The sequence below is a fragment of the Pocillopora damicornis genome, chromosome 9, assembly GCF_964200805.1.
Source record: "Pocillopora damicornis chromosome 9, jaPocDami1.2, whole genome shotgun sequence".
In the NCBI taxonomy this organism is placed as follows: domain Eukaryota; kingdom Metazoa; phylum Cnidaria; class Anthozoa; order Scleractinia; family Pocilloporidae; genus Pocillopora; species Pocillopora damicornis.
The window spans coordinates 5,989,304-6,109,692 of NC_142678.1; the positions used below are offsets into that span (position 1 = coordinate 5,989,304).

The 120,389-nt window shown below is 37.4% G+C and overlaps 10 protein-coding genes, 2 long non-coding RNA genes and 1 pseudogene across 13 annotated transcripts in view; 8 read left to right on the forward strand and 5 right to left on the reverse strand.

Moving 5' to 3' along the window:
• Positions 1–3,856, reverse strand: part of LOC113685228 (coadhesin) — an 11,656-nt gene extending 7,800 nt beyond the window's left edge. Inside the window, exons 1-7 of the mRNA XM_089182520.1 lie at positions 3,803–3,856; positions 3,407–3,424; positions 2,688–2,870; positions 2,181–2,360; positions 1,564–1,734; positions 1,067–1,246; positions 99–275 (exon numbers count right to left, since the gene is read on the reverse strand). Coding sequence (XP_089038646.1) covers positions 99–275; positions 1,067–1,246; positions 1,564–1,734; positions 2,181–2,360; positions 2,688–2,870; positions 3,407–3,424; positions 3,803–3,851 — 958 coding nt within the window. The 5' untranslated portion in view covers positions 3,852–3,856. The remainder of the gene's footprint in view (positions 1–98; positions 276–1,066; positions 1,247–1,563; positions 1,735–2,180; positions 2,361–2,687; positions 2,871–3,406; positions 3,425–3,802) is intronic.
• Positions 3,857–7,974: 4,118 nt separating this feature from the next.
• Positions 7,975–12,300, forward strand: LOC113685226 (uncharacterized). Its single transcript, XR_003447544.2, has 4 exons — positions 7,975–8,395; positions 9,915–9,968; positions 10,363–10,469; positions 11,006–12,300. It is a non-coding gene; the product is annotated as an uncharacterized LOC113685226 (long non-coding RNA).
• Positions 11,818–43,562, reverse strand: LOC113683277 (uncharacterized; annotated as a pseudogene).
• A 2,447-nt stretch (positions 43,563–46,009) lies between these two features.
• LOC149039822 (oncoprotein-induced transcript 3 protein-like) lies at positions 46,010–49,332 on the reverse strand. Its single transcript, XM_089181463.1, has 6 exons — positions 49,260–49,332; positions 48,670–48,795; positions 48,121–48,526; positions 47,198–47,377; positions 46,660–46,940; positions 46,010–46,249 (listed from the first exon to the last, which is right to left on the reverse strand). Exons 1-6 carry the CDS (start codon positions 49,330–49,332, stop codon positions 46,116–46,118), a joined length of 1,200 nt encoding a protein of 399 aa, XP_089037589.1. The 3' UTR covers positions 46,010–46,115.
• Positions 49,333–50,387: 1,055 nt separating this feature from the next.
• On the forward strand, positions 50,388–54,137 carry LOC113683276 (ZP domain-containing protein). The gene is made up of 7 exons (XM_027200500.2): positions 50,388–50,544; positions 50,820–50,942; positions 51,350–51,475; positions 52,050–52,455; positions 52,851–53,030; positions 53,189–53,487; positions 54,037–54,137. The coding sequence occupies exons 1-7, from the start codon at positions 50,388–50,390 to the stop codon at positions 54,135–54,137; spliced, it is 1,392 nt and encodes a 463-aa protein (XP_027056301.2).
• A 1,507-nt stretch (positions 54,138–55,644) lies between these two features.
• On the forward strand, positions 55,645–57,019 carry LOC149039823 (adrenocorticotropic hormone receptor-like). Its single transcript, XM_089181461.1, has one exon. It carries the CDS (start codon positions 55,645–55,647, stop codon positions 56,581–56,583), a length of 939 nt encoding a protein of 312 aa, XP_089037587.1. The 3' UTR covers positions 56,584–57,019.
• Positions 57,020–59,397: 2,378 nt separating this feature from the next.
• On the forward strand, positions 59,398–61,904 carry LOC113683274 (melanocortin receptor 4). Its single transcript, XM_027200497.2, has one exon. The coding sequence runs from the start codon at positions 60,430–60,432 to the stop codon at positions 61,357–61,359; it is 930 nt and encodes a 309-aa protein (XP_027056298.2). The 5' UTR covers positions 59,398–60,429; the 3' UTR covers positions 61,360–61,904.
• A 1,683-nt stretch (positions 61,905–63,587) lies between these two features.
• On the reverse strand, positions 63,588–68,043 carry LOC149039824 (ZP domain-containing protein-like). Its single transcript, XM_089182091.1, has 5 exons — positions 67,747–68,043; positions 65,986–66,391; positions 65,609–65,788; positions 64,411–64,718; positions 63,588–63,691 (listed from the first exon to the last, which is right to left on the reverse strand). Exons 1-5 carry the CDS (start codon positions 67,943–67,945, stop codon positions 63,588–63,590), a joined length of 1,197 nt encoding a protein of 398 aa, XP_089038217.1. The 5' UTR covers positions 67,946–68,043.
• Positions 68,044–70,063: 2,020 nt separating this feature from the next.
• LOC149039825 (oncoprotein-induced transcript 3 protein-like) lies at positions 70,064–71,316 on the reverse strand. Its single transcript, XM_089182090.1, has 3 exons — positions 71,128–71,316; positions 70,729–71,030; positions 70,064–70,244 (listed from the first exon to the last, which is right to left on the reverse strand). The coding sequence occupies exons 1-3, from the start codon at positions 71,247–71,249 to the stop codon at positions 70,147–70,149; spliced, it is 522 nt and encodes a 173-aa protein (XP_089038216.1). The 5' UTR covers positions 71,250–71,316; the 3' UTR covers positions 70,064–70,146.
• A 3,533-nt stretch (positions 71,317–74,849) lies between these two features.
• LOC149039826 (ZP domain-containing protein-like) lies at positions 74,850–78,053 on the forward strand. Its single transcript, XM_089182096.1, has 6 exons — positions 74,850–74,922; positions 75,379–75,504; positions 75,644–76,049; positions 76,800–76,979; positions 77,234–77,517; positions 77,920–78,053. The coding sequence occupies exons 1-6, from the start codon at positions 74,850–74,852 to the stop codon at positions 78,051–78,053; spliced, it is 1,203 nt and encodes a 400-aa protein (XP_089038222.1).
• A 1,529-nt stretch (positions 78,054–79,582) lies between these two features.
• LOC149039827 (uncharacterized) lies at positions 79,583–80,845 on the forward strand. Its single transcript, XR_016179677.1, has 3 exons — positions 79,583–79,819; positions 79,911–79,998; positions 80,730–80,845. It is a non-coding gene; the product is annotated as an uncharacterized LOC149039827 (long non-coding RNA).
• A 625-nt stretch (positions 80,846–81,470) lies between these two features.
• On the forward strand, positions 81,471–92,808 carry LOC113683279 (uncharacterized). Its single transcript, XM_089182095.1, has 15 exons — positions 81,471–81,670; positions 82,657–82,724; positions 83,406–83,488; positions 84,323–84,450; positions 85,612–85,760; positions 85,854–85,912; positions 86,345–86,423; positions 86,708–86,752; positions 89,181–89,305; positions 89,649–89,789; positions 90,426–90,486; positions 90,605–90,658; positions 90,820–90,888; positions 91,124–91,228; positions 91,709–92,808. Exons 1-15 carry the CDS (start codon positions 81,607–81,609, stop codon positions 91,814–91,816), a joined length of 1,338 nt encoding a protein of 445 aa, XP_089038221.1. The 5' UTR covers positions 81,471–81,606; the 3' UTR covers positions 91,817–92,808.
• Positions 92,809–97,198: 4,390 nt separating this feature from the next.
• Positions 97,199–116,389, forward strand: LOC113683278 (protein white-like). Of its 2 annotated transcripts, none has more exons than XM_089182093.1 (20): positions 97,199–98,203; positions 98,723–99,070; positions 100,597–100,645; positions 101,244–101,430; positions 102,384–102,455; positions 102,587–102,685; positions 103,302–103,468; positions 107,738–107,809; positions 108,209–108,311; positions 109,467–109,535; positions 110,157–110,197; positions 110,503–110,608; positions 111,149–111,280; positions 111,731–111,823; positions 112,591–112,648; positions 112,923–113,000; positions 113,421–113,526; positions 114,354–114,454; positions 114,661–114,782; positions 115,145–116,389. In XM_089182093.1, the coding sequence occupies exons 1-20, from the start codon at positions 98,125–98,127 to the stop codon at positions 115,244–115,246; spliced, it is 2,184 nt and encodes a 727-aa protein (XP_089038219.1). In that variant the 5' UTR covers positions 97,199–98,124; the 3' UTR covers positions 115,247–116,389. The 2 variants fall into 2 exon arrangements, with proteins under 2 accessions (XP_089038219.1, XP_089038220.1); XM_089182094.1 differs by lacking the exon at positions 97,199–98,203 and adding an exon at positions 98,477–98,493.
• The last annotated feature ends 4,000 nt before the right edge of the window (positions 116,390–120,389 follow it).

A 120,389-nucleotide genomic window follows, 5' to 3' on the forward strand; every position in this document is an offset into this window, starting at 1 on the left:
CTTTGTAACAGTTTACTAGAGAAGGTCAAATCACCGCACACTTCCATCGTCAAGTTGCCAAAGTCATTGATACAGATAAGAATTGAACGGAAACTCACGGCAAGGGTCTGGGTTACACTGTTGCCTCTGATCAGCAGGTCCCAGTTCATTGCAATCAAGTCCACCGTATTTCGGAGGTGGCCTGGTGCACTGTCTTGTTCGCAGGTGGGAGCCTCCCCCGCAACTCGCACTGCATTCAGACCACTCTGTCCATTCTGTATAATTGCCGTCTATTGCTAAATGGAACACGAATCTCTACTAAGAACGCAATGTAACATACTAAGGGACCAGTCTTTTTTGTCGCTGGGGGAGGGGGGAAGGGGTGAAAAATTTTGGGGGTCACACGGTTTTCGGGGGGGAGTGAAGGGGGGAGGGAGGGAGGGAGGTCATAGAGTAATACAGAGCCTTATGAGTGGATCAGGTAAACTTTTTATCAGTGGAATGACGTCGAGAGCCATAGGCAATTCCTAAAACGATCGAATTTGGCACGCACTTAATCCAACCGCTTGTAAATGGTTTTCCATATGCAAACAGCTTTTTTGAGAGAGACTATCGAAAGAAAAGTGCACGCGACAATCCCAAAAGGTAATATGGGTAGTTTTCAGGTTGCGGTTCCTTTACCTCGGCATTTCAGGGAAATCTGAGAAAACATCTTTGTAAGGAAAAGGCATCACGGCTTTGGTAAATTTATATTTTGATTTGACTTAAAAAATAATTGATTTCCGAATACCCAGGTCACCAATCAAAACTTTTGCGTGCAATTTTGTCCTTTTATCGGAAAACTTTCTCGAAATAGCTGTCTATTCAAAATCAATATACAGGTGCTCCTTAAGTCTCGGAAGGCGCGCTAACGTCAACTTTTTTCGTAGCCAATGTTTTTTGATTCGCGCGGAGGACTTTTGCCTAAAAAGGGGAACTGCTAGTAGTCTATGGAAACAACATTTCATGGAATAAAAATATCATATGCACACTCCAAGTAATAGTATGTTTCGATCGTTTAATTCTTATCTTGTACGTATTCACTTACGACATGGCTTTAGTCTGCATTTTTGAGTCTCATCAGCGGGTCCTAAGTGCTCTTCTTCACAGTTTTTCCTTCCTGGCCCAGGAGGGGGATTGGTGCAAGTTCTTGAACGTTTTTGTTCTCCAACACCGCAAGTGACGCTGCATTCAGACCACTCTGACCACTGGGTGTAATTAGCATTATCTTGGATTGTCAAAGGAAAGCGAATAATTAATTCACAGCTAGATTCCACGTTGTTGTTGGTCTGTTCCGTAATAGATCCAGAAGATGTCAAAATGTGCTAAGAATATCAGAGACACCCGCTTGGTTGCATCTCGTGTGCTACCATTTTGCTCCTTTTACGTTTTGACATCATCTGTGATATTATTAATTACAAAACAGACCCTCGGCAACATGAAATCTATTTTTCATACAATGAAAAAGCAAAATGTTGCGAATGGTGACGTCATCTATGCGTGTGTCTTAATTCACAATTACAAATTTTGTTCTCAGACACTTACGGCATGACTCAGTATTACATATCTGTAATTCAGCAGCTGGGCCGGCACAATCGAGACCAAGGCCTGATGGGGGAGGATTAGTACAAGTTCTGTTACGGATTCTCATCCCACCACCGCATGAAACTGTGCAGCGTGTGAAGGCACACCACTCACTCCAGCTACCGTCAATATCTGAAGCCAAAACAAACTACAGTCAGTCATCGACATTCGTATCGTCGTTGTCCTCGACACAATCTTATTTGTCTATGTCGTGTTTGTCGCAGTACAACTCCCGCCTCGTCATTGTCATTGTCAAAGCCATCGTCATCGATCGCTAGGATCAGTTTAAAAATCTGAGCAAGTGCGCACCTACCCCCCCCCCCCCTAACCTAAAAATTAACCTTAACTTGTTATCAGTTGACTGTTGTTCGGTTAGGAAAAGGGTAGGTCACCGTCATCCTTGTCTTTGTCGTCAACGACAATATCATAGTTAACAAATCGTCATCATCTTTGAAAACATCGTCACTGTTGTCGTATTGAGCTTGATCATCGTCATTGGAATCTTCGAAATCCTTTGTAATAGTATTTGTCGTCGTTATTATCAAAAAATGACCAACTAAAGTAGATCATTGATTTACCACAGGCACATTCGCCACATGCTCTTGTCTCTGTACTTGGTCCCAAGTGTTCGCAGTTCATTCCACCACAGCAAGGCAAAGGGTTGTTGCATTTTCGCGAGCGACTCTGGATTCCACCTCCTCCACAACTGATACTGCATTCCGTGAAGTTCGACCATTGAGAATAACCGCCATCAACGGCTAAAATGAAAAGCACATGTTAAAAGTGATACAAAAAAAGTGGAGAAATGGCCGTAAAAGACCAAACTACTTTCTGAAGCAAGGAAAATACAAGTTAAAATGAATAGTTTTGTCTCTGATTGGTTAAAGAGAGGTTAGTGCGAGTATTTTTTGACCAATCACAGAGTGAAGTAATGCAAAACCAAAGCAGATAAGGTTACTTCCGAACCTCAATCAAAAATATCTCAATATAAAAATTATTCGTCATTTTTAAATCCCTTCTAAGTCGATCCTAGACTCAAGTTGCCAACCTGGATACTTCTATTTATCAAAAATAAACACACTCACGACAAGGAAATGAGTTGCAAGATTTGGTGTCCGTGTCTGCTCCCAAGTCATTACAGTTTTTCCCTCCGTTTTTAGGTTCTGGATTATTGCACGATCGCTTTCGAATCCTCAAACCTTCTCCACAAGTAGCACTGCATTCAGAAAACTCACTCCAATCGGAATAACCACCATCTACAGCAGCACCTACACGTGTAACAAAAAAAAACAACAACAACATCAACAACAATAGAAACTAATAACAACAAACAACTTAAATAAAAAAAGGCTTTCTGACTTGCACTGCACAGACATCCAAGGTCTCATTATAACAAATTTAATCCAGCCAAATTTTGGACTTCTGAATTGTTTATTTCTTTTTTGTAATAGGTTTTTGTTTGGAATTTGGAGCCGACCTGGCCAATTCCAATTTGATATTCCAACTGTGTTAAACTAACTGACCAAAAGAGACTTTTTTAACCCTCATTGTAAAATCAAGCACAACAGATTTGAAAAGGATGCTTATAGGCATAATTATTTTTAAAAAATAAAATCTATGGCAACAAAAACGCGTGTTCAATTTCGTGTAACCCAACCGAAATAAAGCGAAAGTTGAAAGGAATTTTTTTCGTTTTTTAATTCCATAGATATTTGCAGTGCAATGTTCCCCTGAAACAAATAATGTAAAAAGGAACTCGAGCTATGAGAGGCATCCATACTATATCATGTGAGTTCATAGCTACCTTCAGAATCTCCTCGGACTGCAAAAAGAAAAGGAAAAAAGAGAACATTATTTAGTTATGTTTAGCATGATAGGAAAAAGAGCGCTAGTAAAATTAGAAGCTCGCTTTTAGCCAATTAGAATAGATGACGTGGTTGAAATTAACGTCCTAATTTCAATCGTATTGCCGGGAAGCACACGGCTTTGATCATTCGAGCTGAGCACATTAAGGGCTCAACTGAGTAGTACCAAGCGATTATGAAATATCTTTAAAGTTATACAGACTTTTCCTTTCGGTTCCAAATAAAGCCGGACGAGGGTCAGTTGGCTTATTTTCAAGTATTCGTAACAGATCTTTGCAATTGGCAGGAATGATAAATTAGCTTTGACTCTGGCGTTTATTGATATTTTATCTCACCTGTAACGACGATGAGAAATAATCCAGTTAGGTGAAATAGAACATCCATGATTGACAAATGCTAAAAAAGGAGAAGATTCCCAAACTTCAGCTGAGCTTCTCGTTTTGTCAACTTTTTGTTCCCCAAAGCTCAAGGTTATAAGAATTTTACCGTTGAATCCTTGATATTTTGCCTTTCTTTGGTCTGTTTAGTATAGGTAATCACATGATTTCGAGTGCAATTTGGTGTAAATAAGCACGAGTAAATTTTTCAAAGACTGAAAAATTTAGAAGTGTCTTTACACCAAATTGCAAGAGAATCATGTTATTACTTGTCAGTAATGTATACGAATAAACATCGCAGAAAGTCGAGACAGACGTAATTTTGAAAGCGTGCGCGCACTATTTGTAATTTGCATTCGTGTTACAACTTTGCGCTTGGGTTACATGAGAATGCAACCGTTTTCAGCCAATGAGAAGCGCGTAATTTTTTCAGGAACATAATTACGTATATGTGGTTAACTCTTTAGCTTCTAAGAGTGACTGGCTTCTAGTTTCTAAAGGGTAAAGGTTAGAGTTGGTGTTGAATCAAATGTAAAGTTCATGAGAACAAAGGAAATTGTCAGGAATTCAAGAAGCTCCTGATTGTCAAATAAAGTCTCCTTATCAGTGTGGAGAATATGATTACTGATGCTGGAGGATGAAGGATTAAAGAGTATCGGAAATGGCATTAGAAATAGAAGTTTCTAGGGGCCGGTTTCTTGAGGCAGAATATTTCTCTAACATAATTAGATAAATAATTAGGAAAAAAAAAAAAGAAAAAACAAGCCAACGTTGAAATCTTCAATCGTTCAGTTAAACATCGGCGAATTTAGTAACAACTGAACGTTTCCTTAACGAAAACAGAATTGTTTTAAAGCTGTGAGGTATGAGATGCAAGTACGGTTTCGTAAGAAACTGACTCTTTCGCGGCAGAATATGTCTTGACGATGGGTAGGGTTTCCTTGGTAACTGAGCTGAAGTTTGCAGCTTAGCACAAAGTAGGCTACCGCCTGAAGGTTTTAATTCATTTACTAATTGCATGCCAACAGATCTCCCCTAAGGCAACAGTCAGCTTGTCCAGTGTGACTCGAGCTAAAAACCATACCAACATTGTAATGGGTAATGAAAAAAGCTTGAATAGGTTAATTTTTTTATCAATAGCATTTTTTTGCATGAGAAACTGGATATCCTTGAGATAAGATTAATATAGGCAGTTTCGTCAGATCATTGTAACTACGTGTCAGTAATTTGTTTACAGTGTCATTTTCAAGCTGAAAGTTCCATTTTGTTTTTTTTAATTAATTTTTGTCACTGCCCTCAGATCTTTTAGAATATTATCAATCATGAAGTGCCAGCAAAAATAGAAATGGTAATTGAACCCAGATTATATCACTGACACAGAAGAATAGGTGATTTTTCAATTCTGTATGTTCATTTTTTTTTTGAAGAAACCCAATCAAATATTTGAAATTTAACTTGTTTGTTTAAACAAAAAAATTGGAGGCATCCTGTTGAGTGGAGAATGTTTTCTGATAAGTAAGAAAGAAATGAGTTTTTGGGGTTGAGGTCGTTCCAGGGACATTTATATGGGAGAGATTTTCACCCACAATAATTTACACATCGCGACGATTAGAAAGACGCATCGTTCTTTTTCAACACATGACGTCGAGTTTTAGGCGAGGATTCTGCTTACCTGTTCCAAATCCTTCTGATATCACGAAGGTACTTCAAAAATCACCTTAAACTATACTCAATTTCTACAATTTAGCGGCAGAATTTCGTCGATGAAAAAATGTGCAACCAGGTTTTTAAGAATAGTTGGAAATGTCTAATTCGAATTTTATCAGAAGTCGAAATTATTATATTGATAATAGTTAATTTCCCAATAGATCCAGCACGAAATTTTTACATTAGTATACTTTTGTCTAAATGGTAAGATTTGTTAAAACAAGCACTGCGTTTTGAACATGATCCTGCTTTGTTTTGAACAGCACTCTCAGCATGTATAAAGAACTATCCTATCTCTCCTTAATTTCATACCTTTCCTTGCTGCGATGATCAAAATATGATTGATTCCTTATCGCTAGACCAGTGCGTCGTTATGGAGGTTTTATATTAAATTTACGCTTCTCCCGAGTTCGCAGTAAAGAGACAGTTGTGTAATGGTGTGGCAAAAATACTTTCTTTGCGCCGATCAAAATAAGATCAAGGTTATCTTACGCCACCAATTAAAATGAGAGCAATAATTATATGCATGTTGCGTCAAATTTAACCTAATTTTGGAGACAAACAGAGGCATTTTTTAGGAAGGCAAAGTAGCAACAATGGAAACAAGTTTGCAATCATGCGCTGCGGAAGCTATTTTCTTTGAAGCACTTTCTCAACCGACATCATTTATGTACCATATTTTTTCATGGTTCTTTAAGAACTCAAGATTAATGTTTCGCCACGCAATTTTTAAACTTATATCTGAAACGTCCACTTGGAAAAACACTCAAACCTTAGTTCGCATTCATTACTTGTAGATCTAAATTTTTACTCTCTAATTTAATTGCCTTTTTTTATTTGTTTGCTTTTTTTATATCAGCTATGTTTGCGACCGCGAATGATCATTAATTTTTTTTCGTTAAAGTTTTAGTACAAACAATTACTACTAACCGGTACTATTTACAACACGAGTGTAAGAGAGCGTTTAAGTTATTAATCATACAAAACAGTACAAATGCAACACCAACACTTTTAATATAGGAAAATCCATATGTTTTTACAACACATTTTAAAACAGTCATAATGACTTCATTTCTTTTTTGATTGCCGATATTAATTTGACAGTATGCACCCATTAGTTAGACCCAGAACCTCACAAAGGAAAATCTTTGATCAGCGAGTTCCATGCCTTTTTTCATGCGTGGAAAATTTGTCCCTTTTCCGTCATTGTTATTAGCAGTGAAATTGCGGGAAGTATCTGTCACTAGTGAATCTTCTTAAGGTTGATTTTTTTATGCCTTTTCACTTTTCGGTAAGGTGGTTCTGCGGCTAAATAAACTTTCGCGAAAGCATGTTGTGATAGAGGTGAATTTGTTTGCCAGGGTGTTCTTTTGAAGGAGAACACCAAACTTATGCGAAGTTGTTCACCATCTCAAGTGCAGTAATTCAATACAATATTTTTCCTGATAACACACTCTTTCTTCAACGGCTTCCGTTATTTTAAGCAAGAAATTTGTACTTCAAAAAGCAGTCAAAACCCTTGCTTAAAGTCACCTTTGTGGGGGGAACATTATGGAAATAACAAAAGCAATCGGGACATTTTTCCGGTGAGAAAAATGATAGTGGTATGGCTTGATGAAGGGGATATATCATAGGAAGCTTCGGAAAAGCTTTCTAGATCTATTTTTAAAATGACATGAGGGAATCAGGGTTGCAATTCTATCTCAAACTGTCAAAACTTTTCCCCCAGAGATATCACCCTGGGAATCCGTGAAAGGTTTCATATGAACCGACTGCTACCACAAGTTTGCGGGATAGCAACAAAATCAACGATCGGAAACATAAAAAGGCCTTTTTAAGGGGGACATCTAGAAATCGCTGAGTTTGTTCCATGCCATACAGTACGCGTTTGCTCTGTTTCTTTTTTCTTTTCAATAGACACTTAAGAAAGCTTGATTTGGAGACACTTAGTCCAGAGCGAACCCCTTGTGTCTCATATGTTTCATGCTCCGATGGCTGGTAAACGACTCTGTTACTCTAACTTATAATGAGATTTACAACGCTCTGGGACACGTGAAGATTCCTTCAATGCGTATTAAAATTAAATGACCCTATCGGCAATCAGAAAGTTGTCAAGGTTTAAGGGTGCGATGTCATGAAATTTCGGCTGACGATGATTTTGTTCGACTGGAGCCCACTTGTTGTTGTGCAAATGTTGCAAATGCCTGAAAACAACCCACAAAGATTGGATAACGTATCCCTTAATGAAAAAAAATTTGAGAAAAGACTTTTTCAAAGTTGTTGACTGACAAACTAATGGGCTGAGTGAATGAGTGTCTTAATGGCTGACTGATTGATCAATGTTTTGATTGATTATTGATTCAAATGCGTTTATCGCTCGTTGATGACCAGCTAATTAGCGTTAATCGATAATCTTTTTCATCAAACAACAGCTTTTTACAATTTCTTAGCTCTGATCTCTCAGATTTTAGCTCATACTCCTGTTAAACTCTCGATTCGTTATCGATTTGTGTGAACCAAACAAGCCCTCTAAACGTCTTGGCACTATTCCATGACCTAGATTCTCAAGCGCAAGACCTGAAAGCGATCCCAGCCTAGACACAGACGAGAACATTTGCGGTGGTCTGAGAGCTTCTGTTTTTTTAAAAAAACCAGAACGAACGCCTATGATTTATTTTCCATGCAACACATTACAAAAGTGCTGTGGAACACACGAAAGAGTTTTTGAAGGTGCTCTCTGAATTAAGATAACCATGTTGGCAAAGATAACACTATATACAGTGATTTTGGTTCACCTAGTTTTAATCTGTCGTGGTGGGGATCAGTCCGACTTCGAGCACGTAGGTAGGTGATCTATATCACGTAAATTTTTACGAAGCTAGAATTACCTCTGCGTCTTCATATTAAGTTCAGACGTCGAATATTGCAGACTGATGAACTTCATTACGACAAACCGTTGAAAAATTGCCAGCACATGACCGAATGCTGCGTTGAATATGTAAGAGACCTATCTCACCATGGCGGTGATGGCGAAAAAATAAGCGTAACTATGGGCTTGCACGTGTACCAGATAACATGGCACATTCAAGAGAACACAATTCAGACAAGAGGATATATTTAATCGCTGTCTTCTTCATACAAACCATATGAAATCACAACCTTCTGTGCATTTAACGGGAAGGTAAGTCCAAAGGGCAAATTTTCAATCGGAACTGTTTTAACGCCGCCAGACGCAGTGAATCATCCACCAAGTTCGTCGAGACAACTATGAGTTCGTTATTTTAGAACATTTGCTCGAAACAGAGGCAAAAATTTATTTGCAAGAACTTATTTTTTTAATAAATGAAGATGATAAGTATCCGTGCGCAGAGCGCTTCTAGGAAAACACTTAATCCCATAAATTCTTGAAATGACTGACGAAGAGGGGAAAATTTTTGGCTTATTCTTTGAATTAAGATGCGTGCTCTGCGCTATGTCACGAGCACACTCAACACTGATGATTTTAAAAGCAAATATCCTGTTTTCTGAACGATGCCCAGAATGTAATTTCTCGTCTCTATATCAATACATTTTCAAAAAAAAAAAAAGTTGATGAGACGAACATGTAAACATGAAAATGTTTTCCTGATATAAAACTGAATTCTCTCTGAATTTTCCTGTAACCTTTATTTATCTCCCATCCTCCCGATTTGAATGTTGCCTGGTTTTACGAAATGATCACAAATTTCTGGTAACATTGTTCAAGGGGAAAAGGGAGGACTTGCAAGCAACCTATTATAATATTTATATTATAATAGGTTGTGTATTGGTTGTATAATATATCATGAGATAATATTTATTATGTCGAATGAATGTTTTTCGCCCACCCAGGAGGGGAGGTGTGCCAACTACTTTTGTCACTCATTGGCTCACGGCAGCCTCCTGCGCAGCTATTCTCAGACTTGTCACGCAACGCCTCTCCTCAGCGAACGTTGACTAAGGAGCGTTGCGTGACGAATTTGAGAACGACTGCGAAGGAGACTAGGGTCAAGGGTACTTCTAATTAAGAAAGACCTAAACCTATTTCTTCCTTGAAAACAATTTTCAATAACCATTATTTTTATCTAGCTTGAAGTATATTTTATCTTTGATAATATGGTATAAGAATAAAGGATTGATGTGCAACATCATTACATTGACTGTTCCCGTTTTTATTTTTTTTCCTTCAATATTTCTCACAAAACAAAATAAACTTTTCAAAGAGTTAAAGAACAGATTTTATTTATCACTTAGGGCCAATGAGAAGATCAGGTAAATTTTATCTATTCAGATTTTAACGAAGTTACGTTGACCTGTCACAATTTATTTATTTTCATTTCATTAGTCACCGAGGAATACTGGAACGAAGTTGAAGAACAAGACAATCAAGGCAACGAAGGTAAACCAAAGGTAGAATAAATCAAGAAATATTATCGCCTTGAGGTTTTGAATTGTAACATTTTAGGTCTCAAGGGAATTCCTAGCTTAATCTTTTGCAAATTATGCGAACATATGCATGTGAAAAAGGGGAAATTTGAAAGAAATTGTTCTCTAGAGTATTATCACGTGAAATAAAAGCGGTAAAAAAAGTGATGTATGGATTTCCTGAATAGACGAGTCTCAAAAATGTTCCAGTATATCTAAAATCAAAGGGTACGTTTTTTCTAATAGTGTTACTAAGGTAAAGAATTTTGACTAAAGCTGGCAGCTGCTTAACGAATTATTTTTCTCGAGTCTTATCCGCTGATTACTTGATGTACTGCAATTTTGTTAAAATATGTTTTTGTTGGCAGAAACAATCTGTTGGTTCAACGATAGAATCCTAAGAGTTGGCGAAAAACTGAGCAACAATTGTGTTTGCAGGAAGTCTGGTTATATTGTGTGCCCGTAGCGTTTAAAGGTACATACAAAAACTTTACACAATTGAAATGTGACCTGACCAGTTATATGTGCTCTTGCTTGGTGTAGAAGACACAGTTGACGTTGAAAAATAGAGAAAAAAAAGGAAAAAGAGCGAGGAAAAAAATGAAACCACTAGCCCTAGGTTAATGAGGCGTTGATGTCTCTTCGACACTAAGAAGGAGTGACAGAAAATTTAGCTTCCTTTTAGCGGGAGATGGGAAAGCCCACCTGAAATTGTAATTATATCTAATGAACGTTGTCTAAAAAGCCATTCTATTCTATGGACGTGTAGCATGTGTCTTAACTGCACAAATATCGGAAGGGTAATCAGAATATTTTTGACAACATTTTGGAATACACACGACGAATCTTGGTTTAAGAAAGGATCAATTATTTTCGCCAAAGCCGTGCTTTACGCAATTTAAGATCCACTATACTTTTATGTTACACTTCACTGAAGTGAACTTAACAGGCTTATCTAACAACGTACTTTGATTTTATATTCATGCATTGTTTTTCATCTTAATTCCACAGCAACGGCTGGCGTTCAGTCAGGATAAACCTTCGAGAAATGAAACGAGGAAGAAATAAACCCTATTGTAGTTAGCTTTAAAGAAGCGAATTACTTCATACATGGAAGACGATGGTGCGACTAGAAATTCAGCCTGACTTGACGAGTTTTCTTTCAAACTGACATTTGAAGGCTACCTAATTTCATTTTTGGAAGTAATAAACACTATTAAAAAAAAAAAAACAACAACAACAACATTGTCGCTTGGCAGGAGCTTAGACGAATCACAAGATTCTTTCTGCATGCCGTGATTTTTTTCGTAAATCTAAACTTTTTTTATACTGTGGCGAATAAAGGAATCGTATATTATATTCCGGAGTCGTATGTTGTATATTTATTTTGATAAATTAAAACCACTGTTTATCTGATTTATCGATTTAATTGTTAATTTTGCCTTCGGTCGTTTCATCTTTGGTCTCAGATTTACATTTTCTAGTATCAAAACTTTAAAATATTTCCTTAGTTATGAGAGATACCGCTGAATAGGTTTTACCGAGTTGTCACCCACTGGATATGATACATTTAGCTAAAGTTATAGTTGACGAGTTTCGATCCGCTGAATTTCTCAGTCTGCTTGATATTCTACTAGTTTTTGTAAATCATTTTGTGTCGTAGCGACTTCTCATCAAAATTTACAAATCTTTTGGCTCAAGCGATCTTTTTTTTATTTTCTTTACTACAAAAAATCTTGAAGACAATTTTTGTTTAGTTTTTTTTGTCACTTCAGGCCACCAACAGGGTAGTGCAGGAGGCTTTGGTCCTCTGACGTCATTGACTATGGAGCATACACACGAGCGACTCTTTTTCTTTTGTGATCTAACCAAATCATTCCCACAATGCAAATCACAGCCAGTATAAGTAAAGGAAGGACTACTGGTATGGTGGCATCTGAAATAAACCAAAGGATTTTTAATAAAAGGAATTTTCTTACGCATTGTTAAATCTGGGTGAATAAGTTTACCGAGTAAAAACTATGCACCTTCAAAATTGTTAGCAAAAAGGAAAATAAATGATGTCAAAATTAGTAAAGGCAATCATAAGAGTAAAGATGAAGATGATAATTATGATAGGGATCACTATTATTATCATTATATTTATTATCTTATCATTTTTATTTGAGTTTTCACCAAGGTCCTGATTTCAAAAAGGTTGAAAAAGAAGGCTAGAGAGAAGTAGAAGTTTAAGATGATGAAGATTAACATAAAACAATGTAAAGACCATTGAAACGTGGATTAAACAAAAGTTTCCAACGGGAAAACTGACTTTTAGTATTATTTCTGAAGTCAAGATGCTATCTGAGCTCCTCAACCTTCAACACACTAACATCAGCATTCATGTTCTCCATATGCTTTCTTCACAGTACCTATGACACTGGCAAGAAGAACTTATCGACAGTCAGGAGATTCTTTTGCAAAATGGTGATCTTTCTCTCTAATCCCATGACCTCTACATTTGATTCAAGGAATATACTGGAAGGATAAATCAAAAGCCAGGCATTTTTGGGGCTAAAGGTTTTAGATTGGTTTTTATCTTGTTGCAGTCCTCACTGTCAACTTAAGTTCCAAAATCACTTCGCATATTTATATTTGGCGTTTATTAAAAAGCTGAAGAAAACAGTCCGTTGCTATTTTACCTTTTACAGTCTTTTGATTGGCTTTCGTTTCTTCTACGTCATCATCAGTTGTAAGAGGGCCCTGTACCAAAGAGTACAACTTATACTCATTGTTAGCGTCTCGCTTTTCCCTCGATCCTTTCAAACATCCTTGAGAACATCTGGAATTCAGGTCATCTGAATCACAAATCCTCATTTGGCAATGAAGAAACACAAATGGATGATCAGCAATGAACTTGAATCCTTCGATGGAGAATCTGGATTCTTCAGTTTTAGGAGTTGGAACGAATTTGGTCGTTTTATCGACACAGCATCTACAAAACACCACATGGAAACATTTCAATGAGAAATATTAATCCGTCTCTGATTTGCAAAGGCCTGATATCCAACAAAAATTTTTACTTTTTCTCTTTGGAGATTCTGAGAAGTCGTTGTATACTAAACTTTGTTCAAGGTGTAATTTCAGATCTCATAAAAATCTGTCTGTTTGAAAGGGTGGATTAAATTATTGGAAAAAATAGTTTCGTGTGTGCTGCTTCTTTAATAAGTTAAGTTGTGACTCATCTTACTAGCTGCGAGTATCGTACAAACTCAAACCAGCCTGAATCTATACGACTAGTCACAGCGGCCAAGATTTCCACAGATATATTGTCATGAAGCAAATTGTCTCCAACTTTTTTTCAGTGGCATTAGCTCGTCGCATTGTTTATCCCTTTTAATGACACATGGAACGATAGTATACATCTCACCCGTTCTTGACGAGATAATATTTAGCCGCAAGGTAAGTATTTTTGGAGGAAGTAGCGAAACAATTTTCCACTAAAACCGACAAATTTTTGTCCTCGGATTTTACGGACGCTCGAAAACACAGATCCTGTTTTTGTTTGATTTGCACTGGATAGTCCTCTTCTCTGTATGGTAGGGTGAACCTGGTTAAAAAAAAAAAGAAGAATGTTTAGAGCAACAGAAAATGCGAAAGCAAGCAAATATTTTTTCTTCATTGTTCTTCGATGGAACATCAGCACTTACTACTTTTGCGCCCTCTTAAGGAAATTTCAACTGACGCTGAAATGTGGAACAATGGAAGTTTGTTGCTCCAGGTTTTAGTGAATTATTTCGAACCCGAGTATGATAGAGTAGAAAGCTCAAAATGCTTCAAGACAAACTCCCTATTTGGTCTCCCACGATGCATGGTTACCTAAGTATACACTTCATGCAAGCTTACTTTTTATCTGCAAACATGTCTAGATTAAGTGAAAAGTTTCCTTTCCCATCTTCGTCGACAACTAGTTTCCTGATGTCAGGTTTGTATCCAACAGATATTGCATCACCGCTGGATTTGAAATAGCAACTGAAAGGAATCTCAATCTCGCGAACTCTGGTTACCATAGCGTCACCTTCCACTGGTATTTCCAAAACTGTGTTACTATAGACAACGGCGCCCTTTCTGAACGTGGCGGTCGTGCCACAATCGGTGAAAGCTGTCGTAAGGGTGTAATGGGTACTTGTTTCCGTAGCAACGCAGTTGAGATCTCGTAGAGTGACATGCTCACGGCTTAACCCAAGAAGGAGGGTTTTGGGTAGTGTGATTGACATGTAGTTTTTAAAACACTTGACGTCAACATCATTGGCTATGGAAAAAAAAAAGAGGAGACAGAGCGTTCTTTGCAGCCCTTTTTAGGCGAGCTGAGAGCTTTCGGCAATCTCAAAACTTTTATGGCACGGCTAAAAAATTAGCTTTTACCCTGTGACCTATGGTATTTTAACATAGATTTTTACATGCAAATATATATTTATTTTTTTATCCAGTATAAATTTCTTAACTATTTAGGGAAGATGTGATTTTTTTTATCCATTTCATTGTAATATTAAAGCATATTCTACGCATCGTAATGTAAAGTGCATTAGATCATGATCATATACCCATGTATTTTGCGCTATATAAATAATGAAGTTGTATGTTCTATATTATTAAAATGAATCTCAATTTTTCCCTAAAATTAATTCATAATGAACAACCTGCGGAGGTGATACCAATTTTCTTACCTACACAAGTTCGACGATCGGGTGCTAAATTCAGTTCAGGATCTGGGCAAGAGCATGTAAAGCTACCATCAGTGTTAGTGCACCTGTGAGAGCATCCGCCATTTTGTTTTGCGCATTCATTGATATCTGCAGAGCCAAAAGAACGTTAATCATGCGACTGCGACAAAGTAGTTCAAATGAATGGTGAACAGAAAATCTAATTTTCCCCTAGTTTGAGAGTGATGAAATATATATTCAGTTTGAAGCAAAACAAAAGCATAACTAACCAATATGGCAGTTGCGTCCAGTGTGCCCACGGGCGCAGCTACAGCGGTAACTGCCAGGGATGTTATCACACTTGGCATTATTTTTACAGGGCTTTTCAGTGACGCATTCATCGATATCTGCGAAGACAAAGTCTCTAAGGTGTAAGCACATGCACAACGTTCCAGTTCAGTAAATAGGAGTGGCTTTGTTACAAAAATTGGACTTTTAGGGCCTGTTCACAATTTCTGCCTGTAAAACCGGATTGACAATTGCAATGCTAACGACCGCGACTATTACGACAGACGGCTTCGTTTTTGCGGGGAGATTCAAGGCACCTATTCACATCTAAAAAAATAAGATAAAAAAGAGTACATACTTGTTTAAAAAAACCTCTAAAAACTCGTTTCTTATCAGCAAAAAACTGCAATGTGTCTGCAGAATTGCGAAGACATTCCAAACAGCGTTTCAGAAATTTTGAAAATATTTACCTTTCTCGCAGTTTCTGCCTGCATAACCTGTTTTACAACTGCACTGGTAACTCCCCAGAAGATTTTGACAACCAGCGCCGTTTTTGCAACGAGATCCAGCACACTCGTCGATATCTCCAAATACAAAATAACAGAAGCACTTTTAAGCCCGCAAAGGGAAGTTAGTTAGTCTTAAAGAGTTTGTTCCTATTAACAAGATTTTCTAAGAATAAAAATTTGCATCTGAAGGTATTTTTATCATTATTATGTTTGATAATTTCTAGATATTATTAATAGTAGTAGTAGGCCCTCTTTCCTACTGCTGAGGCTGCAAAGTAAGTATTATTTGGGTAACAAGAAATCTAAAAAAATGGAGCAAATAGTTCGTAAACAATAAAGAGCCATTTTTGTGATGTTCACCTTTTCCGCAATCTTTGCCTTTAAATCCGGGTTTACAATTACATTTGTGACTTCCGGGAATGTTTTGACAAGTTGCACCGTTTTTGCATGGAGATCCAACACATTCATCGATATCTAAAGACGAAATCACCACTGAGTAACAATGCGAATAATGATAATGATAATAATACTTATTATAATAGTAACAATAATAATGATTAAGTGACATCGGGAATAATAATTCCGTTGGTATATAATTAAAATGATATTTATTTCCTAATAATGACTTGATGAGGGAACTTAACTCGCCAAAACTGTTTTCAGCGGGGCCCTCAATCTAGACGTTGGTAGTTAAAAGTAACAATTCTTATAGTATGAAAATGTGATGTGGTATTCAGTAAAGAGTATATCGGGAAATGCACGTAAATGAAGAATGATAATGGTACTCAATTAAATATTCTTAAACAGGAATGCAAAATGCAACGAAGTGCTCCTCAAAAAAGGCGATATCTTGGTAATGAAATGGTTAAAAAATTGAAATTAAGGCAAGATGAAAGTAACTGTTCCTAATGAAATTTTTAAGCCTAAGAAAGCTCACCAGTTTGACAGTTTCGTCCAGTATATCCGGATTTACACTTGCATCGGTAACTTCCAGGAAGATTTTGACAACTAGCACCGTTCTTACAAGGGGATTTTGCACACTCATTGATGTCTAAATAACAAATTAAAAGTCAAAAGAACTACGTTTACAAATTAAATACGTTTACAAATTCAAAATTAATCAAGTAAAATCCCCTTAGAGATACTGCGAAACGTTCATAGATAGTTAGATTGTAGAAAGGTGTTGGAATTGAAAAGAGAGCGAGTTAGCTAACCTGCGTCGCAGTTCTTCCCTGTAAAACCTGCTTTACAACTGCACAAGTAACTCCCGGGAATATTTGAACATTTAGCGCCGTTTTTACAAGGAGATCCAGCACATTCGTCAACACCTAAAGAAAAAAGTACAAATTAATATAACTTTTCTTGCATAAAGTAAAAAGTACCTCTTCCTATACATCATATTATATATAATTATTTTTTTAAAAACGATCCAGGACACTCAGCAATCACGTTTTCAAATGTAAAATTAGTGAAATTAAATCCTTCTGGAGATACCGATAAAAGTTTGTGATTATAATTTGCAAAAAGTTCATAATTCTAAATGGATAGATAGATTGTAGAAAGGTGTTGGAATTAAAAAGAGAGTGGGCTAGCTGACCTGAGTTGCAGTTTCTTCCTGTAAAACCTGCTTTACATCTGCACAGGTAACTCCCAGGAATATTTTGACATGTAGCGCCGTTTTTACAAGGAGATCCAGCACATTCGTTAATATCTAAATAAAAAAGTATAAATTCAAGGCGGTATTTTGGTACTGAAATGATTTGAAAAATTTCAAATGAAGGCAAAATGGAAGTTCCTGTTCCTTATAAAACTTTTAAGCGCAACCAAACTCACCAGTTTCACAATTTCGTCCGGTATATCCGAATTTACACTTGCACTGGTAACTTCCAGGAAGATTTTGACACAAGGCATCGTTTTGACACGGAGATGCAGCGCACTCGTCCATATCTATTTATATAGAATAAGAAACTTAGTACACATGATTATCATTTTAGAACCGTCCAATCAATACAAGATGACGGAAGAGCAATTTTTAATGGCGCTCTTTTAGAATATGGTCCAGCGAGAGAGGTAAATCTCATTTATGTCGCCAAAAGATGATATTTAATCTTCCAAGGCGGCCTACCTGTCTCACAGTTCCTGTCTGTATAGCCAGGTTTACACGCGCACTGGTAGCTTCCAGCAATATTTTGACAAGTAGCACCGTTCTTACAAGGGAATTTAGCACACTCATTGATATCTAGATAACAAAGTAGGCGTCAATATAACTTAAACCGCAATGATATTTAAAACTACCATTTCCTTCCGTTTGCATTCTAAAAATAAATAAGACTATCAAAAATAAAAACTAATGTAAAACTAAAATATTATGATCTTAATTTGAATGTAACGAGAAAGACGTATCCGAAATTCCGGTAGAAGAAAAATTTCAGAAAGCCCAAAACACGGTTTTTTTTGGGCCCTAAAGTGCTCCTATTTTGTCTTAAAAATGTTCCATGGACTGGTAACGAATTAGCGGGTGATGACGTAGAAAACCATAAAAACTCTCAGTTGACAATTACAAATCTCTCACATCTCTTGTAGTTTTGTATCAATCAGCGTTGAAATACTCTTGATCATCATCCTCATCATCATCCATTTCGCTCAATGGTTAAATTTCGTATGTATCGACTTTCACACAGCACTGGGATTCGTCACCGTCTAATTCAATAAAACTTGTGTTTCTTCGTTTATTTCGTTGCAGTGCTGTTATCACAATGGTATCACTACAATGGCTACTTTTAGTTTCAGAAGAGCAGGGAGAATTGATGGCTCGTGAGATGGATTTTCGGAAGCCCAGGTTAAGAGTAACACACGGCCGCTTCGAGCTTGTGGTTTTTTTTTTGTCAGTATCCGCCAGAGGTTTCGCATTGTTCATGCAACAGGGAATCGGTCAGCCCAGGAAATGAGTTGATCTTTATTACAAATGATGTGTTTGTTATTAAAATACGATGGAAAATACAATTGGTTCGATTTTCATACGATAAGAAAAGCGCAAATGTAGTCACGTGGAAAGACAAGGAATATAGGTACATCTCTAGCGCGCGAAATAAACAACAATAAGGAGCTTACTATTCTTCGCTTGCGAAATGCCCGCCGAAAAGAAAAGAATGTTGAACAGTTGTGGTTGGTCTGGGAACAGGCCCCTTAATCGGCATTCTTTTAAGCTGAGTTTATTGTTTATCTTTCCATGATTTGACTAATGATATGCGTTCGTAACAGCCATCTTCGAAGCCGGTGCGGAGAATAGAGCCGACGACGCTGAAGAGTAAAATCTCCTCGATGACAACGATCGAAACGCGTACAATTTGGCCATACAACTTCATCCTTCGGAAATTAGTGTATAGAAGTACTCGGTATATGTGTATTATTCTGGTACCTAACATCATTTGGCGCTCCGGTCAGGCAATACGATCGTCCTATCCTTTGGATTTCTCCTCTCACCACTTTAGTTTCCGAGGTGTGTGTTTACAGTTTTCTACGTGACAGCTATGTTACATGAGCGTATTGGCCGCTTGCTTAATCGGGACACTTTTTGGCCGCCAAATCCTACTTTCAATGGACAAAAAAATGGAAAAGTAGAACTCGCCAGGCGCGAAGGTCGATTATTTCTTATTTTAAATACCGTTGTCGACCAGAAAATACAAAAAAAAATTCGTGTCATAGGCACTTTAAAAAGAGAGCGAGTTACCTGTGTCGCAGTTCTTTCCTGTAAAACCTGCTTTACAACTGCACAGGTAACTCCCAGGAATATTAGAACATTTAGCGCCGTTTTTACAAGGAGATCCAGAACATTCGTCAATATCTAAAGAAAATAGTGCAAATTAATATAACCTCTTGCCATTTTTTTTGATATGTTCTCTATATATATATATTTTGAAAACAATCCAGGACACTTACTAATTACGTTTCCAAATGCAAAATTAATGAAATTAACTCTCTCCAGAGATACTGATAAAAGTTTGTTACTCTAAATGAATAGATAGATTGTGAAAAGGTATTGGAATTAAATAGAGAGCAGGCTAGCTGACCTGCGTTGCAGTTCCTTCCTGTAAAACCTGCTTTACATCTGCAGAGGTAACTCCCGGGAATATTAAGACATGTAGCACCGTTTTTACACGGAGATCCAGCACACTCGTTAATATCTAAATAAAAAAGGATAAATTAATCTAACTTTTCTTCAGGGTCGGCCAGGGGGGGTAGTGGAATACCAATATACCCGAAAAAAAATCGACAAAATACCCCAAAATACCCCAAATTCCTCCAAATATACCCAAAAATAATCGAAGCTTTGAATACTTTATACCTGAAATTCAAAGAAAGTGATATACTGAATACCCATATTTAAGCTGCAATATACCGTATACCCGATTTAAAACGCCCCTGAATACCGAATACCCAAAAACCCTGGCCGACCCTGTTTCTTGCTTAAAGTTTAAAGTATCTCTTTTTATATGTTATAATTATTTATCTGTTATTTTTTTGCGGTAGAATTAAGTACGGGGAAATCACAAAGATATCTAGAAGGGGATGAAAATTGATGATCAATAATAATTGTACTCAGTTAAATATTATTAAACGGAATTTAAGGCAACAAACTGTAAAATGAAACGAAGCGCTTCTCAGGAAAGACGATATCTTAGAAAAATTCAAATGAAGGCGAGAGGAATATTACTGTTCCTGATGGAATTTCTAGGCCTAATCAGCTCACCAATTTGACAATTTCGTCCAGTATATCCGGATTTACACTTGCATCGGTAACTTCCTGGAAGATTTTGACACAAGGCATCGTTTTGACACGGAGATGTAGTACACTCGTCTATATCTGTACATAGAATAAGAAACCAAAAAAGAAACCACTAATTATAGATAAAGACAACGTAGGACTTTCTAGTTGCAGAGATTTTAGACAACAATTCAAGTCTTCTTATCGATTTTCCTACAAGGAACACAAAGTGCTTTATCAGGGCTCACATATTTATCATTTTAGAACCGTTCAATCAATACAAGATGACGGAAACACAACTTTTAATTGCGCTTTTTTAGAATATGATCCAGTGAGAGAAATGAACCCCATCTATGGTACCAAACGATGATTTTTAATTTTACAAGGCAGCTTACCTGTCTCACAGTTCCTGTCTGCATAGCCACGTTGACACGCGCATTGGTAGCTTCCAGCAGTATTTTGACAAGTTGCACCGTTCTTACATGGGGATTTAGCACACTCATTGATATCTAGATATTAAATTTATATGTATCAATGTAACCTCAACCGAAATAATATTTAAAACCAACATTTCCTTCCCGTTTCGTTTGCATTCTCCACTGGATAAGACTATTAGAAATAAAAACTGGTTATGATCCTTATTTGGATGCAAGGGGAAAGACATATCGTCTTAAAATTCAACAGTTACTTCACGTTAGACTTGTGGCATTTTTTTTGTTTCTTTTTTTTCAAAACAATCCAAAACACCTATTAAATACGGTTCCAAAGGCAGAATTAATGAAATTAACTCCTACCAGTGATATTGCGAATAGTTCAGAATTCTAAATAGAGAGATGGTGGAATTAGAAAGAGAGCAGGCTAGCTGACCTGTGTCGCAGTTCTTTCCTGTAAAACCCGCTTTACAACGACAAAAATATTTCCCGGGAATATTTTGACATGTAGCGTAACAATAAATAACCATTTTAGTGAAGTTCACCTTTTCCGCAGTCTCTGCCTATAAATCCGGGTTTACAGTTACATTTGTGACTTCCGGGAATATTTTGACAAGTAGCACCGTTTTTGCATGGAGATCCAACACATTCATCGATATCTAAAGACAAATCACAAATAACAACGTCAGTAATGATAACAATAATAATAATGATAATGATAATAATAATGATGATAACAACAATGATCATTAAGTGATTGCGGGAATAATAATTCTGTTGGTATATAATTGTAATGACATTTATTTTCTAATAATGATTTTCAATAAATTTTAATAGTATGTAAATGTGATATGGTATTCAGTAAAGAGTACATCGCAAAATACGTGTAAATAAACAATGATAATGGTACTCCGTCGAGGTGCTTCTCAGGAAAGGCGATATCTTGGTAATGAAATAATTAAAAAAACTTCAAATGAAGGCAAGATGAAAGTTATTGTTCCTAATGAGACTTTTAAGCCTGACAAAGCTCACCACTTTCGCAGTTTCGTCCAATGTATCCGGATTTACACTTGCATCGGTAACTTCCAGGAAGATTTTGACACAAGGCATCGTTTCGACACGGAGATTCAGCGCACTCATCTATATCTGTATATGGAATAAGAAACCACATGTCTAATTTTAAATAAGGACAATGGAGGACTTTCTAGATGCAGACATTTTAGAGCAACTATTCAAGACTTTTTTCCGATATTTCTACAAGGAACACACAGTGCCTTATCGAAGTTCACGATTGTTATTTTAGAACCGTCCGTCCAAGATGACAGAAGTACAACTTTTAATGGCGCTTTTTTAGAATATGGTTCAGTGAGAGAAAAGATGATATTTAATCTTTCGGGGCACCTTACCTGTCTCACAGTTCCTGTCTAAGTAGCCAGGTTTACACGCGCATTGGTAGCTTCCAGCAATATTTTGACAAATAGCACCGTTCTTACAAGGGGACTTAGCACATTCATTGATATCTAGATAACAGATTTAAAGTCAATATTACTTAAACCGCAATGATATTTAGAACTATCATTTCCTTTCGTTTGCAACTTTCAATAGATAAGACTATCACCTATAAAAACTGGTGTAACATTAAAATATTGTGATCTTAATTTGAATTTAACGAGAAGGACGTAACGTCTAGAAATTGAAAAGTAACTTTATGTTTGGACTTTAGCATCCTTTTTTTTCAAAACAATTCAGGACACTTATTAAATACGTTAACAAATTGATGAAATTAACTCCTCCAGAAATATTACAAAAAATCGTTTAATTCTAAATGGATAGATAGATTGTAGAAAGATAGTGGAATTAGAAAGAGAGCGAGCTAGCTGACCTGTGTCGCAGTTCCTTCCTGTAAAACCTGCTTTACAACTACACAGGTAACTCCCGGGAATATTTTGACATGTAGCGCCGTTTTTGCAAGGAGATCCAGGACACTCGTCAATATCTAAATATGAAAGTACTAATAAATATGACATTTCGTGCCTAAAGTTAGCACTACCTCTTTCTGTAGATTATAATTATATATTTGTTTGTTTTTGCGATATAATTAAATATAGGGGAGTCACAAATATGCCTTTGACGGGATGAAAGTTCAGTTAGTCCCAGAAAGGTTGTCTCTTGAGTCCACAAACCTCTTTGACAGTTTCTGCCCGCAAATCCTGATTTACAACTGCATCGATAACTGCCGGGAACATTTTGACACAGAGCACCGTTTTTGCAAGGAGAACCTGTGCACTCGTCCACATCTGTATATATAATTAAAAGTCAGTTCTCTATTTAATTAACAAATAGATTCAATGCTGTCGTGCGTCTGTTCTAGATCACGGATGACATCTAAATGTAAGAAACAACAACAACAACAACAAAAAACAAGGTTCAGCTATAAAGTGTGTCACTAATGTTATTACCACATTGTGACGTTTTTGTCATTTGTTACTGTACATACCTCCGGACACCGAATCTAGTTGTTTTATAAAATAGAGAAGCAGAAAATTGTTTATGATGATGCTCATACATGATAAAGAAATGACTAAAAATATTCAAATGAAGGCAAGATGGAAGTTTGTGTACCTAATGAAATTTTTCAGCCTTACAAAGCTCACCAGTTTGACAGTTTCGTCCAGTATATCCAGATTTACACTTGCATCGGTAACTTCCAGGAATATTTTGACAAGTAGCACCGTTCTTACAGGGGGATCTTGCACACTCATTGATGTCTAAATAACAAATTAAAAGTCAAAAGAACTTTAACTGCGGTAATATTTAAAACCACCATTTCCTTTCGCTTATTAAATACGTTTCCAAATGCAAAATTAATGAAATAAAATCCCCTCAGAGATATTGCGGAAAGTTCACAGATAGATTGTAGAAAGGTGTTGGAATTGAAAAGAGAGCGAGCTAGCTAACCTGTGTCGCAGTTCTTTCCTGTAAAACCTGCTTTACAACTGCAAAGGTAACTCCCGGGAATATTAGAACATTTAGCGCCGTTTTTACAGGGAGTTCCAGCACATTCGTCAACATCTAAAGAAAAAAGTATAAATTAATATAACTTTTCTTGCATAAAGTAAAAAGTGCCTCTTCCTCATTATAAATAGTTATTTTTTTAAAAACAATCCAGAACACGCATCAATCACGTTTTCAAATGCAAAATTAATGAAATTGAATCCTTCTGAAGATACTGTAAAAGTTTGTAATTCTAAATTGCAAAAAGTTCATAATTCTTAATGGATAGATAGATTGTAGAAAGGTGGTGAAATTAAAAAGAGAGCGGACTACCTGACCTGAGTTGCAGTTTCTTCCTGTAAAACCTGCTTTACATCTGCACAGGTAACTCCCGAGAATATTTTGACATGTAGCGCCGTTTTTACAAGGAGATCCAGCACATTCGTTAATATCTAAATAAAAAAGTACAAATGCAAGGCGGTATTTTGGTACTGAAATGATTTTAAAAAATTCAAATGAAGGCAAGATGAAAGTTCGTGTTCCTAATAAAACTTTTAAGCGCAAGAAAACTCACCAGTTTGACAGTTTCGTCCAGTATATCCGAACTTACACTTGCATTGGTAACTTCCAGGAAGATTTTGACACAAGGCATCGTTTTGACACGGAGGTGCAGCACACTCGTCTATATCTGTATATAGAATAAGAAACCAAGTTGATTATCATTTTAGAACCGTCCACTCAATACAAGATGACGGAAGAACAATTTTTAATGGCGCTCTTTTAGAATATGGTCCAGTGAGAGAAGTAAATCTCATCTATGTTGCCAAAAGATGATATTTAATCTTCCAGGGCGGCCTACCTGTCTCACAGTTCCTGTCTGTATAGCCAGGTTTACACGCGCACTGGTAGCTTCCAGCTATATTTTGACAAGTAGCACCGTTCTTACAAGGGGACTTAGCACACTCATTGATGTCTAGATAACAAAGTAGGCGTCAATATAACTTAAACCGCAATGATATTTAAAACTACCATTTTTTTCCGTTTGCATTCTCCAATGGATAAGACTATCAGAAATAAAAACTAATGTAAAACTAAAATATTATGATCTTAATTTGAATGTTACGAGAAAGAGGTATCGTCAAAAAATTGAAAAGTAACTTTATGTTTAGACTTTGTCATCCTTTTTGTCGTTTTTCAAAACAATCCAGGACACTTATTAATTACGTTTCCAAATCCTTCCAGTGATATTGCAAATAGTTCATAATTCTAAATGGATAGATAGACTGTAGAAAGGTATTGGAATTATAGTGCCGATGACACAAATCTTTTTTTGGCTTAAATATTTAGCTTATCACATGTACAATCCAATTCCGGTAGAAGAAAAATTTCAAAAAGCCCAAAACACGGTTTTTTTTGGGCCCTAAAGTGCCCCTATTTTGTCTTAAAAATGTCCCATGGAATGGTAACGAATTAGCGGGTAATGACGTAGAAAACTATAAAAACTCTCAGTTGACAATTACAAATCTCTCACATCTCTTGTAGTTTTGTATCAATCAGCGTTGAAATACTTTTGATCATCATCCTCATCATCATCCATTTCGCTCAATGGTTAAATTTCGTATGTATCGACTTTCACACAGCACTTGGATTCGTCACCGTCTAATTCAATAAAACTTGTGTTTCTTCGTTTATTTCGTTGCAGTGCTGTTATCACTACAATGGCTACTTTTAGTTTCAGAAGAGCAGGGAGAATTGATGGCTCGTGAGATGGATTTTCGGAAGCCCAGGTTAAGAGTAACACACCGCCGCTTCGAGCTTGTGTTTTTTTTTTTTTGTCAGTATCCGCCAGAGGTTTCGCATTGTTCATGCAATAGGGAATCGGTCAGCCCAGGAAATGAGTTGAACTTTATTACAAATGATGTGTTTGTTATCAAAATACCATGGAAAATACAATTGGTTCGATTTTCATACGATAAGAAAAGCGCAAATGTAGTCACGTGGAAAGACAAGGAATATAGGTACATCTCTAGCGCGCGAAATAAACAACAATAAGGAGCTTACTATTCTTCGCTTGCGAAATGCCCGCCGAAAAGAAAAGAATGTTGAACAGTTGTGGTTGGTCTGGGAACAGGCCCCTTAATCGGCATTCTTTTAAGCTGAGTTCATTGTTTATCTTTCCATGATTTGACTAATGGTATGCGTTCGTAACAGCCGTCTTCGAAGCCGGTGCGGGGAATAGGGCCGACGAAACTGAAGAGTAAAATGTCCTCGATGACAACGATCGAAACGCGTACAATTTGGCCATACAACTTCATCCTTCGGAAATTAGTGTATAGAAGTACTCGGTATATGTGTATTATTCTGGTACCTAACATCATTTGGCGCTCCGGTCAGGCAATACGATCGTACTCTCCTTTGGATTTCTCCTCTCTCCACTTAAGTTTCCGAGGTGTGTGTTTACAGTTTTCTACGTGACAGCTATGTTAAATGAGCTTATTGGCCGCGCGCTTTATGGGGACACTTTTTGGCCGCCAAATCCTACTTTCAACGCACAAAAGAATGGACAAGTAGAACTCGCCAGGCGCGAAGGTCGATTATTTCTTATTTTAAATACCGCTGTCAACCAGAAAATACAAAAAAATTTTCGTGTCATAGGCACTTTAAAAAGAGAGCAGGTTAGCTGACCTGTGTCGCAGTTCTTTCCTGTAAAACCTGCTTTACAACTGCACAGGTAACTCCCAGGAATATTAGAACATTTAGCGCCGTTTTCGCAAGGAGATCCAGCACATTCGTCAATATCTAAAGAAAATAGTGCAAATTAATATAACTTTTCTTGCGTGAAATAAAAAGTGCCTCTTCCCATTTTTTTTGATGTGTTCTCTCTATATATATCTTAAAAACAATCCAGGACACTTACTTATTACGTTTCCAAATGCAAAATTAATGAAATTAACTCTCTCCAGAGATACTGATAAAAGTTTGTAATTCTAAATGAATAGATAGATTGTAGAAAGGTATTAGAATTAAAAAGAGAGCAGGCTAGCTGAACTGCGTTGCAGTTCCTTCCTGTAAAACCTGCTTTACATCTGCAGAGGTAACTCCCGGGAATATTAAGACATGTAGCACCGTTTTTACACGGAGATCCAGCACACTCGTTAATATCTAAATAAAAAAGGATAAATTAATCTAACTTTTCTTGCTTAAAGTTTAAAGTATCTCTTTTTATGTTGTAATTATTTATCTGTTATTTTTTTGCGGTAGAATAAAGTACAGGGAAATCACAAAGATATCTAGAAGGGGATGAAAATTGATGAACAATAATAATTGTACTCAATTAAATATTATTAAAAGGAATTTAAGGCAACGAACTGTAAAATGAAACGAAGCGCTTCTTAGGAAAGACGATATCTTGGTGATGAAATTATTAAAAAAAATTCAAATGAAGGCAAGATGAAAATAACTGTTCCTAATGGAATTTCTAAGTCTAACAAAGCTCACCAATTTGACAATTTCGTCCAGTATATCCGGATTTACACTTGCATCGATAACTTCCTAGAAGATTTTGACACAAGGCATCGTTTTGACACGGAGATGCAGTACACTCGTCTATATCTGTGTATAGAATAAGAAACCAGATAAGAAACCATTAATTTTAGATAAAGACAACGGACTTTCTAGTTGCAGAGATTTCAGACAACAATTCAAGTCTTCTTATCGATTTTTCTACAAGGAGCACACAGCGCTTTATCAGGGCTCACATATTTATCATTTTAGAACCGTCCAATCAATACAAGATGACAGAAACACAACTTTTAATTGCGCTTTTTTAGAATATGATCCAGTGAGAGGAATGAACCCCATCTATGGTACCAAACGATGATTTTTAATTTTACAAGGCAGCTTACCTGTCTCACAGTTCCTGTCTGCATAGCCACGTTGACACGCGCATTGGTAGCTTCCAGCAGTATTTTGACAAGTTGCACCGTTCTTACAAGGAAATTTAGCACACTCATTGATATCTAGATAGCAAATTTAAAGTCAATATAACCTCAACCGCAATGATATTTAAAACCAACTTTTAAAACCAACCAACTTCCGTTTTCATTCTCAACTGGATAAGACTACCAGAAATAAAACTGGTCATGATCCTTGTTTGGATGCAAGGAGAAAGACATATCGTCTTGAAATCCAACAGTTACCTCACGTTAGACTTGTAGTATCCTTATTGCTTTTTTTTTTCAAAACAATCCAGAACACTTATTAAATACGGTTCCAAATGCAGAATTATTGAAATTAACTCCTTCCAGTGATATTGCAAATAGTTAAGAATTCTAAATAGAAAGATTGTAGAAAGATAGTGGAATTATAAAGAGAACAGGCTAGCTGACCTGTGTCGCAGTTCCTTCCTGTAAAACCTGCTTTACAACTGCACAAATAACTCTCGGGAATATTTTGACATGTGGCGTAACAATAAATAACCATTTTGGTGAAGTTCACCTTTTCCGCAGTCTCTGCCTGTAAATCCGGGTTTACAATTACATTTGTGACTTCCGGGAATATTTTGACAAGTAGCACCGTTTTTGCATGGAGATCCAACACATTCATCGATATCTAAAGACGAAATCACAACTGAGTAACAATGCGAATAATGATAATGATAATAATACTAATTATAATAGTAACAATAATAATGATTAAGTGACATCGGGAATAATAATAATGACTTGATGAGGGAACTTAACTTGCCAAAACTGTTTTCTGTGGCGCCCTCAATCTAGACCTTGGTTGTTAAAAGTAACAATTGTAATAGTATGAAAATGTGATGTGGTATTCAGTAAAGAGTATATCGGAAAATACACGTAAATGAAGAATGATAATGGTACTCAATTAAATATTCTTAAACAGTATTTGGGTGAGCGAACTTCAAAATGTAAGGAAGTGCTTCTCAGGAAAGGCGATATCTTGGTAATGAAATGATTAAACAATTGAAATGAAGGCAAGATGAAAGTGACTGTTCCTAATGAAATTTTGATGACTAACAAAGCTCACCAGTTTGACAGTTTCGTCCAGTATATCCGGATTTACACTTGCATCGGTAACTTCCAGGAATATTTTGACAAGTAGCACCGTTCTTACAAGGGGATTTTGCACACTCATTGATGTCTAAATAAAAAATTAAAAAGTCAAAAGAACTTTAACCGCGGTAATATTTAAAACCACCATTTCCTTTCGCTTATTAAATACGTTTCCAAATTCAAAATTTATTAAATAAAATCCCCTCAGAGATACGAAACGTTCACAGATAGATAGATTGTAGAAAGGTGTTGGAATTGAAAAAAATAGCGAGTTAACTAACCTGAGTTGCAGTTTTTCCCAGTAAAACCTGCTTCACAAATGCACAGGTAACTCCCGGGAATATTTGAACATTTAGCGCCGTTTTTACAAGGAGATCCAGCACATTCGTCAATATCTAAAGAAAAAAGTACAAATTAATATAACTTTTCTTGCATAAAATAAAAAGTACCTTTTCCTGTATGTCATATTATATATATCTTTCTACAAACAATCCAGGACACTCGCTAATCACGTTTTCAAATGCAAAATTAATGAAATTGAATCCTTCTGGAGATATTTATAAAAGTTTGTTATTCTAAATTGCATAAAGCTCATAATTCTAAATGGATAGATAGTTTGCAAGAAAGGTATTGAAATTAAAAAGAGAGCAGAGTAGCTGACCTGTGTTACAGTTCTTTCCTGTAAAACCTGCTTTACATCTGCACAGGTAATTCCCGGGAATATTTTGACATGTAGCGCCGTTCTTACAAGGAGATCCAGCACACTCATCAATATCTAAATATGAAAGTACAAATATTTATACCTTTTCTTGTCTAAAGTTAAAAGTATCTCTTCTTATATGTCATATATTTTATTCGCAATCTTTTGCGGCAGAATTAAATAGGGGAATCACAAAAATGTCTTCTGAGGGGATGAAAGTTGATGAACAATAATAGTGGTGCCCAATTAATTATTGCTAAACGGTATTTAAGTCAACGAACTGCAAAATGCAACGAAGTGCTTCTCAGAAAAGGCGATGTATACCTCGGTAATGAAATGATTAAAAGAAATTCAAATGAAGGCAATATGAAAGTTATTGTTCCTAATGAAACTTTTAAGCCTGGAAAAATTCACCAGTTCCACAATTTCGTCCAGTATGTCCAGATTTACAGTTGCATCGGTAACCTCCCGGAAGATTTTGACACAAGGCATTGTTTTGACACGGAGATTTAGCGCACTCGTCTATATCTGTATATAGAATAAGAAACCCAATAACTAATTTCAGATAAAGATAATGGAGGACCTTCTAGTTGCAACGATACTAGAGGAACTATTCAAGACTTCTTCGCGAGTTTTCTACAAGGAACACACAGCGCTTTATCGAAGTTCACATGATTTTCATTTACGAACCGTCCAATCAATACATGATGACGTAAAGACAACTTTTAATTGCGGTTTTAGAACATGGTCCGATAAAAGAAATGTACCTCATCTATGTCGCCAAAAGATGATATATAAATTTACAAGGCAGCTTACCTGTCTCACAGTTACTGTCTGTATAGCCAGGTTTACAGACGCACTGGTAGCTTCCAGCGATATTTTGACAAGTAGCACCGTTCTTACACGGGGATTTAGCACACTCATTTATGTCTAGATAACAAAGTAGGCATCAGTATAAGTTAAACCGCAATTATATTTAAAACGGCCATTTCCTTTCGTTTGCATCCTCCAATGGATAAGACTATCAGAAGTAAAAACTTGTATAACACGAAAATATTATGGTCTTAATTTGGATGCAACGAGAGGGATTCTGCCTGCAAATCCTGATTTACAACTGCATTGGTAACTGCCGGGAACGTTTTGACATAAAGCGCCGTTTGCGCAAGGAGAACCTGTACACTCGTCCACATCTGTGTATATAATTCAAGGTTATTTTTCTATTTAATTATTAAATAGATTTTTAAGATATCGTGCGTCTGTTTTAGATCACGGATGACATCTAATTGTGAGAAACAACAAAAAAAAGGTTCAGCTATTAGTTTTTTTATTTGTTTGTATACAGAACCTCGGACACAGAATCTAGTTGTTTTATACAATAGAAAATCAACAAATTGCCATTTTTTTTGTCGTTTTCAGACATTATTTAATGTTGTAAATAACTGGTCCTTAAGGGAATGATGTAATTTAGAAGAACACGCTCCTCTTTTACCACATCCTTTTATGGCTTCGCTTAATGTCTAGAGTAGTGCTGAGAGTAGTAAGCCTCCTTTACTACTGCTGAGGTTGCAAAGTAAGTATCATTTGTGTGGCAAGTAATCTCAAAAACTGGAGCAAATGGCTCGTGGACAATAAATAACCATTTTGGTGAAGGTCACCTTATCCGCAGTCTCTGCCTGTAAATCCGGCTTTACAGTTACATTTGTAACTTCCGGAATATTTTGGCAAGTAGCATCATTTTTGGATGGGGATTCAACGCATTCATCGATATCCAACGACGAAATCACAAGTAAGTAACAACTACCAACGCAAACAATAATACTGATAATAATAATGATTAAGGACAGCGGAAATAATAATTCAGTTGGCATATGATTTTAATGATATTTATTTTCTAATAATGATTTTTAATTAGGGAACCCAACTCGCCAAAATTGTTTTCAGCGGGGCCCTCAATCTTGACCTGAAGTGGCAGCAGGAATATTATTTCCGTTGATATAATTATATTTTTTTTCTAATAATGATTTTTAATAAGGGAGCCCAACTCGCCAAAACAGTTTTCAGCGGGGCCCTCAATTTAGACCTTTGTTGTTAAAAGTAACAATTTTAATAATATGTAAATGTGATGTGGTATTCAGTAAAAGGAAATCGGGAAATACACGTAAATAAAAAATGGTAATGGTATTTAGTTGTACATTCTTAAACGGTTTTAGGTCAACGAACAGCAAAATGCAATGAAGTGCTTTTCAGGAAAGGTGATATTTTGGTAATGGAATGATTAAACAAATTCAGATGAAGGCAAGATGAAAGTTACTGTTCCTAATGAAATTTCGAAGCCTAAAACAAAGCTCACCAGTTTGACAGTTTCGTCCAGTATATCCGGATTTACACTTGCATCGGTAACTTCCAGGTAGATTTTGACAAGTAGCACCGTTCTTACAAGGGGATTTAGCACACTCATTGATATCTAGATAAAAAAATTAAAAGTCGAGATAACTTAAACGGAATCATATTTTAAACTGTTGTTCCTTTCGTTTGCATTCTCCAAAGGATAGGACTATCAGAAATAAAAACTGGTGTAACATGAAAATATGATGATCCTAATTTGGATGCAACGAGAAGGACATATCGTGTAGGAATTCAACAGCACCTTCAAGTTAAACTTTGAGCATCCATTTTTGTTTGCTCGTTTCATAAGTTTATAAAGCAATCCAGGACACTTATTAAATTTGTTTCCAAATAAAAAATAAATGAAATTAACTTCTTCGAGAGATATTGCAAAAAGTTCCTAAAAAGTTCCTAATTCTAAATGGATAGATAGATTGTAGAAAGGTATTGGAATTAAAAAGAGAACGGGTTAGCTGACCTGTGTCGCAGTTCCTTCCATTAAAACCTGCTTTACAACTGCAGAGGTAACTTCCGGGAATATTTTTACATGTGGCGCCGTTTTTACATGGAGATCCAGCACACTCGTTAATATCTAAATATGAAAGTACAAATTGCTATAACATTCTTGCCTAAAGTGCCTCTTCCTACAAGTTATAAATACTTATTTATTTTTTTTTTTTTTGCGATAGAATTAAATGTAGGGGAGTCACAAATATATCTATAAAGGGATGAAATTTGGGTTGGTTCGGAAAAGGGAGTCTCTTGAGTCCACAAACCTCTTTGACAATGTTTGCCTGCAAATCCTGATTTACAGCTGCACCGGTAACTGCCGGGAACATTTTGACACAGAGCACCGTTTTTGCAAGGAGAACTTGTGCACTCGTCCACATCTGTAAATATAATTATAGATCAGTCTTAATTTCTATTGAATCAACAGATAGATTTCAGGATGTTGTGCGTCTGTTATAGATCACGGATGAGATCTAAATGTGATTAACAACAACAAAAAAACAAGGCTAAACTATAAAGTGTTTCACCAATGCTATCACCACATTGTGACGTTTTCTTTAGTTGTTACTATACAGACCTTTGGACACAGAACCATTCATTTTCCACAATAGACAAACAAAAATTGTCTATGGTAACACCATTTATGTTAATGATATGATTAAACATTCAATAAAGGCAAAATGAAAGCTTCTGTTCCTTATGAAATTTCTAAGTCTAACAAAGCTCACCAGTTTCACAGTCTCGTCCAGTATATCCGGATTTACATTTGCATTAAGACGTAATTTACATAAAGACAATGGAGGACTTTCTACTTGCATCGATCTTAGAGTAACAGAATATGGTCTAATGAGAGAAATGAACCTCATCTCTGTCGCAAACGGTGATTATTAATTTTACAAGGCAGGTTACCTGTCTCACAGTTCCTGTCTGTATAGCCAGGTTTACAGGCGCACTGGTAGCTTCCAGCAATATTTTGGCAAGTAGCACCGTTCTTACAAGGGGCTTTAACACATTCATTGATATCTAGATAATAGATTTAAATTTAATATAACTTAAACCGCCATGATATTTAAAACTACCATTTCCTTTGATTTGCATCTCTACCATTAGAGACTATCAAAAATTAAAACTTGTGTAACATTAAAATATTGTGATCTTAATTTGGATGCACTGAGAAGGAGGTATAGTCTAAAAACTCACTTTTATGTTTAGACTTATAGCATCTTTTTTGTTCGCTTTTTTTAAAAAAATCCAGGACACATTAAATACGTTCAAAAAAACAAAATTAATGAAATTAACTCTATCCAAATATATCGCAAAAAGTTCATGATTCCAAAATGGGTAGATAGATAGCAGTAAGGTATTGGAAATAAAGAGAGCGGGCTAGCTGACCTGTGTCGCAGTTCCTTCCTGTAAAACCTACTTTACACCAGCACAGGTAACTCCCGGGGATATTTTGACATGAAGCGCCGTTTTTACAGGGATATCCAGCACACTCGTCAATATCTAGATATGCAAGCGCAAATAAATATAACATTTCTTGCATAAAGTAAAAAGTACCTCTTCCTATATGATCCTCTACAATATAATCATTTATTTGTTTTCTGATTTGTGATAGAATTAAATACAGGGGAGTCAGAAATATATCTATGAGTGGATTGTGGTTCAGTTGGTCAGAAAGTCTCTCGAGTCCACAAACCTTTTTGACAGTTTCCGCCTGCAAATCCTGATTTACAACTGCATCGATAACTGCCGGGAACATTTTGACATAGAGCACCGTTTTTGCAAGGAGAACCTGTGCACTCGTCCACATCTGTATATATAATTAGAGATCAGTTCTCTATTTAATTAACAAATGGATTCCACGATGCCGTTCGTCTGCTATAGATCACGAATGACATTTAAAGATGAGAAGCAACAACAACAAAAAAACAAGGCTCGGCCACTAAGTATGTCACCACTGTTATTACCACATTTTGACGTTTATGTTATTTCTTTCTCTACAGACCCTTGGACACAGAATCTATTTGTTTTATACAATGGAGAAGCAAAAAAATGCAATTATTTTTGTCATTTTTAGACATCATTTAATTTTGTAAATAATGGTCCTTAAGGCAATGACAAAATTGAGAAGAACACGCTCTCCCCCTCTCCTACCACATCATTTTATGGCTTCGATAAATGTCTGGAGTGGTGCTGAGAGTAGTAAGCCCCTTTTCCTATTGCTGAGGTTGCAAGGTAAGTATCATTTGTGCGGCGAGTAATCTCAAAAAATGGAGCAAATAACTCGTGGAAGATAAATAACCATTTTGGTGAAGTTCACCTTTTCCGCAGTCTCTGCCTGTAAATCCGGGTTTACAGTTACATTTGTGACTTCCGGGAGTATTTTGACAAGTAGCACCGTTTTTGCAGGGAGATCCAACACATTCATCGATATCTATAGACAAAATCACAAGTCTAAACGAGTAATCTCAAAAAATGGAGCAAATAACTCGTGGAAGATAAATAACCATTTTGGTGAAGTTCACCTTTTCCGCAGTCTCTGCCTGTAAATCCGGGTTTACAGTTACATTTGTGACTTCCGGGAATATTTTGACAAGTAGCACCATTTTTGCATGGAGATCCAACACATTCATCGATATCTGAAGAAGAAATCATAAGTTCGTAACAACGCGGATAATAATAATAATAATAATAATAATAATAACAATAATAATAATAGTAATAATAATAATAACTTATAATAAATATAACAATAATAATAATAATGATTAAGTGACAGCCGGAATAATAATTCCGTTGGCATACAATTATAATGATATTCATTTTCTAGCGATGATTTTTGAAGAGGGGTCCCAACTCGCCAAAACAAAACGTTAAAAGTAGCAATTTTAATAGTATGTAAATGTGATGTGGCATTCAGTAAAGAGTACATCGTGAAATACACGTAAATTAAAAATAATAATGGTACTCAGTTGAATATTCGAAAACGGTATTTAGGTCAACGAATTGCAAAATGCAGCGAAGTGCTTCTCAAGAAAGGCGATATCTTGGTAATGGAATGATTAAAAAATTTCAAATGAAGGCAAGATTAAAGCTACTGTTCGTAATGTAATTTTAAGCCTAACAAAGCTCACCAGTTTCACAGTTTCGTCCAGTATATCCAGATTTACACGTGCATCGGTAACATCCAGGGAGATTTTGACAAGTAGCACCGTTCTTACAAGGGGATTTAGCACACTCATTGATATCTAGATAACAAATTAAAAGTCAAAAGAACTTAAACAGCAATAATATTTTAAACTAGCATTTCCTTTCGTTTGCATTCTCCAATGGAGAAATAAAAGAAATAAAAGTGGTGTAACATGTAAATATTATGATCTTAGTCTGGATGCAACGAGAAGTACATATCGTCAAGGAATTTAACAATAACCTCACGTTAGACTTGTAGCACACTTTTTTTTTTCAAAACAATCCAGGAAACCTATTAAATACGTTTTCAAATGCAAAATTGATGAAATTATCTCCTTCCAGAGATACTGCTAGAAGTTGTTAAAAAACTTAAATGAATAGATAGATTGTAGAAAGGTAATAGAAGCAGTTCCTTACTATAAAAACCTGCTTTACAATTGCACGAATAACTCCCGGGAATATTGAAATATTAAAACATTGAGCGCCGTTTTTACGAGGAGATCAAGCACATTCGTTAACAACTAAATAAAAGAGTACAAATTAATATAACTTTTGTTGCATAAAGTAGAAAAATACCTCTTCTTATATATTATAATATATTGAATATATCTTTTTTAAAAATTAATCCAGGACACTCACTAAACAGGTCCACAAAAGCAAAAATAATGTAATTAACTCCTTCCAGAGATACTGATAAAAGTTTCATAGTCCTAAATGGATAGGTAGATTGTAGAAAGGTATTGGAATTAAAAAAGAGCAGGCCAACTGACCTGTGTTGCAGTTCCTTCCTGTAAAACCTGCTTTACAAATGCACAGGTAACTCCCAGGCAAATTTCGACATGTAGCGCCGTTTTTACAAAGAGATACAGCACACTCGTTAATATCTAAATAAAAAAGTACAAATTGATATAACTTTTCTTGCAAGGAGTTAAAAGTATTTCTTCTAATAAGTTATTGTTATTTATTTATTTTTTTGCTATAGGAGTAAATATAGGGAAATCACAAAAATGTTCTTAAGGGGATGAAGCCCATGAACAATAATAATGGTACTCACTAAATATCATCAAACAGTAATTAGGTCAACGAATTGCAAAATGCAACGAGGTGCTTCTCAGAAAAGGTGATATCTTGGTTATGAAGCGATTTTAAAAAAATTAAGTGAAGGCAAGATGAAAGTTACTGTTCCTAATGAAACTTTTATACTTAACAAAGTTCACCTTTTTCACAGTTTCTTCCAGAATACCCGGATTTACACTTGCATCGGTAACTTCCAGGAAGATTTTGACACAAGGCATCGTTTTGACACAGAGATTCAGCACACTCGTCTATATCTGTATATAGAATGAGAAACCAAATAACTAATTTCAGATAAAGGCAATGGAGGACTTTTAGTTGCAACGATATTAGAGCGCTATTCAAGACTTTGTTCCGAGTTTTCTACAAGGAGCACACAGTGCTTTGTCAAAGTTCACATGATTATCATATTAGAACTGTCCAATCAATACAAGATGATGGAAACAACATTTATTGACGCTTTTTAGAGTACAATCCAGTAAGAGAAATGAACCTCATCTATGTCGCCAAAAGATGAATATTAATTTTACAAGGCAGCTTACCTGTCTGACAGTTCCTGTCTGTATATCCAGATTTACACGTGCATCGGTAACATCCAGGGAGATTTTGACAAGTAGCACCGTTCTTACAAGGGTACTTAGCACATTCATTGATATCTAGATAACAAATTAAAAGTCAAAAGAACTTTAAACGCGATTATATTTAAAACCAACTTTTAACGGCGCTTTTTAAAGAAAAAGGTTCCAGTAGGAGAAATGAACCTCATTTATGTCGATGAGATGATCTGACTTTACAAGGCAGCTTACCTGTCGCACAGTTCCTGTCTGTATAGCCAGGTTTACACGCGCATTGGTAGCTTCCAGCAATATTTTGACAAGTAGCACCGTTCTTACAAGGGGACTTAGCACACTCATTAATATCTAGATAACAAAGTAGGCATCAATATAACTTAAACCGCAATGATATTTAGAACTACCATTGCTTTTTGTTTGCATTCTCCAATGGATTAGACTATCAGAAATTAAAACTGATGTAACATGAGAAGATTATGATCTTATTTTGGTTGCAACGAGAAGGATGTATTGCCTAGAAATTTAACAAAAACTTCACGTTAGAGTTGTAAACTCCTTTTCTTTTTTTTTCATCTTTTTTTCTAATACAATCCTGGACACTTATTAAATACGATTCCAAATGTAAAATTTATAAAATCATCTCCTTCAAGAAATGCTGCAAAAAGTTCATGTTCTTAATGGAGAGATAGGTTGTAAAAAGGTATTGGAATTAAGAAGAGAGCGGGCTAGCTGACCTGTGTCGCAGGTCCTTCCAGTAACACCTGCTTTACAACTGCACAGGTAACTCCCGGGAATATTTTGACATGTAGCGCCGTTTTTACAAGGAGATCCAGTACATTCGTCAATATCTAAATATGAAGGTACAAATTAACATATCACTTCTTTTATTAAGTCAAAAGTACCTCTTTCTATAAATTAAAATTACTTTTTAATTGTTTCTTGCGATCAAAATTAATATAGGGGAATCACAAAATATCGATAAAGGGATGAAAAATGAGTTAGTCCGAAAAAGGTAGTATCTTGAGTCCATTAACCTCTTTGACAATTTCTGCCTGCAAACCCTGATTTACAACTGCATCGGTATTTGCCGAGAACAATTTCACATAATGCCCCGTTTTTGCAAGGAGAACCTGTGCACTCGTCCACATCTGTATATAATTAGAGATCAGTTTTCTATTGAATTAAGAAATAGATTCCATATTGTCGTGCATCTGTTGTAGATTACAGTGAACATCGAAATGTGGAAACAAACAAACAAAAAAAAACAAGATTCAGCTACTAAGTGTATCACTGTTACTACCACATTGCGACGTTCCTTTTTACTTAGTACTATACAGACCATCGGACACAGAATCTATTTGTTTTATACAATAGAGAAGAAAAAACTGCAAATTTTTTTTCATCATTCCAAATATTATTTAATATTGTAATTAATCGGTCCTTAAGGCAATTACATAATTTAAAAGAACACGCCCACCCCACCACATCATTTTATGGCTTCGCCTAATGTCTAGAGCAGTACTGATAGTAGTAAGCCTCCATTCATATTGCTGAGATTGCAAAGTAAGTATCATTTGTGTGGCAAGTAATTTCAAAATAAGGAGCAAATAGCCCATGGATAATATCGTGATCTTAATTTGGATGTAACAAGAATTTCAGATCGTCTAGAAATTAGAAAGTAACTTCACGTTAGATTTGTAGCATCCTTTTTTTCCTCAAAACAATCCAGGACACTTATTAAATATGTTCCTAAATGCAAAATTAATTAAATCAACTCCTTCCAGAGATATTGCAAAAAGTTCATGATTCTAAATGGATAGATAGATTGTAGAAAGGTAGTGGAATTAAAAAGAGAGCGGACTTGCTAACCTGTGTCGCAGTTCCTTCCTGTAAAACCTGCTTTACAACTGCACAGGTATCTCCCCGGAATATTTAGACATTTAGCGCCGTTTTTACAAGGAGATCCAGCACACTCGTTAATATCTAAATATGAAGGTACAAATTAATATAAATTTTCCTGATTAAAGTAAAAAGTACCTCTTCCTATAAATTACAATATTTTACCTTATTTTGGCGATAGAATTTAATATAGGGGGATCACAAAAATATCTATTAGAGGCTACTGATAAGGTTATCTCTCGAGTCCACGAAAACTCAAACTTATTTCACAACTTTTGCCTGTAAATACTAATTCACAACTGCATTCGTAACAGCGGGGAATATTGCCATAGAGCACCGTTTTTACAAGGAGATCCAACGCACCCGTCCACATCTGTATATATAATCAGAAATCACTTTTCTTTAACACATAGTGAAGCCTTGACCATGCTCTGTTCTGTTGTAAATCACGTTAGAGAGGCTGGCACAAAGAAAAGTGGGAGGAAACATTTGACTATGTCTCGTGTTTCTCCCCATTTCCTGAGTGCTCTAGCTGCTTCCTAAGTGCTTTACAATAGAACAGTGCACAGTCGAGGCTTCTCTATTTTTTTTTTATAAGAAAGAATCCGTTAAATTCCCCACCTAGTACTTTTAAATATCGAAAAAAACTTTATTTTCAGAGAGAACAACACCGTCGTCAGCATGCTTATACTCTCCTAAAGCACGCTACAAAAAGTCAATCTGAATCGTTGTTAGAATGGTTCAAATAATCTGATTGGTTGAACAAGACTAAAGCTGTCAAAATTTTCAAAACATCAAAGTTTACAATCTGCAATAGTTTAACTGAAGTAGTTTGGCAGGTCGATTTTAACACTATTGCCTAAAGTTTTTTAGTCTCTAATACAGAATCTGAAAGAGAAATGTTCAGAGAAATTCGGCCGAATTGAAGATCAAAAAACACGCGAGTTTTTTCAAATGACAATTAGAAAACAAATTGCTCGAGGGGTGTGTTATATGAATGAACGACAGCCGAATTCACAGGAATATAGAGATTGCTCGGGATGACAGCGCTGTAAAACTCGGCTGCTGTGACTGATGTGGCCTTCCACTCAACGCATCGGTAAGGATATCAGAGCAAGCTCTTAGTTGTTCACTCGAAGGGCGGCCGATGTAATTTCTGAGGCTTGCTTCAATGCTATGACCGGAGATCGCCGTGATGAGCTGGCCGCGATTCAGTACGATAACATTCGTTCTTACACCGTCATTTTCAGTTTGAAATTTAACAGTTATGCCAGTTTGGCTATACTTTTCATCATTTCTATTTCGTTGCGTTTTGTTTTTGAACACGAAACTATCTATACTACACGAATGTTAGCTGTGTTTGATTTTATTACCGTACGCAAGCTTGCAATCAAACTGAGCCTTAAAACCTTTATAATTCGCTCTGTCCATTCCAAATTTCACGTTATAATAACATCAATTACGGCAGTTGACATGCTTATAAACCTTTGTTTGGTTCTTCTGTTGCAATTTTCTGGCTTGCTTGTTCCGATATTTTACTTTCAATGAATGAAAAAAAGCTAGAAGGAAGTCCAGGAAATGGTCGGCATAGTACGATTTGGCAGACGGCGTGATGGCTTTAGCTCTCTTTCTCTAGGTTCTGTACTCTGATAGAGCACGCTGTTTCAACTAATGACAGCGCGCGTTATATCCGAACTTTACTATAAATTTAGTTGACAAATAGATTCAATGCTAGCGTGCGTCTGTTATAGATCACGGATGGTATCTAAATGTGGAAACAATAAAAAACAAAGTTCAGCTATTATGTGTCACTATTGTTATAGCCACATTGTGACGTATTTGTTATTTGTTACTGTACTAGACAGACCCTCGGACGCAGAATCGATTTGTTTCATACAATAGAGGAACCAAAAAAGTGCATTTTTTTAACTGTGACATTATCAAATGTTTTAAGTAATCAGTCCTTAAGGCAATGACATAATTTAGAAGAACAAGCCCCCTACCACATCCTTCGCCCAATGTCTAGAGAAGTGCTGAAAGTAAGCACCCTTTAATACTTCTGAGGTTGCAAGGTAAGCATCATTCTCAAAAAATGGAGCAAACAGCTCGTGGACAGTAAATGACCATTTTGGTGAAGATCACCTTTTCCGCAGTCTCTGCCTGTAAATCCGGGTTTACAGTTACATTTGTGACTTCCGGGAATATTCTGACAAGTAGCACCATTTTTGCAGGGAGATCCAACACATTCATCGATATCTAAAGGCAAAATCACAAGTTAATAACGACGCAAATAATAATGATAATAGTAAAGGGAAAATAATAAAGACGATTAAGTAACAGCGGGAATAATAATTCCGTTGGTATATAATGATAATGACACTATTTTTTATTTGTTACTATACAGACCCTCGGAATCAGAATCTATTTGTTTTATACCATAGAGAAGCCAAAAATTGTTTATGGTTTTCTTGAAGTTCACTTTTCCGCAGTCTCTTCATTTAAATCCTGCTTTACAAATACATTTGCGACTTCCGGGAATATTTCGACAAGTAGCACCGTTTTTGCATGGAGATCCAACACATTCATCAATATCTAAAGACGTAATCACAAGTAAGTAACAACGCGAATTATAATGATAATAATTTGAGATTTTTCTGCTTCAGTGAAGTTGCACACCCATACAATTTCTTTCGAAAAATAAACGCGTCCATGTTGCCAAAAGATTACTTCTTACACTTAAAACCAGCTTACCTGTCTCGCAGTTCTTGCCTGTATAACCAAGTTTACACGTGCACTGGTAACTCCCAGGAGTATTTTTACAAGTACCGCCATTCTTACAAGGAAACTTAGCACAATCATAAATATCTGGATAGTAAAATACAAACAGACAGAAATTAAATTAAATAATGAAGTAAATTATTATGAAAGCGGTTTAAACCGTTTCCCGAGTTTTTCTTGTATATCCCGGATAAGGTCGCCCCGGTAACTCACAGGACTATTGCGACACTCAGCATCATTTTTGCAGGGAAAGCAAGGGTAATTCGTCGATATCTAAAAGTTTAGATAAAAAAGGAGGTTTTTATTATTTAAGGCTCAATCTTAGCTAGAGCTTAGCTTTTCAGCAGTTTACGTTTTCCTATGTAACCAGACAGGCAGGAGCATTCGTACCCTTCAGGTAATCTTTGATAAGCTGCTTCATGTAGATAAGGATTTGAGTCACAGTGGTCGATTGCTGTTAGAGCTAAAAGTTAAGACGGACACACATTATTTTTTCCACTTTTGATGACACTTCCTTACTTCCGCAACGACCAAAAATGAGATTATTCAGCCTCAGAGGGTAGGAATGGCAGAGTGTTGAAAGTACCGAACCACTGAGACCTAGGTTCCATTCGCCCCACGTCAATGATGATAAGTCGAATTCTTTGTTGCTTCGCGTTCTTGACCCAGCTCCGAAAGAGAGCGATACCACGCCTCCTTCGGCCTTATTTTCCCAAAAGTAATGTATTTTTTCTGCCATTTTTTTTCGCTTTTGTTTTCTTTCATCAGATGTAACTGTATGCTTACACGGAAATCTTGCCTGCACATCATTTTACACGCCGTTCCCACCAGAAAAACATGTCTAGTTAATCAGGGTGTAACTAAATTAAAATTAGTAACAGAGAAATGAAAACTGAAATAAGGCTCAGGCAACCACTATCTTGTATTTTAATGAGCTGAATTAGGATTCGACAAACATCAGTTTAGGGAGAATCTATGAGGAAAGAAATTTTAAAACGAAACAGCTTTAAAGCATATTTAAGCTTTGGTGTGAGTAGGGTATGAGAAACCTTGCATAAAAGGCTACTCTGTACGTCGAATTGCTGCAAAATTCAATTTAATTTAGCCCTAAAATTTTCGTTGTCTTTTGTCTAAGCAGAATAGAGTCGACTTACCAGATTTGTTTTCCTTAATGAAGACGTGAGGAGGATATACAAGGCTTCCTAGATTATGGTATGGACATTTCAAGTAAGGCTTTGTACATTCATAGCAGATTCCTCCAAATTGTTGCCACCATTCCACAGCATTACATTTAGGATTCATCATAATGCAAAGCTTTTTACATTCATCCAAATTCGAGAGGTCTTTGGACAAAAACGCTCGGCCTTTCACCGTACACCACTCTGGTACAAAGTCCTTCCAAGCTAGAGAGGGTGAATGAGTCAATGCAACCATTTGTTATCTGGAATACCTTTATATCTAAAACAACCATCAAATGGAATTGTGAAGCAGAACAGTAAATAGCTAGGTTATTCGTGGTATTCGATCTCTTCTCAGCTTTTTCAACACGCATTGCAATTCCGAACCAGATGAAAATATATTAGGACGTCGATAAAACTTTGAAGATTGAGATTTCTCCCAGATTTCCTCCGTTGCTCGTCGAATCAACAAAATGCTTACCTTGCTCTCCATCCACATCATGTCCAAGAATTTCGCCAAATGTTACATAGTACATTAATAAGATTAGCAAAACCAAATTTGATATCGACATTGTATCAGTTGGAAACGATGCTTTATCCACAACACTACTCAAAGCTCCTCAGAGAAGTTTCCGATTTAGCTTTTGGCGTACAGCTCATTTCGAGTGCTGCAAAAGATTATCTGAACTTTCTCATCCGTTTGGTTATTTTCTACACAATATGGCACAAATTACAACTTGCAATATTGTCACATGTTCGACAAAAAAACCGATGTAAACATACGTCTTCATTTGTGTCCTGCCATAACAAAGAAAGTGTTTAGATCAGGTGGGAATCAAACACAAAGAACATTTGGAAATTACAGGTGTAATCAAAAGTGTTGTGTAACCAAGGTGTAGACTCCATCAGGTATGCAAATAGAGCGCCGCAGACTGGCTCCGAAAAGGTCGGCGTGGATGAGAAATACTGATTAAATCCTTTAATACAGCCAAATTAAATTAAAAAAAAAAACAATTTGCTGTTATTTACGCAAGGTAAGGAAACTAACTAAGCGAGTAACAAATTCTTGGTGTGAGGGAATAAATGTCATACTCGCTAAAGAATCAAAACACAAAATTTAATGATACTTATTTAAATCCTATTTAAATGGTCCTGGGTACCCGACAAGACCCTTCCCCTAGATACAGCGTTATTTAACGTTTATGAGGAGCTGTGGATGAGAAATACTCATCAAATCCTTCATTACAATCAAATTTTACGTAAAGCTGTTGCAAAGTAGAAAGAATCGTGGGAGGATTTTTTGCTATTGTAAAACAAATTCAGCGTAGAAAAAAATAATATGTTACCATTATTTACGCAAGGTGAGGAGTAATGAACTAAACTAGGCGAATAAAAAATTCTTGGTAGAGGAAGAAACATGTCATACTCGCTGAAGAATCATCTGATCACGAACAAATTCTAATGGTATTGACTTAAGTCCTATTCAAATAGTCATGGGTACGTGAAATAACCTTCCCCTTGATACAGCTTTATTCAACGTTAATAAGGAGCTGTAGCAGTTTTCTCAACATCAGTCTCGACACCAGCCTCTCTCGTGACAGCTAGGGAGGTCATTAATCCTTTAACTCCCACGAATGACAGAGACAGAATTTCTCCTCAAGTCAATATCAAGAACATAAGTGATGAGAATGAAGAAAAATATCATTTAGGGGATTGCTGATTGATCCAATACCAAATTCTCCGAGCTAACATCATAGGAATTGTATGGCAGACAGTGAGGAGAATTGCTGATGAGATCTTGGGAACAAAAGGAATAGTTGGACAAGATTTGAGCTCTTTTGTCTTAGGCGGGTGAGTCGAAGTGTAAAAATGAAAAAACGTTGTCCCGCCTAACAGGGCTATCTTAGCTTCCACGGGGAGACAACTCGCCCCCCGAAAGGAGCTCCATATTTTTTTATAAACGGTTAGTTGAAATTTCAGAGAAGTAAGCAAAAAGTTAGCTCGGTCAGAGAAACTGTAGGCTGGAGCTGTCTCGGCTACCCGAGACCATATAAACGGGGCCCTTGTCGCAAGAATACCCGGTAAGTACCAATTGGAAAATAAGGCTTGAAAATTAAAAGAAGAAAAGTGGCGATTGATAAACAGAGATTGATTAAATCACTTTCACACGTACGGTTTTCATCCGAGAAGGGGTCACTTACAATGTATGTTTAATAGTAAGTCTGCTCATTTGCCCTTGTGCTTGATTGGAAACTGATGATGACTCTTTTAAGGCGATAAAATGTTACCAAAAAGTGGTTCTTTAAATTTGCAGCACCGATTTGTTTTGTGGGATTAGGGGATGGAATTCTCAGCCCTATTTAAAATTTGCTCTTCATTTCTCCTATCAAACGTTGAAAATGACCATAGAGTGTAAAAACTCGTCAGAGCAGAATCAACTTTACCTCTTTCATCAAATTATTCTCCCTACTTCTTCTGCTATATGTATTTTTAAAAATAATTCATCAGCCTTGACGTAAAACTGGATGAAGTGTGATTATCGTGTTGGTAGAATGAAATGGCTTTGGTGGTTACCACCATGTTTTATTTCCTCTGATAATTTTTGTAGCCAATGCAGTATAAAACTTTTGTTAGAACAAACCATCGGCATAGTCTTCGTTAGAGAAAAGTGATAATATGAATAGGGTGTTCTTGAAAGTGGCAGAGATTTCATTTCATTGAAAAACATTTTTTGAGGTTGTTTTACGCGTGTATCACTAGATCGAAACTGGATTGGCTGAGGTTACTCTTACATGTCTTCATCAAAAAGTCTTTGTGGTGTTTTTCAACCAAGTGTCTCTTTTTCGATAATATGACCACTTTACGTAAAACTGATCAGCTTTTTCTTACAATATGAAAATTTCCCTAGAGGGGATAAACTTTTGATGGTGGTGGTACGTGTAGGAGGAAGCTGTAGTCGTAAAGAAAGGAGACAGTATTTCTCGTACCAAAGTTTTATTGCATTGCCTCCTATTCTTTAAATACAATGTTTAGTCAAGTATAGTTTATGAACTTCTGTTCTGTGCTCCAGTTGTTGTGTTTCACCAGTCTTACTCTTCTGGTGACACACTGAGAGGAAAGTAACCCGAGTCTTGACTGGGTTTCTTGAGTGACAGCCAAACGATTCCCACAAGGCAGAACGCAGAGATCGTTGCCATGGAAACCACTGCTGGGACGGTTACACCTACAAGCAGACAATCAAGTTATGTTGGGATTTTTTTTAGCGCAACTGCAAACAATATAACTTTCGTTACATCTTTTCACAGGCTGTTATTAAACCATTATGGTTTCGAGACTGGCAAAGCTTCAGGATGGATTACTTTATGTTTGTGTATCACTGCTCTCTTATTTCTCGGACTTTGTCAACGCCAGTGTTTTATTTAAGCAGAATGGGATCTTTTTGTTAATGTATATACGTATTTTTGGTGATATTGGTTAAACTCCATTTGCATGTGGGCAGAAAGGATAATGAATAACCCACTCGATTGCATGAAACGGCTGTCAGAGAGGGAGCCAAGCACAAGGGAAACTGCCATAAGAACTTTTCCTAGATAAAAACATTGTAGCTAGTTAAATTCGGCATTTTTCTTTTACCACTAAGAGTTGATCCAGCGTCTTCTTCATCAGCATAAAATGTTAGTGGTCCCTGAGCTAGTGAGTATATTTTGTCATCAGTGGTGACGTCACGCCTTATCCTGTCTCCTCGAAGGCATCCTTGAGCGCATCTCGACTTTGGATCGGTTGAGTCACAAACCCTTATTTGGCAATGGACAAAGAGGAATGGGTGTTTGGCGATGAATTTAAAGCTTTCTGTGGTGAATCGGAAGGTGCCTACAGAAGACTTCATGATATTGGTAGTTCCATCCACAGGGCACCTGAGGATAACAAAAGAAACGTTTGTTACTGCTTAGAAATATGCATCGGTGCTTAAATTAGAGAATACAAGAACTTATTTATCAGAATAGGTGAATAAGCCCAAGCACCTTGTATTGTAAACAAGTGCAGCTGTTTTTTTCCTTTCTTATTATTTCCTATTCTCATTATAAAACCCAAGATTTTTTTCGTCTCTGCAAACCCAGGTGCGGTGAGAAATTCGAGATTTTCACTTAAGTGTTAGAAGAGCATAACTAACCCGTTGGTAATGAGAGGATATGATGTAGCGTGTTTACTATCTTGCGTGGGAGTGGCGACACAGTTTTCACCCAAAACTGACAAAGTTTTGTCCTTGGATTTCACAGATGCCTCGAAGTACAGATCCTGCCTTAGTTTGACTTGCACTGGGTAGTCTTTTTCAGTATAGCGTGACTTAAACCTGATGAATAAAAAGGAGAATCACATGTTTGATGTTAAATATGACAAAGGTGGTTGTATCAAACTTGTCCCGAGTAAGGGGTAAGTCTCTGAACAATTGTGGTTCTGCGTTGGTGGGAGAGTATAACTTTGGTATCATCAAATTAGTTGATAATGTAAATTGGATACCGCTTTGAGCGTTAGTCCTTCGTCAGAGCGACCGACAGGTCTTGCGCTCGAAACGTCTAACGGTGGCCAATTTACGTCAATTTACGTTAATAGCTCAGTTGATAATACCAAAGTACACTTTGATCACGAATCAGTCAGTTGGTTTGGCAATGTCATAGCAAAAAAATGTCAAATATTAATAACAAAACAGACTACATTTTAAACTTCTGTCCAGAGTGTGTGAGTGTGATTGATACTCTTAAGATGTTCGTGGATCAATTTCGTTTAGTATGGGTCGTGCAGTAACAAAAATATCACCAGGTCATCTCTGAAAAAACTCCTCTGAATTGAAATTTACCTGGCTATGTCGACTATGAAAACAGTCGACGAAAATACCGGCCATTCAGTGATGTATGATCTTATGAAAATAATTATACTGGTTGGCACAAATCAACACAGTTAAAAATGAATTTTCTCAATTACAAGTAGATTGTCAGGAGGAAAAGAAATTCATTCATAGATTTGTTAGATCCACTTTTAAGTTGACGAAAATTCAACTTTTTATTATATAATAAAAATACCATGGCACTGACTTACTGTTGGTCTGCAAACAGATCCAGGGCAACAGTAAATTTTCCTTTTCCATCTTCGTCAAACACCAGTTTCTTGGTATCAGCTTGGACTCCAACGGCAGTTGCAGCTTCAGTATTTTTATAGTAGCAGCTGAAAGGAATCTCAATCTCGCGAACTCTCGTTATAATGGCATCATTTTTTACGGGAATCTCCAAGACAGTGTTGCTGTAGACCACGGCACCCTTACCGAATCTTGCGGTAGTTCCACAGCCGGTTAATGCAGTTTTAAGGGTGAAGTGGGTTTTAGTTTCCTTGGCAACACATTTGACGTCTCGGAGAGTGACATGTTCACGGCTCAAACCGAGGAGGAGGGTCTTTGGTAATGTGATTGACATGTCATTTTGGTCGCACTTAACAGAAACGCCGGAAGCTGACAGAAACGAACAATAATTGAGTTAATTATAGAAACTGTCTTAGAAGGAAAATAATGCTTTTTCTACTAAAAGAAGCGAATTCCATCTTGCGTCAAATGTGGCAATTTCAAGCTCAAAATGATGCCATTTGGCTGCTTACCAACACAATTGCGACCATCTGGCGCCAGTGTCAGCTCGGGGTCTGGGCAGGAGCAGCTATAACTACCTTTGGTGTTTGTGCACTTGTGAGAACATCCGCCATTTTTCACATTGCACTCATTGACATCTGTAGAGTAGAACAACATGGCATAAATTGCGTTGGATTTCTTTAATTTCCTATAGATTTGTTATAAGCCGCTTCACCGAAATGCACTGGGAGTAACTAGTAGTTTGCTAAGTTATGATACAGTGATACAAGTAAAAATTTTGCATGTCACGTTTTTCCAACTAAAAATTAAAAAATACAAAGTTCAACTTTGAAAATGATTAAAGCCGACAAATGAACACTTGAAATGTGAAAAAATCTGTAACGGATACACGGTACACGGTACACAAGCATTTTCAGCAGATCTCTTATACTTTTCTTGTTCGTTTCAGTGGTCAGTTTACAAATGCAGTGATAGCTTTAAATTTAAAAAATTGATACTGTCAGAGAGACATGGAAAAATGAATTTTACTTCTTAAAATCCATCTTATTTCTTATCTGATGAAACATACTGGACAAAAATTCACAAAAGTTCTTGCACATACCTTTTCCACTGCTGGGCGATTGACTCAAGATAAACGCCAAAGTTATCAACAGGGAAACACCTGAAATTGACATGGTGGAAGGCGAAGGGAAGAAGCTGTACAATTTAGTCTATGTCCTTCGGTGAAGAGCAAAAAACGTTTGAGGAGTTCTGCAAATTTCGGTCAGATTTAAAGATGACCAGTTAACGCTCAACTTGGTAGGGTGTTTTCTATTTAATTCAGCGGAGGATCGCGAATTGCAGTCTGCTTATTTGACAATTCACGAAAGACGACAGTTCATATTTGATCACAAAAGATAATCATTAGCACCAGAAGGGAAAATGACGTGAAATGAAGCAACGCATACCAACGTACTAGTAAGAATGAAAAGCTGTCGATTAATCTATATTCATTTTTTCTGGGCATCATGCACATTTTATTTCATTTTAACGATAAATTTCTTATTTGTGAAGGAATTGACACTCATTACGCAACTTTTTTTTCAAATTATGTAAGAAGATATATCATGTTTGCTATCTTGTTGAAAGAAGTCAACGATAGTAAACTCATATACAACAGCTTCGGAAACTCTATTATTTTTACAAACTTTCATATCAGAAATAAAATTCAATTTATTGGCTCTATGAAAATTTGAAAAAAATGAAATTTTAAGTATGACTTTTACCAGTCTAAGTTAAAGTTCAGTGAAAGATTAAAATCCGTAGAACTACCAGCCACATAAAAACGCCATCATTAGCTGATATTTATTTTGTCAACAGCATATCTCAGCACGCATTGTGGACAAATATGCTATAACAATGTTCTAATTATGCAAATGTCAGGGTTAATGAACCAGGCAAGGAAAACGTTACATCATCCCTTTTGTCGTTCATTCCACCATTTCACCAACAACTAGGACAATAACGTCCTAGAGTGAAAATTTTTCGAGCGGCTGATTTACAGTTTCAATACTTTAGTCCCTTGACAACTTTTTAGTTTACTGAAAGAAAAACCCGGCTTGTCTCTTTTGATGACGATATGTTTCCTCTGCCTATAAAATGGCCTACTAGATGGCTGTGATGTTTAGGTTAGTTGCTTTGATTTTTACTTTCGGAAGCAATTTAGTTCTGAGGCTGTGCGTTTTGAAACATGAAGGTTATTGCGGTAATAACGTTGGTTTTTAGCTGTACCAACCTTGTTAACGGTAACGTGGAGTCACTCGATCACGCTGCTGCAACTGAAATGGGACGACGAAGCATTGATTTTCTTCATGAAAAAACATTCATAGAAGATGAATCGTCTGGTGGTTAGTATATTTGTTGTCAAGATACATAGAATGAGTGACATAATACTTCGCTGTTCAAGAACATTTATTTCTTTATTATTTTTTTTTAATCAATCTACTTTGAACATCTGTATTCTTCGCTTAGCCGTAAAAAAGCGTTTTACAGTTGCTTCTTGTATTTGCGTCTAAGTAACATAGCACAGAGACTGTTTTGATGAAATAAGGGGTATAGAAGAGGACATTTGAAATTGCCTGTTTACTTTATGTATCTCGTTTTGGTTGAAAATTTTCTCTAGTTCCCCCATTCTTCCCGTGTATCCTCAACCCCTGTAAGAGAGGAGCGAAATGTCTGCCGTTCCCTGGGAATGATTTCACTTGTAAATGCCCGGCGGGCACCACCGGAAAAATTTGCAACAAAGGTAAGCGAGGATATCATCTTTCACTTGTTCTACTTATTTGCATCTATTTTACAAGTGAAGGCCACGTGAAAGAGCCTCAGATAAATGTCAAGTGTAGTTCTTAAATATGACATATTTGAATAAAATGGGAAATTTTTGTGATTTTTCCTTCATTTTGCTGACCTTTATCGTTTGTCTGTTACGTGACATCCCTTAGCTAATGTCAAAATAAAGTTAAAACAAAAATTGTCACCAAACGACATTTGGACATTGTTTGCGTACAATAGCAACACACCTATTCTGCAAGCTGTGCGGCATTTTGGGCAAAACAAAGGAGGAGGCTCTCATGACGTCGGTCTTTGACGGATCTTAAGCATTGACCAATCACAGCGCGCGTAATATTAATTTTAGTTGAACTGTTCTCACAGATGTCGACGAATGTGCAGACAACAATGGTGGATGCTCACACGACTGTAGCAATACAGATGGAAGTTATGAATGTCTTTGTCCTGATGCAGAGCTGTCATTAGCTGATGATAAACACACTTGTGAAGGTAAATTGCAGCCGGAAAAGCCCCGGAAATAACTTTACAATCCAATGTAAAACATAAAAATACGATTATACGAGTATATCTATATTTCATTTCATTTGAATTAGATTTAACTGTTTTCGGCTTCCTAAAACTCAATGGGAATAAAAAAACTAATTTATTCAAAAGAAATTATTTCGGAAAATGTGTTTCTATAAAGATATTCCTTTGCTATTAAAGTTAATAGAAAATAAGGTTTCAGCTTTAGTATTTATTCCTAGCTCTTTGAAGTTCTCATAGGAGGTCATGTAATGACAAAATGTCGTCTCGTTCATTTCTGAAAGCCTGATGAGTTACCGTCCAATGTCTGCAAAATCATATTTTGCGCTATCACTAAAGAAGGCAAAGTAAAAACAAGTGAGTTATCTGAAGCGTGGGAAACTGTAGCGACCAGGTCGTGAGTGGTATTAACTTTGCCTCTGATCGGTTTAGATGGCTGTAAAGTATAAAGTAAAGCCAGTATAAACCAAGCTTGCTTGTGGCAATCCATTGAAAAATTATTATTGTTTACAACGAACACAATTTATTCTTTTTGTAGCCCAAGGAGTCACTGTGGATTGTCGTCAAAATGACATGTCCATTAGTATCCCCAAGCCCATACTCAAAGGAATGGACAGAGAACATCTTCGCCTCCTGGACCCGAAGTGTGGAGCAACAGAGACTAAAACGCATTTTTATCTCAAAACGCCGCTGACTGGCTGTGGCACCAGAAAAAAGCATACCAAGGCTGCCATTGCGTACAGTAACAAGGTCCTAGAGATTCCATTGAAAAAATCTGGTCTCATCACACGCGTCAGAGAGATTGAGATCCCATTCAGTTGCTATTATTCCAACAGTAGATTGGCTACGGCTGTTGGATTAAAACCAAAGAACAGAAAACTGGTCTTCATGGAAAAAGGGAAGGGAAAATTTACAGTTGTCTTGGAGATATTTCACAGTCAAAGGTAATATTAAAGGGCTCACTTCGAGTTTAACTCATTTTTAGCTTAACTCCCTTGAAATAACAAATAACGAGGAGCGCTCACGCGTTAAACATTCCTAAAATTTGCAATACTTAGATTGTGTCCTATGCTGAAAATCATTGAAAACGATGACTTTAATACCAGGTCCTAGAAATCTTTAAATACCGTAACTCGTTCATGGAAATAAAAAGACAAAACCTCAACTTGCATTTCTCGTTCGATCAGCACATTGACACGGAAAAATGACCTAACAGATTTTTTCTATTTCAAAAGCTTTCCTTATTGAAAATGATAGTGCGAAATAAAATTCGTCTACTTATAGACAAGTTATTGATTTAGAGCAAAAAAAGCTTCCGCATGAATAACTTCTTTTGCAGATTCACCACACCGTACAAATCCGATGATTTTCCTATTTCTTTGAAACTCCGCCAAAGTATGTTCGTACAAGGAAGAGTTGACAGCAATGATAAAAAGCTATCAATTCTGCTTGAAAATTGTTTTGCCACGCCCACTACCAACGAGAGTGATGCCACAAAACATGAAATCATTTCTGATGGGTAAGCCTGTTACATCAGTATCTTTCTCTTTTCTTGCCCTAAAAAATCTTTCGTCAATTTTACATAACATTGAAAAGACATTTCCTACAAACGGAAAATAGGTCCGAGGTACGTGCGCCTGGTTACTTTATTAATTCATCATTTTTTTAATCTTACAGCTGTGCTGTCGACGATACAGTCCAACAGCTTCCCTCCTCAGGAGGCAAATCTCGTTTCAGTCTCGAAACTTTTCAATTCGTCAAGCAGCCCTTCGTTTTTATACACTGTCACGTGGTTATCTGCAAAGCATCTGACCGCAAGTCGAGGTGTGCCCGAGGATGCGAATCGGGTGGCCGAGTGAGGCGTGAGCTTGAAGAACAAAAAGTGTATTCGCTAGCACAAGGACCAATAACACTAGACTATCAGAATGCTTTTGAACAAGATGAAAAAAATACTAATGATAAACCGGCCACAGAAGGTAATTTGTGAGTTCCTAACTTTTTTTCTGATTTTAAAGGTTGGCTCTAGGACAAACGGTCTAATAAGGAATAGTGGATGAGAATATGACAAGCATTACGACTATAACTTTGATTAAAATCAAGACTTCTTTTATTGATTTAAGTTTTGGTGTCAGAACTCACGGAAAGATGAAAGAAAATTAATACAAAATTAGCCCAATATTCAGCTTTGGAAAATTTAATTTCCGATTAATTAAAAGCATAAAGAGAAGCTAGTAGCGTAAGATCCGATAATAGTAATATAAAAAAAAATTAAATTTACGAAGCTAAAGCCGAAGATATGAAGGAAATCAAAATATTTTTCTTCCATCATCACAGACAGATAATCTAAACGTACAAAAATTAATCCCAATGAAAACATTACACTTTTAAAGTTGATAAAGTAAAATTTGTGTGGATCGACTACTTCCTTGTCAATTCCTTTAAAAGAAATTCCCATCAGAAATAAGCTTACTTTACACTGGAAATTTTCTATAACGACTGTACTGTGAATGTCTTTTCCTTTTCAGCGGATATGAACATCCCAATTCTTACTGCTCTGGCCGCCTTGACAGCTCTATCTGTGCTCGGTATGGCATTTACGGCGATGAGAAGGCGACAGCTCAATTAATTGTGTCAATTTTATAGATTACAAAGAAAGAAAATTAATGTAAAAGCTTCAGTTTACCAAGTAAAGAAGAAACTGTTGTTGAAATTTCCCGAGTTTATTCCTGTCTATGAAACTTTGTGCTTATAAGTACGACCATATCACAGCATGTAGGACTCACTGTTGGGACTGGACACTCGATATAACGTCGCGCTTTCCAATTATGATATGCGAATAGTTTGAAAACCAATTTTAACAGTTGGCTCGTAGGAACCTTTGTTTTCTCTAAAATGATCAATGTTCATTGTTAACCCACGAATTTCGTGTATGACAACTCAGTACCGCCGTTCTAAAGATTTAAAAATTTCATCTGAGGTTAATAAACTTTCGACTTATTCCATCAATTCTTGTAAAAGTGAACTTGGATTAACGTATCCTTTGTTGGACTATTCTCTACAAAACGCGAAGATAGATATCTACTGATTTTGTTAATTTCTAGAAGTAATGCACACAATTACACCATACCAATAACCCGAACAAGCTTCTTAATTACTGTCGGGCAAAAATAACCCCTTCCGAAGATGTGCCTTAGAAATGATAAATTTGTATTGATTGAAGCTAAAAGGGTTCTGACAGCCAGCGTTGCTAAAGAAAATTATATTTTCTCAGCATTTCCGTCATATTAAAACCGACAGGACTTTTGCAATCTCTCTTAGGAAATTAACCCCATCATAGGAAGTTTAGACACTTTCCACTTACGCAACCCTGTAGTTCGTAATGAAATGTGAATCGTTTTTTTCTTGTGTTCTTTCCAATCGCTTTTGAAACTTAAAACTGAAATCAGACATTTTATTTACAGAATCATAGTTTTAAAAGATTTGACCCTGAATTTTAAAATCTTGAAGAAAACAATGAAGTATGCGCCTACCTACTTAAAATGTTGCACCTTTTACATTGGATACGTGATATTTGCACTTCATGACAAGTTTTGCATTTTGGCAGTTGATGGAGACTATCCCCAAATCGATTTAATACTTGATAAGACTCGGTTTTAATACAATCTTTGTTGACAAGATTGATCTTCATTTTTTACCTGTTCAGAAGGTACAGGGTGTCATTTTCTGTATTATAGTCGGGCTACCATGATGTGCAAATTTCATGATAAAGAATAGTCCATTCTACGTCAAAAGCTCTCTTGATGTGTATTTGAGCTCTTGGGGTGGGTGGCGAGATGTCGCTTCTTTCGTCTGACAACAAGATAAATTACTCGAGAGCAGAAAATCAAGAAAAGGTAACTTTAAATCTTAAACCAAAGCAAAACTTTGAGCAACAAAAGATGCTCTTCAACGTTGATAAGAACTTGCAGCGATCGGCCGATGCAAACAGGTGCCCTATCACGGTTCTGTGAATTAATTTTCTACGTTGTAAGACGATTGTATTACCTTTTAATTTTATGCAGGAGATTCGGTGGAAGATAAGTGATCTTGAAGAAACGGGTGGCAAAGGGTTTGTGTTTCCCTAACTCAAATGCATGGAGCTCTGCAGACGCAGACTTGAAGAATATAAAATACTTGTGCATTCTTATGGGACTACAGTTCTCATTTTTGCCATTTTGAACTTGGCGTTTGCTGTAGTGGCAATCTTTGCCAATATCCTGGCTATTGGAGCTTTATGGAGAGCATCATCTATACCAAGTACCTTGAAAAAACTCTATCTAAGCCTTGCCGCCTCTGATCTTGGCGTGGGCGTTCTCGCTCAGCCTATGTATGGTATAGTCATATTAGAACTTTTGAAGAAGGAAAGCAATGAAAGAGACAGCTCTGACTTTTTATGTCCCATCATCTTGACTGTAAATTATTTTTGCATATATCTTCTCACCAGCGCATCTTTCCTTACGATGATCGCCATCGCTGTGGATAGACTTCTTGCGATATTTCTTCACCTGCGATACAGAGAACTCGTTACTCCTGGTCGTGCTGTTACATTTTTGATCACTTTGTGGTCGACAAGCTTTGCCGTCGCTTTCCCCGTAAACATTTCCATTCCTACGCAGAATCATCTGGTGGTAGCCATTTTTCAATTTGGTGGACTTTTCGTGACAACCGTTGTCTACATTTACACTTGCAAAGTCGTTCGTTATCATCGTATTAAGATACTTGACCAATGTTATTTTCGAAATCGTCAAGCGATGGAAGCTCTCCGAGAAAAGAAGTCAATGATAAATTCCTTGTTTATTCAAATTGTTTTTGTGGCTTGTTATCTGCCAAACTTGTGTTCTATAATTTTTCTGACAGTGAGCCATTATCGATCCACATCTTTGGCAGCGCATCATGTCTCTTCGTTTCTCGTTCTTCTGAATTCATCAATCAACCCCTTCGTTTACTGCTGGAGATATCGCGAGCTTCGAGAAATCGTGAAATGCATGATGAAGAAACTCATCAAGCTTCCCACGCAACCATCGAATGAATAAAGCGTTGATTCACATTGAGGATATACCGTGTGTATTTGATAATAAACGTTTATCTTACGAAACCCTAAGCACTAGGTACCCTAAGAACTTAATTTTACAGGTTCAAGTGTAAAATGCCCAAGGCCATATCATACTCGTCAAGATAATTGGAGCAGTACAAACTTATGCATGCACAATCTTATTTGTATATGTCACAGAAAACAAACCAATTTGCTCAAAAGGGGCTCAAATAGTCAAGTATATATGTAGTTTTTTTCAAGCTTTTTTTATTACAGTGCCTTACGGAAAGAATATCAAAAGTGCTTTGATTGTTATGTTTTTAATCATAACGACCAACTTGGTTGATGTTTGCTCGATGTAAATTTTCTAGGTGCCGATGAGTTGAAATGAAGTAGAAAACTAGATCAGGAAATATTATTGAACTTAACTAACCTTACGTCACTCAGAGTTATTACTCAGAGCCTAATGAGAGGAAAACACCTTTCTTTCCAATTCGAAATTTATGGTCAATTTTACCGCAACATGGTTGGAGAGATTTTCCACAAAATATACCTCACACGACGAAGGTATCAAGGACGGCAAAAGTGTTGTTCAGAATTTCGAAAATATTTAAATCAGAAGGCGGGTTTAGTATCATTGTCAGAGATGTATTCGAATGATAAAAAATGGAAGAGACTCAGTCGCTGTCCCTACCACCTAAAGCTGTCGCTTGGGAGCTACATATGATAAGTTTATGTTTTTGTTTTGGTCAGAGAGGTTAGGAAATTTCCCACAAATTTTACGTACAAGCACTGATATTTTTCTGAGTATCGATTTTTCATTTCACCACGTTCTTAATTGAAGTCTCTGATGTGGTTTTCTAAGATACCCGCCAAAATTGAAGCGGGATATTGCAGAAATGAAGGAGTTGCTTTGGAGAAAATGTTAAGGCGAGAGATAATTGAATGATTTTCCACGTTCTTCCTCTGCCAGCTGTCAACAAATAAGTTCCTTTTGATATTCAAATGTAGTATTGACATCATTGTGTCCTTCTTCGAACGTCAAAAGATTTCTCTTAGTTTTGGATCTTAATGCAAAATGGCTAAAAAAAATATCAAACAACTTTAAGAGAAGCTGACATTCTGTTCGAACAGAGTTCCTTTAGTGGATGAAAGTCCGTTTTTATCAGTGAAGGTTATACGAAACGTTCAGATGTTTTGGCCTTGGGGGTTATCTTTTTCAATAACCAGCGAAAAAGATGCTATCAAACAATCATGAATATAATTTACATCTCATCTCTCGAGTGAATTCCAAAGTAAGCAAACTGTATTCTTGCTCATGTCGTTCTCTAGCAAGAGGACAGTGCAACAGTTCAGAATACACATTTTATTCACATTTCAGAAATGAATTGTTCTAGCATCCTTTTCTCTGATTAGAAATTTATTTGAAATTGCTCAAAATAAACTTAGATTAATATAGATTGTTCACAAGTTATTTCCAAAAGTGTGCATGCTTTGGTATATAAATTTTCTTTTCGTTCGTGTTTCCCCGCCTACATTCTTAGCAAGGAGGTGCGTTTGACTACCGGCAGTTGTTCTGCCCTTGAATTAGTGAAAGATTTGTCGCATTATTTTGAATCTTCTGTTGTATCATGCGAAATAACTTTCAAAATAACGGAACAACAAAAATATTACTGGCGTTGGTGAACTTACGAAAAAAAAAACATGTATGCACAATTTGTTGTTTGTGCGGTATCTTTTCAATGGCCAGCGAAAAAGACGCTACCATTGACAGTTCATAAATATAATTTACATCTCATCTCTCGACTGAATTCCACAGTAAGCAAACCATATCCTTGCTCACATCGTTCTCTAGCAAGAAGGGAGTCACTGGGAAAGAAATTGAACAACTGATGGAAGGTGCTTTGAAGAATTCCTCTTTATGTTCATCTTTTTGGAAGTCTTAATACGCCTGACTTGCCCCAAAGTCGTATTAATGCCATCTTGAACCTTGCGAAAATAAATGCGTTTCTTATTGAAAATGACCAATCGAAGTAAGTATTTGTTGACGTTACAGGTGCTTTGAAATTTTACATATTCAGTCGAAAGCTGGCCAAACAACAAGGGTGAATTAGATTCTAATTAACAAGTTTTGAAATTTTGCTTAAAGTGTTAATGTAAACATACACACACGAAATGAACATTGAAAAAAAAACTGATGATAAATTCAACTGTTCGTTAAATGTTTTGCACATAAAACAATAATTTGTGTCAGATTTTGTCCTTTCGGATGATTACTGAGTTTAAACAATTCTTTCCAAACTTTCATGCTTGTGTTAAATTCCAAATTTTTCCCTCGTCCTCCCCTTGTCAGGCATTCATTCATTAATGATATTTTTATCTGATGACTTGAAACTATCTCTTCTTGTTCTTGCCTCTATCATATTATTTCCTCGCAAAATGATAACTCAAGACTAGCGAAGTTGTCAAGAGGGTAGTCAGCGTTATTGAAAGACAAGAAAGAAAAAAAATTACCCATATTTCTTTTTTTAATTCGAACGGTTTGAGGAGAATTTACATGGTCTCGGATAACCATGACAACCTCCCCCCCCCCCCCCCCCCCGAGTTTCCCTGACCGGGCTAGCTTTTCATCTATTTCTTTGAAAGCCTCAACTAAACATTTTCAAGAAAATGTCGAACTCGTCTCGGAAGGTCGAGTTGTCCTGCCTCGGCAAGAAGGGTAGCCATGTCAGGGGGGACAACTTCTCATATAAATACTTCGGCTCGCCTGCCCGAGACGGGAAGGCTCAAATTTTGTCTAATATAATAATAATGATAACTATAATAATTTTAATGAAATTAATTATGATAATGATAATAATAATCATCATCATTATTATAATCGGACTTTAAGAGGCGTCTAACCTGCCTAGCTGTCACGAGAGAGACTGGTGAAAAGACAGCTTTTGCAGCTGGCAGCCCCCCTTAAAACCCTCCGAAACCATATAAACAGAGCCTAAATGTTAAAAAAGCTAGAAAATTTGTTTAACATCGATATCTTATTTACGCTTTTAGCGTCTTAATTCGTATATTTAACGCACGGATTTCAGACTTGAATGTGGCATTCTAAACTTCCATTCATTGCTATTCTTTTCGATATCTGTGAGAAAATTCTTCCTTTCACCACAAAGTTTTCCACATTAGCTTATTATACGCAGTTAAGCTCAAAGCTCAGCCGGAACAATGGAATAATTGTTGGTACGTTAACGTTATTTCCACCAAAATATTTGTCCAAGTAATTGTTTACGCGTTAGGTTTACGAAGATTTCACGGGAAAATCAGACGAGGTATTAAATTCATTTGTCGAAAATCGCTGGAGAAAAACTTGTTTTATGGTGCATCTAATCAGCTCTAATTTGAAAATATTCATCTAACTGCATTTATTTTACCCATGGATAACAGCTTGCATGTATTAAATGTAGTCTTATAATATTGGAAGATCGAAATGAGTTATTAGCATAAAACAAACAGCTTTAATTTAACTACTTGCTTTTGTGTTTCATCCATCTAGAGGTTGGTCAACATTATACTTTGTTCCTTCATACATTTTATTTGACGAAGCCACCGAAAAGAGCAGGTACTACTTCTAAATCTGCATAATTCGTTTAAGAAAAAACTCTTCCGCGGATAATAGTTCAGTGTCAAAAATTTTGTTGCTTTGAAAAGCGTTTATAAAATCGGTTCTTGATAATTACCGTTCGCCATGCAAATTTTCATAATAGAGCCTTGAACAGAACGTCAAAAACTGGATATGATTTATTGAAAAACAAGTGAGAATAACCATTCATTCAGTCGGTAACCATTCAATATGGTTACCGACCTCTGCAGAGAGAAACTGGAAGAATACGAGAGACTTGTTCGTTATCACAGGACTTTTATGTTATCTTATTGCGTCTTAACTTTCGCGTTTTCTTTCATTGCAACTCTTGGAAACCTACTTGTTATCCGTGCTCTGTGGAAAGCGTCGTCATTGCCCGAAACTTTAAGAAAGTTGTTCATAAACCTTGCCGTCTCCGACTTGGCAGTAGGATCAATTGTGCAGTTAATGTTAGGTGCAATTATTGCGATCGTCTTGTACAAGGAAGCAAATGGAAACCACAACCAAACAGTTCACATGCTTTGCCCAGCAACTATAAGTCTCTTTATGTTCCTTATATTAACTATGGTCTCGGCATCGTTCTTCACCATAAGCGCAATTGCTGTAGATAGATTTCTGGCCATCTCTCTCCATCTACGATACCAAGGACTTGTCACTTCAAAGCGGGTATGGATCGTCCTGATGACCGTGTGGTTGATAAGTTTTGTTATTGGAAGTGCATTTATCTCAATACCACGTTATAACCTTGCAGTTGTTGTTGCAGCTCAACTACATGGACTTGCCGTATCTACTGCAATATACATCTATATTTACAAAATTGCAAGATATCACAGGAATCAAATTCAGACCCAGTGCCAATTGCAAAATGACCACGTCGTGAAAGTTCTTCGGGAAAAGAAATCCGCCATCAGCGCGTTGCTTGTCTACATTGTCTTAATGGTTTGCTACGTTCCAAATTTAGCCTGTTCAGTTTTGATGTTAGTTGAAAGATTTAAAATGACATTTCTGGTTGCTAATCGCGCTTCCTTGTTTTTGGTGCTACTAAATTCCTCCCTAAACCCACTCATTTATTGTTGGCGATACCGCGAGCTTCGTGAAATGGTGAGAAAAATGGTTTGTGAAATATTTCGCTTCGGATAGGTACAGAAGGAAGCTTTCAGTCACGTTTAACATCAGGCTCTTTTAAAAAAAAACACTTTGATATTCAAATAAAGTAATTAATTCCTCCTACCCTTCAAGTTAACAAATAAGCACTGTCACGTAGCAGCTTTGTCACGCCTAATTATGTAGTTCTATTTGTTTTGCTAACGATTAGATCTTCAGATTTGACAGCACTGAGTGCAACTGTGCAGCAATACACATTGTTTTCACATTCAAGAAATGACTTGTTCCAGCTTTTATTTTTATTGGAAAATTTATTTCAAATTTCTCAAAATATATTTAAAGTACAAGTTATTCCCAAAAGTGTGCTATTATATTTAAATTTACTTTTCGTTCGTGTATCCCGCCTACAGGAAGGATGGGTTTAGCCATTGGCAGCTGTTGCGACTTATTTACGCGGATGAGTTATTTTAGTGGTCATTTCCTTTCAATTATCGAAGACGCTGGTACGATATAATAATATGTGTCTTAAAGAATCAATGAGCTTGAATAATGATTAAATATACTTTTAGCGATAGTGATAATGTTTGAAGGTGCAGTAATATTCTAGAAACGAGCCATTATATATCTCATTAAGTTTTCTCTCTCACCGAAGCTATCAATATCCATTATATTGAAGGGAACCAAACATATATTGAAGAGAAGATGAAAAAAGCAATGTACAGATTGTCAAAGATAAGAGGAGAACCACAGGATGCATTAATCTCCTTTAATTTGTAAAGAAATCGTAATGAGATTCTCAAGCGCACCTCAAAGAATTACATTTCTATAAACTACAATGACACAATCGCTGATCCTAACCCTTGAATCCTCTTGAAGTAAACAATCAACCTTCGGTGCATTAAGGGGGTTGTTCTCGAAAAAAACAGTGGTGCTGCGTCATTGGGAGGGTATAAAAGGGCAATTAATTATATTCAACTGAGTTGATAACGTAAATTGGCAACCGTAGAGAGCCTTAAAGCTGACATTGCGAAACCCTTAGCCATTCGCTCTGACGAAGGGCAAACGCTCGAAATGTCAGCTTTAAAACTCTCTACGGTGTCCAATTTACGTTATCAATTCAGTTGATAATATTTAATTACACTAGTGTATTACCTCGTCACGTAGCAGCCTTTTTAAAGGTTAATTATACAGTTTTATTCCTTTTCGCCCATGATGGCTAGAAGATCTTCAGCGAAACATATTGTTTCTGTATTAAGAAATGCTTTGTTTTTTCATCTTTTTAGGTGATTAAAAATTTACCTCAGTGCCTGAACTAATCTTCACAATAAAGGAACTAATATGCTGGAATAATGTTTAAAGTACTTTTAACAACATTGACAACGCAGGAAGATGCATGATTATTCTAGAAACGAGCTATCATTTGTTTCATTAGGTTTTCCTTCCCACCAAGGCTACTATTTTGTGAAAGGGATCTTAAAACAAGTGAAGGAAAGATAACAAAAAAATAATTGTCAGGAGAAAGCAATACGCAGAGTGTGAGCGACTATTGTCAGAGATAAACAAATGATGCTTTCTTTTCTTTAACCCTCCATGAATTACGAAGACAGAATTTCTCTTTAGAATATCTATACAATATCATGCATATATGTGATGAGATTAAGTATGGGTAACAACATGCATGTTCGAGTGCAACATGGTGTTAGTAAGCACGAGTAAATTTTGAAAGACAACAAAATTGCACGGATCCTCAGGACGAGTGTAAAGTTGTAGTCCTTGAAAAATTTACAAGCACTCGTTTAAACCAATTGCACGAGAACTCATGTCAATACTTATTAACAATTTTCATGAAAAACGCATTGCAGTAAAGTCAAGACAGAAAAAGTTTTGACAGCGCGCGCGTGCTATCTATAATTTGCACTCGTGTTATAACTTTGCTTTCTTGTCACAACTTTGCACTTGTGTTACATGAAAAATGCACTCGTTTTCAGTCAATCGGGAGCGAGCAATTTTTTGCTTGTATTTTATTAAAAAATATCAGTTAGGGGATTTATTTATTACTCGATCCAACACCAAATTCTCTAAACTAGCGTCATAAAAATTTGTATGACAGAGGATTAATGTGGGAAGATATCGTAGAGAAATTCTCTCAAATGTATGGCTCAAAGTTTTGCATTTCTATGTACTACCGTGATACAAATCACAAAGGTTTTAAGAAAGATTTTATTGATTTTTATCAAGTTTAGCAAGAATTACGCTGCCAGTCGTCAATTCTGGTGTGGTCTGCTTCTCAAAGCCACAAAAACGACACCGAACACAGTAAAAGCTGTCGCAGCGGCCATTGTGGCCACAATCGGCATATTGACTTCAACTGAAATGAAATAGAAATGATGATAGTTTAAAGCTTCTTAACCTCTGTTACAATGGAGACACATAATAGTCTACACATCTTAAAAAGCCTAAGTATATTCTTTTTATCAACAAAAACTTCGTCTTCTGCAGTGCGCGACAGTCTCTTTCATCCTTAATTATCCCTGTTTTAATCGACTGAACCGTAGTTGTGTTTGTAAGCCCAAAAAAACGGTTAATTTCTATATAATATTCACACTACTCTAATTTGATGGGAAAATTAAAATTAATCATTCAACTTACCGTTCTTATCAGCTTTTTCTAATTTATGTTCTCTTGGGCGTTAAAGAATTTTTCTTTCAGAAATCAATAACTTGTACGCAATAACCAATTGTAATCAATAACTTGTAACGCGGATATTAACGAGATTTTTTTTTTCGATTTTTCATGTGTACACCGAAATAAAGAAGAACGCAATTTATTTATTCGTAATGAAAGCGAGATCCTTGTCTCATAACATGGTGATATGTGACAACTGATCGAGGAAAAAAATGATTTATGGCTTTAATCACCACTAATTAATCTATGAACAAGTCAAAATATATCCTTCCTCTAAATGGGAACTAGCACGTTCATCTTACATCACAAGTTCGTATCTTTATCCAGGTTTTCACCTGTAAACTTAAATCGTTTTGAAGTCAAGATGAGCGAAGGGTTTTTACTCGTTTAACTTCTACTCACCCTCAATCTCCGGCGGGTTTTGCGCCGTCTCGTCATTCGATGGTTCAAATTCTTCCGAAGAGTCATCGATCGTTAGTGGTCCTTGAACTAACGAATAGACTCGTTTTTCTTCGATCCCGCGTCTCTCTCGCCGCGGACTCGGCACGCAACCTCGGGCGCATCTTGACTGAGAATCTGATGCGTCGCAGATCACCACATGGCAGTGAATAAACACGAAGGGATGCTTAACAAATTGGAAGGCTTCCATGCTGAAGCGAGAATAACCTGTGGGAGCGAGATGAAATTGAACGGTATCATCAACGGCGCAACTGCAGAGAGAGGAAATAAAAAAATAAATAAATGTTTTTTACCACACACAAGGTCACAGAGATAAATTTTATCTCGTTTGACTCTTCTCAGCCTTGCACAGGACTTTTTCTTAGCTAACGAGAACTAACGAATAAAGGGGGTAAGTTTCTAAAGAAACTGTGGTGCTGCGTCGGTGGGAGAGCAGGTAATTTAATGTTAAAAACTGAGTTAAAACATAACTTGGCCACCGTAAAGATTTGAAAGGCTGAAGTTTCGAGCGTCAGCCCTTCTTCAGAGCTCTAACGAAGGGCTAGTATCAAACACGAGCATTTCCCGTTCCTTCACTGCACGAGCCCGTAGGGCGAGTGCAATTCGTAGTCTTTGAAAAATTAACATGTTCCTATTAGCTCCAAATTTCACGAGAAACAATGTTATTACTTATCTATAATTTAAGTGAAAAAGAGCAGCACAGATAGTCAAGACAGACAAAATTTTAACAACGCGCGCTACATGGAAAAATGGACTCGTTTTCAGCCGATCAGAAGCGCGTTATTTTTCATTTACATCATTAATATATCCATAAATGTTATTAATAAGAAAGGAGTTAAATAAAGTTTGTTGATGCTTTTGAACGTATCGAGCTCCATTTGTCTACCTGGAGTTCTGACCGGCTCCTTTGTTTCTCTGTTTGATGGGCTGTCGCTACTTTTCTGGTTTAATTTCTGGGCTGAATAAATAGCAAAGTAGCCTCTCTCTTCACGACAATAAATTGTTGTTACCAAGAGAAGAACAAAAAACAAATCAACTAAAATGCACTCTGTCTCAATTGACTTTTCTTCGTAATCTCATCATTTTTCCATACGATAAAGTAATGGTTTTTTTGAGAGAAGTGGAGAAATTAATCACTTACCCGTTAGTTAAAATTTGGAGTCCTACAGCGTGCTTTTCGTCAGGAGTGGACGTGGCGACACAATTTTCAAACATGATTGACAGCCGCTTATCTTTGCTATCTACTTTCCCTTGTAAGTACATTTGCTGGCGAAGTTTGTAAGGTATTGGAAAATCTTTAGGACCGTATGGCTTGATGTATCTAAAAGAGATTGGTGAAATTATTTTAAGAAAAAAACTTTGAATATTTGTGATTTTTCAAGGGTTAAAATTTATTTAGCCCTTGTTCCATATTCACTTTAGATCGATAAAAAGCTTTAGCCACCCGAGATGAGATAATATAAGTGATCGATCATCAAACCACTACAAACCTACACTGATACGCTTATTCTTTCGTACCTTTTACTATGGTAAAATTCCAAAAGCACCGTAAAATTTCCTTTCCCTTTTTCCAAGAAGACTAGTTTTCTGCTCTTTGGTTTGAAACCAACGGCTGCAGCGATTTCACTGTTGGAATAGTAACAGCTAAAGGGGATCTCGATCTCTCTGATGCGTGTGATAATATCTGAGTTTTTCAGGGGAATCTCTAGGACCGTATTACTGTAAACAATGGCAGATTTGGATGATCTGCGAGAACTCTTGCATCCAGTCAGTGGCGTTTGGAGACTGAAGTACATGGGAGTTTCTGTCGCCTTACAGCTCGGATCCAGGAGGCGAAGATGTTCCTTGTCCACTCCTTTGAGTATGGGCTTAGGGATAGTAATGGACATGTCATTTTGACGACAATACACAGTGATTTCTTGAGCTAGAAAAATAATAAATTTTGAAAATTGTAAACAATAATTTTCCAAATTACGGTAAATGTAAGAAATTCTAGAACTGTGAACTGCGGTTGAGGAAACGAATATGTAAGCGATCCTCGCAGTTATGAACATTACCTGAGTAGAAGTGAAAACAAGGCCTGAAAAAAAAATGCAGGTACAGTGCTCTACCAACTGAGCTAACAAGTCAACTGGAAGCTGGTTATTATTTTGTTTCCAAATAAACCCTCGAAGTGGTAAATGAATGGCTGTAAATATATGAAACTTATTTAAGTGAACTTCGGTTGAAGAAACAAATATGTAAGGGATCCTCGCAGTTATGAACACTATTGAAGTAGTGGAGGCCGGATTTTTTTCGGGTCTTATTTTCACTAGTACTCAAGCATCGAGTAGTGTTCATAACTGCGAGGATCGCTTAGATATTCGTTTCATAATTTTTCAATCGATTGCTGCAAGCAAGCTTGCTTTATACTGGTAGTGCGTACTTTATACTTCGCAATCATCTTAACCGATCAGAGGCAAAGTTAATACCATTCACGACCTGGTCGCTTGCAGTTTACCACGCTTCAGATAATTCAGTTTTTTGTCAATTTCAATCGAGTTTCGAGAATAATCCGGGATTCCTTTGGCTTTGCTTTACTTCGCTCTGTGATTGGTCCACTCTCTCAACCAATAAGATTCAAAAGTGAAACAAATCACGACTTGCTCCATGCGTTTTCCCGCGCTGTCTGCAGTTTTACGATACTCAATCGAAATGCACGTAATTAAGAATATCCTTCTAAGAAAGTGCAAGAAGTCAAACAACCGAAGTTTTTATTTACAATCTGATCATCAACCACAAATCTTCAGAACTATCGCTATCAAGTTCCTATCTCTTTTTCGAAAGGGGTTTAGTGACACTATTGGCACCGAGGACATTAATTATATAAATCAACCTTAGCCTCTCAAATCGTAGGGAACAAGTTGAAATCCCAGGTCATTCAAATTGTTCCAACAAGCGCTCAAGACAAAAATAAGACAATATGACGATCATTCCTTCGTTTTTTTGTAGCCGCATTGATCATTTTATGTAGCTGAGCCTGAAATCTAAAGCTAGTACACATGAGCAATAAAAGTTAACGATTGAATAATTTAACTTGATATTGAACGTAATTTATATCACGAGGAAAGCTATTCTATTTTGTTTTGTTGTTGTTGTAAGATATGATGGGACAAACGATCAGTTGGTTACGAAAATCGAAATGATTAAGAAATAATGGAACTAAGAGTGGTGCTGACTCCTGAAAGTTTGCCCAAGAGATAAAGAAAGTGACTGGATTCAAAAGAATAGTGCTCTTACCATCAGATGAGTCCTCCAGGAACATTTCATGAGGTAAACGGTTATCAATTTTTCCAGGGAAATAATCATCTTCAGGTTCTTGCAGTTGCTTAAGCAGGTCAGCAGTATCAATCTGATCTTTTTCTGTTTGTAGGAGACCTTTGCCATTCACGAAGAGAGCGTTGCAAAGCATCAAAACAGTTGCGAAATTGAACGTCATGGTCCTCTCTAAAGACGATAAATTTTCAGATTTCTCGTCTCTTTTGAGGGGGTTTGACTCCTTGTTTAATCATTGCGAGGACATCTTATTTTTTTCTACAAAGCACAGAAGGGCATCTTCTCGCGACTTTTTATTGTCCAGAAAGGTGTGTTTCATCCAACAGAAAAGGTTTCTTCGCTTTGAAATGACCGAAAACTGCGAAAAATGCTCTTTCTCACAGTTGTCTGCATGCGCAATTTCCAGGTGAAACAAAACTATGAGTTCACAGCGATGGAGAAATAAAAGAATGATGTAATTCCCTCTCGAGTAATGAATAGCATGGAAAAGCTAGTAACACAAGGTGATATTGAAAGTGGCGTAAATTTGACGGTCGACATCCACTGAAATCATTCATGTATCAAAACTTCTTTATTCGTCCTTAATTTTCCAGCAGTTAATTTTCTTATCAAAATAAAGAGATGAAATTATGAAAGAATACAACGCAATTAGCTATGTGATTTTTTATTCTTTTCCATTAGGAAATTGTTTGTTAAAAAAAGTCTGCACAAAATTTTTGCTTGCGTTTGCTGTTTTTTCAGTTCTTAGTTTCGATCAAAATTGTCTACTGCGTAGTTAGAAAAAAGAGAAAAATATGCAATAAATAAATCAAATTCTTTCGGCTTATATCTATTGAAACATTTTTTCGGAATTTGCATTTATGTGGCCGGTAACCCACATACAAGTTTGAGTGAGCGCAACAAAACTCTGTGAAGAGCAGTTGAACTTTGGTGCTGTTAGTTACCAAACAACACTAAGCCCCTCGCAACACTCATATCTCCCGCCATAACACTTTTCGAGTGCTTTTTCTAAGGTGTTACAAAGCCTTAAGACTGGTTATAGAGTTGTCGAATACCACCCGCTAAAGAACTGAGAAAAAAAAATTAAGAAGAATAATTTAGACCTAACCTGGTTACAGAGAGGTTTGCCTTAATTACTGCACCTTGGTAGTTTATTTTCGCCCAGTCCTCCTACTCCAGCGGTTTGCCTACGCCAGTTTTGTATTAAATGATATAAATTACACAAATGTCCGGCATTGGAAAATAAAGATTTGTATTAGATAATATCGAAAAATTTTATCAAAAATATGTTGAAAGAGAAATAATGGGAAAATGACTGGATGAACGAAGTGTAAATCTATTTGTGCGAAATAATGTCTTTTTTGCTCAAATTTGTGTTTTTCTTAGGCTGAAAGATACGCTTTTCTGGCTCTCTGGTCACGAGTAAATCTATTCTTGTTAAAAGCCCAATTTCCATGTCAGCACTTGTCCTTAAAACACAATAGACAAATCAAGAAAGCTTTTGACGTATGATAAACTATGGTGATTACGAAATTTGCACATCGTAGTAGCGAGACTGTAAAGTAAAGAATGAAACCCTGCACTTGCTTAGCAGGTACAAGGTAAAGAGCGGTCCTTTTTAGCCAAGGCTGTATTATTCCCACGCTTTACCAAGAATTGAATCGTTTTGAGAAAATTCCCCTTTAACTGCCAAAATGCAAACCCTGTCATGACGAGCAAATATTACGTCCACCTAAATTGACTTCTGATCAATGGGCGAGAGCGGTTTAAATTAATGTATACCAAATTTTTGTTACCATCTATTGTAAATTCCAGAATGGAGCTTTAGCTAAGCAAACTGTTTATAAGGGGAAAATAATATTTTCGCAATTTTCTCTTATTCAGGTACGTTCAGCGGCAAACACTTTTATCAGGTTGTCCTATCATTCTGCGTGTGCTATCACAGCGAGGTTTACCCCGGCAAGTTGATAAGACTGTCAGGGTACGAAAGAGGCAAGAGTTTCAACTTTCTTTAACTATGCAGGTCTACAGGACCAGTTCAACTTCAGTGAGAAAAAAATGTTCTCTTTCTATTGGACCTACGGAGTTTTCATAATCTGGAATTTGTAAACAAAGAGTTGAACATTTATTATTTGAGATAAAAAGAGCGTTCCTGTGGTTTAATAGTTTACTAAAGCGTGCTTCAGTAGATTTAAATGTTAGGATTGGTTTGCAAGTGCGACGCAAAAATATATATTATCGCCCACAGCAAAGAAGTTTGAAGACGAAAAACACCATGGAATAGTTCAACAACAGTTTTTTATTCGGTAAACTGAAGCTTTTACAGGAATTTTCCATTTCTTTTTTGCACTGAAATTGACAGAGTTATTTTAACATTCTTCTCCTTGCTGTGAACGCTAAACCGAGCACAGTGAGAGCTGTAAAGGCGGCCAGAGCAGTAAGGATTGGGATGTTCATATCCGCTGAAAAGTCAAAAGAAATTTCACAGTTGTTACTTAAAATTTGACGCACAAAAAACAAAACAAAATAAAACTAAAGCTAAATTGGAGTTGTCATAAAATAAAAGAAAGAAGGTGATCCCACAAAGTAAAACAAATGATGTCGTTCATTTAAATGTCATCACAGTGATAAAAGAAAAATTATGAATCTTCATTTTAATCATTTATTGAGCTAAAGGTTCTTAAATTTGTTGTTGTTGTTATTGGTGTGATCATTACGAATCTTGAGCTGATATCTTGGGCTGGTTGTGAGCTCGAATCGAGCTTTTCTTTCATAAATTTAGATCAAAGTGATCATGAAACTTGCCCTGGATAGTACATATTACCCATTTTACAAAAAACTAGAAGCAAGAGGATTTAGTTTGATCTTAATTTCCATCTGTAAGAATGCTTGTACTATTGCCAAACATCAAATCAGTAAAGATAGTGGTGAGCTTACTCAAATTACCTTCTCTGGCAGGTTTATCATTAGTGTTCTTTTCATCTTCTTGTTCATAAGCATTCTGATAGTCTAGTGTTATTGGTCCTTGTGCCAGCGAATACACCTTTTGTTCTCCAAGCTCGCGTCTCACTCGGCCACCCGATTCACATCCTCGGGCACACCTCGACTTGAGGTCAGATGCGTTGCAGATAACCACGTGACAGTGTACAAAAACGAAGGGCTGCTTGACGAACTGAAAGGCTTCGAGGCTGAAACGAGATTTGCCTACTGGGGAGGGAAGCTGTTGGACTGTATCGTCGACAGCACAGCTGTAAGATGAAAAAAAAAGATAAATTATTAAAGTAACCAGGTGCACGTACCTTGGACCTATTTCCATAAAGAGAGATACTGATGTAACAGGCTTACCCATCAGAAATGATATCATGTTTTGTGGCATCATTCTCGTTAGCAGTGGGCGTGGCAAAACACTTTTTAAGCAAAATTGATAGCTTTTTATCCTTGCTGTCGACTCTTCCTTGTACGAACATACTTTGGCGGAGTTTCAAAGATATAGGAAAATCATCGGATTCGTACGCTGTGGTGAATCTGCAAAAAAAAAAGATAAATAAAATCATACATGTAGAAGCTTTTTTTGCTTAAACTCAATAACTTGTCTATAAATAGACGAATTCTATTTTGCATTATTATATTTTATAAGGAAAGCTTAAATACAGAAAAGATCCCTTGGGTCATTTTTCTTTGTCAATGTGCTGATCGAACAAGTTGAAGTTTGGTCTTTTTATTGCCATGAACGAATTACGGTATTTAAAGATCTCTAGAACCTGGTATTAAAATCATCGTTTGCAATGATTTTCAGCATAGAACACAATCTAAGTGTTGCAAATTTTAAGAGCGATTAACGCGTGAACGCCGTACATTCAATAATCTGCATATTTCATTAAAAAAAATTGGACAAGAACCAATAGAAGAGGAATGAAAGCAGGTAAACGGAGTTGATAACTGCTCAAATGTCGATAACCTTTACTCCGCACACTAAGTGATCTTAGCCACCACCTCAAGAAATAAGCAGATGTTCAAACAAAACTACAGGGTTGCAGTTATTCTCCCGTAGTTGGAGTAGTTAAATCTCATTGGCTCCTCGTTATTAGTTACTTTAAGGGAGTTAAGAAACTCAAAAGGACCTTTAACATTACCCTTGACTGTGAAATATCTCCAAGACAACTGTAAATTTTCCCTTCCCTTTTTCCATGAAGACCAGTTTTCTGTTCTTTGGTTTTAATCCAACAGCCGTAGCCAATCTGCTGTTGGAATAATAGCAACTGAATGGGATCTCAATCTCTCTGACGCGTGTGATGAGATCAGATTTTTTCAGTGGAATCTCCAGGACCTTGTTACTGTACACAATGGCGGCCTTGGTGTGCCTTCTTTTAGTGCCACAGCCAGTCAGCGGCGTTTTGAGACCAAAATGCGTTTTAGTCTCTGTTGCTCCACACTTCGGGTCCAGGAGGCGTAGATGTTCCTTGTCCGTTCCTTTGAGTATGGGCTTGGGGATACTAATGGACACGTCATTTTGACGACAATCCACAGTGACTCCTTGAGCTAGAAAAAGGATAAACTGTGTTAGTTGTAAACAATAATTTTTCAATCCATTGCGGCAAGCAAGCTTGGTTTATACTGGTTTTATTTCATTCTTTGCTACCATCTTAACCGATCAGAGGCAAAATTAATACCATTTGCGACCTGGTCCCTTGCAGTTTACCACGCTTCAGATAATTTACTTGTTTTTACTTTGCCTTCTTTAGTGATGGTGCGACATATGGTTTGGCAGACATTGGACGGTAACTCCTCGGGCTTTCAGAAATAAACGAGGTGAATTTTTGTCATTATATGGACTTTTATGATAACTTCAAAGAGTTAGGAATAAATACAAAGGCACAAACCTTATTTTCTGTTAACTTTGATAGCAAGGGAATATCTTTTTCGAAACACATTTTCTGAAATAATTTCTTTTGAAAGAATTAGTTTTTTCATTCCCATTGAGTTTGAGAAAGCCGAAAAATAGTTAAATCTATTTCAAATGAAATATAGTTTGTAGATATACTCGTCTTATCGTATTTCTATGCTTTGAATTGGATTTTTAAGTTCTTTCCGGGCTTTTCCGGCTGCAATTTACCTTCACAAGTATGTTTATCATCAGCTAATGACAGCTCTGCATCAGGACAAAGACATTCATAACTTCCATCTGTATTGCTGCAATCGTGTGAGCATCCGCCATTGTTGTTTGCACATTCGTCGACATCTGTAACAACAGTTCAACTGAAATGAATATTACGCGCGTTGTACGCAAACAGTGTCCAGATGTCGTTTGGTGACAATTTTTCGTTTTAACTTTATCTTGAAATCAGTTGGGGGATCTGGCGTAACAGAAAAACGATACGGGTCAACAAAACAGAGGAAAAACCACAAAAATACCCCATTTTATTCAAATATGTCATATTTAAGAACTATACTTGACATTCATCTAAGGATCTTTCACGTGGCCTTCACATAAGGACACGATTATATGGTACTGACAACCACCTCATTCAAATGAATAGAAAATGTGAAAGATGATATTTATCTTCAAGCACCTTGCTTACCTTTATTGCAAGTTTTTCCGGTGGTGCCCGCCGGGCATTTACAAGTGAAATCATTCCCAGAGATCGACAGACATTTTGCTCCTCTCTTGCAGGGATTGGGGATACACGGGATGATTGGGGGAACTAAAGAAAATTTTCAACCAACACGAGATACATAACTTAAACAGGCAATTTCAAATTTCTTCTTCTTATCTCTTACTTCATCAACAAAGTCTCCGTGCTATGTAACTTAGCCGCAAATACAAGAGGAAACTGTAAAATGCTTTACAACGGCTAAGCGAAAAAGACAGATGTGCGAAGTAGATTGATAAAAAAATAATAATAAAGAAATAAATGGTCTTGAAAAGCGAAGAATCGTGTCAGTCATTTTTTGTACCTTGTTAACAAGTATACTAACCACCAGACGATTCGTCTTCTATGAATGTTTTTCCATGAAGAAAATCACTGCTTTGTCCCATTTCAGTTGCCGTAGGACCATCGAGGGACTCCTCGTAACCATTAACAAGGTTGGTACAGCCGAAAACCAACGTTATTACCGCAACAACCCTCATGTTTCAAAACGCACAGCCTCAGAACTCGAATGGCTTCAAAAATAAAAATTTAAGCTCGACATCATGGCCATTTTATATACAGAGAAAACATTTTTTTTCTCTCAACTTTTCATTGGTTCATAGGGATATCGTCATCAAAAGAGCCGAGCACGTCTGTTTGTTTTTTGTTTTTTTTTTAGTAAACTAACAGGTTGTCAAAGGAATAAAGTCGTCAAACTGTACATCGGCCGCTTGAAAAGTTTTCCCCATAGGACGTTATTGTCCTAGTTGTTAGTGAAATGATGGAATGAACGACAACAGGGATGATGTAACTTTTTCTTTGTCTGGTTCATTAGCCCCGACAGTTGACCAATTAGAACACTGTTATAACATATTTGTCCACAATGCGTACTAAGATATGCTGTTGTCATTTTTTCCGATTTTCATACAGCCAATATGAAAGTTTGTAAAAATAAGAGAGTTTCCGAAGCTGTTGTTTATGATTTCAATGTAGTTGACTTCTTTGAACTAAGAGTTGCACAATTTAAAAAGAAAGTCACGTAATGAGTGTCAACTCCTTCACAAGAAAGAAATTTATCGTTAACAAATGAATTAAAATGTGCATGCTGCTCAGCAAAAATGCATTTAGATTAATCAACAGCTTTTTACTTACACTAGTACGTTAGTATGCGTTCTTTTATTTCACATCATTTTCCCTTCTGGTGCTAATGATTATCTTTTGTGATCAAATATGCACTGTTGTCTTTCGTGAATTGTCAAATAAGCATACTGCAATTTGCGATCCTTCGCCGATTTAAATAAAAAACACCCTATTTAGTTGAGCGTTAACTGATTGCCTTTAAGTCTAACCGAAATTCGTGGAACTCTCATATACTTTTTTTGCTCTTTACCGGAGGACATAGACTGCATTGTACAGCTCCGTCCTTCGCCTTCTATCATGTCAATCTCGAGTGTTTTCTTGTTGATAACTTTGGCGTTTACCTTGAGTCAATCGCCCACCAGTGGAAAAGGTAAGGGCATGAACTTTTGTGAATTCATGTTCAGTATGTTTCTTAAGATAAGAAACAAGATGGACTTTAAGATGTTCAATTCCTTTTTCCATGTCTCTCTGACAGCATCAATTTTTGAAATGTAAAGCTATCACGGTATTTTGTAAACTGAAAACTGAAACGAGGAAGAAAGTATGGGAGATCTGCTAAAAAATGCTTGTGTACGACTATCCGTTGCATATAGTTTCGTTTAACATTTTAAGTGTTCAGCTTTAATCATTTTCAGAGTTGAACTTTGTATCTTCACTTAAGTTTTTCTAAACTTCTAAACATTCTACACTTTTATCTTGTATTACTCTATCATACCTAAGCAAACTACTGTACTCCCAATGCATTTCGGTGAAACAGCTTGCGACACAACGATAGGAAAATTGAAGAAATCCAACGCAATTAATGCTGTGTTGTCCTACTCTGCAGATGTCAATGAGTGCAACGTAAAAAATGGCGGATGTTCTCACAAGTGCACTAACACCAAAGGTAGCTATATCTGCTCCTGCCCAGACCCCGAGCTGACGCTGGCGCCAGATGGTCGCAATTGTGTTGGTAAGCAGCCAAATGACATCATTTTGAGCTTGAAATTACCACAATTGACGCAAGATGGAATTCACTTTTAATAGAAAATGCATTATTCTCCTCTATGACGGTTTCTATAATTAACTCAATTACTGTTCGTTTCTCTCAGCTTCCGGTGTTTCTGTCAAGTGCGGCCAAAATGACATGTCAATCACATTACCAAAGATCCTCCTCCTGGGTTTGAGCCGTGAACATGTCACTCTCCGAGACGTCAAATGCGTTGCCAAGGAAACCAAAACCCACTTCACCCTTAATACTGCATTAACTGGTTGTGGAACAACCGCAAGATTCGCTAAGGGTGCCGTGGTCTACAGCAACACTGTCTTGGAGATTCCCGTAAAAAATGACGCCATTATAACGAGAGTTCGCGAGATTGAGATTCCTTTTAGCTGCTACTATAAAAATACTGAAGCTGCAACCGCCGTTGGAGTCCAAGCTGATACCAAGAAACTGGTGTTTGACGAAGATGGAAAAGGAAAATTTACTGTTGCCCTGGATCTGTTTTCAGACCAACAGTAAGTCAGTGCTGTGGTATTCTTACTCTATAATGGAAAATTGAATTTTCGTCAACTTAAACCGGATCTAATGAGTATATCAATGGATTTCTTTTCCTCCTGATAATCCACTTATAATTAAGAAAATTAATTTCCAACTGTATGGATTCATGGCAACTAGTATAATTATTTTCATGAGATCATACATCGCTGACTGGTCGGTGTTTTCGTCGATTGTTTTCATAGTCAACATAGTCAGGTAAATTTTAATTCAGAGGAGTTATTTCAAAGATGACCTGATATTTTTGTTACTGCACGGCCCTTACTACATGAAATTGATCCACTAACATCTTAGAGTATCAATCCTTTTTTTCATCATTTTATTATTTTTGGAGAGAAGTTTAAAACGTAGTCTGGGCTATTACCAATATTCAACATTTTTCACCTATGATATTACCAGACCAACTGACTGACTCGTGATGACAGGGCAAGCTGGTGTTATCAACTGAGTTAATAACGTAAATTGGCCACCGTTAGACGTTTAAAGCGTTAGGCCGCTGTCATTCGCTCTGACGAAGAACTAACGCTCAAAGCGATGGCCAATTTACGTTATTAACTAATTTGATAATGCTAAATTACCCTGTTACACTCTCCCACCGACGCAGAACCACAGTTGCTAAGAGACTTACCACCTTGACTCCTGACAAGTTTGATACTTACACATTCATCATATTTAGCATCAAACATGTGATTCTCTTTTTTATCCACCAGGTTTAAGTCACGCTATACTGAAAAAGACTACCCAGTGCAAGTCAAACTAAGGCAGGATCTGTACTTCGAGGCATCTGTGAAATCCAAGGACAAGACTTTGTCAGTGTTGGGCGAAAACTGTGTCGCCACTCCCACGCAAGATAGTAAAGACGGTACATCATATCCTCTCATTACCAACGGGTAAGTTATGCTTTTATTACACTTCAGTGAAAATCTTGAATTTCTCACCGCAACTGGGTTTTCAGAGATGGAAAAAACCTTGGGCTTCATAAGGAGAATAGGAAATAATGAAAAGGAAAAATAGCTGCACTTTTCTACAGTACCAGGTGCTTTGGCTTATTCACTTATTCTGATACACAAGTTCTTGTATTCTTTAATTTAAGCACTGGTGCATATTTCTAAGCAGTGATAAACGTTTCTTTTGTTATCCTCAGGTGCCCTGTGGATGAAACTACCAGTATCATGAAGTCATCTCCTGTAGGCACCTTCCGATTCACCACAGAAAGCTTTAAATTCATTGCCAAACACCCATTCCTCTTTGTCCATTGCCAAATAAGGGTTTGTGACTCAAAAGATCCAAAGTCGAGATGCGCTCAAGGATGCCTTCGAGGAGATAGGAGAAGGCGTGACGTCACCACTGATGACAAAATATACTCGCTGGCCCAGGGACCACTAACATTTTATGCTGATGAAGAAGACGCTGGATCAACTCTTAGCGGTAAAGAATAATACCGGATTAACTAGCTACAATGTTTTTACCGGGAAAAAGTTCTTGAAGCAGTTTCCCTCGCACTTGGCTCCCTCACTGACAGCCGTTTCATGCAATCGACTGAGTCATTCATTGTCCTTCCTACCCACATACACATGGAGTTTAACCGATATTACCAAAAATATGTATATATATAAAAAAAGATCCCATTATGCTTTGATGAATTCTGACGCTGACAAATAAGAGAGCAGTGACACACAAACACAAAATAATCCATCCTAAAGCTTTGGCAATCTAGGAACCTTTATTGAAACACCCTATCAAAGGATGTAACGAAATTTATGTTGTTTGCTGTTGTTAAAAAGAAAGATCTATAGATCACAACGTAACTTGTTGAATGTCTGCTTGTAGGTGTAACCGTCCCAGCAGTCGTTTCCATGTCAACAATTTCTGTGTTCTGCCTTGTGGGAATCATTTGGATGTCACGCAAGAAGTCCAGTCAAGCCGCGGGTTACTTTCCTCTTAGTGTGTCGCCAGAAGATTAGGAGGCGTGAATACAATAACTGGACCACTTTGACTTGTCTTAGCTGAAGAGTTATGTTCAGTAATCATTGATAATAGAATATAATAAAACTTGTGTACGAGAGACATTGTCGCCTTTTTTTAACGACTACAGCTTCCTGCTATCCGGCCACAATCAAGACCTTCAACCTCGTACTTGGAGTCTTTCCTGAGGGACAAAGAGAAAGAACCCTGGAAACTAGGTGTTCAAAAATCATTACTAAATCAAAGACTGACTCGTAGATAAAGTAGTCTATAAATTTAGACAAAACTTTTGTGTACTTTCTTTCACTTCTTTTATCTTGCAAGGTCGCTCTTATCTCAGAAAGCCTGAAAGGTCAATTTGTTCGATTTTGTTGCACACATACCACAAACACATGCACGAAGGAATGTTGGAGTATTTATGGACTCTTCTACCCGTTCCAGGGAACGAATTTACTAAAATAGGTAATAACGAAAGTAACAGCTTCCATAGCAATTATTACTGTATATTTGCACTCTCTTGAGTCCTTTCGCACTGATCATCATTACATTTTGTTTCCCAAGGCGATCTTATGAGGAATTCGATCAAAGCCTGTTCTTTCTAGCTTGACTACGCTTGCATCTATATATTCACATTAGCAAGGATCCTTTGCATCTCATCGGCTCGGGTATTCCTTGACATCTATAGTTCTTAAAGGTTGTAGCTCTTCTGTAAATTAAGAGAAATTCATACTATTATACTATTTTAACGAAACACGAAGGCAATTTTAGTTAAAAGTGTACTTCGCGCTATTTGATTCGTTTTAAAAAAAAGCTTAATTACCGACTTGAGCTTAAACTCCGAAGGCTATAGAAAACTCGTGCTTCAGTCACTTATCTAATTATCATTTAAAAGACAGTCAGAAGCGTTAGACTCTATAGTTAGATTTATACATGTAAGTTTGAAAAACTATCCTTTAATCTTACCTAATATAAAGGAACTCCAATTAAATATGCTAGGTGAAGGAACCGCTATTTTCCAACAAAGTTTCCCGGTGTCCGATTTTTCAATTCCGGTGTGTTGCGCGCGACTTTTGATAGAAAAAAACCTGCACGCACCAAAACTTAGAAGAACGTGTCGGCTGAATGAATCAAATCTCTATCATTTTACATATATTCTTGGGAACAGCAAAAATGACCTAGAACAAACATTCTAAGTATAGTGTTTATTCCGTGAAATGGGGCATGATTAAAAGTTCTGGTGGACAAGACACCTTTTCTTATACCACAGACGATAAGCAAAAAGGTACCACCGTTAAAAATATATTGATAACTCTATTAATTAATACCAGTTCTAATTTAAAGGAGAAAGTTATAAGAGTAAAATGAAAGTTGTCTGTACCACGAAGCATGCCTTCACTGTTTAGACTGGGAGTCCTAGAGCTTTCTAAGCATGCATTCGAATATCTTATGACGATTAGCCCGCCAACCACCCCACCCCACCCCGCGCTATACTGTTTTCACTCAGCGGCTGGTCAGCGGTCACGTTTATGAGGTCAACATAGCGATCGCCTCCTGATCACCGTTCTTGTCGATCCGAAAATCAAACTACCAGCGTGATATTGCCTCGAAGATAAAGCAGTTATGTTATTTGATTCGTACTTCACATTCGAGTCGAAGCTGGGGTGGCACAGGTCATTTCTTGCGGTGGAATCGACGAGGGGAATTCGAGTACAAGTTGTAGTTTTTGAATTGTTGGAAGAAATGGTCGCATGGGGATGTAAGAATGGTAAGTTTAACGAACAATTTCAAATTTTGCCGCTTTAATTGAAAGTAAAGTTCATTTGAATTGCTTTCGTATGTATTTCTGACGGTCTTAGATCTACCTGCTTGATTTATATCTGCTACGCTTCATGTTGACGATTCCCTCAAAATGGCCAGCCAAACTTGGAGATTGCCGAAAATTAGGTAAGTTCACGGAGTTATAAAGTTTTCGTAAAGGTCGGGCCGCAAAGTTTTTTTCTGTAGCTACCTTTTCTATGGCACCTACTTCCTAACCATGTTAGTTGTATCAGTTAAGAACGCCTCACTTTTTCAAAGATTTACCTTGAATTTGATCGGTTTTCGCGTGTGTGACTTAAGCGAACCGATACGGTGTCATTCAAGTCTTTCTGTTTCCTTGATTGAAACATGATCCTCACAAAAGTCGCCTCGATAGATAAGATAGAGTTAATATACATGGCTGGGCTATTTGTTTTTTTGCTGAGTTCCGTAGTTTTTTGTAAATTGTCCTCCAAACTTGTCTCAAATTAACGTCTTGAAAAGTGTCACGACAAGCCTTCGGTCGAGCGAAATTTAATTTCCGTAAAACTCGGAAAAATAAAGAGATCCGATCAAACGGATTGTGGTTTTAGTATAGGTACATGAATGTCTTACAACACACAAGAAATGAGCGAAATCCGTGTCTCAAGCATAATCGACCGGACCGCTCTTACAGAGACACTCTCCTAACTACCCTAATATTTTAGGCAAACTTCTTTGCGACCAAGTTACGCTTAATGCTAACCCTAGAGAGGCAGTTAAGAGGAAAACTCTGAAAAACACGCTCGAAAAGTGGCAAGACACGGAAATCAATCGTTCGTCTAATGCAATTTCCAACCTCGAAATTCGTTAGTCCCGTCCACTTGTTCTCCTTTTAGTATTGTGCGAAAGGTCTGGATACCACATATGGCGTCGAGGTCTTGAAGGTCTGAGGGTCGACTACGATTATAAAGTTTGTGTCACGTAAAATTGATATCTGCCCTAAGTTTTCTCGGGCGAGGGTAAATATATCTATATATATATATATTATTGTGTTTATCCTTAACGTATTTAATCCTTACTTATTCCGTGAAGTTGTCAAAACGGTGAAATAGAGGCGATGAAGGTTTGTCTCACATAGTTAAGTGCGTGTCATCTTAACTCAAGCGTTACAGCTCACACGACCTTTGTCCTCGTTGCAGTGTTCTCGGCACATATTTCTTTCAATTAGCTAAAGAAAAACCAGCTGATCAAAGTTTAAAACAGGCATATAAATGATTTGTCCAATAAGAGTAGGTCGTAGTTGAGATGTAACATTAGTAGTCTGTGACAACATTTGCCGACGGGGATTCTTATCCTACACGTGTTTAATCCTTGCTTATCATGTGAAGTTGTCAAAACAGTTAAATAGAAGCGATGAAGGTTTGTCTCACTTAGTTAAGTGCGTGTCATCTTAACTCAAGCGTTACAGTTCATACGTCTCTTGTCTTCGTTGCGGTGTTCTCTGCATATATTTTTTTCAATAAGCTAAAGAAAAACCAGCCGTTCATTGTTTAAAGACAGGTATGTAAAAGTTTTGCCCCAATAAGATTAGGTCGTAGTTGAGATTTAACAAGTATCAGTGAAAATATTTGCCGACGGGGATCTTGAGAACAATGGAGCCATTTTTATTTTTAACTTGTCTTGTTGTCGTTATACTAATTAACTTTTTTTTAGACTGAATGGCAACAAAGTCATGATAAGTGAAAGAGGGTTCGAATCAATATTGTAAACTTTATGACAGACTTGAAATCAACATGTGGAGAGAGAAGCAAGTTTAACCCTTTACACCCGAACATCAGTATGTGTATTCTCCATACTGTTCTCTAAAACATTTCCTAAGGTACTGACAAGGAGAATTTGTCTAACAATCAAGAGCCTCTTTAGTTGGTGATCACTTCCTTTATTCTCATGACCTTAATGTTTGATTCAGGGGTGATGTGGTAAGGAGAACTTTGATGCTAGTCACTCTTAGGGGTTTGATTCAGATCTAATACTGTCAGGACAAATTAGTTACTATGAAAGTTTGAAAAATTTAAATGAACCCTTTTGCCTGCTAACATCAGTATCCATATTCTTCATACTATCTACTATACATTTCCTGAGGTGCTGACAAAGAGAATTTGTTTGATAATCAAGAGATGCTTTACTTGGGGATCATGTCGTCTATTCTCATTACCTTACTGTCTGATTCAAGGGTGATATTATAAGGAGAAATTAGAAACTAGTCAATCTTACAGGTTTAAGGGTTAACCTCGACAATCAGTGGTAAATCCAATCTATTTCCTTAAGCTTTATCCATTATCGTGCTTACTTAGAAAATATAATTTTGGTGGTGGTGTTTTTGATTTTTCTCTTTTTCTGCACTAATGCAGTAGTGTTTTTTTTAATGTTTGGGCATAATTAGACCTTAAGGGATAGATGTAAGGTAACAAAGGAAAAACTTCATGTAGAGTCACTGTGAGCTGAAAATTACTTCTTAAAAGGGAGAGCCATACAAACATATTTAGCTTTTAACTACATATATAGTAATAAGCAGCCCCGCTGCCAATTTGAGTATGAGTTTACAAAATCTGAAAGCTTAAACATATTGTAAAAAAATTTTAAACATTGTGTGTGGTGTGATAGTGTTCATAATGTAGTCTGATTGTCTGGATGAGTGCAGTACTGAGAGCTGAAGTCATCATCAATGTATGTGATGCATGTGCTTCTCTACTGTTGAACTGAGTACAACTGCCTCACAGTGTGTCAATTCATTTTTATTGCTTCTGATCATTCTCAAAACAGGGTCAGTCATGCTTTTGAGAGCAAGTCTTAGGCAACCCCTTTGTCATTTTATTTGGAAGAGAACAAAGGTTAGTGGTTACTTGATAAATGATAAACATTTCCTTTGTATGATCAAAGTTTTATTTCACTTAAAATGTTTCCCCTACAGTCATGTGGTCTTTGACTGTTTAGAAAATTGCTGCTTAGCTGTGAAAAGGCTGTTTTTGTTGTTGGTTAGGTCAAGGTTTGGTGCACCAGACTAAATTTAAAAGAAAGGAGGATTCAACTTGTTAAATGGTATTTACAGTTGGGAAGATGTTTTAGTCCTCGCAGATATCAATGATAACATGTAGGGCAGATGTCTCTTGTGGTTTAAATGTGAGGTTAGCAGGGGATGTTGTAATCTCTATTTATTTATGGTTGAGATTAAGCAGCCACATGTTCCCAACTTTGGACTGGCTCAGTTGTTTCTCATGGTTCCAAAAAGTCCCCACTTCCTTAAATTCAAACTGGAATTAATTCGAATCATAAGAAGGTAGTCAGAAATAATGTTTTGGTCACAGGAGGTTTTGGGGAGTGCAAGAAGAGATTGCGTCTATACATTTGAAAGCTCTATCATAATAATTATGAGAACTTAAAAGTTCCTTTTTTTCTTAGGTCTATTTAAGTTCTTAAATATTAAATATAGTTTAGTTGGTCTTTTTCTTTTTCACACATGAAATTCTTAGGCAAAAAGTAATCATTGCCCATGACATTAATTTGGTTTACAGATCACATCCAGTATAAATTGCATTAAAGCTCTGGTGGCTGAAGATTGTTTAGAAATAGAATGGAATGATGGACATAAATCTAGGCAAGTAGACAAGTTGATTGTGTTATTATGGTTTCAGTTCATGAGCACAGGTACACTATAGCTCTGATTAATATACAGTGGTGTAGTTGGGGGGTCAGGAGGTGCTTGTGAATCTACTTGGCATAAATCTTATCTTGTGCTAGATTCTCCATTCCTTGGCACTTGCATTTTCATGCAATTCTCCCTGCATGAATATGAGCCCGCTGATAAATTAGGACAGTGGTATATGCCCCTTCATGTAAGGCATGCAGAAATCCTCAGATGTGACCTCCCATTGAAAAATCCTGTAGCTACATGTATACCTCTGTTAACCCTTCACTTGTAAGAGAAAGAAGCATCTACATGTAATTCCTCTTTAAGAATTTCACCCCTGAATCATATATTCAGGTCACAAGATTAATGGAAATGATTACCTACTAACTTCCTTAAAGGAAGCTCTTGATTGTCTAAAAACAAACTCTTCTCGCTAGCACCTTAGGAAACTGATAGAGTACAGTATTCAAAATGAGGATATGAATGTTGGGATGTAAAGGGTTAATAATGGTGATTCACATTAAATTCGATCTAAAGTAATGAGTTTTTTAAGCAGCAAATTAACCACACTTTCTATTGCTTTACAAGCGTAAAAAAGCTTACAGGATGTTGGGAGAGCACAAGGAAAGTTTGTAAAACATGAGCCAGTGGTCAAATCAAAACACAATTTGTTTCACTTGCTTTTAAAATTATTTCACGTTTTCTTTAAGCTCATTAATGGCTTGTGTTCAAACATAATAATTGTGAGCCATCATCTAAAGTTAACTTTTTGACTTGTTTTGTTTTGTTTACTTTAATCAGGTTTCATAACAGCTGGTTAAGGTTTTCTTGCCAGTGTGAACACTGCAAGCAGTCACACAGTGGCCAGAGGACCATTGACACCCTTTCCATTCCAGAACCACTTGAAATCTCAGATTTCTCACTTTCTAGTAAGTTCCTGTACATGAATCATTAGGGAAAACTTTTTCTAATTGCAGCAAACAGGCAGTTTTTCAGATAAAAGTTTCTCTTTTTTATTGTTTTGATTTAAGATGTATGTGCATATAAATGTGCATAGTGTTGCAAATATAAGTTGTATGATTGAGTAATTTTTTTTACCTTTATTCCATATCCTTGTCGATTGGTCTGTCAATATGTTTGTCCTTTCAACCTACTTGATTAACTGAATAAATACTATTAGTCATGATAAGTGATGATAACAAGTTCTCAGTTTTCCTGACTTTCATTACATTTCCATGTTTTTGGTTGGACATATTGTGTGCTGATGAAAAACTATGGTAGTCGTATGTAACCCTTTAACTCCCACAAGTAATTCACTTGTAACTTCTTCCTATTATTTCCATACATTATCCAACAAACAGGTAATGAGAAACCTCAAACATATCAGGCAGAAGTTGTTATCTAGACCTATCTAATTAACACTCAATTCTCATGAACTAATTTACAAGGAAATGTGTAGCAGCTAGAGGGGAGAATTATCAATCAGATCTTGGGACGAGTTATGGAAAAACTAAAAAACAAAGCATGCTTTCATTGGTTGACAGATGTGTTTAGATGAGACAAGTTAACCTTTACACTTTAACATCAGTACGCATATTCGCTGTACTGTTCTCTATACAATTAATAAGGTGCCTACAGGTAGAATTTGTCTAACGGTGAGGAGCCTCTTGAGTCTGTGATCAATTCCTTTATTCTCATGACCTTAATGTGTGATTTGGGGTGATACTTTTGGGAGAAACAAGATACTTATCACTATTTGGTAGAAAAGGGTTTAACACAGCTAAAACATCTCAGCTTCACATCAAATATTTTTTAAGAGGGGTTGAATATAAAATCATAAGGGGACTTTATTCATGTCTCTGTTTCTGGTTTGCATAACTGTATCATTCTCCCAAAACCTCTCATGTCAGGATGAGTCTATGAAAGCAAGGAAAAGATCGTGCATTGAAATTACATATTTTGGGCACTGATGTAAGTCCCTGTTAATACTAGCCTAGTACTGAAAGGGCCACCCTGCCTAAATAAGACCTGCTCAACCTTTTTTTGTATGTTAAATTAAATTTATCAGCATTCTTTTCTATATTTTGCAGAAAATAAGGAAAATCTTGAAGTGAAATGGGAGAATGAAAGAGACCACCAAGGTGTACTCAACTTACAGTGGCTGAGAGAAAATTGTTACTCTGAAGTGGCCAGAAAATTAGACAACGAAAGGAGGATAACTCAACCTCATATTGGCGAGGTACTTCCGTGTGAGCCTTAATTGCTTGCATTAGTAACAGTTCATCCTATTGTGCTCTGCAATCTTATATTCATGTTTCACTCTCTCTTACAGCACAGTTTGCCAGAGGTTGAATATAGTACCATTATGGAATCCAGGGAAGGTCTTTGGAAGTAAGTTCCGCACATGTATGTATTGCTCGGCTCAAAAAAGCTTTCAACAAGAAAAGCTACCGGTACTTATTTTGACAAGTATTAGGTCTATGAGCTGCAGCTGAGGAAAAACTGACGAACATGTAGGAATACTTTGTCTGTAGAAAATAAATGCCCAATGTTTGTGAGACCTCCCTCATCGTAGAGTGCCTGTGGCTTAGTGGTAGAGCATCGGAGCGCGGAATACGAAGGTCTGAGGTTCGATTCCTCATGAAAACTCAGAATTTTTTCTTTGCCCCACGCTGGTGAGAAGACAAAGAACATCTTTCTCTAAATGCTTAATGTCTTTGAGACTAATATTTTTTTTTACCTTTTCTTTCTGTGAGACTTTTATGATTAGGAAGTTTGGTCGTGTATATTTAAACTCAGGGTTTATCCTCGTCCTTTCAACAGAATGCTGTCTCAGCTAAGTGACCATGGTGTTTCGTTAGTTAAAAATGTTCCTCTTGACGATGAGGAAAATGTGTTGAAGGTTTGTGTGCCATTTGATCTTTTGTATTTCATTACTGAGACTGCAAGTAGTCCCTCCTTTTCGACGAAGTCCGTCGCGAGATTTAAAAATAAATCAGTGAAAAAAGAGATCTGATGTAAGCGTGCCGCGCGGAACTCTGGCATGCGCAGTGAGGCGCACGAAAAGTAATTTTGTTTTCCTCACTCCCAGAGCTCCGTGCAACGCGCTAAAATAAATTTCTTCTACAATGATTTTTTAGTTTATTTATTAACTACTGATGATTCGATTCTTCTCTGACATTTCAGGTTGGAAGACTAATTGGACCGATACAAGAGACCATTTATGGAAAAGTAGGTTAACAAAGAGACTTGGTGGCTGACCATAAACATAGACTGACATTTTCATGAAGAAGAAAAAAACAGAATTAAGTTAAATAGTAATGATCACTATTTTCACGTCCAGTTCCAATGTGTATCGCTGTTTTTCGACTGTACACCGATAGATCGTTTTCACGTGACGTCACAGAAATAATTTCCGCCATGTTGGTGCACATCCGAGTCACGTGTTTCAGTAAGAAATATATGCAAACAGAGTCCAAAGTTATAATTCTTCTCAGTTCACAGTCGAAAATTATGGCTTCCGAGGAAAAAAAAATTCTTCGTCTGATCCTGACAATGTTGTTCAAATTCCACTGTCTGATTGATTACGCTAAAAAGCTGGATCGGAAAGTCAGAGAGCGCTACGTTAAGAAAATCTCGACGATTGGAATCGATCCTGCCTTGATAGAGGGGAAACACTTCGAACCTGACTGTCTTCCGCCGGTTGAATCGACAGATTTACTCTGTTATTTGGTTCTTGAGACCAGCTTTTACACGCAAAAGCAATTTAAAGCCTTTCGCAGTCTGGAAGCTTACAATCAAATGGTTTCGGGGTTTGTTTACAACGTGCAAGGGCATATGGTCGCAAGCAAGTTTGTCGTGTTGGCGAAAGTGCGGCACTCTCAGCGGATGAATGAGGCCTTGATTCCAATCTGGATCATTACCGAGAAAGATGGAACAATAAACTGCGCGCATGGTCTTGGATACAACAAACACCAAGCCAACAGTCACGCACATGACAACAAACACCAAGCCAACAGTCACGCACATCACATCACATCATGCTCTGGCCATGAGATTGGACGGTCTATTGATGAAGACCTCAAAGCAGTCAATAATTACTGTAGTTTTGTTGCCAAAGGCAACTTGAAAGCATTGAGGCATGGTCTGCCATAAGTCCTCACGCTCTGGCCACCTTATGAGAAAGGCTAATCTAGCATCAAGGACGACCATCCATGCAGAGAATGTCCTTGAAACTGTTGCAATGGAAATACCAAAGCGGTAAGCAAGATCCTGCATTGGCATGTTCAGTTTAAGTTTCATTAAAGTGAGAACAAATTCTTGAAAATGTGACAAAGTTGGCGACTTTCTTACAACGAATTTCGAAACATACGGTAAAACTGTTTGCAGGACATCATAAGCAGGCAATCCAGTGTAAAATCTCACCTTCTCGTTGTCATTTGCGAAGTAAGCCTCATCGAATGGTGGTTTGGCAGTCGAGATGTGAAATAAATAATCGAACCCCTCAGTTTGAGTAGCTGTTCCTGTTTCAGTTTCCACTTCCATCGCTGAGTCCAAATTGAAAGAAATGTCACTGACCTTTTCCCCTGGTTCGCCAATTTTTTGTCGCTTGGCCTCGATTTCTTCCCTGAGCCGCTTTTCATTTTCTGCCGCAACACGCTTCATCTCACGATCTCTGACCCTCTCGTCTCGTTTCCCGGCAGCTTCTAGATCTGCTTGAAGCTTTTCTGCGGCATCACATTTATTATGGCCTAAATTCTGGGTTGGAATCCAATCTGGATTGTACCTATCCCACAGTTTTGCAGCTTTCCCTGAGATAAAATGTCTACCACAGACTCGTCCGTGCTCCAAAATGCTGTCCGTGAGGTCTTTTCGGCTGATGGCAGAAATCCATTTTTTCGCCTTTCCTCGCTAAGAATTCTTATTTCGTCGCCTTGATTCGTTACAACTGAAGGAATTCTTGCCATATAAACTCCTTTATCACGAACAGTTCGGGTTCCACAGCCAAAAATCGCACACAAAACCTTTTTTTAGAGCTCACGCGATACGAGTTCACTGTTTACATGTGCACCAATATGGCGGCCAATTGTAAAGTGGTCACGTGACTGAAAACGATCTCTGGTCTTCTTTTGGAGATAAAGTCGACTGAATATGCATCAGTGCTGATTGGCTGATATTCAACAGCTGTGTTGGCTAGTATTCAACAGCTGTGATTGGCTAGTATTCGACAGCTGTGATTGGATGGTATTTGACAGCTGTAATTGACTCATTTGGAAGATGTATTTTAAGAGCGGTCCGCTGTCGCTCGGCTCTCCTGTTGTTGTTTTTCACCATTGGTATCCATGCTTCTTAAATTTCAATTCCACTGTCACCCTTGAAGTTGGTGGAGATTATCGAGCGCTTCTTTCACTCTGCTTGTTGGTACTTCGTTTGGAGAAGGTGGTCTCCAGTGTTGAAGTGGCGGAGGTCTGTGTCTTCGAGAGTCAGATGTCTCTATTGTGCTTTTAATCCTCCCTTGTGTTGGTCTTCTAGTCTCGCTGATTTGAACTTTACCTGCTCACTGGGAATCTTGAAAACTACGCTATTTTGCTTAGATATGCTTTTATTTATTCACGTATTCAATGAGATGTGTTTTTTTTTTTGTACTCTATTGTCGCAGATGTTTGACGTGGTTTCCACCCCAAATCCAATCAATATTGCATATTCCAGTGTAGGCCTTAGTTACCACATAGATCTTGCTTATTACGAGTCTCCACCTGGACTACAGCTTTTGCACTGCCTCAGGTAAGACAAGATGTAATGACAGGTCTATTGGCACGCATTGTGGGCACTCGATTTGACCGAGCGTGAGTGATGGAGACCATGATCGAAACGCGCAAGCTAGAAATCACGCGTCCCAGAGTCTCTTGCGCGCTTGTTACTTGCTTTCGTGCCAAGCGCCTTCACTGTTGTTTCTTTTGGATTAAAAGCAGTACACGGTTTTCCGTGATATGCATTTTTTTTTTTTTTTTTTTAGGAAGCTATCTATGAATTATTTTAAACTTAACAGACAGCTCGGTAATGTATAGATTGTGAGTTTGTCAGGTGCATAGTTGTTCTGCTTCTTTTTTTTTCATTATTTGCGCAGGTTTGATTCTGATATCGAAGGTGGGGAAAGTTTATTTCTAGATGCCTTTTACGTTGCTGAGGAATTCAGGAAACAATTTCCTAAAGAATTTGATGATCTTGTGAGAATTCCCGGAACATTTCAGAAGATACATTTTGAAAGGTATCACCGCTTTAATGTAGAACGCTTGTGTGTAACAGTCCCAGCGGTAAATGATGAACTGTTACGATTCGGTTGCCACAAGAATAGACGATATGCTTAATTTTTATTGAGTGTGCTAAAACTTATACGATTATATTACAACGGCCGATAAGATCACTGGAAAATATCACAAGGAGTTAATAAGGACTTTTGAAGTGAAGAGTGGTGCTGGGTTCGATTCCCAGACCTTCCAGAGATACGTATACGGTACAGGTCAGCCGTACGTTAGCGATTTTATACACTGATGATTCACCAATTTGAAGTAAAGAACAAAATTACTATCAAAATTAAAGATAGTTCTAGAGTACTTTCGCCATGCCTTCTCTACTACACATTGTAGGTAGTGGCAAGCACTTCTTTCTCTGTTAAAAACGGCGCTTCAAAATGATTGGTTTTTCTCTTGCGTCCTCGTGTTAGCCGACCCTAAAATGTAACGTTATTTTCCCCCAAACACATTGCCTCGAAAAGATGCTTCCTCATGGCAAATTCGTGTAGGAAACACAACATTGAATTAATTGTTCGTCAATAATTTGTAAGGAATGATTTGCATCCATTTGTTTTTATTTCTATGTTTGGTTTTGGTGTTTTCTTATCAAGGGATTATCCAGTCAAGTTAGTTTACAAGAGACCGCACATTGTTCTCAGTCCAGATAAAGAGGTATCGTACCTGTTGTAATCCAACTTGAAATTTTACCCTTGTAGATAACGCTGGAATGGGTTGTTTGTTTTTAAATAAACAAAGTGAGCACTTTTACTCCAACGTTTTCATTTTCTAGATTGTGGCCGTAACTTGGGCGCCACCTTTTGAGGGTCCCTTGTCAGTTCCGGAGGTAAGAATCAGCGGCTTGATTATTCTGATTTTTATAATTATTACAATTATTTAGAAATGATTGACTTTTCGAATAAAATGATTGACTTTTCGACGCATGTCGTGAGAATGAGACTTGATAATAACACCGGCTATTGAATTCCTATTGGTTCGTTGTTACAGGAAGATGTTGAGCCGTATTATAGAGCTTATAGATTATTCTCAAAGTTGATGGAAGAATCTCCTTTACAGGTAAATGCATTTTAAAGTAAATCAGCACTAAAAGCAGCGTTAAAAACATCCGTTTGCGATTGCGCGATTCTAGATTGCATGGGTAAAATTTCTTTCAATAGCATGCCTCTCACATGTGATAGCTGGGTTACTGAGGTGGCGATAGACCTCTGTTCGTTGTTATTGTTGTTGATTTTTCGCTAGGAGCAATTTTAGGGGAAACAGTGGATTAAAAGTTTGTCTGTTTTTCTTGTAGAAATCGGTGAGGTTGCATCAAGGAGACTTAGTATGTTTCAACAATCGGCGTATTCTTCACGGAAGAAACTCTTTCAACTTAAATGGCGGTGTTAGGCACTTTAAGGTATGAATCGTGGAAAACAGTGCTCTTAGTTTCAAGCGCGTAGACCGTGTGACCCCTTACACCCTAAATCGGTATTTATCTTCTCCACACTGTTTTATACATTTCCTTTGAAGCTGAAAAGGAGAATTTGTGGAACAGTCAGGAGCTTATCTTAATGTGTGATTCAGCAATAATGATGTAAGGAGAAATTGGATATTTGTCTCTCACAGGGATTGAGGGGTTAAAGATCTTACCTATCCCCTCCCCTGTAACTTTCCTAATAAGCTTTCCTGGTCTGTCCCGGAAGAATAAAAAATATGATGCGTGTTCATGGAAGTATATACTTTCGTTATTATATTCAGACGCATGGTTTTTTAAGGGACAACGATAAGGTTGGTCTCCTAGAGGAAAATCGTAGGCCACTGTAATACACAGCCTTAAGTAGAAGAATTCTGGGACTTTTCTAAAACGCAAATGCATTTATTATTCTTGTGAATCCAGGGTGCCTATGTCAACATCGACGAGTTTAGAAATGCATTTCAAGTGACGTCAGAGCTGGTCGGATCTGGAGAGCCCTGCAGGAGATCTGGAAACCATTGCTTCCTTTAGGAAAGCACAAGAATTAAATAGGCCTTTTGATTGCTACTTTTATCTTTATTTCTGTGACATTGTAATTCCGAAATATTTTAAGAATAGGGAAATTTTACATGCGGGAGCTGGCTCGCTTGTTTTTTAGAGATCATCACATATTTAATAGTTATATTAAAGAGAAAGATGAAAAGGGTGGCTAGGATAATGAGTCTTAGTACACCGCGTAGCACTGGTATGATATTGATGTAAATTATTAACTTATATGAATTGTCTTAGTCATTTTGCACCACTGTGCCAACAAGGGTCACCGTGATTAATACACCATTGGTAAAACTAGATTTGTTACAAGTTGTTGAGAATTTAACCTTGTGAAATTTAAAATATATGGCTCTTTGACCAGCACTGCGGCTGTCAATACCCAATCTTAAGCCATGGGAACTATAGACTTAGACGAATTTGCTTATCTTCATCCAGGAAATAGGGTACATTTTGTAACGAGAGATTACTGTGATGAAGCATATGCAGCACAGTGATCATACATCGGGCATGCGCAAGGGGATCAATTAAGTCAGCGGCGTGCCAATTTCCCGCATGAGAAACAATCGTTTTCACGCTAATTATGCGAAACGAGTAAAAAAGCATTGACACGTTTAGGTAAATCTGTAAAAGTAAATAAAGTAGAGAAAGAGAAAACTCGAGACTTTTCCAACAGAAAGCCTATTTGATTACGGGTTTCCAGCTGAATTACCGTTTATTTTTTGCTTTACCGAAAAGTTGAAGGTTTTCAGACACCGCAACTCTCTCGTGTGGTTGTTTATAGGACAACTTGGTATTTATACCCTGAAAGCACATTACCTAGCCTCTAAAATATCCTCACATGCTCAGGCATTTGACCGCTGTGTTAACTTATGCAGGGATATGTAATACATAACAAATTGAAGCCTCCAAGATAAGTGATTGTTTAATGCGTCAAGTGAAGAAAACTTAAAGGATATTTATCAAAGAACAAATTGAAATTGTTTGTTACCTGCGATTTTTCAGGGTATAAATGCAAGGCTGGAGTAATATACCGATGTTTTTTTTTTTTTGGTTTATATTGTCCGAGATTTTTCGGTTTAAAAAAGAGTACGAATTTTTAATTGAAATAAAGAGGGTCTAATCACCGGTGAGAAGTAAGACGCGAGAAAGTGTTCGAAGTGACTAGTCATCATTTATCGCGGAGTTTCGCTGAGTTTTCAACAAGAGGATTTCTGCAAACGATGAATATTCTTTAAAAAATTCCCATTTCCTATCTGTCATGTTGACAAGGGACTCAATTTCACGCAAACGCGTTTGCTTGTTACCTTTTAGCTTGAAATCTTTTGTCAGTCTAAACACTCCGTTTATGATAGTGTCACTGCGGCGAGTGTCCTAAAGATGTTTTAGAACACACTGATTGATACTCTAAATATTTTAAACAGCTAAAATCTGGCAAATGTTTCTGTCTCGATTAGCGATCGGTCCACGTTTTAATAAGAAACTCTTCTTGGAAAATGGTTGGCGTTCTTTTATATTTGAGTTTAGAGAGCTTAAACTCTTCAAACCTGTATGAAAATTTCAGGGCCAAACTACAGGATTTTATTTAGTGTCACCGGCGATAACAGTATAAGACTACGAGCAGTTCCTCCTTTTCGGCGAAGTCCGTGGCGCAGGTCGAAAAAAAAAAACATTGAAGAGAAATAAATGTTAGTGCTTCATCTCAAGAGCTCCCGGTGGCGTGCTAACACCTTTTTTTTTTTTTTCACCCGAGAAAGAAAGAGTACTTTTCACTAATTTCAGAAACCTGCATGTCTAATGGATGTCTCTAAATAAATTATGGCAAATCTCTGAAGAAACATATGTCAAAATTGAAATGTTCTCCAAACCCCTCTATCAATGTTTTCTCTCTTTTTTTTTTTTTTAAGTATTTCCAGAAGGCAATGTGGTTTTATCTATTCACTACCAAAGATAGTTTAATGGGCAAAGTTTGAGGCAAAACACTTTTCCGATGAGAAATGCCCTGGACCGTTCCTCCAGATATCGCCTCTTAAAGGGTTTATCTTTCATTCAAAGTGCAAAGAATACAGGTGTCTGAATGTACACGTGCTTTCCTGTTTACCAAAAAGTAACAGCTTTTCGTTGGTTGCGATAAAACTGCGTTAAAACTGCCCCTTAAAATTTCATGGCGTCTTCAAGTTATCCCCTAACAGGTATAAAATCACCTCTACCCAACTGTACTGTATAGCCTGAAGCCGGACATCAAATGGGAAATAGAAGAAACAGTCAGGGAAAACAAGAAGTTGATACTGGATTTCAGACATTAGGCTAAGATCTGTCCCTCCTTTTTCATGTGAGCGCGTTGCAGTGGACTCTGGGAGTGTAGCGCTCGATGAGTGGTTTCTTTCGCCTAACGGAAACGAGAATTTCCTGTCCTTTTTTTGCTAATTTTTGGCTCGCTCAACGGCTTTCGCCGATTAGGAGGGACTGTTCGTAGTCTAATAGACATTATATCGTCCTCCTTCGTGTAATCATCTATCGTTTAAATCTATTCGCTTTTTCGAGTCTAGTCTCATATTTCCTGCATTTGCAGTCGCTGTAATCGTTAGGATATTTTCCAGCAGCGTTATAATCTCGTACCCAGATCCTGCCATGTAACCCATCGCTTGGCCGCGGAAAGTCGGGGTACGAAACTAGAGGTTTACCTCTTCTTCAATTTTTCTTACTGCACTGTGATGTTCCGGACTTACGTTTTGACCATTTAACACCCAGAGGTGATTAACTTGTAACTTCTCCTTAAATATATATACATAATTCAGCAAACAGGTGTTGAAGTCCTAAATGTAATAACATTTGGTCCTAAATGTAATAAAGCCCTAAATGTAATAACGTTCGGTCCTAAATGTAATAAGGCTCCTATGCAATCGTTTAACTGCGATAACATTGAGATGTGAAAGTGACAGCTGTTCCACCAAAGAATCCTCTGACTTATATTCATGGCATATTGCGGACTCACTGATATTAATCAGCGTCTTTATATTTGCTAAAGACGTAGGTTGAAAAGCACTGGCTACAAAACCTTATGCTAATACTGATATGCTTTGGCAGGGACAGCGCAGAGGGAGGGGCTGGGGGGGCTTTAGCCCCCCACTTTTTTGCAAGAGTAAAAATAAATTAAACAAAAAATAATTTAACAAAAAAATTTTCCTTCACGCATTCTTCTTTAGCCCCCTCACTCGAAAACTTGCTGCGCGGCCCCTGTTTTGGCATCAAATTGGCGGACGCAAAAGCGATAGCTCTCTTTGTATCATTGGCTCAGACTCTTAAGTGTAACAGATTTTGACGATATACTTCTGTCATCAGTGCTGAAGTTAACACTTCATGAACCGAATTACAAGGAAAAGGAAGTCCATCGACTTACACGTTAGCCGACAAATTCCGGGCTCCGAAGTGCATTTTTTGTGCTGTCTTCCCTTTCCAGATTTGTATGGGTCTGCATAAAATATATTCATGTGCGTTATTGACCAAGGGTGAAGTCAAAATGGCTGGATATTGGCCGAGTTCTTTTTTGTTTTGTTTTGCGTTTTTATGGACTGAGACGAAGTCTCGGTCCATGAAAAAGTAGAAAAAGAACGAAGCTAATATCCAGTAATCTTGACCATACAAGTTTAATTTGGTCAAGAGAGTTTATATTCCCTTGGCTTAATCATTAAAAGATTCATTGTATAGCAAAAGATTTCGCTTTGATAAGAATCAAGAATGGCCTGTTTATTTCGAGAGCCGATAGTGAAAACCAACTGTGTTTGCAGCACAATAAACCCAAGAGGGTCGTTTATTTTTTTCTATTTATATGACAACATTGTCCAAAAGTTACGAACTTTGTAAGTTTTCTTGCTTGGGATCAATACGGGGAATCCCGAGGGGGCGAGGGTGGGCCCATCATGCCCGCTCAGGTAGCCAATCACAGCAACGGAGTCACTTCATCTTGCCCGCGTGCGCTGCTAGCTATTCGATATAGTGACTAATTTCTTATAACACAGCTATATTCTAACGCGAGCTCTGATTGGCTAATATCTTAAGAAAAAGAAATGGATGGCTCATAGAGATGGTTCAGGCTGGCGAAATTGTCGATGAAATTTCTTGCTAGCAAAAATTTGTTTCAAAATTTTGTTTGAGTAAAACTTAAATTCAGCTAATCGGTAGCGTCTAAAGATCAACAAAGCGAAAGTGCCACCGGTGCAAATAACCGCTTCGCAAATTTTATCCGAGTGGGATTTGGAAAAAACACTATAAACAACCAAACAATTAAACAAGATAAAGAAAAACGCTCACAATGACAATGACTCAATTCCATTGTTTACCTTGTTTTCTTGTAATTGACAACATATTGCGAAGAGAAAAACATCCAAATGGAGCTGGAAAACATGACGATCAGTGAACTCGGAGCAAATCTCCGCAGATTTTAAGCAAAGGACAGAAAAGGGATGACGATAAAGCCAACATTTTAGGCCAATGTCACGTAATTTCGACTCCATTTTCAGCAATAGTTGGATTCAGAATGTGCAAGTCGTGGTCTCTTCGGCAAACCATTCAAAATGACTTGTAAAACCGCAGACGTTTTGAAGGCTACATCATTTTGAATGAGTGAACTTTAAAGAAACTTTTTCCTTGACATCTAAGCTAAATATTTTGAGCTGGACGGCGTATGTGTGGTATTTTGATACACTTATTTTGTCATCACAGATGTTAGCTTGTAAACATAAATGTGTTTTTGAAAAACAAGTTGCACTACTTTAATTCTGCACTCGCACGGTTAAGAAAATTTGCAATTTAGGTAATCACATGATTTCGAGTGCAATTTGGACTAAATAATCACGGGTAAATTTTTTTTAAGACTAACAAAATTGCACGAGCCGGTTGGGCGAGTGCACTTTGTGGTCTTTGAAAAAATTAACAAGTGCTTGTTTATGCCAAATTGTATGAGAAAAATCATGTGATTACGTGTTTATAATATACCTGAAAAAATACGAGATAGCTTATTATAAGCAAGCATAAGCAAAGCGCGCGCATCAAATGCAAATTAACAATTGGTTCATACATCAGCGTGCGTTCATCGAGATATGAAGCACGCGGGAAGTTTGAAGAGCAAGAAAGATACGTAAGAGTTGCTAGAGGCGTAGCCGAGAGCAACTCTAGCTTCTTGAGTGCTCTCCAAGCTTCACAAGTGCTTCATATCTCGATGAACGCACAGCTGACGTATGAACCAATTGTTTTATAACATTTCCGACCCGATGGAAATTTTTTTTTTCTCGAGGGATTTGTTTGCTGACGTTATGAGCGTGCACAATAGGAATATGAAGCACGCTCGCGCAATTAAATTTGATTACACAAATTTACTATCTATGTTATAAAAGCAATGGAAAATGTCTAGCGTACGTTCGTCCGATTCAGGATGCATGCGGTAGTTGGAAGAGCACGAAGTTAGCCTAAGAGATGGTCTCGGCTGCACCTCGGGCATCTATTAAGCTACCTTCATGCTGTCCGCGAGCACGCTAGGCAATGTCCATTCCTCAAGTTATATTTGTCCAAAGGTGACTAAAATAGGATCTGTAATTGACCACAGAATAGAAAGGGGTCTTTAAGGCAAGCGCCGGACGTGCGCATGCATAGCAGTAATTTCCCTTAGTACCCGCGCAGATTTAGAAATTTCGTTTCCGGACCAGAAACAGTGCGTTCGAAAACAATTATCAAAACACATCACTTTTGAAACTTTTTTCGAAAGATCTCTTTTATCAGCGCTTTTGGGCATTTAAGTGTGGAAGGTGGTTTAGGAGTAGCTTAGTTGAAGCGTGGCAAATCGAACAGTTTCCGAAACTCGTGATAACCTTGTTATTGATCACGAGTTGGGGCATTAAAGTTTTTCTCTGTCTATTGTCTTTTTGTTCGCCTTGGCTAAGAGTTCGCGTGTTGACGATTCAAGTGTATGTTGAATTCAAATGAAGGCATCGATTGCACAAAACATATCATTTTCATAATTGTTTACCGATACAGTCATTGACTATGGAAAACAAAGGAGGCGAAAAATTGCCTGGAACGCGTGTCGAATTACACCTAACTACGCAGTACAATTTGAAGCTGCGAACCAGTTTACATAACCAGGTTTTAAGAGGAAAGCTCTCCAAAGCCACAGGTTCTGGAGGACATCGACTCCAAGTACCTGTTTGCGCATGCCATCTAGTTGAACTAAAACTTACAGGTTGCTGAAAGCTGCGTGGTTATAATTTATTCTCTTTCTTACAAAAAGCCAAATTATGACCGAGGAAGCCGCGAACAATGTGGAAATGTGGACAATTGTGGACGTGAATGCTACTCCTGCAAAAAATGGATCAGGTAGGATTATTAAAGCTATATTCAAATAAGCTTATAGCTATTCACGGTGGATATAAACCGGGAAAAATTTCACAATTATTTTTTAAGCCTCTTCAAATAGTTTACTCGATATTGCGTTTTAAGTGTGAATGTATTTGTAATCTGGCGGTAAACAAGTTGCAATATAACTTCGAATTGGATTTGGTACTCCTTTTTATCTTAATGGACTCGAAAAGATTTAGCTCTTGTTGAATTTCCAGCCTTTGTTGGGACCTTTCAGTTGGTTTCGTGTGCGTAATGCGTATTCTGTGGTGAGCACAATTTTAAAAATCGTCAGGTAACTTGCACTATTACATAATTGCGAGCCCCTTTATATGGGTTTGGTCGTTTTTACTGTCGAAGGCTACAAACGACATTTACACCTGCAAAACTGAATTGGTATTGAGCAACGTTGAGTTAATATTTAACTTGAAAGTCGCAGTATATTTTTGGATTCTCTGCATGACATGATGAAGCAAAATCTAATTTTGCCGTGTGCAGTGAACCACATCGACAACGTTGACGCGAAGGACGCCGCGAAGAGAATGGAAGAAACTGGTAGCCCAACGCTTATAAAGCATGAAGAAACCCAAGAAAGCCTCGATACAATCTCTGCAATGCCAGGATTGTCTACTAGTGGAAATAGTTTGGTTTTTAACACGAAATACGAAGGCCCAGGGACAGATGTGATCGCAAACGTAACAAGTGTTGGAGACCTCAGAGAAAAGGTCGAACTATCTTGGAAAAATATCAATGTTTTTGTTCCCCAACCCAGAGCTTCTATCTGCCGGCGGGTATGTTGTGGAGAGAAAGAAGATGAGCCCAGGATCAAACAGATCTTATTTGAAGGTAAGAGTGCCGGGCTACCTCGTAAATAAAAGGTCTTGGTAACAGCTGGTGCAGCAATGAAGTGTTCAAAACCTTCTTGATCCAGCTCGTAGGATTTCAACTATCAGACGTAACATTTCCTCCACCTGAGTCTTAAAATATGACCACTGTAGCTTTTCACAAGGCTTTTGTTCTATTTCGAGGAATTCATAAACGGGTTAGTGTGCAGCGAGATAGATGCAGTTTTGTTTTATTAAGTTGGAAACTATATGCTAAACTTGTGTGTTCCGAATTCAAGTTACGTAATATACGGTTGGTGAATAATTTGGAAAACATCATGCAAAGTTGTGGTTTTTGCCAAACGATGTAATCATCGGGTAAAATGAAATGTAAACAGTTCTTTGTGATGAGGTACAGACTAAACGTTCAACATTTGAAGCAAATTATGTAGAAACTCTTTTAAACTTTTCATATTAAGGGAATTGGAGATCAATTCGTTCTCACTTGAGTCAACTAAATTATGCCACGTCACATAAGCCACCTCAGATGGGCCACATTTATCTTAACATTACTATACATATTCTCCAAACTTTCCTCAGTCTATACTATTTCAAAGCTACTGATAAGGAGAATTTGCCTGGGGATTTGTCAATGTCTCCAAGGAAGTGATAAATGTGATAAAAGAAAATTCAATTGCGAAGAGCACAAAAGATGCTAAAGAAGGATATAAGGTTTTGCTGATTTAATTGCACAAACCTGCTAAAACTCCTCTCTAATCTTGAGTAATCACCACAATTGTAACAAAATATGTTGAATGCTTTTCTTTTTATTAACAGAATTGGAAAGCACCTGAGTAATTACACTAAAACAATAATCAGTTTGCTTCAGGCTTAGTGAACATTAATGGAATATTCCCTTGACTTTGTCATAGGGATTACTCAGCATTATTCACTCCGCCTTCAGTGAAAAATTGTTAACTATTTCAAAACCAAAAATTGATAATCTCTATGTGACAGGTTGTATTCATCTCACAGGTCAGTGTTTGACAGACAGGAATAATTTTTTTTTAAACAGTATAGATCATAGATTATGCCTCTCAACTGTGACATTATTTCACGTGGGCTTAAGTGAACTATTAACTTTGAAATCAAACCCTGTTTGTTTGACAGATAAACCTGTAATTCTGGAATAAAGTTAAACTTTTTAAAAGTAAACTGTGTGAGCTCACATTGTTTATAGATAAAAATTGAAATGCAAATGTCTGATTAAGATGTCTGATTAAGTTGTCTGCTTAGTAAGAATTTGTGAAACAAATTGAAATTGTTCATTTTTTTTGTCTACATTCCCTTCAATTATGATGAATCTACTGACTACATACAAGTTCATTATGAGGAAAAGATGAAGGAGAAATTTTTATCCTGACAAGTCTCCTAGCTCCCCTCCTAAATTGGGTTCCACTTTATACAGCTAGTTTTCACTGTATGGTAAAGTTTCAATTCATTCCTGAGCATAGATGTACAAAGTGTGTTGTGTTTGTCTTTTAATAGTCAATGGGAAAATTGAGGCTGGAACGCTGTTGGCTGTTATGGGATCAAGGTAACAATCAATTCATGAGATTTTGTTATCTTAACCCTTTAACTCCCAGATCAAATTTATAATTCCCCTTACTGTCAACCATACAATTCTTATAATGTTAGTTCAGGGAATTAAGTATTGGATCAAGTAATTATCCCCAAATTGATATTTTTCTTTATTCTCATCACTTATCTAGTTGGTATTGTATTGATATTTTAAGGAGAAATTCTGTCTTGGTCACTCATGGGAGTTAAAGGGTTAAGCCGATTTATTATCGAGTCATATTCTATCAGTTTAACAGCATAATAACCCATGCAGATTGATTTATAAACTTTTTGAGTTGGGTTATCATGCTAGTGAACTGATAGAAAATTATCATTTACATGGGAATCATTTGGTTTCCTTTGGTTGATTAGGAGTTGTGTAAGGAGTGGAGAGGAGTCAAAGATGTCTCAAGTTGCAAATTGAATTGCTTGTTTTTCTTGTTTTTGTTCATTATGACTCTTGTTTTGCTCACTGATCTCTGGGCACTTGAGGAACCAAAATGCTAAGAAAAAATAGTATATTGAATGATAAGACTGTTCACTGAATACAAACTGTTTTTCCTCTCCCTCTAAAGTGGAGCTGGTAAATCCACCTTAATGAATGTGTTAGCACATCGCAACATTGGTCAGGTGCAGGTGATGGGAACAGTGGAAGTGAATGGGCACCCTGTTGGTCTCGAAATCAATGCTTTGTCAGCGTATATCCAACAGGAAGACTTATTTATTGGATCACTGACAGTTAGAGAACATCTAATATTCCAGGTATTTTCTGTGCTTGTTTTGGTGTTGTCCTGGTAAAAATGTCTCTTACAAACTAAGTTTGAAGTTCCATACTGTAAGTTATGGAACAGGTTTTTTCTGCTCTGATTATGGTCCATGCATGACATGCACTGGCCTTAAACTCAAGCAAACAAAAAACAGGTTCTGTAACATACATTTCGAACTGCAAAAATAAGGCTTTGACAAACTTTTGAATTTAGTGGGCTGTGTGGTGGAATGCAGTATTAGATGAATATAAAGAAGTATCCATCCTAAAATAGTTAATTAAACCAATTCTATTCTGTTTATTATTTGTCATAAACTTGTCATATGCCATCAATCTGTTGTGTGTCATCCATATATACTGTAAATTATATAGTTTTTTCCTATATATTTATGATGTAATGTCACATGGTTTTGCTATTTTTACTTGTGATTAATTATGACATATTGTTTGAAGCTGATTCATGTTTGTTTGAGTCATTAATATATAAATATATGTACAACTCATGTATGCTACATGCTGTGTTTGTGATTGTAAAATTGAAGCAAAAGTTTGGTGTAAATGGTGGAAATATTTTTGCTAAGGACAAATAAATTAGGCATCTAGAATGTTCATTTTATTTAATATTAGCTATTTTTCCATGGCCAGTAAATTGTATAATCAAAAATTGGGATTACAAAGAGGGCTCAAATTCACACCCTAATACCCAGGCAAGTTTCAAATTCCCCACCTCTCACGATGTTGAAGTGTTGAACTGATTGAAATGATCACCCACTAAAGAAGTTCTTGAATATTTACGAAATTCTTTTTGCCAGCATGACACCTTATTTAGGAAATGTATTGAGAACAGTATAGAGCATGTGCATACTGATATTAGGGTTTAAAGTGTTTTTGTTTTAGACAAAGATTGATTTAAATCAATTCAATGAATTAAATTGTTGTTTGAAAATAGGCTCTTCTTCGTATGGATAAACACACATCCAAGGCAAAACGAGAGGAGCGTGTAGAGGAAGTCATGCTTGAGGTAACTGCATTGAAATTATTTAATTTATATCTACTGCTTTATGCAAGGGTTTCTTTTTAAATGGCTAAATGGAATAGTAGAGTACCATGGTATTATTTTGATTTGTAAATCTCCTTTGTTCTATCAACTAGCTTGGTTTGAAAAAGTGTGCAGACACAGTCATTGGTATTCCAGGAAGACTGCGTGGAATTTCTGGTGGAGAGAAGAAACGCTTAGCATTTGCATCAGAGGTGGGTATGGTGATTAATGGTGAATACATGTCCTTGAATGCATCTTTTGGCATAAAGTTACCAGAGGACTTCAGTTTCCAAGTGTCCTTTTGACTATTGGTTTGGGTTGCTAATTAACTTTTTGGCCTTATTGTGAATTTCAAGAAGGGAGATTTAAACACTTCAAGTCCCAAGATTTAGTTCATATTTCATTTAAATTTCTTCTGCAAGGATAGACAAGGGAATAGCAGAGAATATGAAGTCTTATGTCATTATCATACCCTCCAGCTGATTAGTTTGGTAATAACACGCGTACTATAAACTACAGATAGAAAGATCAGAGGTTTGTGCATTTAACTATGCTCAGTGTTTTCATTGTGGGAAGTAGACTCAGAACAAAGTGACTCCACCATATTGGGCAAATTGGGTACTAAGAAACTGTAAGGGATTATAAACCAGATAAAATGTTGGGGGCCCTTTAGAAATGACCACCACCAATACCAGCGGTCAGTCAAGTAAAAATGATCTAATCCTAGTTGCTTCATTCTTTAGAAATAACTTGGCTAAGCTTTTAGTTATTGCACATCAGAGTGCCCATTGTATACAGGCTTCACCTTCACTTCTTTTTTCTTCCAAGGTGTTGACAAACCCTCCACTACTTTTTGCCGATGAACCAACATCTGGTCTGGATGCATTCATGGCGCAGAGTTTAATAACATCACTTCAACGTCTTGCAGCCAGTGGTCGAACTATCATGTGCACAATTCATCAGCCATCTTCTGAAGTGTATGCCATGTTTGACAGGTATAGTTTTGATTGTTTCCTAGGGTAGGCCACATGTAGCGACTACTCTGAAAATAAAATGAATGCATTTTGACCACAAGGGATTGCAATCTCAGAATTAATGCCTGACTCAGTATCTGAGAAACTGCACCTACCCATCCCCTAATCAAACAATAGTCAGCTGATGACAAGTTGGGGTTAATATTGGGCTACGGGAGGGTTAGGTGGGCAGTTGCTCAGATACTGACATTGATCACAATCTCACATAGAGAAATGCACTTCTGTAAATTAATGTCAGTCTTGGAGAAACCATGTATTAAGGCATTTTGGATCACTTGTGCATTGTTTTTGGGTGGAGACATATTTCAGTTATTTTAAAATTCAACTGACTCTGATACTCTCCTTTTAATGTTTGACAACCTGATAATGTTTCATTTATCACCTTTTATTAAAACATTTGATGAAGAGAGGTCAAGGTATAAATAGAACTGTCGAGAGACTTGAGATTTGGAAGGGTTTTGAAGCTCAAAGGTCTTTTTTGTCTCAGCAAGTTTCACTCTTCGAAGTGGTAGCCTTTCAAAGCAAATACAGTAGTGTGAGAATAATCTTGATTTTGGAAATGAGCATGCAGCAATTTAAAGAACCAAAAGAAAGGTTAAAAACAAGCTATAATTTTACTTTGAGTAATGACTACCCAGGTAAAAATATAAGGTGGGATCCCGCCAATCCCACCTGGGATCCCATGTGTGTCCCAGGTGGGATCCCGCCTTTTTCAGGTGGGATCCCGGGTGGGATTATGGAACATCCCACATGGGATCCCACCTGGGATTATGGAACATCCCGCATGGGATCCCGAGTGGGATTATGGAACATCCCGGGTGGGATTATGGAACATCCCGGGTGGGATTATGGAACATCCCGGGTGGGATTATGGAACATCCCGGGTGGGATTATGGAACATCCCGGGTGGGATTATGGAACATCCCGGGTGGGATTATGGAACATCCCGGGTGGGATTATGGAACATCCCGGGTGGGATTATGGAACATCCCGGGTGGGATTATGGAACATCCCGGGTGGGATTATGGAACATCCCAGGTGGGATTATGGAACATCCCGCATGGGATCCCACCTGGGATTATGGAACATCCCGCATGGGATCCCACCTGGGATTATGGAACATCCCACATGGGATCCCACCTGGGATTATGGAACATCCCGCATGGGATCCCACATGGGATCCTGCCAATTGAAGTTGGGATCCCACCTTAAATTCCTAATAGCATCCCACCTGGGAAAGCACATCCCGGGCAGGATTAAACCTAGAATCCCACCAATCCATCTTAGGATCCTGCCTCAAATTTCAGATAGTTTCCCACCTGGGAAATCATATCCCAGGCGGGATTGCATCTGGGATCCTGCCAATCCCAGTTTAGACCCTGCATAAAATTACAGATGGCTTCCCACTTTCAGAAAAATCCTTTGAGGGATCCTGTTTATCACTGGAGACCACAGATTTATGAAATGTACTAGATAGGATATCTTAAAATTAAGAGGATAAAATTTTCTAGGTGAGCTATAGACCCCATCAATCCACTGAGGGTCCAAAACTTTCCAACTAGCTATAGAACATACTGACACCTCCAATGGGATCCCATTGTCTTACCAAGCTATTGATCATAAATGATTCAAACAGTACATGAATACACAGACTATATGTGATAAAGATCTCATAATTTATTTGCAATGAACCAGCATGTGTTTGACTTGTTTCATTAACAAATTTCTTAACCGAACATTCTTAAAGAATAACAGCAAAACTCAGCATATTACTTTTTCTTCATCATTTAAGCAGACCATCTACAGTGTAATAAGGCTCAACGTTTAAAAAAATTGGCTGTTGTGTATCAAAGAATAAAAGAAAGACAAAACCTCAATAATTCATGTTATCAAAATTTTGACAAAGGTACTGATTGAAAGTCTGCTCTCTCTTCAGTCGAATTTTTCAAAGCAAAGCAAGGTCAGAATGTTCCCAAATGTGACTAAAGTAATCTTGAAACCTTACTCATAGATTTATTTCATTGTAAAGTGTAAGCTTAGGAAACTGCAGTATGCAAGCGACCAATTCGATTCTCAGAATTATTTGAGTTTCAGTTGCGCTGAGTGTTAGGTAAGATTAATTCAAGCCGTTATTTCTATTCTTTGATAAGATTTTGATCACGTAACGAATATGGCAATTTGTACTCACCACAAACTTCTAAAAATCCTAGCTTTAAATGGCCACTCGATCGTTGTTTGAACCAGTCGATATGTCAACTGTTAATTGTCCCTTCTTTTAAGTTCACGGCGCCAACGACTTTCTTTTCATTTAAAACACTCACGCTGTTCTCGTTTTCCCATTAAACCACAATAAAACCAATCTTTAGAAGTGTTATATTAGGCAAAACAGTTGGGAAAAGAAACAACTTGAAGCAAGAGCGGTTAACCGATGAAAAGTACATTCAAAGATGAGCGCCAAATGGAGTTTTCTTTGTTTCCGATTACGGGCATGATCACGTGGACCTTTTAGCAAAGAGAATCCGCTGGCTTGACCCATTGCAGTCTCAAGAGAAGCGCGCAACATTATTCTGTCTCTTCTGACCGGTTCTCCTCTCTTAGATGGTGGATACCTTGGATTCATGTTTTGATGATGACATAAATAATGATGTGAATTCACTCTATGTAGAAATAATCGACAAGAATCGAACAAGAATGCACGATTTGTGGCCGAAAGTTTTCGAGGAAAGAAAGACTCGAAACCCACTTGAGTTATGTTCACGGCGAAGGTGAGAAACAACACAAGCCAATAACATTAGGAAGTATAAGAGATACCTAGATGATCACAGTGTACCAGTACCCAAATCAACAAGGCTTGACCACAACAAGCGTTCAGCAACACGTTTCAACACAGTTAGCCATCTCGATTCCTCAGTCGGTCTTTCCAGTGAACTAGCAGTGGTGCCAACAGAGTCAAGTGCGTCTCATAACGGAGAAAACATTTGCACGAGAGACAGAAGCAACTACATGCGATTACAGAGGTGCATTGGAATTCTCGTCTGCAAATGGTTATGCACAGTCCGAAGCGTTACCGAGCTTGGAAAGGGGTGGAGAGAACGAAGATACAAGGTTGTCATTTTACACTACAAGTACAATTTTATACCAGACCTACAAGGTATAGAAAAATTTTGTTGATCTCTGACACAGAGAAGAACAACAAGTAAACTTTAGAGCTGTTATTATTGAACTGTGACTTGTACTTTTCATTTGTATGTAAAGAAGGAATTGTATTTTGCACCAAAAATATAAAGAAGTAATATTTTTTAGGAGGTCCAGTGATTGGGACATTTAAAAAATTAAGTTATGAAAAGAAACTCGGTTTGTACTTCTCACTACTAACAAGTCTTGTTTTAAAAATATTTTCAGATCAGAGTTTCAAATAAAGCAAATTGAAGAAGTCATTTAAAAGGTGTATTTTCTCAAAGGGAACAGTGACCACCTCTGTCTTGTCTGCATGCCAAATATTTGCGGAGTGTGTGGATGATCCATAAGTATTGGAACTCTCACAAAAACGTTTTGTAAGAATAAAAACAGCAAAACAATATTTTCGTAGCTGGGATAAAGAATCCCAGGTGGGATATGTAAATCCCGACCAGGATCCCGGGTAGAATGCATAAGTCCCACCTAGGATCCCGGGTGGGATGCAGGAATCCCGCATTAAATGCGGGATCCCAGGTGGGATCAAATTTTCATCCCAGGTGGGAAAGGTGGGATCCCACCACCTAAGGCGGGATCCCGCCATTCCCACCTGGGATCCTGGGTGGGATTGCCGGGATCCCGCCTATATCCCGCCTGACATTTTACCTGGGTACAAGCTAGATAACATAATCACAAAACAACTTATTGCTTGCCAACATTCGCAGGTCTTGATTACTTTATCAAGGGTTACAGTCTAACTTGTCTTCTATTCAAAAACAATCTTGATCACATGGGGTCTTATCTTGAACTGAAACACTAACTATAATTTTCTATCTATAAAGAACTAATCACAGGGGTGTCAACCTAACCTGAAAATATTTCGCAGTTTTTCTTGGAAGCAGTAACACTTAGCTTCAATGGAAGCAGTAACAGAGAGGGCTTATAAAATGTGCTGAGAATTTGTGACCTTTACCACCATTCCCTTCAGGGGTATCCTTAAGTGTTCTACTTCAATTCATCATTGTTTAACTATTCATTTTTTTTTTTTTTTTTTAGCATTTTGCTGATGGCTGAAGGTAGAATAGCTTACATGGGTTCCACAGCTGAAGCAATACCTTACTTCAGTGGGTATGTTAACGAATGAATCTGATATCCTATTGAATGGGAGGGTAGGTGCTGTGAAAATGGCAGCAGAGAAGGATGACAACTTAAAGTAACCCCAATTACAAGGAAGTCACAGTCATGGTCACCATGGCATCTAAGCTGGTACTGCTCGCCTCCAAGCAATTTTCAACATAACACTGCCAAAACAGGGGGGGGGGGGGGGGTTAGGGAGAGGAAGAGAATAAAAGCATGGAAAGCAGCAAAGTAACTGAGAAAAAAAAGACATGGTAATGCCCCTGTGCATGTACACCACCCAGAAGCCTTCCACATCTGGTTGGTGATTGAACTGTTACTCTTGCATGCAGTTTAACCCTATGTAAATTACATTTAGCCTTATGTAGCATTCTTGTGTCTCTCTTGCAGCCTTGGGTATCCCTGTCCCATGAACTTCAACCCTGCAGATTACTTTGTCCACACTTTGGCTATTGTGCCAGGAGATGAAGAGCGCTGTAAGGAAAGAGTTAAGGTAAAGTCAGTAGTTAGCAAGAAATGGTTGTTAGGGGAACAGCAGAAATTCAGGGGTCATATAAAATGAATGCTTTTCTAATATTGGGTTGATTGGATGGTGGCAGACATGGTGGCTTAACCCTCTACACCCTAACATCAGTATGCATATTCTCCATACTGTTCTCTGTACATTTACAAAGGTGCTGACAAGGAGAATTTGTCTAACAATCAAGACTTTCTTTATTTGGTGATCATTTCCCTTATTCTCATGACATTGATGTGTGATTCAGTGCTGATACTGTAAGGAGAAATTAGATGCCAGTCACTCTAAGGGGTTATTTAGTCTGTTGAACTCCAGGTAGGGAGGTCTGGATGTGAAACAGGGCCAGGTCATTGTGATGTGTTATTAGGCAAGACATTGTACATACTCAAACTGTCCCTTCCAACTCAGTAGTCTAAATGGATTCTGAGAAATTGTTAGGTAGACCAGTTGAAATGCAAGTGGTAACCTGTAATGGACCGGCCTCCCATCAAGGCGTACTCATTTAGCTACATGTTGTATACCTCAAGTCCCTCCAAGTCGTGGAGACCAGTATTAGCTCTGTGCCTCATTAACCCTGTACACTGTAACATCAATATGCATATTCTCCACAATGTTTTCCATACATTTAAGATCTTCTCTGGTTGGTGATCATTTCCTTTATTCTCATGATCTTAATGTGTGACCCAGGGGTGATATTGTAAGGAGAAATTAGATGCCAATCACTCTCAGAGTTCAAAGGGTCAAGGGTGTCTGGCTTGAGTGCAGACACAATAGTGGCATAGTTGTTTAGGTCAAAGACCCACCTTCAGTTTGGAAGGTCTAAGTTCTAATCCTCAATCAGGTCACTTCATGTGCAAGGAGTGTTCTTTGGCAAGGTGGGTACCAGTAAATTCTCAGGAAAACCTCGAAAAGTTGCAGGTGGAGGGGGCTAACTGCAATATGGTCTAGAATTCAAATCAGATGGTGGACTGATACTCAAAGTTGCTTTAAACAAATGATGCCGGGATAATCAGGTCATTCAATCTCGTATGGAAATCAAACCTTAATCTGTGATTTGTTGTGAAAATTTCTTTTTGCCATATAACTTAAGGCTTTTGTCAGAAATCAATGTGATTTTCTTTTCCTATCTAGGAAATCTGTGATGCATACAGTGAACGTGCAGCAGAAATTGCCAAAGAAGAAAGTGGGCTCGACAGACAGGTTTGTGGCAGTTTAAAATGATCTTTAAAGCCCCGGCTCAGAATTTCTTGTTCATACGGTGTGATGTGTGTCAAAAGCAGAATTATGACTAAATTTTTAAGCTCTCTATGGCTGCTAGCTATCTTTTCTATGAGATGTTAACATGCACTCTTCACTTTCTTGACGATGTGAATGGTGAAACCCAACTCTCCCCTCCCCTCACCCTCACCCTCACCCTCACCTCATACTTGCTCCATTACAGTCACGTCTCATTTCCAGAGGGGGGGGGGGGGGGGAAGGAGGTGGGTGAGGCAGAAAGAAGAGAAGTCCTGGTGACGTGGCTACCTCCAATACTCTCCTTCAAATGCGTGAAAGAATAGTAACAGTAACTGTGCATGTAATGTTAGGACTAACTGGACTATGCTACGAAGTGCCAATAATCTTTTAACTTCCATTAGTGACAAACATATACCTTCCCTAGCTGATTTTACAGAGGGGAATGAGGACGCAGAGTATTAGGCGACTGGAGCCTAAACCTTTTGAGATCTTCATGCGCCATCCGAATTCGTCTCTTCCTTCTCTTACCGTCCGTAGCCGGGTTTGGTGCTCTCTCATTACTTTAGCGCTTTTCTTATATTTCAGGATTCCTTCAAAGGAGATGTTCTTTTCAAGAAGCAATCACCGTAAGAATTTATACTTATCCTTGTACTAAAACTACGCGAGTTCATACTGTTGTTAGTGTGTCATGAACCAGGTCGTGTCTGTCACACGTCTGCTTGAGAAATTTACATGTGTACATTTTGTTCTAATCCGGCTGAAAAGAATGGTAGAAAAATCGCCCAGAATTTTCATTACTTTTACTAGGGTCTTTTGGAAAAGGCGAGTGAATTTGAATTCTGTTTTTCTTTTCAGATAACTTGCATTCTGTGTCGCCTTTTTTGCATAATATTGTTAAAAGGTTACACTTTTGTAATTCTATTTTTCGTAGATACAAAGCTTCCTGGTGTCGACAACTTTGGGCCGTCTTGTGGCGCTCTTGGATTACCAACAGTAGAGACATTATCATTTTCAGAATTAGAATATTTCAATCAATTGTGAGTTGTTTCCATAATTTAGTCAAACGTATGTTACTATTGTAGACCCAGACAATGGCTTAAAATCAGTGGCAAAGTGCCTAAAATGCCGATTAAAAGACCACTCCTGAAAGAAGTCCGGAACCCCTACTCCCCATCTCCCCCCCTTCCCTCGCACCCTCCGAAATTCAGCTGCGAAATGTTCGCCATTGTATTGGGTTTGGGAGGGAGGAGAGGGAGAGGCAAACACCTTCACAGCATTAAGGAACATTTTTACAGTCTTAACCCTTTTGCCACTGATTGTCGCTTCGTCGTCATAGATAATGTAAATTCGAGACATCGTTTTTCCTTTTATTTTAGAAATGTAAATTCGAGACATCGTATCATGTAATGACAAATCAGAGTGTATCTTGATCATTAAAAATGTTGTACTTCTCATGCGCGAGCAATTTCGGTCTGTTTTTCTTTCCTTTTTGTTGTAAACAACTTCTAAACAAGTCGCAAAATATAGCGTATCTCTGTTCATTGATCTTAATCTCTCTCTCTGTTAACTTTACGTAGGTTACTGCGCTGATCGCTGGATTAATCTATCTTCAAATACCTTATGATCAAGATGGTATTCAGAACATTGCTGGCGTATATTTCTTTCTAGTTACATCTGCTTCGTTTTCCAATCTTCAGGGAGTCCTCTTTGTAAGTATATCAACACTAAAGTACAGATGTTTCTCTCCTTTTCCTACCCTCGAATTTGATCAATAATCATAGCTGTAAGAAAAAAGTGAGAAATGATCCAAGAAATTTACCCTTTACACCTGAGCATGCATATTCTCCTTTCTGATCTCTATACGTTTCTTAAGACGATAGAGGGGATTTGTTTGACAATCAAAAGCTTCCTTAGTTGGTGATCGTTTCCGTTATTCTCGTGACCTTAATGTTTGATTCAGTGGTAATATTGTTAAGAGAAAATAGATGCTAGTCACTCTTAAAGGTCAGAGGGTTAATCGTATTTCAGAAAACGTGTAGGTTTACTCTACGAATTTCAAGCGTGTTTTGTGCCCTCGTCATTTCGAATATATTTCAGGGGAAAACTGAAAAGTTTGAACTACTGCACAAGTATTGAAGTAATACTTGATTTCTTTACAGGTGTTTCCAGTTGAACTACCTGTTTTTATACGAGAACACAAAAATGGAATGTACAGAACGGACGTTTACTATCTCGCGAAGACTTTGTCCGAGGTACCGTGATGTGGAATTGATTTGATTTGTAGTTACCATCAAAATCGCTCAACTCTGATCACCAAGTATTCTTCTGGAATGTTATTATGCCGAAAGGAGCTAATCCATGGAACGGAAAAGCAGCAAAACTGTTAGCAGCAACGATAATAAGTTCGAAAGAGGAGTGTCATCGTTTTTCTCACGACTAAGTCACTAATCAACTTGTGAATAAATAAAATGCGAGATTTCTAATTCGGGCTGACCATTACATTAAGTAGTGATAGATTTCTCGGGAAGTTCCAGGGTCTTATGTAAGAGGTAATCTGGTTTTATCAACTGAGTTGATAATGTAAATTAGCCACCGTAAAGAATTTCAAAGCGGACGTTTCGTGCGTTGACCCTTCGTCAGAGCTAATGGAGGAATTGTGGGCTATGTGTGTGTTTATATGCAGAAACGGAGCTACGCTATCGGTGGGAACACGGTAACGAGAAAAACAAGAATAAATTAGTTGAATGAAGAGCGTTTGTTGATACCGTGGTAATCAAGAGTGCCGTTTTGAGGAAAAAATGTTCGTTCTACAGTTTTGCGGCTTCCCGAACTGCCTAGATGTAAGGAAAGGCCGCAGACTGCCTAATGCTGCTTAGAATGATTAGGGAAATTTAAGTATCTAGCAGTACCACAGTTCCTTTAGAAGCTTACGCCCTTTATTCATTTCTTAGATCAAAGGGTCAATGATACGCGAATGAATTGGTGGAATTTTAAACATGTGATCAATTTGTTTTCGTAGGTGCCCATTTTTATCATTACTCCTTTGCTTCTGACCGGTATTTCGTATTGGATGATTGGTAAGAAATATTTTTAAAAGAGACGTGTTTTACTCCTTGATTATTTTATACATCAAGTGTGCAGCTAGGGAGGGGAGAGGAGGTCCGGGGGTGCCCGTGACCTCCCCTTTGTAACCCTTTTTTTTTTTTCACTTAAAGTGAAACACGGCGTGGAGGTCGACAGTGTGGTGAATTTTCGTTGAAGTATTAGCACATTTTTCTCGTAAGAGTAGTTAGAGTAGTGTTGCTTTTTAATCCAAAGAAACTATTAAGTTCTACTATTCTTTTTTGGCAGGTTTGAGGGATAGATTTTTAAATTTCGTAATCTGTTACGCAATTATGGTTTTGGTAACAAATGTGGCGGTCTCCTTTGGTAAGTGTTGTGTACCTTGATCACGTCAACAAGCTTTCATGTTTACGTATGGTTCAATCCAACAATGTTGCGAACGATGTTGTTCAACGAACGCTCCCAACGAACGAATCCAAACGAACAAATTTGAACGAGAGAACGAACGTATAGTAACGGCGGCCAATCGAAAGGTTAATCGAATGAGCCAACGAGTTAGTTGGAAGTACTTTTCAACTTCCGAAGGAATGATTAAGAGAACTGAGCAACAGTGTTACACCCACAAACCACGAAAACTTCGAACGAACAACCATCAACCAAACAATCCAACCAATGCACGAACCATGAATGATCGAATCATCGACCGACCGAACGAACAATCACACCGTAGAACCAACGAGCCAACAGTGTGTACACTATTGCTGACAATCACGTGTATTTTTTCAGGGTACATCATATCGACAATAGCACCAACCATCACTGCAGCAACATCTTTGGGTCCTCCACTTATGTTACCTTTATTGATTTTCGGAGGATTCTTTCTCAAGTCGACGTAAGTTGTCTCCCTTGTCTTCATTATTATGTACCTTGAATACATCTACACTGTAAACATTTGTTGTGTGAGACGCGGTGGCCTAGTGTTGGCGTGCTGAACTCGAGAAGTCTGGGTTCGAGCCTTAGATGGATCACTGTGTGCGGTTCGTGTGCAAAATGCACGGGGCCTTTTCACTCAAGAGTAAAAATGGGTAGCATGCAGGGAACTGTTTGGGAGACCTGGTGAAATGGTAACGAACGATGGAGCAGCTTCTAACCTTGGGAGTGTAGCAATGGTTAAAGAAGCACCAACATGTGATCACTCATGAATATATATATTGGTGCTTCTTTCCCTTAATAAGGTCATTGAGCTTTGTAGGAGCTCTCTTTCTAAATTTGTTTTCTACATTTTTTGAGAGATTTTCCTGTTGTTGTTGGGTTTTTTTTGGTTTTTTTTTGTTTGTTTTTTTTTTTGTCGTTTTATGTGTGTGATTTTGTGATCTGCGAAAAAAGGTACCGTTAACTTGGAAGAAACTTATCAAAGATCAAATTTTGTTCTGTGAGATGGACAAAAAAACCGCGTAACTGTCTACAGAATATCAATGTGTTCATGATCTCGTGAGCAGTGGAAGTAAACCAAGCCGGAACGATTATGGCTAAGGAGGGAGAAGATATCAATTCTGCTGTTTTGATAAGGACAACTAAATAACGAATTGTAAAGTGGGCTCCGATATGATACCGCTAACACAAAGTCACCCAATGTAAACTTCACCGGCAGTCTGCATTTTCGTTGATGAATTAAAAAACTGGACCCCCATTCACTCACTTCTTGTTTTGTTGTTTCAGATCGGTGCCGGTTTATTTTGTGTGGCTGAAGTACATTTCTTGGTTTATGTATGGCTTTGAAGCTCTCATTATCAACCAGTGGAAAGACTATGGTTCTATCAGTATGTTTTGTGTTGTTTATTGTTTCTTTTGAAGCCCTGTTCATCAACCAGTGGAAAGACTTGGGTTCTCTAAGTATGTTTGGTGTTGTTTATTGTTTCTCTGGAATCTCCAGTAAGCTTCTGCTCCCAAAACGCTCAGCCAAACAAGAATGTAACGTGTCCTGAAAGCGTTTTATACCGTTGACGAAACCGTGTTTTGCTCCTAGGTTGTGGTACAAATGCTACAGCTACACCGCCAGTTGTTAACGGTACCGGTGCAGTTCCGGGAGAAAAAGGGTTTTGTATAAAGAACGGAAACCAAGCCATTGACTTCCTGGGCTTTAAAGAGGTACGTAAAGAATAGGTGACCTCGTAGAAAACTAATTTGGAAGACCTTTATTGGTGGAACAAATTTCTTGTAAACAGATAAAAATGTCAAGAAGATATACTGCACGAAAACTTGAAAACAAAGATCAACCATTTTGAAGCCCGGATTTTCTTCTGTGCGCCATATCAAAATAGACCACGTTAAATGTTGCCATATTCCTGTATTTCTCACCATTTCTTACTGTGCAGGCACCGAAACTGCCGCATTACATTAACCCTCTTATTAGGTCAAAAATAAAATCATTGCGTTGCCTTGCCAGCTTGTTATTTTGTTGAAGAAAGAGTTCGATAACTTTTTTTTTCTTATATTTTTTTTACTTTTAGGACAATTTGCTGTTCGACGTGTACTGTCTCATAGCTTTGATGGTTGGCTTCCGTGTACTTTCCTTCTTGTTTTTGCTGAGAAGATCTTACAAACAACAGTGATCTCTACTCCTTTCTTTAAAACACTATAGTATGCACTCTATCGTTATTTTGTTTATTCTCTACTCCTTGGAGGCTCTTGTACTTGTACTTAGGCGGGTGTTGCGGTGGAAACATGAGGAAGGCCAAAATGGAAGGTGCTCAGCGTACGATTGAAGGAGAGATGATTCATCTTTTCTTCCGAAGCGCACCTTAGACTGGTATCCTCCTCTTCTTGAATAAAGAGAGTTTATTCATGTAGAAGTTTTAGGTAAAGAAACTAAGCCGTGGTAAAAATAGGCTGTGGCCGAAATTTTTTTCAACATTTTCGCCCATTACTCGTTTATTTTTGACCTCTTTGGTTTTTTTTTCCTGCTTTTTATCATTTACCTTCTCAAAAATTACCAGATGAATTCCCTCTATGACTGTGTGTTGCAGCTGATTAATTATTGATCAGCATTCATAGACTGACATGTGACTGTACTTGTTACACCTCGTTGTTCATGACCTGATGTATTACAGGAGAGCATATGCGAATTAAGTATATATTCTATATTTGTAGTTTATAACATTACATCAAGTTTACTTTGATATACAATATATCTGATAAAGCAATACACGGTTTTTTTTCTTTAGTTCATAATTTTTAACGATAATTCATGGTATTGTGTAGAATGTGGGAAAAAAAATCCTGCAGTAACTCAAGGTAAAGCTCTTGCTAAGAAAAGCATCGATAAAAATGAAAAATGTTTCCTACACGATTTATTAGCGGTTATCAGTTTTGCGTTAGCGGAGTTGTATTGAGTTAATCAGCTACGTTTTAAAATTTTCTAACCTGTCGCAAGGACATTGTTGCGATTCTATATTTGTAGTTTAAAACATCAAGTTTACTTTGATATACAATGTAACTGATGAAACAGTACATTGCGGTTCTTTATAGTTAACAATTTTTTATCGATAATTCATAGTGATATGTAGAATATAGAAAAAAAAGCCCTGTATTTCGTGGTAACTTAAGGTAAAGCTTTTGCTAAGAAAAACCTCGGTAAAAATGAAAAATGTTTCCTACACGATGCAAGTTGTATGAGACATCACTAAATGTTTTGTGTTACGAAAAGTACATTAGTAGCCTAGTGTAGATTACATCGAAATGAACTTGTCTCTGAATGGTCGTTTCTTATTTTGTTCAGATTACCTTTTTTTTAATGTTCATTTTCTTTTGGCGCGAACTTCGTCGAGCCGTATACCGAGCATGCGTGTAACAAGGTCTCTTGAGGGGGTATAATAAAAAAACTGTTCTTACGATGTGCTAACGTAAGCCGTGTACACGTACCCTGTTGAGATGCGCATGCTGCAACGGAATCTTAACGAACCGGGAACAGAGTTGAGACGAAGAGAAATGATAGAAGAATTCCTTTAAATATTACCTTAAAACCAGCTCTTCAAAAAATTCGATAATTACTTTACAGGAGAGAAATTTGTCTCCACGCATCAAACTGTCAACGTTATATTGTGGCTCAAGATCCATCGAACATTTTGGCTTGCAGGCGGCGATTGGTCTAAATGCATTACTAGACCGATTATCCCTCAGCTGAAACTGGGTAATATCCGAGAAAATCACCTACGCGATGCTCCCCAACTTTCAAACCTTACGTCGATTACAACAAAATTTAGTTTAAGATGAGAAAGTGTTGTATGGTTGTTACAGACGAAGGAAAATTTTTGTTTGTTCATAAAGTCGTTAAAAAAAAACTCGGAGAAGACATCCCACGCCGCAAGCGGTAAGCTATTCGTAAACATGTTTTCACGCGCGTCACAAGACATTTGAAGGATAATAAACACAATAGCCTCTACCTGGCCCTAAAAATATGCTAGTGTATTTTCCTTGGACATTATCTCTTTCTCGAAGCTTTCAGTTTCCTTTTAGCTTCCCTTTCGGTGAACTGTTCACATATTGGAGCAGATAATGTTCGCAGACAAATGTCTATGCAAATTTTCACGCAAAATAGATGTTTATGTATTGTCCCTGCACCTTATCACCGGGATTTCTTAGTCAGTGCAACAATGATAGACCCTGGCTCTCTCAGCAGCAGCCCTACATATGGTTTTTGAACCCGTATGCACGGAGACAATGGTTGCACGAGGTCACAGCCCATGATTTTGCAGCAAATACTCCAATCTAACGCGAAACGATGCCAAAAGCAACACACTGGAGGGCGAAACTCTTACTGTGCCTTTTGTACATAAAGTTTACCTTTCCTCATGTTTCCCTTTACAGAGGAACTTCTCCTTTTGAACTCTTTTCTAGGTCCCAATTCTCTCGCCTAAGATTCTTTCCCACTCCGCCTTCATGAAATTTCTACCTGCGTTGCTTTGGCCGATAACTTTAGCCTCGTAATGAATTGAAAGACTTTGGAGGTTTGGCAGATGTAATGCGATTGTAATGAAGGATCCCCAGACTATTGCAGAGAAGCGGAGAGAAGGACTAAGCGGCAGTCTTAATTGTAGTTATGGATGGCAATGTTATGCGGCTTTTAAACCATGTGTCTAAGCAGGCCGGACTTTTCTCGGCTGTCAATACTCTCATCTGAGGGTAGCAGAGGGTTTATCTCGGCGACGCGTGATTAGACTAAAGTTCATATGTGATGCGTGAAGTTACGAACCAACGTGAGTCGTGATCTGCCACATGAAATACAGTAAAACTTCTATTAAGCGGGCCCTCCAATTTATTGGAAACCCTCTTTTAAGCGGAGACTAAGCCGGGTCCCGAAATTAACGTCTCATATTTCCCTTTACAACGAACTCCAATTCAGCGGACACTTCTATTAAAGTGCATATCACACAAAATTTTCTTTCGCGTAAATATTTAGATTGTCATATGAACAAACCAATTCCGATAGAAAAAACTTAAACTCAGTTTTTTCGGCCCCTAAAGCGCCCTTATTTTTTCTTAAAAGTGTCCCGTTGACTGGTAACAAATTAGCTGGTGATGGTGTAGGAAACTTCGAAAAACTCTCAGTTGACAATAAAAGATCTCTGACATCTCTTGTAATTTTGTATCAGTCAGCATTGAAGTTCTATTATAATAATGTTAGACAGCGTTGTATACCTAGCTTCAGTAAGCTCCACCAAGAGTTGTGATACATCCTACTCAAGTAGTAACAAGGAATAAAAGTTGCGAGTTCGGTTCAGCCCTACGAAGGAGAACTGCGTGCATCAAAAGAAGATTTCGACGAAGACTGAAAAAGAGGGTTTCTCGCCTTCGGCGTTCAGGTCAAGATTAGAACATAAACTACCGTTACTGAATTTTTAGTTTGTTGCTTTTGTGTTTTGTTTTCTATGGCGAAATATATTATAAGATTGGGTAGCTGAGGTCGTTTCTATTGCCATAACATTTTATTCCTTGGCACTAAATGCGGCGAAGGTTTCCCTTGGTCAGTGCTCTAGAGTTTCGTAGCTGTTGTGTGATTCTCTTAGCAAACCAACTGCAAAGCTAACTGTAGACGAAGAATCAGCTGTATCACGAGGCGCGATAATTTTTCGCCGAGAAGTCATCGATCAATTTGACTGCAAGTTGCTTTTTTTCTCAGAGATTGCTAAGGTAGAGGCTATCGTCGTCGAGACGGACAAACGGAAAACGAATGAAGTGATAGTCATCCAATTCAAAAGACATTCTCAAATAGGGATTTTAATAGAAAAACCTTCCTTCGTTTAGGTGTAGCATTGTTATTTGACCCATTTTGCTCAATGGCAAATAACTGACATCAGTATATTGCGACCGTTTCGCCTCTCACTTCCCCCGCCCGCCCCGGCCTTGGGCTAGAAATTGACCCATTCCCAATCAGATGCTAGAAGAAGCCTTAATTTGGACATTGAAGGTCTCGTTTCCAATAAAATGCGCTATCTCGCCGAGATTTGGAGGGAGCTCTTTCGCTTTTTAACTGCTACTGTAATGGGGGGACTGAGGAGGGCAAACACTGGTACGTGAGACTTAAAAGTAAGAGACCCTGTCGACTGGAAGTCAGCCGAAAGGAAAGCTGAGATTTTACTAGAGATGACGTTAGGAGGACACCATCCTAAGGTGGTCAAAATAAGCATAATAACAACTATTCTGGGGGAGTTAGGAGGTATATAAGTTGTAAGAAGCCTGACGTTGCGCGAGGATTGAGACGAAAACTGAAACAGGCAAGGAGATAGTCGCATCAAATGAAGCGCGCAGAAGAATAAAGTTGAGGGCGATGAAATAAGTGCACGGAAAGATGGGATAAAGGAAAACTGTAATGAAAATAAAAAGGAGGAACAAAAGGAAGCAGAAAAAAGGGATGCGCAAATGTGAAAAGGCGTCAAAACTTGTGTGAGGAAAAAAGGCAAAAACGCGCAGACATATAAATGTATGGACACGTCCAAAAACCGTTCAAAACCGTGTAACAATATGGAGAATGATAGACAGTGGAAGAGACACAATTGAAAAGACAACGCGCATTTTTGAAGCGGGTGGGGGCTTGAAACTGAAATGCTAGTACACTGTCAGCTGCATCGATAAGCAACGTGGCGTGCGCGGGTCATAACAAGCATTAAAGTTCCTACAGGTTCTGTTCTCTGCATCTCACGTGAATCCTTAATATGGAGAAAGACAATGAAAATTAACGCAGTTTTTGTATTTTATACACTGTATATTTGTCCATTCATACAATGCCTATTTAGTTAAAACTGTTTCAACTTGTTTTTAAAATCCTACGTTACATAATATTCAATCCATGTGCGAGGTTAGCTATTACATTTTACAGCACCATCTACCAATGGTAGTTACGAAAATCTGCAAAATCAATACTGATTTTACAAAACTTTCTTCTAAAACAGCTGTGATACATTATATCTTAAACTTTTGACCACATAACGGGTTCTAACTACAAAGCGTGCTCTAAATACCTAAGTATAAATTCTTACATCTAAGAAAGATATTAACCCTTTCCACCCTAAAATCAGTATGCATATTCTCCATCCTGATCTTCATGCATTTCCTGAGGTACTGACAAGGAGAATTTGTTTACCAATCAAAAGCTTTTTTCACTGGTGATCATTTCCTTTATTCTCATGACCTTAACGTGTTATTCAGGGATGATATTGTAGGGAGAAGTTTGATGCTAGTCACTCTTAGGGTCAAAAG

What these genes read in the sequence shown, in the direction of transcription:
- LOC149039826 (XM_089182096.1), top strand. Translation starts at nt 74,850, where the DNA reads ATGTCAATCTCGAGTGTTTTCTTGTTGATAACTTTGGCGTTTACCTTG. An exon ending in AGATGGTCGCAATTGTGTTG is followed by an intron (nt 75,505 to 75,643) that starts GTAAGCAGCCAA and finishes CGTTTCTCTCAG; the next exon opens with CTTCCGGTGTTTCTGTCAAG. An exon ending in TATCCTCTCATTACCAACGG is followed by an intron (nt 76,980 to 77,233) that starts GTAAGTTATGCT and finishes TGTTATCCTCAG; the next exon opens with GTGCCCTGTGGATGAAACTA.
- LOC149039823 (XM_089181461.1), top strand. Translation starts at nt 55,645, where the DNA reads ATGGAGCTCTGCAGACGCAGACTTGAAGAATATAAAATACTTGTGCAT.
- LOC149039822 (XM_089181463.1), bottom strand. Translation starts at nt 49,332, where the DNA reads ATGTCAATTTCAGGTGTTTCCCTGTTGATAACTTTGGCGTTTATCTTG. An exon ending in TATCCTCTCATTACCAACGG is followed by an intron (nt 46,941 to 47,197) that starts GTTAGTTATGCT and finishes TGTTATCCTCAG; the next exon opens with GTGCCCTGTGGATGGAACTA. An exon ending in CGCTGGATCAACTCTTAGTG is followed by an intron (nt 46,250 to 46,659) that starts GTAAAAGAAAAA and finishes GTCTGCTTGTAG; the next exon opens with GTGTAACCGTCCCAGCAGTG.
- LOC113683274 (XM_027200497.2), top strand. Translation starts at nt 60,430, where the DNA reads ATGGTTACCGACCTCTGCAGAGAGAAACTGGAAGAATACGAGAGACTT.
- LOC149039825 (XM_089182090.1), bottom strand. Translation starts at nt 71,249, where the DNA reads ATGTTCGTACAAGGAAGAGTCGACAGCAAGGATAAAAAGCTATCAATT. An exon ending in CATGATATCATTTCTGATGG is followed by an intron (nt 71,031 to 71,127) that starts GTAAGCCTGTTA and finishes TTCATCTTACAG; the next exon opens with CTGTGCTGTCGACGATACAG. An exon ending in TGATAAACCTGCCAGAGAAG is followed by an intron (nt 70,245 to 70,728) that starts GTAATTTGAGTA and finishes TTGACTTTTCAG; the next exon opens with CGGATATGAACATCCCAATC.
- LOC113683278 (XM_089182093.1), top strand. Translation starts at nt 98,125, where the DNA reads ATGACCGAGGAAGCCGCGAACAATGTGGAAATGTGGACAATTGTGGAC. An exon ending in TTAGAATATTTCAATCAATT is followed by an intron (nt 110,609 to 111,148) that starts GTGAGTTGTTTC and finishes AACTTTACGTAG; the next exon opens with GTTACTGCGCTGATCGCTGG. An exon ending in TCGCGAAGACTTTGTCCGAG is followed by an intron (nt 111,824 to 112,590) that starts GTACCGTGATGT and finishes TTGTTTTCGTAG; the next exon opens with GTGCCCATTTTTATCATTAC.
- LOC113683276 (XM_027200500.2), top strand. Translation starts at nt 50,388, where the DNA reads ATGAAGGTTATTGCGGTAATAACGTTGGTTTTTAGCTGTACCAACCTT. An exon ending in CGGAAAAATTTGCAACAAAG is followed by an intron (nt 50,943 to 51,349) that starts GTAAGCGAGGAT and finishes CTGTTCTCACAG; the next exon opens with ATGTCGACGAATGTGCAGAC. An exon ending in TGATAAACACACTTGTGAAG is followed by an intron (nt 51,476 to 52,049) that starts GTAAATTGCAGC and finishes TTCTTTTTGTAG; the next exon opens with CCCAAGGAGTCACTGTGGAT.
- LOC113683279 (XM_089182095.1), top strand. Translation starts at nt 81,607, where the DNA reads ATGACAGACTTGAAATCAACATGTGGAGAGAGAAGCAAGTTTAACCCT. An exon ending in AAGAGACCATTTATGGAAAA is followed by an intron (nt 86,753 to 89,180) that starts GTAGGTTAACAA and finishes CTATTGTCGCAG; the next exon opens with ATGTTTGACGTGGTTTCCAC. An exon ending in TGGAAGAATCTCCTTTACAG is followed by an intron (nt 90,889 to 91,123) that starts GTAAATGCATTT and finishes TTTTTCTTGTAG; the next exon opens with AAATCGGTGAGGTTGCATCA.
- LOC149039824 (XM_089182091.1), bottom strand. Translation starts at nt 67,945, where the DNA reads ATGACGTTCAATTTCGCAACTGTTTTGATGCTTTGCAACGCTCTCTTC. An exon ending in GAATTTTACCATAGTAAAAG is followed by an intron (nt 65,789 to 65,985) that starts GTACGAAAGAAT and finishes AATCTCTTTTAG; the next exon opens with ATACATCAAGCCATACGGTC. An exon ending in CTCCAAATTTTAACTAACGG is followed by an intron (nt 64,719 to 65,608) that starts GTAAGTGATTAA and finishes CTCTCTCTGCAG; the next exon opens with TTGCGCCGTTGATGATACCG.